The 137375-nt window shown below is 42.2% G+C and overlaps 4 long non-coding RNA genes across 6 annotated transcripts; 1 reads left to right on the top strand and 3 right to left on the bottom strand.

The window, feature by feature from the left end:
- Positions 1-26040: 26040 nt before the first annotated feature.
- LOC144284515 (uncharacterized) lies at positions 26041-37040 on the bottom strand. Its single transcript, XR_013352944.1, has 3 exons — positions 36922-37040; positions 36789-36828; positions 26041-26147 (listed from the first exon to the last, which is right to left on the bottom strand). It is a non-coding gene; the product is annotated as an uncharacterized LOC144284515 (long non-coding RNA).
- Positions 37041-39984: 2944 nt separating this feature from the next.
- LOC144284512 (uncharacterized) lies at positions 39985-85090 on the bottom strand. Of its 2 annotated transcripts, XR_013352940.1 has the most exons (7): positions 84763-85090; positions 83263-83435; positions 82515-82706; positions 54973-55067; positions 51039-51107; positions 41736-41805; positions 39985-40173 (listed from the first exon to the last, which is right to left on the bottom strand). It is a non-coding gene; the product is annotated as an uncharacterized LOC144284512 (long non-coding RNA). The 2 variants fall into 2 exon arrangements; XR_013352941.1 differs by lacking the exons at positions 82515-82706; positions 83263-83435; positions 84763-85090 and adding an exon at positions 64004-64071.
- Positions 85091-85180: 90 nt separating this feature from the next.
- LOC144284513 (uncharacterized) lies at positions 85181-125162 on the bottom strand. The gene is made up of 3 exons (XR_013352942.1): positions 124991-125162; positions 89005-89096; positions 85181-85697 (listed from the first exon to the last, which is right to left on the bottom strand). It is a non-coding gene; the product is annotated as an uncharacterized LOC144284513 (long non-coding RNA).
- Positions 120874-123924, top strand: LOC144284511 (uncharacterized). 2 transcript variants are annotated; one of them, XR_013352939.1, is made up of 3 exons: positions 120874-121022; positions 121606-121674; positions 122148-123924. It is a non-coding gene; the product is annotated as an uncharacterized LOC144284511 (long non-coding RNA). The 2 variants fall into 2 exon arrangements; XR_013352938.1 differs by having other exon boundaries at positions 122151-123923.
- Positions 125163-137375: the final 12213 nt, after the last annotated feature.

Below are 137375 nucleotides of genomic sequence, written 5' to 3'. Positions count from 1 at the left end.
TGTAATTACCTAAACTAGTAGGGTTTTTAAACTAGCAGATATCTGTTTAGTCTTGGAGGATGAGATATTGGCATTCTATGGCACACAGTGACAAAAGCAATTACTTAAGTTATTAATTGTGCTTACCTGAATGAAGTGCCTAGTAAGTCAAACTTTTTGAAAACTTTTACTTAAATTCAGTTTAGTTAACACATAGTGTATTATTAGCTTCAGGAGTAGAATTTAGTGGTTCATCAGTTGCATGTGACACCCCGTGCTCATTATATTAAAGTGCCCTCCTTAAAGTCCATCACCCAGTTACCCCATCCCTCCCCTCCCCTCCAGCAATCCTCAGTTTGTTTCCTATGATTAAGAGTCTCTTATGATTTGCCTCCCTCTCTGATCGTATCTTATTTTATTTTCCTTCCCTTCCGCTATGTTCATCTGTTTTGTTTCTTAATTTCCTTGTATGAATGAAATCATATGGTATTTGTTGTTCTCTGACTGATTTATTTTGCTTAGCATATCCTCTAGTTCCACCATGTCATTGCAAATGGCAAGATTTCACTCTTTTTGATGGCTGAGTAATATTCCATATACATATATATATATATATATATATATATGTATATATATATATACATGGATATGGATGTGTGTGTGTGTGTGTGTGTGTATCACATCTTCTTTATCCAATCATCTGCTGATGGGCATCTGAGCTCTTTCCATATGTTAGCTATTGTGGACTTTGCTCTGTAAACACTGGGGTGCAGGTGCCTCTTCAAATCACTATTTTTGTACCCTTTGAATAAATACCTAGTAGTGTATTGCTGTATCAAAGGGTAGTTCTATTTTTGACTTGTTGAGGAACCTCCATACTGCTTTCCAGAGTGGCTGCAACAGTTTACATTCTCACCAACAGTGTATGGGATTTCCCCCTTTTCTGCATCCTCATCAACATTTGTTATTTCTTGAGTTGTTAATTTTAGCCATTCTGACTGGTATGAGGTGATATCTCATCATGGTTTTCATTTGTATTTCCCTGATCCTGAGTGATGTTGAGCATTTTTTTCATGTGTCTGTTGACCATTTGTATGCCTTCTTTGGAGAAATGTCTGTTCATGTCCTCTGCCCATTTCTTGGCTGGATTATTTGTTTTTTGGGTGTTGAATTTGATAAGTTCTAAAAATTGCTGGAACTGATACTGAAACTCAGCAAAGTCACAGGATATAAAATCAATGCACAGAAGGCAGTTGCATTTTTATACACTAACAATGAAGCAACAGAAAGAGAAACCAAGAAATCGATCCTATTTACAATTGCACCAAAAACCATAAGATACCTAGCAATAAACCTCTACACATTCAATGCAAGCCCTATCATAACACCGCCAGCATTTTTCACAGAGCTTAAATAAACAATCCTAAAATTTTTATGTAACAAAAAAATACCTCAACCAGTCAAAGTAATATTGAAATAGAAATCCAGGGACACCTGGGTGGCTCAGTGCTTGAGCCTTTGGCTCAGGGCGTGATCCCAGAATGCTGGGATCAAGTCCTGCATCAGGCTCCCTGCATGGAGCCTGCCTCTCTCTCTATTCCATGAATAAATAAATAAAATCTTAAAAAAAGAAAAAGAGGGACACTTGGTGGCCCAGGAGATGAGCATCTGCCTTTGGCTCAGGTCATGATCCTGGGGTCCTGGGATTAAGTTCCACATCAGGCTCCCCTCAGGGAGCCTGCTTCTCCCTCTGTCTATGTTTCTGCCTCTCTCTCTCGGTATCTCTCATGAACAAATAAATAAAATCTTTTTTTAAAAAAGAAAGAAAGAAAAAGAAAAAGAGGGAACATTCCTCGACATCTTAAAAGCCATCTACGAAAAGCCCACAGCAAATATCATTCTCAATGGGGAAGCACTGGGAGCCTTTCCCCTAAGATCAGGAACAAGACAGGGATGTCCACTCTCACCACTGCTGTTCAACATAGTACTGGAAGTCCTAGCCTCAGCAATCAGACAACAAAAAGACATTAAAGGCATTCAAATTGGCAAAGAAGAAGTCAAACTCTCCCTCTTCGCCGATGACATGATACTCTACATAGAAAACCCAAAAGTCTCCACCCCAAGATTGCTAGAACTCATACAGCAATTCGGTAGCGTGGCAGGATACAAAATCAATGCCCAGAAGTCAGTGGCATTTCTATACACTAACAATGAGACTGAAGAAAGAGAAATTAAGGAGTCAATCCCATTTACAATTGCACCCAAAAGCATAAGATACCTAGGAATAAACCTCACCAAAGATGTAAAGGATCTATACCCTCAAAACTATAGAACACTTCTGAAAGAAATTGAGGAAGACACAAAGAGATGGAAAAATATTCCATGCTCATGGATTGGCAGAATTAATATTGTGAAAATGTCCATGTTACCCAGGGCAATATACACGTTTAATGCAATCCCTATCAAAATACCATGGACTTTCTTCAGAGAGTTAGAACAAATTGTTTTAAGATTTGTGTGGAATCAGAAAAGACCCCGAATAGCCAGGGGAATTTTAAAAAAGAAAACCATATCTGGGGGCATCACAATGCCAGATTTCAGGTTGTACTACAAAGCTGTGGTCATCAAGACAGTGTGGTACTGGCACAAAAACAGACACATAGATCAGTGGAACAGAATAGAGAATCCAGAAGTGGACCCTGAACTTTATGGGCAACTAATATTCGATAAAGGAGGAAAGACTATCCATTGGAAGAAAGACAGTCTCTTCAATAAATGGTGCTGGGAAAATTGGACATCCACATGCAGAAGAATGAAACTAGACCACTCTCTTTCACCATACACAAAGATAAACTCAAAATGGATGAAAGATCTAAATGTGAGACAAGATTCCATCAAAATCCTAGAGAAGAACACAGGCAACACCCTTTTTGAACTCGGCCATAGTAACTTCTTGCAAGATACATCCACGAAGGCAAAAGAAACAAAAGCAAAAATGAACTATTGGGACTTCATCAAGGTAAGAAGCTTTTGCACAGCAAAGGATACAGTCAACAAAACTCAAAGACAACCTACAGAATGGGAGAAGATATTTGCAAATGACATATCAGATAAAGGGCTAGTTTCCAAGATCTATAAAGAACTTATTAAACTCAACACCAAAGAAACAAACAATCCAATCATGAAATGGGCAAAAGACATGAACAGAAATATCACAGAGGAAGACATAGACATGGCCAACATGCACATGAGAAAATGCTCTACATCACTTGCCATCAGGGAAATACAAATCAAAACCACAATGAGATACCACCTCACACCAGTGAGAATGGGGAAAATTAACAAGGCAGGAAACAACAAATGTTGGAGAGGATGCGGAGAAAAGGGAACCCTCTTACACTGTTGGTGGGAATGTGAACTGGTGCAGCCACTCTGGAAAACTGTGTGGAGGTTCCTCAAACAGTTAAAAATATACCTGCCCTACGACCCAGCAATTGCACTGTTGGGGATTTACCCCAAAGATACAAATGCAATGAAACGCCGGGACACCTGCACCCCGATGTTTATAGCAGCCATGGCCACGATAGCCAAACTGTGGAAGGAGCCTCGGTGTCCAACGAAAGATGAATGGATAAAGAAGATGTGGTTTATGTATACAATGGAATATTACTCAGCTATTAGAAATGACAAATACCCACCATTTGCTTCAACGTGGATGGAACTGGAGGGTATTATGCTGAGTGAAGTAAGTCAGTCGGAGAAGGACAAACATTATATGTTCTCATTCATTTGGGGAATATAAATAATAGTGAAAGGGAAAATAAGGGAAGGGAGAAGGAATGTGTGGGAAATATCAGAAAGGGAGACAGAACGTAAAGACTGCTAACTCTGGGAAACGAACTAGGGGTGGTAGAAGGGGAGGAGGGCGGGGGGTGGGAGTGAATGGGTGACGGGCACTGGGTGTTATTCTGTATGTTAGTAAATTGAACACCAATAAAAAAAAATAAAATAAAATAAAATAAAATAAAAAAAAAAAAAAAAAGAAAAAGAAATCCAAACCTGAAGACATCACAATTCTGGATTTCACGCAGCATTACAAAACTGTAATCATCAAGGCAGTGTGGTACTGGCACAAAAATGACACATAGGTCAGTGGAACAGAACAGAGAACCCAGAAATAGACCCTCAACACTCTGGTCAACTAATCTTCGACAAAACAGGAAAGACTATCCAATGAAAAAAAGACAGTCTCTTCAACGAGTGGTGTTGGGAAAATTAGACAGTCACATGCAGAAGAATGAAACTGGACCAATTTCTTACATCATACACAAAAACAGACTTAAAATGGATGAAAGACATAAATGTGAGACAAGAATCCACCAAAATCCTAGAGGAGAACACAGGCAGCAACCTCTTTGACCTCGGCCACAGCAACTTCTTGCTAAACATGTCTCCAAAAGCAAGGGAAACAAAAGCAAAAATGAACTTTTGGGACTTCCTCAGGATAAAAAGCTTTTGCACTGCAAAGGAAAGAGACAACACTAAAAGGCAGCCTACAGTATAGAAGATATTTGCAAATATCTTATCAGATAAAGGGCTAGTATCCAAAATCTGTGAAGTCAAAACTTCAAAGGACTACGGAGTAGCTCCTATAGACCATGATGAATAGTATGGGAAATACAGGGACTGAATAGAGAAGGAAGGAAAGGATGGAGATAGGGAGGAAGAGAGGAAGAGAGGGAGGCCAGGGAGGGAGGGAAGGAGAGAGGGAGGAAGGAAGGAAGGAATGAAGAAAATGATACAATTAGAATTTTAAATTCTCAGTTCAAGGCATAGTCAAACACCTATAGCTTCTATCCCCTAAATGTATATCATGTCTTCTGGCATCAGCTAAAATCAGCACACATTCTGATTTCAGAGATGCTAGACACTCCTTGGGTTAAATTCCAGTATTGACACATCTCTTATGTGAAAAACTTGGAAAGAGTAGAACACTGAGAAATTGAACGAAGATATTTGACAGGATTTGATGAGTTGATTTTCCCTAAATTCCAAGAGTTGATGAGCCCTGTTACCAGTAAAAGCAGTGATTTCTCCCTGTCTGATGAGGTTTATCATGCCTTGTTCAAATCTCCTAGCACAACATCACCTATAGAAGTTACCTGAAAAATAGGTGACAATATTGCTTATTCCCAATTCCTATCATACATATGTTTCAGTTGATTGAAATATAGACTTAGTGTAGGCTATGTGAAATAATGTTGACATACTAGAAATTCCTGGATATGATAAAGAGGAAAGAGATAAAATTATGGTAATGAATTTATTGTAGGAAATGTGATGGTTAATTTTGTCTTCCAATTTAACTAGGCCATGGGATGCTCAGATTAAACATTATTTCTTGATGTGTCTGTAAGGGTGTTTTCAGATGAGATTATTGTTTGAATCAGTGGACTCAGTAAAGTAGGTCACCCTTTTCAATGTGGGTTGGCATCTTTCAACCCATTGAGGGCCTGAATTGAACAAAAAGCAGAGAAAGGAAGGACTTGTTCTTTTCTGCCTGCCTGCCTGAGCTGGGAACAACACCAGTTCCATTGGTTCTCAGGGCTTTGAACTCAGCCTGGAATTATACTACCATGTTTCCTGGGTTTCTAGCTTTCAAGCAGCAGGTTGTGGGACCATTCAGCCTCCAGGAGCCAATTGCTTATAATAAAACTTCACATATATGGAACAAGTCTTGGCAAAATCAGAATGGTTTGACCCAAAATATTCTTGGCAGTGGATAACTGGTCATATGGTCTCTAGAACCAAAATGAATAGCCTACATTCCAAGTCCTCCCTGCAGAAGGCATATAGAGGCCAGACTGGTGGCCTCATCTAATTCCAGAGGTAATTATTTCATAGAGGTCTATTCATAAAGAGAAAACTCTGTACTATTGAGAAAGGCCCTCTCAATTTTGGAACATTTATGTCTTTTAAGTAACCTGTCTGATCTTCTTCAAAGGAACCTGCCACCACTTACTACAATGAGATGTCCAAAAGAATAGGAAACAATCAGACCTTTCAGAGATAATTGGACACTGGCTCTGAGCTCATTTTTATAATCAAAGAATATCCTAAGATCTACCAGAGCTTATGTAGGCTTGATAATAAATTTGGGCTCCAGTCTATCTTATAATGGGTCCAGTTCACCCTACGGTTATTTCCCCCAGAATAAGCATATAGTTGGAATAGGTACACTCAGCAACTAGCAAAACACCCACATTGGTTCCTTGGTCTACAGTATAAGGACTAGACTATAGGAAGCATCTAAAAGGAGGCCCAAAGAGCCCCATCTCCCTACCACAAATGGTAAACCAGAACCAATACCATATCTCTGGGGAGCCATTAGTGCCACTATGAAAAACTTGAAAGATTGAGGGATGATGATTCTTAGCATCCCCATTTCACTCCCTGGTTTGGTTTGTGCAAAAGGCAGATGGGTCTTGAAGAAGGACAGTAAATTATCATAAAATGAACCACAAAATTAATCTGCTGCTCCAGATGTGGTCTCTTTGCTAGAGCAAATCAACACATACTCAAACACCTGGTACACAGCATTGATCTAGAAAGTCTATTTCCTAAAGCATGAAGTTAAAAATCACTATAAGTGGTTAACTTTCACTTTTTGGTCAGGAGAATAATTTCACTATCTTGCTCAACTATCCACACTTTTGCCATCATTTTGTTCACAGAGATTTCGATTATCTCACCATTGCATAGAACATCATGCTGGTCTACTTTATTGATGTCATCATATGGATAGAACTTAGTAAACCAGAAACACAGTTACCTTAAATGCCTTGGTAAGATGAAGTTGTGACAATGGATGGGCAATAAACTCTAAGACGATTTCAGTTCAGTGAACTTTCTGGAAGTCCAGTGTCTACACTGGATATCCTCAAAAGTAAAAGACAGAGTTCCCTACTTTACTTCCCCCACAACTACAAAAAAGAATGAGTACTTGATTGAGCCTTTTGAAATCAACACATGGCACATTGGGTATGTTGCTCTGAGTCATTTACTGAGGATGGAACTTTTTCCTGGAGTACAGAACAAGAGAAAGTCTCTAGCTGGTCCAGATTATAGTACAGCAGCTTTGGCACTGAGTCCTTTTAACTCCAAAATTTCAATGATACTTGTAGTTCCCTATGGCAACTTGGAATTTTGTGAGTAATGTTATTTTGTGAAAAGCTCTACAGTGTTTTTTAAGCAGAAATGATGTTAATATCTCTTTGGGAGTTAAAGATATTTCATTATCATGATAGCATTACAGTCCACTTCATATCAGTAGGTTCCTTTTGTAAACTTGATCATAATATAACATTGTTTAATAGTTTTAAATTATTTCTGACCCATCCATGATAAATCTTAATGATACAGAGGTGTATTCAGTCTAGTTCAATTCCCAGAAATCTTTAGTAGAAAAGATGGCTTATTTGATAGCATGAAGACATACAAAACTAAGTGACACAAAAGTACATTTTTAAAAAGTGATGCATGAGCTATCAAAAAATGCATTGAAAGTGCTTTTCTTTCACTTAAACAATATTACCTAATTGTCAATCTATGATCCCAGAGTTTTTTCTCTCACACACTGGGGAATTTGGTAATACAGAGAGCCCAAAGGAAAGCCAAAAAATCTTTTTGAGTTGGCCTTCTAAGAAAAAGACAATGAGAAGAAATATATTGAGAAATGTAACACCCACAGCCTGCCTGCAGTCATTCTCTGCCGCAGGTAAATATAAAATGACTTGTCCTGAAACTAAGGCTTAGTAACCATAGCAAGATTTTTTTCTGTATTTCTGAACACTGGTTATTCCTAAATTCATTCCTTCCAGCTCCCTAATTCATATACAACTCAAATTCAAGTTTCAAATACAAGCTGACATCTGTAAATACAATCTGTTTTTCTTTCTTTTGGGAAGAGGGGTAGGGGTAGTAGGAGAAGAAGAGAGAGAATGTTAAGTAGGCTCCATGCCTAGTGCAGAGCCTGACTTGGGCTCAATCCCACATCCCTGAGATCATGACCTGCGCAGAAATCAAGAGTCGGACGCTTAACCAATTGAGCCACTCTGGCGCCCTACAATCTGTTTTATTAAAACAATCAGAAGAGAGAATTTTCCACAGTCTTAAGAAGATATGATTTCCATAATAATCACAACAAATTATAAGAATGGAAGAAAAAATTATTTTACTACTAGTAGTGTCTTCAATGAGATTTCTCTGCTTCTCCAAATGCGTAATGACTACGCAGCAACTGAGTGGAAACACCAATGAGGAGTGCAAGAGCTCGTTGGCTGGACCTGATGAACTACTGGTAATGGGTAGAGTCTTGAATTAAGCAATAATAGGTCCATACAGCTCTTACAACTGAAAAACTGAGATCTCATTATAACCATTACTTTGCCTATAATGACCTTATTTCAGGGTTTAAAACCACATTATCGAAGGAAGGAAAAGAGAAACATCTTGTTTAACTACTGAGTGAGATTCATGTAAATACCAGGATTGTTCCCCTTTTTAAAGGCTATACTTTATCTCAGTGATGGTATCATATCAAAAACATGGCTGGGCTGCCCTTTCTGGCTAGGTGACCTTGGCAGATACTTGATGTTCCTAATCCCCAGTTTTCATCTGAAATCCAGCCATAAAAATAGTATTAATTCACAAGGCTATTTTGCAAATTAAAAGTATGTACTCTTTCCTACTTGTTACAACATTTAGATTTAGAGAGCCTCATCTGGCAACTCTCAACCGGTCTTATATTCAGGAAACAACATTCAAGGGATAAATGTAGGATGGGGAAAAATACAAGATTTTTTTCGGGTTTGTCAGTATGTTTCCCCATTCCAGGAGTATTTCTGGCAATATTGCAAAGCTCATAATTTGCCCTTTGTAGTTTGGCCTCTACTTCCTTTGTCATTTCAACTTCAGTGAAACATCTATATGATGACCGAGAACAGTGGAGGACACGGAGCCCTGAACTTGTCAGCCAAGAAACCTGGATTTGAGTCCTTGCTCTGCCACAGTCTTGAGCTGAGGCCTTAGACAAATCTCAACTTTAACCACTAATATGTAAGCCATGCTGACTCCTTGGTAATCATTTTCTCTGCTCTTGGCAAAGCCACACAGGAGTTTATAAGCACTTGGTAGGCTGCAGGTAATTCTAGAACTCTGGATAAAGGTGTTCCTCAGCCTCACTTTTCTTGCAAACCACTTCTATCATCTTCACCTACCAGCTATGCTCAGTGCCAATCTGGATGGCTTTGCATCTTGATTTTCCTGTATTTGTCATTTTCCAGGATTTTTTTTTAACATGATAGTCTGACACTAGACTTCTTACCAAGCTTCTAACACCGTATTTCATGATAAGAAAACAAAAATATAATAACAACAAATACTTATGGAGTCCTTACAATGTGCTAGGCATTGTGTAAAATGCTTTACAAACCACTCATTTCATTCCCATTAAACCTCGATGAGGAAGGCATGTTTATTATCCCCATTACAAGGATCCCTGGGTGGCGCAGCGGTTTGGCGCCTGCCTTTGGCCCAGGGCGCGATCCTGGAGACCCAGGATCGAATCCCACATCGGGCTCCCGGTGCATGGAGCCTGCTTCTCCCTCTACCTATGTCTCTGCCTCTCTCTCTCTCTCTCTCTCTCTCTGTGACTATCATAAATAAATAAAAGTTAAAAAAAAAAAAAAGAAAATATTTATCCCCATTACATAGATGAAGAAACTAAGGCTTAGTGAGAAAAGGTAAATTTATGTCTGAGAAAATAATTCCAGTTAGCAACAGCAAAGCCAGTACTTCTGTTTGACTTTTATGGTCTGCTTGTTTGAATCAGGATCCAAATGAGACTCACTCTTTCCAATCGGCTGATATGTCACTTGGCTCTTCAGTCTCTTTTAATTTATAAATGTCCCTTCTTTCTCTTTTCTTTTTCTTGTAATTTATTTGGTAAGATCATTTGTCTTATACGATTTCCAATAATCTGGATTCCACTGATTACAGCTCCCCAGTGTTGTTGAACATGCTCTTTTGTTCTCTGAGTTTCTTATGCAGCTGGGTAGACCTCAAGGACAGGTCAGATTTAGATCTGACTTCCTTAGCAAGACGACTTCATATGCAGCAGTGTGCTCTTCCATTAGGAGGTATATAGTCCCTGGTTCTTTCTCATTTTATGATTTTTTAATTCTAAGTTTATAATTTAACAGCCACTCATGTTCAATGCCTAGATCCAGTAGTTCATCACGTGTTGCCAAATGGTGATATTCTAATTGCATCATTCCTTCTTCATTTATTAGCAAGAATGTTCCTATAAAGATTAATTCCCTATATCAACTATTCAATTATCCAATTATAGAGTTCATGGGAATGGCAGCTTTGATTCTCTCCCTTTATATAACAGCTTCCTAAATAATAAGTGGATTCAGAAGTCTCTTTCCATGATGGACAGTTACATTTCTTTTCTCAGCGTCATTATAAATTCATTGTAAACCCATGGGTTTAATTAAATATACCTTTAATTTCATGGTAGTTATCCTTACTGATGTTCATTTATTCCATATTTGGTCAAACATAAGTTGTTTCCTGAAACTTCTCAACAAAACCCCACGGGGTTTTAATAGTTGGCTTGCACAAACAAGTCTTTCCAAGTTAATTTTGTGTATTTCCTTCCCCGGACATCTTTCCAAAGTTCTCTGGCTCCTTCTGATAGGAAATGGTATTCCTTGACTTCAGTCTGCACATTGCTACCATATTGATCATTTCTTTTAGACTTTTTCCATGGAAAGAATCAAGGAAAAAGTTCTAGGACAAAATACATCATGAGTTTATACTCATTTCTGTTTTTTTTCTTTTTTTCTTTTTTAGTTTATACTCATTTCAATACCACTTCAAATTCTGACCTCAGATTTTTTACCTAATAACTTCAAATTGACATCTGTATTTCCTCTCTCCAACGTGAAGAATTACAATTCTCAATGACACCCAAAATGATAGTATACACATAATCAATCTTACTTACTTGACAATATACACAAAAGTAACACAAGTGTAAAGAGTAACCAAAATTGTTACTGATAATATAAGAACTATGATAAATTTAAGTTTGGGGTTTTTTGGGGGTTTTGATTTTTTTTAGTTTTTGGGATTGCTGGAGTGTATGCCACTAGAAATGTAGTCAGATCACTATGTCTTTAACTCCCTTGGAAGAACTAGAATTTTAACTCAGGCAGTGTGACTCAAAAGTTGCCTCCTAACCACTTGCCCCCAGTCTGTAACCCGTTGCTCAGGACTTGCAATGCCCCGTCCATTTGGGACAGGTGATCAGAACTCTTAGGCATGACAACCTCTGAACAGCCTCCCACTTCTCATGTTATGCAACATGAATACCACAAGCACAGCTCCCATAAAATGCATGAATGGCAGATCTATGTTGTGATTACTTTACTTACTTAAATCCATAGTGCACCAAAGATTTTTAGAACTGATGAAATTTCGCCTATTTCCCTAAGAAACATATTGATCTATGCAAAACTATCAAGCTTCTAAAAATCCATTGAGAGTTCTCCCAACAAAGAATGAACCCCAATCTCCCTCTCCTCCTCCTCAGGACAGAGCAACTTCTAAGAGAACTTGGTGATAGTTCCAAGGACCCACCACCTTCCCTACCATCTCTTTATTTCTATTACTAAAATAAAATAATATGATGTGTTTGAATTTATTAGGTAGTGTCCTTCTGTTTGGAACCAGTTTACGATCCACCAGAATTGGATTAAGAGATCCTGTCCTGTTCCTCCACATTTTCACAAATGTTTGGTAGAGAACTTTTTTTTTTTTTTTTTTGGTAGAGAACTTTTATCAACTTTTGCCAATCTGGTAAATATGAAATGAAGTCTCATTGTGATTTCAATTTGCATTTCACTGAATACTAATGAAGTCGAGCATCTTTTCATATGTTTATAGGTTATAGGTTCCCTCTTCTCTGAAATTTATATTCATAACTTTTGCCCATTTCAAAATTTAATTCTTTTCCTTTTGCTTAATGATTCATGGGAGGTCTTTATATGTTCAGGATACTAAATCTTTGTTGGTTACACTTGTTGCAAATATCTCTTCTCAGTTTATGGTTTGTCCCTTTAGGGTGTCTTTGGATAAACCAAGTTCTTATTTTTAATGAATTGAATTTATCAACCTTTTCTTTTATGTTTGTGCTTTTTTCATTAATCTTATAAAAGGAGTCATTCATAGCCAAAGCTGGTAAAGATATTCTCTTACATTTTCTTCTCAAATGTTTATTGTTTTGACTTTCTTAACTTTCATATTCATCTTTAATTCAATAGGCATATGTTATTGCGTATGATTTGAAGCAAAGATCCAATTTTATTTTTGTCCATATGGATAATGGTTTGCTAGATAGTTCATTTTTCTTCCTGGTAGCCCTCAATGCAGCTTGTGTTATATATCAAGTTCCCATATAATCATGGGTCTATTTCTGGCCTAACTATCCTTCTTCCATGGGTCTACTTGTCAATCTCTGCCCCAGTGCTACACTGTTTTAATTGCTCCAGCTTAGCAATAAATTTTCATATCTGTTAGGGAAAGGTTCCCATCCCTCACACATATACCTTTTTCTACTTTTTCAGGATTTTCTTGGCTATTTTTGACTTTCTGCTACTCCATATGAATTTGAGAATCATACTTCCAAGCTTCATGGAAATACTTAGATTTCTATTGAAATTTACTGAATCTGGGGCAGCCTGGGTGGCTCAGCAGTTTGGCACTGCTTTCAGTCCAGGGTGTGATCCTGGAGGCCCAGGATCGAGTCCCACATCAGGCTTCCTGCATGGAGCCTGCTTCTCTCTCTCTCTCTCTCTCTCTGTGTGTATGTGTGTCCTCATGAGTAAATAAATAAAATCTAAAAAAATAATAATAATAAAAATAAAATAAAAATCTTTAAAAAAAAGAAATTTACTGAATCTATGTCAATTTAGTTCAATCTGAGAATCAAATTTAATTCAAGCTGGAAATAATTGGCATCTTTAGGATATTAAATCTTACGTTATATACAATTTAGAAAACACTAAACAATACCATGTATACTATCTATCCATAGATATGTACTACTTAAAAGTATAAAGAAAAAACTGAAAGCATAAAGAATAGTCAGGGATGATTCATTCAACAGTCAGTGGTCCCCTATGATGGGGAAGGAGGAATATGGGGTGTGTTCAAAGGGAAAGCACAAAGAGATCTCTAAGGTAGTAGTTTATTCCTTAACCTAAATGGTGGATATATGGACATTTTTCTCTAGTATCATTCTTTAAACTAGACATACACATTTATAGATCTTTTGTATACATACCATGTTTCACAAGACAAAATTTAAGGCCTGCAATAAAGGACATATTTGCCGAGTCAATTGATTTAGGATGAAAGTGTTAAAATTTTGATTTTTTTCTTCACATTACTTAAATCTTCAGGGAATTAATTGTTAGTACAACATTTTCTGGAAGAGCTATGTGCCTCTATGTGCCATGGGGAAAAGTCTTTCTTTGTTAAAAATAAAAACAATTTTTGATGTTCACATTCAACCACCAGCATTTTAGAGTATGCTATCTCTTTATGAGTTTCAGTGATTCTTGTTCTACATACAATCTAATATAATGCAAATTGACTTGTGTATACATTCATTCATGAATTTATTTCTAAAATATATGCATGATTCATTGTGCTAGTGGGCTGTAAAATATATGAAGATAAATCTGAATATTCCTGAGTACAAAAGAATATATGAAGTAACATGAAATAAGTGCCCAAGTAACTATCGTGGTTGGTTGAAGAATTAAAAGTAATAATAATAATAATACAAAATTGCAAAGAAGTTCAAAGGAGGGTGAGTTGACATCAGATTGAAGGAGACAGGGTTGAGGGATAATCACAAATCATTACTTTTTGTTTTAAAAACATGTAAAAAAATGTGTTTATATTTCAGCCCTTTTACTCATATTTCAAGTTTCTGCCTAGTTAAAAGAAGCTAACAGCTGGATTCATGATCACTGGGCCATTCTCTTCTGGCTCCAAATTGTGTTGGTTTGGGGTTTTCAAACTAGAAAGAATTTCATCTCCATTCCAACCCTACCATGACAGAGAACTACGCAGCCTTAGGCATTGCAAATACAGCACATTTTGATAGGGCAAAGAGACTGATTTCTTGCAAAGGTTTTACCTGCCCAAAAGCCTGTAGCCAACCCTGCATAATTTATATGCACCTCTGAGAACAAGCCTGCAAAGAAGCCAGTGCTAATTGACTGAATTGACCATGTCAGCTGGCTTCATAGAAACCTGCTCACACATCCAATAAATTCACTGAGGGCGATAAATTAAAAAACTGATTATCTGATATTGTGTTGCCTATTCCCTGCTGTCCACTGCCTCTCCAATCCCTTCCCCTCGATTCTAAATGGTTGTTGGACTAAATTTTTCTGTTTTCAATTCATTTCACTGGTTCTCTGTTTCTATAACCTGTTAATATCCTGTAGTCAGCGGAAGGTGTGTTCGGTTGCCAAAAGAGCTTTAAATATTCCTGAAATATGGACATGAAGACAGAAACAGCATGCGTGTTCTACAGAGGGGCCTACAAAGCTAATGGCATTTTTCCCACTTCATATCCCAGCATCCAAGTGTTCCATGGGACACACTCAGCAATCATTGACATTTCCAAAATGGCAACTCTAGTGATATGAAGAGTCCCTCTCTTGTGAAGGTGCTGGTGATTTTTAAGCCTGGGCACAGATTCTTGGCCCAGTAGAGCTACATTCACCCTTATTGATGCAAGAGTTTATAATAATTAGGTTCAGGACCAGTAGCAACTGCTGCCATGAGAAACTTGTCTTCCAAATGTGTACACAAGGAGAGTCCAATTGCTCACTGAAAGGATTAGATCCATGCACTACTCTGAATCATGGGCACTGTTTCAACCTTCCCCAAATCATGTGAATCTGTAATAAGGAAAGGTCTGAAACATTGGCAGAGTAGGTATGAGTTGGGAAAGCAGAACAGATGAAAGTTTACACTGCCTATTTGAAACAGTTCTTTCTTTAGGTTGTTTACAAGTTCACAATTGGTGAGATCACATCACCCCACTGCACACTAGGTACAGCTTTAAGAAATTATTTCCCCGGGGATTTTAATAGAGACTATAGAGGACACACATGGAGCCAAGGCTCTACAATGCTCTTATGATGGTTAATTCCATGTGTGAACTTGATTGGGCCATGGAATGCCCAGATAGTGATTAAAGAGTATTCCGAATGTGTCTGTGAGAGTGTTTCTGAATGAGATTAACATTTGAATTGGTAGACTGAGTAAAGCAGATTACCCTTCCTAAAGTGGATGAGCCATAATGGGAAAGGCCTGAAACAGAACAAAATGGCAAAGGAAGAGAAAATATTCTCTTTGTCTGGCTGTCTTCAAGCTAGGACAATGGTCTTCTCTTGGCTTTGGTCTTGGACTCAGAATGGAACTTCCACTTCGGCTCTCCTGATTCTCAGGTCCTTGGACTTGGATACAACTACTCCATCAGCTCTCCTGGGTCTCCAACTTGCCCCTATAGATCTTGGGACTTCTCAGTCTACATAATTCCATGCGCTAACTCCTCATAATGAAACACTCTCCATCCTTCTATTGATTCTGTTTCTCTTGAGAGCCCAGACTCACACAGCCTATTTCATACAATATCTGAATGAGGACTCCATTTTTGATAGTGTAGGCTTTCACATGTTTGTTCAGCAACTAGAGATCATAACCACTACACTCTAAAAAGCTCTTTATTTTTTTTAAATAAATAGTATTTTTGTCTTTGAAAACTGTTACTGAATAACATATATGTCACTCAAGTGCAAAGGACCTAAAATAGCCTCATTTAACTGCCCCGCCTCACAGCATCATTGACACAAACAAAATATGTAACTCTCAAACCTATTAAACCAAATCCCTCAAGTGTTTGTTTCATTCTTTTTATTTTTCATTTTAATCTTCCCGTTTAATGTGCACAAGTCTTGACCTAGTCTGGTCTGACCCACTTCTACAAATCATTAAGCAATTGAGATTCACAGTCACCAAGAAACAGGGGCTAAGCCTTATCACTGAGCTTTCCAGAAAGGACAGTTTGAACAGTGATAGATCAACACCTTCATGGACAAGAGTATTATGAAACTAAAAAAGGGAGAATTTTAAAATCTATACAGGGGATTCTTGTTTAAATCAAAGTTGATTTGATAGAATATAGCTTTTAAATATATAAAATAGTATTGCTAATCTTTCCTTTTCTCCTGAAATGAAGATATAATAGGTGGAAATAAAATACTCGTGTGTGAATTTCAAATGTTTGGCCATAGAAACCTTCTAGAAATAAAATATTTCTAAACTGACCTACTTGATGAAGTGGGTAAGCTTTGTTCTCCAAGTAGTTGCCTTGCCCTTCTTGCCACAAATACATCCCAATGCATTCCTACCTTACCTGCAGCAGGGTCGGGGTTGGGGGGGGGGGGGGCAGTATCTTTATTTGTTAAACTCAAATGTCATCTCTGGTATATATGACTGAAAGCACAAGTAACAAAGAAAAATATAGATAGATTAGACTTCACCAACGTTAAAAACTCTTGTGCTATGAATGATGAAAAATCAAACTTCACAATGGGAGAAAATATTTGCAGATGTCTTATAGAAGGGATTTGAATCCTACGTATATAAAGCACTCTTAAAACTCAATAATAGAAAGATAAATAACCCAGTTTTAAAAGGGACAAAGAATCTAACTAGACGTATCTCAAAAGAAGATGAACACATAGCAAATAAGCACAGGAAAAGATGCTCAACATCATTAGCCATTAGAGAAATGTAAATCAAAACTACATTGAAATATTACCTCCTCCCTCCCCCATAATGATTGATAACAAAAAAAGACAGACAATAACAAGCAGTAGTAAGGATATGCAGAAATTAGAACTCTCATACACTGCTAGTAAGAACATATATGGTGCAACCACAGCTTGGCGCTTCCCCAATCTAGTAAGCAGAGAGTCACCATACAACCCAGCAATCCCACTTCTAGTTATGTACTCTACATAAATGAAAAGATGTGCCCACATAAAAACCAGCACACACCTGTTCATAGCAGCATTATTCATAATAGCCAAAAAGTGGAAACAACCCAAATGCCCATCAACTGATGAATGGATAAATAAAATGTGGTCTATCGGACAATGGAATATTATTTGGCAATGAAAAGAATGAGGTACTGACACATGCTACAACATGAATACACCTTGAAGACATTATGCTAAGTGAAAGAAGGCAATCACAAAAGATAGTGTATTATAGGATTCCATATATACGTATTAACCAGAAGGCAAATTTAGAGACAGAAAGTAGATTAGCAGTGGCCAGGGACTGTGGAGTGCTAATGAACATGGGGTTTCTTTTTTGAAGAGATGGAAATATGCCAAAATTGATATGGTGATGGTTGCCCAACTCCGTGAATATATTAAAAACCATTGAATTTTACACTTCAATTAGGTAAATTGTATGGTGTGTGAATTACACCTTCATAAGCTGTTGTTGTTGTTGTTGTTGTTGTTATTGTTGTTGTTGTTTCTAAGTCATCTCAAGATCAAATACTCTATTACTCTGTGGGTACTCATCAGAATTGTGAGTTGGGGAAACACTGCAGGAGAGTTCAGAGGGTTTAAATCAGCATTTGTGGAAGTTTGGAGGAGGACATGTGTGAAGTCTCCCGATATTTCTAACCTAACCTTTCTTCCTTACCATTCACTCAGAGAAGTTTAGAATCACTTACACAAAAACAGGTATGGGAAGAGCTGCCCAGAAATACCTGGAAGTCCTTTAATTTAAGACACAGTCAGAGGTAGGAGACCTCTGTACTGTGTGGCTGTGATTCTCAGAGTACCTCATGATTTTGACAGATGTTTTCTCTCAACAGGATGCTTCCCCCCATCACCCATCCAGTCTGACATGCTACTGTTGATACTCTCTCAAACCAGGAATGTTCACTAAGTCTCAGAAAATATTATAAGAATACAGTTTCCATTGATTTACTACTCCCAATTCTCACCCAAAAGTCAGGATCAAAATGTGTCCCCATTACTTGAAGCCACCCTAAGTAGCAAGGTGAGTATTTAAGTTAAGTTAACCCCAAGGACTTTCAAATGTCAATGCGCTTGCTCAGAGAGTCAAAATCCTGAGATGTTTTGCCACTGCCCCCATAGATTCGATTTAATTTTCAATAGGCATTGCCCCACCTCTCTTGTACCTTACAAGGACTCCTACTGAGAGAATAAATTGAATTATCATTTTCATTTAGTATATTGAACACTTACACAAAGTGAATGAAATCATTGCAAGACTAGGTTTTTCTTTTTTTTTTTTTTTATTTATGTACTTGAAAGAGAGTGAGAAGTGGGGAGCAGAGAAAGGGGAAAGCAGACTCCCCACTGAGCAAAGAGCCCGACATGGGACTCAATTCCAGGACCCCGAGATCATGACCTGAGCCAAAGGCAGACACCTTAAGCAACCGAGCCACCCAGGCACCCCGAGATTAGGTCCTTTTCTAAATGTTTAAATGGGGAGAAAGGATTTAATGTTCCTGTCCGGGTAGCAACATTTGATTTTACTGAAATTCATGAAATATTTTTGTAGTTCTTTATCTGCTGAAATATTCACAGATAAGCTAGATGATAGATATACAAGAGGCCTTCCTCTCCACAGCCCTCTCCCCAAATCTGGGTCATGGTTGAAGGAAACCATCCCAGGAAGACTTTGCCATCTGAAGTGTGGGCATACCTGCCACCCTGAGAACAGGAGGAAGGCACAGTGACTTTGGCAGAAACAGACCTTAGATAAAGGCAGCATTCAGGCACTTGATGGGGCAAGCAAAGAAAACCGAGCACTGCGTGTCTTGCTGATGAATCCTGGCAAAGCAGAGCAGTCGCTGGCAACAACAGGCTCAAATGAGAGTTAATAAAACACAGAATATACATTGCCCATTTACATTTATTGCACATTAAACTTCCTCACATACAAAAGATAATGACAGATGCAAAACAAGTGCTGAATAGTGCAGGTCTGTCGGTGAGGAACGGGCAAGGCGCCAGCTCCCCAGATTAAACCTAAGAGGCAACTTTGCACCGGGTCCTGGGACTGGGGAGGGTGTGAATCCAGGGCCTCTGGGCTGTGCTGAAATGGACATTTCCCTGAACCAGGAAGTTCAGGTCCCTTACTGGGACCAGTCTCTGGCTGCAGCTGTGAGTGGGGCAGCCCCCAGAATGTCGTGCACCTCACTTAGCTCTCAGATAGGCTCCAGATGGTCCGCATGGTGTGATTTGGCATTTTTGTGGCACATCTTCTGCAAAATTTTCAATCTAGACCAGGTTGCCTATTGGATGCAAAGTTCCCTGAACCCCAGAAAGAGCAGTAGCAGAGCTGGTACCTAGGGCAGGGGCAGGGGACAGTCTACCCGCGGGGGTGGATGCTGTGAGGCAGCCCAGTGCACTCCACAGAGAGCCCGCCTGAAGAGGTCTCTCACGTGGGTCCCTTGTGACCCCTCTTACTTCCCCACCTGGTGCTGCTGGTGGACTGAGTGACCTCTGGAGGTTCGGGAGTCCTTTCTCAGGCCCACTTCCTCAAGCTCTCTCACCAGCTTCCCAACGCCTCCCATCCTGATGCAACATTCCACACGGGCTTGCGATGTTGGGCTAGTGGGACGAGCGGAGGCTACTGAGTCACTCGGGGGGCTTCCCCTTTATCTGCAACTTTAACTCCCCGTGATGCGACACCATCCGAGGTGCGCAGGCTCTGAAGCAGCTGCCACAGTCACGCTGGGGCCAGGACGGGGGGGGGGGGGGGGGGGGGGGGGGGGGGTTGACAGGAAACAGCAGCTCTGCAGGTACCCACACGGGGGGCCCTGATAACTCAATCCTGCTCATCAGAACCAGGGGTGCCCCCTTTCCTACCCAGCTGCCACCTCCCCTGGGCAGCGCCTGCCGGAGTCACGTTGCCATCCCCGACACTTCTAGAAGCTTGCAAGCTTCTGCACAGCTGGGAGCAGAGCCGCAGCCTCCTCAGCTGCTGCGGAGGAGAACAAAAGCTTCCAGGGGCTGGGAGATAATGAGCTCCCCGTCGCTCCCACCCGGGTCCGCACCAGCCACGCCCCACCCCCGCGACAAGTGCAAAATCGCCCAGAAGCTTCTCCTCGCCTCCCCGGCATGCATGCATTTATTTATTTATTTATTTATTTATTTATTTATTTATTTCCTCAGGGGGGTTGATGGCGTTGCTTCCCATGCTCTTCAGAAGCTGAGATGCTTTGGCAGCCAAGAAGGCAAGGGTCTGTCTTAATTGTGCCCTCCCGGCGGGAGCCCAGGAGCCGGGCAGAGAACGGCTCGCCTGTTTGCGGCCGGGCTGTTGTGGTGGCAGAGATAAACGGCCCAGCAGCGCGGAGCTGAAAGGAAATAGAGAAGAGGGGATGGGAGTAGTTTAATTACTTTGAATGGCTTTTTGTGTTCTGTGTGATTGCTTCCTATGATACAGTAGTTTCTCATTCTCCATGCAAGCTCTGTGTTTCTATTCATAAGAATAAGATTGAAGCAGGAAATTGGCTTTCAAGAGGAGGAGAGAGAGGGAGAGAGAGAGAGAGAGAGAGAGAGCTGAGAGGTGGGCTGTTTCCATCAGAGGAAAGCCAGGGTGGTGAGTTCCCACAGAGGCTCAACTCCACCAGGAGCTGGTCAGCTCCCAAACACCTGCGGTGGCTTCCTTGCCCTCGCTTGCCCTGCCCTGGGGCGCAGCTGACCTGGGCCCATGGAGAGTTACCCACTGGGGCAAAGATGGGGTGTCCCAGAGCTCAGGATGGGTCAGAGCAGGGTTGAGGAAGGGCCCGAGCAAAGTCAGCATCGTTCTAGGGCTGCAAGGCCAAGGCCATCCATGCCTCCTTCCTATCGAAAAAATAGAGTGTGTGCATGTGCGTGTGTGTACATGTATATACATGTGTGCATGTGCGTGTGCCTCTCCAATTCCTTTCAAGTTATCTACCATAGGAGAGATTTTAGGCTCTGGGCTGGAACCAGGGACGACGCTGCTTCTTCCCTCCATTGTACCTATCCTTGCACAATTTTCATTTGCATAAACTGAGAGCTTGTGGTTCATAATAATAACAAGCCACCTTTCTTTTTTTTTTTTTAAGATTTTATTCACTCATTCATGAGAGACACAGAGAGGCAGAGACATAGGCAAAGAGAGAAGCAGGCTCCCCATGGGGAGCCCAACACGAGACTCGATCCCAGGACCCCGGGGTCACACCCTGAGCTGAAGGCAGATGCTCAACCACTGAGCCACCCATGTGCCCCAACAAGCCACCTTTCTATATGACATAACTCTAGGATCAAAAAAGATACCCCCAGGCCATTAGTCACTAAGAGTTAAGTCTTATTCTACACAATCAATATGACTCTTAATCAAATTCACCTGTTTTTTTCCTGTGTAAATTATGTTGCCTTGTAAGACAAAAATAACTTGAATACATCCAAGGAGTTTGCTATTAAAGGAAGTCCGGTGATAAATCCTTTTGTAATACAAATAATATGTGCCGTAAATTCTAGCTTTATGTATTGGATTTTCTTAAATTACAGTAAATCTGTACCGGGGACATTTGAGTTAAGGACTGAGATTTACAAGCCCATCCAGGAAATTGAGTGTCCATTGTGTGCAGAGCATTCTTCAACAAGAGCGTGAAGTTCGGAAAGCAGGAATTAATGGCATCTCTACTCCTCTACTCCTAAGTTTACGATCATAAGAGAGGTAGAACCATCAGGTGCTTGGAACCTTTGCCCAAGCGGGCGGGCTGAACAGCTGCACGAGGCTGGCCCTGCAGACACACTTACCATCTTCAAAGTCCTATACAGATGATAACATCCACCATTGTTATTACAAGATTCTCATAAATGTAGAGATAAGAAGTTTGGGTAATAAATTCTTTGAGGCTCAAATGCTTCCCATAGAAAGAGCAGATACCAAGCCCTGAAATACTATGTAACGCACCCTGAATGCAAAAGGAGTCGACGTTTGCTTCACACTCAGAATCCCAAACAGCCTAGGCAAATGAGAAGAACATCAAAAGCCAGCAACAACCGGTGGGGAATTAGAGTTCACCCGGGGAGACTTGTCTGGGACGATGTGACACAGAATCACTGCTCACTGGTTCGAGTAGCAAGGTGTCCAAGAAGAGTGTGGCAGGAAGCAAAACAGGAGAAGCAGGGGGAACAGGTTACAAAACTATCAAACCAAACCAAATGAGGAAGAAGTGAACCAGAAACCGGGGGAGGAGAGATGTTATACAGAATGAACAACAGGCAGCAATGTGGTTCAGGGAAGAGCTGCCTTCTGCGGTGCTCTCCTCCTCGCTGTTCTCTACACACTCCTCCACCCACTCCTCCCTCCACCTGCTGTGCTCATGCTAATCCCGGCAGAAGTTCTACGTCCAGTCACCTTGACGGTCATTTTCCTCCCGTGCTCTCCTCTGAGAGGAAAGGACTAAAGAGGGAGATTAAAATTACAGAGTCGTAGCCTCTGGGCAAAAAGTGGATTCAGACTCCTATATGGACAGGACGCCCGGGTGGTTCAGCAGTTGAGCATCTGCCTTTGGGTCAGGTCGTAATCCCAGGGTCCTGGGATCGAGTGCCACATCTGACTCTCTGCAGGGAGCCTGCTTCTCCCTCTGCCTGTGTCTCTGCCTCTCTTTCTCTGTGTCTCTCATGAATACATACAAAAAAATCTTTTTAAAAAAATAAATAAAGGCACACAAGAGATAAGAATTTGTTTAAAAAAAAAAAAAAAAAACAGAATTCTATGTGGAAGACCAGCCGCAGCCCAGATCAACACCTGAAAGCAATAGATAGTAGAAAAGACCTCTCTGCCCAGAGTCATCTTCCCCGTAGTCGTGATTTCCACAGGTACACAATATTCACTTTTCCTATAACTGTCATAAGAGGAAGAGAGAGGAGAAAAACACAAATATGGGGTCCTGGGTATCTCAGCTGGAAATCGAATTTCCGATTAGAGTGCTACCTTCAGGGTCCCATGGCCACAGTATGCTTCCAGAACAGGAAGTCTTGATGCAGGAGCCACGTAACAAGTTGATGGGACGGAGGGAAGGAGCAAGCAGCAGAAAGGGGTTACAAAAGTACAGTCCATCAAGGTCACACTGGTGTATCCGGTGACCCGAGGCAAGATGGGGAGCAGCACCACGCCCCTGGGTGTTTGGGGAGCACAGCCAGGAACACCTTCACCAGAATGGGAGCCAGAATGGAGAATGGAAAAGTGCTGAAGACTGGACTCTTGATATTTTTTGACCATGAACTTTTGACCACATGTAGAAAATAACAACAACAACAAAAACAAGAGTTGTCAATTTGCCCTTCGGCATTTGGAAAAAATGCTGGTCTGAGTCCAGTTCTAATCCAGACCTGTTATGCACGGTTAAATGATCTTCGCCTGGGGAGCCTGGGGTGGCTCAGTCGGTTAAGCGTTTGCCTTCAGCTCAGGTCATGATCCCCAGGTCCTGGGATCTGGGATCAAGCCTCACATCAGGCTCCCTACTCAGCAGGGAGCCTGCTTCTCCCTCTCCCCACTGTTCCTGTTCTCTCTTTCTATCTCTCTCAAATAAATAAATAAATAAATAATCTTTTTTTAAAAAATGTTAAACAGTCTTCACTCTTATTATCTAAACTAATGGATTTTGTCAGGCATCTCTGTTACAGCTGTATGACTTATAAAGATTATATTTACCTTTTCTCCTTTTAAGAACCTAATGAGACCAAATTGGCTGCCTGTAATCCAAGTTTCTCTTTAATAATGTGATCTGACTTCTTTAAACCAGACTTTCTTCAGCCTATGGTAAGGGTGGCTTCTGACACTCTCTGATTCCATAATTGCTTTTGCCCTTTACTATATGTTGTTCTAGACTCGTTTAGTCTGGTCTAGGTGAAGGAAACAGACCTGCAGAGCAAAGGCTTGAATAAATAAATAAACAAGTAACCAGAATATTGCTCTCCTAGTGGGATAGCTTGAAGAGAAGGTTTCACAAACCACCTGGAGGTCCAAGGTCTTGGGATATCAGCCACCTGGAAATGTAAAGACTAAAGAGGAAACATTGTCTCAAGCTATAAAATCTTCCATGGTACAAGTCAGGTGAAAACAGATTTATTTGCAAATCTCAAAATACTAGTATGAGGGGACACCCTTTGAAGCTCTACAGGGGAAGTTGTTCTCCCAAACGGTAATAAACTTACCAAATGCATTATGCAGGCAGGTGGTACAGGAAGAAGATAAATGTATAAACTGCTTCCCACATGGTTTGGGAAGGTCTTATGAATGGCCAAGTCATTACAGAGGACTGAAAATATGGAAGGTTGACATCTGGGAAAACAGTAAAGCTGTCCCGCATCCCTAAGGTCCTTCTGAGTCCTATTAGAAAAAAATGAGTTCAATGTTCTACTTCTGAAAGGGCAGAAAATGTTTGTTGTGGCAAAATGGGAGGAACATCCTAACAAGGAAGGGATTCGCTCTAGATTAAGGGCAACCAAACAGGGTATAGACTCACAAGACGGCACTGACGTGAGGCCCTCGGGCCAGCAATGTCATCATGTGTTTCTATGTCTTTGGGGGAGACAATTGACAGGTACCAAATTCTAACTGGGTAATATCAATCCAGGTTGTATTTTGTGCTGGCTCCAAAAGGAAAATAACAATGTGAGTCCAAAGTATTTACTTCAGCTCTTGAAATGAACGAACTCATACTTTTTCTTCACAAATGGGGGGGTGGCAGTGGTGTCACCTAATCTCTGGTGCCACAGCGGTCCCCACTCAGCACACTCATGCATACAGAGCCCTTGAGCCCAACCCTACACTGTTGGAAAACTAAGCAAAGAACTCAGCCCTCATTTGCTGAGACGTGTGTCTCAACCCAGCTCGCTGTACGAGCTGCTGTTCTTAGGCTGAAAACATGTTAATGGGTGCTCTGCCTAGGTAAGGATTTTCGAAATGGGCTCTGAGTGCATTTACTTTTCTCCTTGCATTTGTAATCAGCCTGTCATTTCATTATCTGCATTCTGTGTTGGCTGTTTGGGATCATTAGGCAAAACCTAGCTATTGCTGCATATTACTCAGTACGTTTGCTCTAATAAGCTTTCGTAAATAAAACCCGAAGAGATGAAAAAGGCCAGTGTCTGATTACATGCAACCAATTTGGTCTCATTAGGTTCTTATAAGGAGAAAAAGTAAATATAATCTTTATAAATCATACAGCTATAACAGAGATGCCTGGCAAAATTCATTAGTTAAGATAATAAGAGTGAAGACCATTTAAATGTGTGTAACAGTTTGGTTTATGAAGCTGTTAAGTACTATTTCATCCATTATAAACTTTTACAAAACTCAAAGACATAATCAGGCAGAGGAAATCATATATTCTTACATGATTCCCTAAGGTTTGAGCTTAATAAATTGCTATTAAAACAATGATAAAAACTAATGCTTGTCTTGAATCTTTCAATTCAAAGACCCCCAAGTCTCTCTCATGCAACATTAATCTATTTTCCCTAGATGTTCAATGCCTGGACAAAGTTTGTTCAACCTATTTTACAGAGGGTACCATTAAGGCACAAACAGATCAAATGATAAACGAAAAAACAACTCCCAAACAAAACTGAAAGTGAACAGAGAAAAGGCTCTAAGGTTATTGCTTCTCAAGTCAAGGTAAAGTCAGAACTGTCATTTTAAAACAAACAAAGAGGAGGGCTGCTTTTATTAGTTTGCCCCTAAGCATAGCACTTTGATTTGATTCTGGGGTAGCAAGTAAGGCAAATGTTGATCAGTTAGACTTGAATATTATTGCTTCCCAATGGAGGAATTTGTTCAGGAAAATAATAAAGAAAACCATACCTAGTGACGGAAGACCTTGGAGTTAAACAACCATCCTAAATTTGTGACCTTGAGCAAAATCACAGAATGAACCCAGCATCATCTTCGGTGAATTAAGAAAAACAATGCTGTGAGGAGGAAATGAGATTATCAGCACCAAGGGAAAAAAAGTCCCTACAAACTTTTTCATGCTTACCCACAAGGTACCTATTTTCCCCTGCGTCTCCTCCTCTTGTTCATTACATGCTATGATGTTTTAAGAATTAGATCTTATCTCCAGAAACTATTATTATTATTTTATAAATACCCTTAATACTGCCCTCCAGTCTTTGCCTATTGAATCAGTAGGATGCCCTGTTTCCTCAGCTGGGGAAACTGAGGCAATCCTAATGTGTGAGCTCTTCTTCCTTCCACCTGAACCTCACCACCTCTAACTAGATGTCAGAATGTAATTCTCACACTTGGCCCAAGCCCATCAGTCCAGGAGGAAACAGGTTTTCTAGACTGCCAGAAAGAAAGGAATGGGAGAAGCAGCAACTGGCTTCCCTCCCATCCTTTTTGCATTTCAGCCAGTTTGCCATCCTCCCGGTCCCACCACTGCCAAGCTGCTCCTTTCAGCCCCGGCTCCACTCCTAACCAGTGCCTCCCTAGAGGCCAAGGAGCCACTGGGCCCTGGCACAGTGTAAACGTCATGGAAGGGAAGACTGGGAGGACTGGAGCAGGGGTGGCAAAGTAGGGAAAGGCAGGTCCTCTCCCGGGCAGCTAAGCTCTCCAATGATCTCTGAGCTTGCTATGTCCCTACATAGCAAAGCAAATAAGGGAAACACTGATTTTAAATAAATCATTTGAGAATAAATAACATACGGTGTCCTTGGGCAGGACGGAGGAGGTGTGCCTACGTAGAGCAGGTTGTGATGTTAGGAGGTGTGGGGGCAGGCAGGGGGGAGTTGGATTTTTTTTTCTTTTCTTTTCTTCTTTCTCCTCCATCTTAAATAGCAGGGATGCAGCTAACCAAAGTGCAGCATCTGCTACAATAGATACCACAGTGCCACCTAGGGACCAAGAAGCAATTGTCCTCCCAGCCCACGAGAGGCCAGGACAGAAAAACATCATCCCCGGGGCCCCAGCAGGGCCTAAAGGAAGCTTCCACATCACAGCAGGACCGGGCTTGATGGCTGCTTCACCCACAACCCGCAGCAAGACTTGGAGTAACTGCTTGCAAAGCCAAGGCTACAAGGACTGTCTTTGCCGACGTCGGGCAGCCCACGGCAGCTCCTCTTGAGTGTAGTTCCAAAACATAAAAGCAGAAAGGACCTTCTGGATTATAGCCGTGGAGCCTCCCCCTCCCCCCCCCAACCAAAATGCAAATTTCCTTGAGTTTTTCCTTCCTGTGTCCTATTCTTTGCATGTTAAGATAATTCATGCAAATTTTATGCATTTCGCTCAGAGGCATCTAATTAGACAGATTAGCTCGTCGACTCAGTAACCTTCTATTTTATTCTTCTGAAAAGAAGGTTATGTCAGTTAGGAACCTCTCACTCTTAATAGGCATCAGGCACAGAGTGTGTCTGTGTATGAGCAAGAGCTCACAGGGTCTTGTGGGTTTGGAGAACGTAAACACCCGCATTTTGTGTGTATGTGACCGTGTGTTTGCATCTGGGGGCTTGGAATGGCTTCGTGTCCCAAGTCCAACATTGGTACATGGGCACCGGTGCAATCAAAGTGCACCCCTCCCCGAGAAAAAGGGAAATGAAAAGTTAGCTCGCAGAGGTCCAAGAAGTCTGAACATCTGACTGGCATAACAGCTGAACAAAAGAAATGAAAGAGGAAGAAAAAAAACATATATAAGTTTCCTCCTTTGTTCAGAAAATGGATTTCAATTCTTGTTGGCATACTGCCAGTCTACATTCCCGAAGAAAAGAAAACTCACTTATCAGGGCAAGATAAACCGGAGACGCTAACAAGCTCTCAAATTGACAAAAGCATTGTGGGTTGCCATGGAAAGAGATCTTTTAAACTGTGAGGGTCATTATCCCCTGCCTCTAAAAATCTACCAGGTGTACCAGCCGAGGATCTAATTAGATGAACCAGATTCCTCACAGCAGCATCTGGGACGCCTTCCTGACACTCTTCCTGCTGTGAAACGTCCCCCGATTCCCAAGAGCCATCCAGATGTGTGTTTAAGTCAACCGCTGTATAAAGCTCCCTGAAACAGACACCAGCTCGCCCAGCACGCAGCTGTCAGTGAAGCTTCTGGGTCGAAGGGGACGACTCAAATACCTGCCTGTGCCATCTGATTGGGCCCAGTTAGTGGGGACAATGGCAAGCCCAAGGACTCTGCTTGCCTGTCTGCAAAGAGAAGCCATGATTCAATCCTAGCCAGCTGTTGCCTGGAGGAGAGGCAGGCACACTCTTGCTAGGTTGTTTTCAAGAAAAGCCTGCAATCTCAACATGTTTGTGAAATCTCCCCATTTTTAAATATTGGCGGCAGCTCAAAAAGAAATTTAAAACCTGTGCTAAGCCAAAGACCTGATTTGACCCAGAGAAGAACAGTGCAACCCCTGCCTTGGGTCATTCACAGCCCTTAAAATTCTGTGTTCAGACCACACCCAACTATTAATGCCTCCACTGTATAGTTAGGGCAAAAACTTCCACTCCTCTGAGTCTTTGTTTATCCTGTTTTCATTTGTCTGAGTTGGTCTTTTCCTCCAATGTCTGCTTGTCAAAATCTGGTATCAGGGGCCAACTCAAATGTCAATTCGTTTGTGAAGTCTGCCAGCATCACTGCAGTCAAAATTAATCATTACAATAACACTTGGTTTTTATCTCTGTTCTTGCACTTAGCGGAATCTGCCTCCCAGGAGGAGTCAGTGGTGTTGGTATGAGTCCCAGTTGTGGGTCCTTGAAACCTAGTAATGTAGCCAATACACATGCTCTCTCTGCCCGGCGCCCAGCACAGAGCCAGGGTTGACAGTTGCTCTGAATCTACATTGAATAAGTTACAAAGTGGGAAGCAATGCACGAGCTTCGTGGGCTTTTAAAATACGCCGGCACTAACCTGAATCCCAGCCTTGCATTGAACATGTCAGGTGATCAGATGACAATGACCAGGTACTTCTGAAATTGAGTCTACACGATGATGATTAAAACAACAGCTATTTGAACAAGATGTGTCTCTCTGCCAGACTCCAGGAATACGTTATTACTATCAGGCTATATTTTGACTTCCTACAGGGCAGGGTTCTTTCTTTTTTCCATGTTTTCATTCTATGTACCTACCACACTCTCTGGCACAGAGAAGGGATTCAATAAAGCACTGTGGAGTTTAATCATCATCAAAACAAGTCTATAACGAGCACCTACCTTGTGCAAAGAATAGCATGTTTTGTGGGGTGATGTGGTAAAAATGCCCTGGGGTAACTACAGTCTGGTTGGAAAGCAAAACAAATTTAAGTGAAAAAAAAAATTAGTTGCCCCATCAATACACGGTAAATGCTGAAAAGTGTTTTTTGAGCTCCAGCTCTGTGGCATGTCTCCTGCTAAGTGCTAGACCTCCAAAGAGAAGAAGAAGCAGCACTCATCCTCATGGAGATCAGGGATCATATGGGGGACTTTGAAATGGGAAAAACACTGTGGGCTCAGTAGTCCAAAAAAGTGCCACTCGAAATCCGAGGAAGCAGGAACCTTAAGAAGTTCTAGACGGAAAATGATCCTATTGTTTTAACACTAGGATGTTAATGGGGGAAGGTGTTGAATAAATTGAAATGTTACTAAAGGAAAATCTTCTAAAACAATTCTATTCCTAGATCCCAGTGGGCTTTCTGGAATCTAGGTATGTAAAATTCCCTAGCTGTCAACCTTGGGATCACACTCAGTTAAGAACTACATTGAAAGGGGCACCTGGGTGATCAGTCGGCTAAGCGTTTGCCTTCGGCTCAGGTCATGATCCCAGGGACCTGGGATGGAGCCCCGTGTAGGGCTCCCAGCTCAATGGGGAGCCTGTTTCTCCCTCTCTCTCTGCCTGCCACTCTGCATATTTGCTCTCTCTCTCTCTCCTTCTCTGTCAAATAAACAAATAAAAAAAGGAAGCGGGGAGGGGGGGACTACATTGAAGCTCCAAGGAAGTAATGGGTCATGAGCACTGAGGGTCAGGAGAACTCTGCCCTGTGCCACGGTATCCCAGACTCTGACTGCTTCTGGGAACATCTGTGCTGTTGGGAAGAGATAGTGAGACAAACTCTCTGTTCTACCCCAGTGTCATCCCATTCCTCCTTTTCCTATCCCCAAAACACTACTCCTTATATGTTTTTTTCATTTGTTTTTATTAAAGTTTGATTTGCCAACATATAGTATAACACCCAGTGCTCATCCCATCAAGTATCCCCCTCAGTGCCCATCAACCAGTTGCCCCATCTCCCTACCCACCTCCCCTTCCACAACTCTTTGTTCATTTCCCAGAGTGAGGAGTCTCTCATGGTTTGTCTCCCTCTCTAATTTTTCCCACTCAGTTGCCCTCCTTCCCTTATAATCCTTTTCATTATTTTTTATATTCCCCGTATGAGTGAAGCCATATGATTATTGTCCTTCTCTGATCGACTTACGTCACTCAGCATAATACCCTCCAGTTCCATCCACATCGAAGCAAATGGTGGGTATTTGTCATTTCTAATGGCTGAGGAATATTCCATTGTATACATAGACCACAGCTTCTTTATCCATTCATCTTTCAACGAACACCGAGGCTCCTTCCACAGTTTGGCTATTGCAGACATTGCTGCTATATACATTGGGGTGCAGGTGTCCTGCCGTTTCACTGCATCTGTATCTTTGGGGTAAATCCCCAGCAGTGTAATTGCTGGGTCATGGGGCAGTTCTATTTTTAACTCTTTGAGGAACTTCCGCACTTTCCAGAGTGGCTGTACTGATTCACATTCCCACCAGCAGTTTAAGAGGGTTGCCCCTTCTCCACATCCTCTCCAACATTTGTTGTTTCCCATCTTGTTAATTTTCCCCATTCTCACTGGTGTGAGGTGGTATCTCATTGCGGTTTTAATGTGTATTTCCCTGATGGCAAGTGATGCGGAGCATTTCCTCATGTGCTTGTTGGCCATGTCTATGTCTTCTTTGGTGAAATTTCTGTTCATGTCTTTTGCCCATTTCGTGATTGGATTGTTTCTTGGGTGTTGAGTTTAATAGGTTCTTTATAGATCTTGGATACTAGCCCTTTATCTGATAGGTCATTTGCAAATATCTTCTCCCATTCTGTAGGTTGTCTTTTAGTTTTGTTGACTGTTTCTTTTGCTGTGCAGAAGCTTTTTATCCTGATGAAGTCTCAATAGTTCATTTTTGCTTTTGTTTCCCTTGCCTTCATAGATGTATCTTGCAAGAAGTTGCTGTGGCCAAGTTCAAAAAGGGTGTTGCCTGTGTTCTCCTCTAGGATTTTGATGGATTCTTGTCTCACATTTAGATCTTTCATCCATTTTGAGTTTATCTTTGTGTCTGGTGTAAAAGAATGGTCTAGTATCATTCTTCTGCATGTGGCTGTCCAATTTTCCATTAACTCTATGGTCAACTAATATTCGACAAAGCAGGAAAGACTATCCACTGGAAAAAGGACAGTCTCTCCCTATGTTTTAGTCTGTGTGAGCTTCTACCACAAAAACACCATCAACTGGGTGGTTTATAAACAACAGAAATTTATTTCTCACAGTCTGAAGTCTGAAGAGCTCAAGATCAAGACACGTGCAGATTGCAGGTCTGGGGAGGGCAGCCTTTTGCACTGACAACCATCACTGGGCAAAAAAGACAAGCTAGCTCTCTGGGGCCTCTTCTTATAAGGGCATGAATCCCAGTCATAAGGGGTCTGCCCTGGTGACCTAACACCTCCCACAGGCCCCACTTCCTATGCCATCACCTTGGGGGTTGCAATTCCAACCTGTGAAAGTGAGAGGGACACAAGCATTCAGACCTCAACAGGTAGAAACTCCCAACTCTCTCTTGGATCACCTCCATCTATGCACATACTTTACAATCCACGTGTACAGCTTCCCCATTGTGAGTAGCGAGACGATCACAACCATGACCATAGTTCACCTCTTCTTTTGGCCACCTTGAATCTGGTCAGCTGGTCTGAGAGAGCAGTGACAAAAAGAGAAAGAACACTGGTCTCAGGGTAAGCTTTGTCTTCCAAATGGGGAAAATAATATCATGAACTCTAGCTGTGACCCACGTAGCCCACCACGTAGAACAACCCAGCCACGATACATGAGAGCGTACTTATAACTGCCCTGTAAAATGGAGAAAACCTAGGGAAGGAATAAGAAAGAAAGGAGGGGGGAGGGAGGAGATGATTATGGCAAGTGAAAGTTAAAATGGGGAGTTACTGAGAGAATCTGAGGTGGATCTGGAGCTTAAGATCAAGAATTGCTGGAGATAAACATAGAAGAACGGGGAAAAGAAAAAAATAGAGTCAAATGTCTGCTTTGCGAGCTCATGCTCTGCCAATAGTTTATCCTTCAAAAAGTAAGAGGCAGAAGGAGATCAGAAGACAGGAGAAAAATAATCAACAGGAAAGTGGAGGTGTCAACCTGAACAGATTTCAAACGGAGACAAAGAATTTATATGATTAGCTACAATTACACGGAGATATATAAACATCTTGGGCCAAATGGTACCGAGCAGCACTCTAGCACTTCACGGTGCCTTATGTATAGCTTAGTCTTTTGATACTTATTTTGCACTCTGCCAGCAAAATTTTTGTCATATCTGATGTGTTTTGCCAAGTCTTTTACTTGGGATGCTTCCTGATTTAAATATTTTTAGCTGCAGTGGTCTTTTAATCACGAGGGTATTGTTTCAAAAGCAATTATTTTATGTGCATCTAAAAGCAAAACTGAAGCCCGATCCAAATTCATCTGAGATCATCCGATAACTGAGGAGCACTGAAGGAGAGGGCAAAGACTGCCCTTGACCATTCTGTGAAAGGATCTCGGATTTCTCTTGTAAAATACGGTTAGTGGGGTGACCTTTGCCGATGTCTCCCGATGCTGTTGATTGGGAAGGGCAAATTGCAACTTCATCTGTGTTCATCAGAAAATGAGGTCCCTTCGCTCCTCCCACCCCCAACTCGAGCCTCTTTGCAATCAGCCAGCCTTCTGAGTGGCCTACAATTTGGATAAGAGGAGCGTAAATGGGTGACTTACTCGAAAGAAACGTAATGTCTTGCCGTGTAATTGCTTTTCTAAGGAAGGAAGCAGTGCCGCCCAGGTTTGGGGTTTAAGGCTTGGAACGAAGCACCTGGAAGGAAAAAGAACTAAATCGACCAGGCTGACCTAGTTGTGAGCCAATCCCCTGGGTGGGAGTCTTCCTCCAGAGCCCACTCTGCAGGGCTAGGAACAAGTGCATCTGTTCCCCAAGGTGGCTGCTGACGGTTTTCCTGCACCACTCAGCCTCACACTTCTTTGCCACACAAAAATTATGGAAAAGACAGAGTTGAGTGCTTTATGGCCGAGCAGGTGCATGTACAACTGTCAGGGAATAGAGAAACACCCCTTCAAGCCTTGCCTACAGAGACATCTTGATTTCTCAGGTCCAACATGTTGGCATTGGGTTGCTTCTTTCAGAAAGTGCTTTGTTCCTTGTATATTTAAGTCAATCCAAGAAAAACATGGTTCAGAGAGGAAATGTGTAGGACAGCCAACGAGATCACTTCTACAGCAAATGAATCATGGGCCCGAAGAACAATGAGAAGTCTCTTTTCCAATTATCCGTCGGCGTGTGTTCATCCCAAGCCATTACCCCATGTGTCTGTCAGAGGGACTCTCTGCATCAGCCGTAACGAGGCGCGTTAAGTTTCCGTCCCCGCGGAGCGGTCTGCGCCCTGGCTGGGTGACAGGTCCAAGACCCAGGCGGGGGCTGCTGCAGACCCAGCGCTTTCCGAATCCGTAGCCAACCCGGCTGCAGTTAGTAGAGCGGCTCCAAAACCCCAGGCAAGAAGGAGAGAGCGGGAGTCAACCCAGAAAGGTCCATCTGGGAAAGGCCCTGCTGCGAGGTGCCTCCTGTGGGGATGGGAGAGAAGCTCCTGACCCCGCAGCGGGGCCTCCAGAAAGCCCCGGAACACCGGCCACCGCAGAAAGGGGGTGAGGAGGGGAAGCCCGGATCCCACCCAGCACTTCCCCGCCTGCACCCGTTCTCCCTCCGCCTGACACTACGTCGGACCCAGGGCTGGTTTGCTCCCTCGTGATGTCACGGCCCTGCTCCCAGCCCCGCCTGGCTCCCACTGCCTCGGGAAGCCAATCTAAATCCCCACCCGGAGTTCTTAAGAACTGGCAAGCCCGGGCACCGCCAGGCCCTTCTGTGCTTTCCCCTCTGGGCCGGAGAGCTTCCGCGGCCCCCCCGGATCCCCAGGGGCTTTCTCCACCAGCTCTCCTCTGGGGCAGGACCTGCAGGAGCCCCACCAGCCCCCAGGGCCCCAAGGGTGGAGACCAGGGTTGGGCTTGGTCAATGGGGGGGGGGTGGCAGGCAGGTGGCCCAAGCGGTGAAGGCGGTCACAGAGCCGGCTCCCGCCTGGGGAGTCCTTGAGGCCAGCTGTGCCCCCCACCCGACGGGCACTGCTCCCCGGGAGGCGGCTTCCTCCAGGCTGAGCTTGCTGGTCCTGCTGGGCGTCCTCTCCCCTCAATCCCGGAGGTCTGAGGATGATGATGTCCCTTTCTCTCCCCGTAACCACCACGGCTCAGGGGTACTGCGCTATTACTCGTAAATAAATCCTCCTCCTCTTATTTAGACTACTCCATCCATTTCCCACTGAAACTCTCGTTCCCTCTTTCTACCTCCTCCTTACGGATGAGAAATTGTGAAAGCTAAAAGTAGTAGGACCAGGATTTGAGCCCAAGTAGTCGAGCTCCAGAAACTTCTCTCGTGGGATCCCTGGGTGGCGCAGCGGTTTGGCGCCTGCCTTTGGCCCAGGGCAGATCCTGGAGACCCGGGATCGAGTCCCACGTCGGGCTCCTGGTGCATGGAGCCTGCTTCTCCCTCTGCCTGTGTCTCTGCCTCTCTGTGTGTGTGTGTGTGACTATCATAAATAAATAAAAAAAATTAAAAAAAAAAAAAAAGAAAGGCAAAGAGGCATTTAAAAAAAAAAAAAAACTTCTATCGTAGCCCGAGAGCAATATGCACCGCCTCACTAACACGGGGCTAGTGTTGCACTGTCGCTTCCCTGCTCAAATCAAAATCCCCTGATCCCAGCAGGTAGCAGCCAAGCCACCCCTTGTTCATGATACATCCCTATCCCTCCATCAGAAGCTCAATCTCCAGTAAGCAGAGTGGCCCTGCCATCGCCTTGTACACACACCACATATTGCAAAAACCAATATTCTATCAGGATTCGTGGGCATATTCTTGTTTCCCTGAGGAATGGAAAACTTCCAGAGAGAAATTGTCGTTCCATGTAATCTCTGTTGTCCTTAGCCCACCCACAGTGAATACAGTGGCCTCATCACTCAGCTGAATGAATGAATGGGAAGGAATTTCTATGGCTGTTTATATTGTCTGTCAAGATGAATAATTGCCCCTGTAATTTATGAATTCTTATTAAATTTAAAACTTAAAAAAAAATTGAACAGTGGAAGCGAAAGGTGGCAAACTCTAAATAAGTAACAGTTATCTAGAAGCAATTCTAGCATTTCCTTTCCCAGCAAACCTTGCTTAAGAGTCCTATAAAAGAATCATCATATACTAACTGCTGCTGAAGAGCCGTTATAGCCTGGTGGCTTACAAAGAAAATCCTGCAGCTCTACTGTCGGGATTCACATCCAGGTTCTGCTTGCTTGATAGCTGTAAATCTTAGAAAACAGCCATTTCATCTCTCTGCAGCTCAGTTTTCTCATCTACAAGATGGGGATAATGGTACTGACCCACTTCATGCTGTGAGGATTCAATGAATTAATACACATAAGCACCTAGCTCGGGACCCGGATGCACTGTGTGCAGCATGCGACCGTTACTATTGCTGAATATGCAACAGTTACTGGTTAGCCTGTCCTGCCAGCGCTCTTCCCAGGACTTCCTAACACCTGGAAGTTTCCAGGGAAGGCAAGATAATACTCTCTATCGCTTATTTACAACAATTCTACCGCAAGGAGTTAATAAGCTCCACAGATTTCATCTCATTCTGGAGACTAATGTGCTGATGAAGTATTTTCATGTATAGTTGGAAGAAGGAATAGGGACGCTATTTTTAGGATATTATACTATTTTACAATAGTAAAATGAGCCATCAAAGGCACAGGGGAGACTAATTAACTTATAAATGAGTCTTTACTTGGCACCTACAATGTACCCAGCTGTGTAGTCAAAGAGATGGAGGAGGCAAATAAACTGTACAGCACCTGTGTAAGGTGACCCAGTTGGTCACCTTAGTGCAATGTAGAGCCCAAGAGTCGTGACCAGTTTGCTGCCACGCTGTAGAGCGCTCAAAGGGCCAGGAGCAGCTCTGATTTTTGAGAACTAGCTATTAGTCTCTCGAGATAGAGAGTGGGTTTCCATCAAAAACACACACGCACACAAACAAACCTATGACAACACTGGGGACACTGCAAATTCATCTAATAATCCATCTGACCGTCATTCACTCTTCTGATACCTGCCTGCCGCCAGCCAGTCCCCCTTCCCCATGTGCCGCAACGGCCGCGGAATGGGAAGAATAGGGTGACAGGAGAGCACAGAGGAAGCCTTCCTTCCTTGATAGGCCTCATTCTCCTTTATAATCTTACCTTTGTATTGCCTTTATTAAGCATGGCATGCACAGAGGGCCTAAAAAAGGAGCACGAAAGAAACAATTTGAGTGTGGGTTTTGCAGCAGCTCTCCCTCCCCTGAGAACTGAGCTTACACACATAGTTTATTACCTTCTCGTGCTCCTGAACACTGCTTAAAGCCATATAATATCTTTCGGTGGGTAAATGAGTAGCAGCTCTCTCTCATCTGTCAATCAAGTCCATTTCCCCCTTGAATAAGAGAAGTTAACATCTTACCCCTCTGACACTTGAGGGAAGTGAGCTTCATCTTGCTCTCTGCCAGGAATTTTATGGCAGGAGGAGAGAGGAGAGGTGTGTCCTGGCAGTCCAGGGGTGCCTTGGCTGTGCAGGCCACTGGGACGGGGAAGGGTCTCTACACGCTCCCGTGGCAGCACTAGCTAGACTTCAGCTGCTCAAGAGAAAAATCACAGCAACTCTAGTATTTCCTCGGGAGCCACAGCTTGGCCATATTGGTCTGATTAAGACAGAATCCAGATGGCAATGGGTTAGAGAGCGAGATGTGAATAAAGGAGTGAAGGAAATAGATTTAAAAAAAAAATCTATCTCCTTTTCTGGGAAAAGCCACCCCCCTCCCCTTGCTGATGAAATGTTAGGTCATGTTTAATTCAATTCATGTCAAGAATGATTTACTAAGCCACTACTATGTATAAAATATTGGACTAGATTCTTGGGAGGACAGATACAATGGCAAACAAATGTGCTAACCATCTCTCCATGCTGAATTTGGGCCTCACCTCCTCCAGGGCTTGCTCAGACCTCACCTTCTCAGTGAGGGCCACACCAACCACTTTTTTTAACACAACTGCCCTATCCCCACCCCCTAGCCTTCCTGATGCTTCTTATCTCTACTTTAGCTTTTTTTCCCCATAACACATATCTCCTTTTGACAAACCTTCTTATTTACTTACTTTGTTATGTTTATTACTTATTTTCAGTTTCCAAACACACAATCCACCCCTAGGACAGGAATCTTTGTGGGATTTATTTCCTGATGCACTTTAAGTGCCTACAACAGTGCCTGACCCACAGTAAACGTTCAATAAATAATTGTTGAATGAGAAAGAATTGTTTCTCCCAGAGCCCAGATACATTCTTAACTACTTCCTGAGGAAGCTTCCTGGATTTGTTGAGAACCTATAACAAAAATGGTCATTTCCCCCAGTGAGTGCTCCCGGGAGTGAAAGCAGTAGAAAGGTTTTGGTGAGTGAGTGGAGGCATTCTTGTAGCTCACTCATCTCATTGTGCAGCTGACTTTCCAGGAATCAATCAATATATCCCATGTTTTCCTTCCCAGGTCACCCCTCAATCACTATACAGCTGGATTATCCATCAGCTGGGTTCCGATGTTCCTTCTGAGACCAATGCACTACCTTTCCTTTTTGTATGTAAGTATACTGGCAGTACGATACAGAGGATTTATTCCACTGCATGCCAACAAGCATGAATTTCAAAGATATGTAATAGCCTTCAACATATTAGACAGTTTAGCTATTATTAGACTCCTGCAGTCTGGCTCCATATGATGCCATAAATATCCACCACTCCCCCGGGCCCACCAGCCAGGTTCTAAACAAAAGACAGCTCCCATCCCCACCCAAATACACTCATTGACTAGGGCAGACACCAAATTGCTCCTAACCAACACCACTCACACAGGCAAGTCTCTGAACTGGCACATCCCAGCCTCATGACAAGTTCTAGAACACCCATCCAGAAACTGTGGCAAGCAGCCAGATATTTATGCTTTATGATAAATAACCTGAAGTTTCCATATATAAAAAGGTTCACTCACAGTCACAAAACTGGCTCATGACAGTGAAAAGAAATAATGTTTCCTACATTGCTGGATTTCACAAGTGACCCCAACAACTCGGTGCTACCACAGGCTTTGATTTTTCAATCTTTCTTCTTCTACTGGTGCCCTACCTTTCATTTATGAGGGGATTAGTCCTGGGATGAGTAACGCCAGGAAAAATAGTGTCCCACCTGGCTGATGCTCCTATTTCCTTCTATAACTCCTCAAAGATTAGAGCTCTAACATCTTTATCTCTACCTTTCTAGAAGAAAATTTATGTAATTATGAAATTCTCTTGCCACTATGATCTGCCTTGCTTAGGTCCTAAAGCCATAGAGATGCACCTGCTTTGCAACATGCCTCTCTGTTTCTAAAGAGAAAGGATACCAGGAGAGGTAAAAAGCACTAATTCTCTGCACTGAAGAAGCATCATTCAAGGCCAGGTATATTGGCTGCATGGCCCTACAGTGAAAATACCTTTTAGGCTAGACCGGGTGATTGTAATTATGAAACCTTACACTAGCAGATGCTAAAATCAACGAAGTCCTTTTCTCTCATTATTTAACTCTGCTCACATATATATCAGAAGCTAGCTTGTGCCATGAAACAAACCACTCCAAACTTGGTGGCCATTTAGGTCATGCAATTTGGACTGGTTCTTCTAGGCAGCTCCTCTGGTGCTCGTGTGTCTGAAGTCAGGGACTCAGCTTCTAAGTGTGAGGCTCACTGGGGCTCTGGGGCCACAGGACCACGTGCCTCTTATTATGCTTCAGACCAGTCAAGTCTTGCTCACATGACGGTTTAGGGTCTCAAGAGCAGCAGGGTTTCATTGTGCAAACATTTTTCAAATCTGTGAGTGTTTCATGTTTGTTGGTGTCCACTGACCAAAGCAAGTCACAAGTTTGGTTCAAGAGTTATGACTCACTTTTTAAAAGCAGCTACAAAGTCACACTACAAGAGCATGAGTACAGAGAGCGAAAGAAATTGTGGCCATTTTTTGCAATACTCCATCAAGATATGTGTGGAAGGATTGAACGATATGTAAGTTCTGATAGAGGAAGAAGACTGGGAACTCAGCAATCACTAAATTACCTAGTCACACCTGCTCTCCTCATATGACTTTTGGCTTAGGGCACCTTATACACTCATTCATTCAGCAAGTACTGATTGAGCACCTCCTGTGTGCCAGCCTCTATTCTAGACACTTGTGATAGAAACACACAATGTCCCTGCTCGTATTAAGCTTAGAAACTAGGAGGGTACATTCAGACAATAAGTAAACAAACATAACAGATATGACTGTAAGTGCTATAAAAAACTAATAATAGTTAAAGGTGAGAGTAGTAACAGGAATGCGATGTTATTTTATTTAGGGTAATCATGGATGACCTCTCTGATGTTGTCTTGAAGGAATCCTTGAAGAAGGGGGGGGGGGGCAGTTGATATGGATGGCTGGAAAGGAGCATTCCAGGCAGAGGAAGGAGTAAATGCGTAGCTGAAGTAGGATCATCTCTGCTTCTTGAGTAACAGCAAAGAGGCTGATGTGGCTGGTGGAGGGTGGGTGAGGGGAGAGAGAGGATAAGAGAGAAGTGTCAGTGAGCCAAAAAGGTATTGTGAAGGATAAGCCATGATAAGAAGCTTGGATTTTATTCTGAGTGAGAAGGGAATCCTTGGCTGGTTTAGAACACAGATGTGCAATGATGTGATCCAAAATACACCCTGGGGAGTCAAGGGTAGAAGCAGGAAGCCAGCTGTGAGGTTGGTGCTCTGTCACACTGGGTTCCCAGGCTATACGGATCAGAGCTAATAAATATATTACTCGGTTCTGTTTATGCTCTCCTATGTTGGATTATGGCTGAATTTGGCAAGATGGCCAGGGGAGAGAAATTCTGCAAGGTTTTGCTCACAAAGGAAGATATGAGCTTCTCTACACCCACCTGTTGGTGGTTGAGGAATAGAAGGGGGAGGAAGAACATGTCGGTCTGGACTCTAGCTATCCGGCCACTTAAGAATCTATCTCTGTCTCCTTCCTCCATTGAGTGGACCATGAGAAGCATGGTGGCTGATGAGCAGAAAAAGAAGGATTGGAAAGGAGTCACCACCATGTGAGGAAGGCCAAAGCAAGACAGATGGCTCAAGGTTATTGGTATTTATCATAAGGCAAAGCCAGTTCTGGCCTTTCAAGGCACAGGGAGCTCTGAGGAGTAAAAAGTCAGTGGGACTGACCCACAAGGAGACTGGCCCACTGGACCAGAGGAAGGAGTCGGTATCTATGGCCTGCTGCCTGTTTGGAAGCTGGATTTCACCAAGAGACATGACTAAAGACAAAAACATGTCTCATTTTTCCAAAGCTCACATCTTCCATCCTTCCGCTTCCATCTCTCCCCACATCCCAGTGCTCTCTGAGCCCCTTCACCTCAGGGTTAAAGTCAAGAAAAACTCATTGGGAACTCAATGGGACTTTCCATTCTCTTGTCAACTGGGTCCAACCAAATGGCATTCTCTCTACTTTCCCAGATCCCTCACCCTTTGCTTTTTCCTCTCCTCTATTGTCTCCATTTCTAACTTCAGGAAGGTCCTAAAGTGGGTTGCAGTTTCCAAATATGGGAGAAATGTCACTAACAGGAGGAACTGTGATGGACCCCAAGCACCAAACCCATCATTCCATCCCCACCCCATGTGAGGCATGCCTATCCCAGGCAGGAGTGGGAAGGCATGGAGTTTTTGCGAATTGCAGTAGAACACACTGATCAAGAATATGGGCCTAACAGGGGTGCCTGGGAGGCTCAGTGGGTTAAGCATCTGCCTTTGGCTCAGGTCATCAACTCAGGGTCCTGAGATCGAGCCCCACATTGGGATTCCTGCTCAGCAGGGGGTCTGCTTCTCCTTCTCCCTCTGCCACTCCCCACCACTCATTCTCTCTCTCTCAAATAAATAAAATCTTAAAAAAAAAAAACAATGAATGTGGCCTAGCAGTTAGCGGGGTGGGAGGGTTTTACCTTACTTGGGCCCTTCCTGAACCACTTACTTATAGTATAACCTTGGACAAATGACTTAACCTTACCAAGCCTCAGTGTTACATTCATAAAATGGTAATAACACTACTTACCCCACAGGGTTTTGGTGTAGATTAAATGAGAAATTACATATAGCATGCCTTTGGCATAGTATCTGACACACTGTAAAAAATGAGATATATTATTGTCATTAACATTATTTTATTAAGAAAGGAGGCTGGTATCCAGCTGCCTCTGCACAGAATGCCAATAAATGAGTGGTTGCGTGACCAAGAAATATGAATTGGCAGGTGCACACAATGTTCAGAGTGAGTTTGCTGGCAGTGAGTTAGGAAGTGAAGTTTATCTTCTCACTATTAAGTTCATTTAAAAATGAACCAGGGGCACCTGGGTAGCTCAGTTGGTTAAGTGTCCATCTCTTGATTTCAGCTCAGGTCATGATCTCGAGGTCGTAAGATGGAACCCCACATCCAGTGCAGACGCTGGGCGTGGAGCCTACCTAAGATTCTCTCTCCTTCTCCTCCCTCTTCCTTTATCCCTCCCCAACCCCTGCAAGTGTTGTCTCTCTCTCTCTCTCTCTTTCAAAAAAGAAATATATATGTATACTTATGCACATTTTTTGGTGACATGGTGGCAAGTGGGATCCCAATAACCAAAACCTTTCTCTGGTGGCCCTACCTATGATGGGTGGGGGTGGCAGGTGGCAGAGGGATGGGCTCCACAAGCAACCGCAGCAGCACTGTGCAGTAACCACAGCCTCTCATTCCCTGACCTTCCATCCTTCTTTGATTCTCTTCAGGTGGGCCAAATGCCACTACTCATTACAGTAAATGTCTCAAGATCCTTTTAAGAAATGCTCACAAAATGATCCTCCAGGATTTACTTCTGATGGCCAAATTAGGGGGTTGGAAGCTTGAATGAAGAAACTAAAAGGCCCCGAGGCCAGAGAACTAGAGAATCAGAGAAGTCACAATGCCGAGTTGTGGGACAGTTGCCTGCCTGCGCCTCCTCTACATGGTCTGGGCCGTTGGAGAGAAGCCTGCAGGAAGCTACCAGGCTGCCTAGCTCCCAGGCCCCACACTGCCACCAAGATGCTGGTTGGCTGAGGGCATCATGTCCTCTCATCTTTAAAAATAAAAACATTTTTGGGGTCACTGTTTTTCAAATGAGACACCTACTTCAGAATCACCTGGAGAGTTTGTTTGAAAATGCAAAATATGGGGCTCACTTGAAACCACTGGAGTTCAAGAAGCTGGATTGCAGGAATCTGTATTTGTCATTTTCCCTTCACAGTCAAGTTTGAGACTCGCTAGCCTGTGAGGGAGCTCTGAGACACACCACCGCTGGTTGTAACACCTCTACCCACTTGGAGGCAGACTCTAACAAGCTTTGTTTCTCTTCTCGGCCATGTGCAATCTAGGAGAGGCAGATATAATGGTGAGCCTAGCAGCAAACATAGGTAACGCCCAATCTTTTCTCCATGTTCTTCTCTCCCAGCCAGGACTTCCGTGTGGGTCACAAAAGCTGGCTGGCTCTGGCAGCCACTGTTCCTACGTAACTCAAGTCCAGCTCCTACTGAACATGGACCACATGCGCATGCTCACACACATGCACAAAGCAAAGGTTTATGGAGTGCTCATCTCGTGGCAGTCTCTCACAGGTATTCCTTAACTAACCATCACCACAACCCTGTGAGGCACATACTACCTTGTCTCCATTTTAATCATGACAACACTGCAGCACGAGGTTCAGTAATGCCCTCATGATCACCCAGCTGCAAAGGGGAGAAGCCAGGATTCCAACGCAGACAATAAGATGTCAGAGTGAGTGCTTTTATGCTCCCATCCATAACTTAATCTCCGCTGGTGGGATTTTAGGCATCCATTTTATGAGAGAGTCTTAAAGGATCACAAATCCCTACACTTCATCTGTGAAATAAGAATTGGATGCACAGATTTTAGCTGTTCTTTTCAACCTTAAAAGTCAATTAAACTGAACAAAGTTTGGTGACCCCCATTACCCAGGCCAATGGATCTCCATGTGGAGTAAGCAATCTGGAAATGTACAGGATTATTTTAGGTTGTCACAATGACTGGGGGCCAGCAGCATGAATGGTCTGCAGCTGCTAAATGGTCTGCAGCTCTCAAGCCAGGTTTGCCTGAAGAATCACCCTCCTGGGGCACCTGAGTGGCTCAGACCATTTAAGCGTCAAGCATCTGCCTTCAAGCTCAGGTCCTGATCTCAGGGTCATGGGATCATGGGATGGAGCCCACCTGGGGCTCCCTGCTCCGTGGGAAGTCTGCTTCTCCCTCTCCTCCTGCTCTCGCCCTCCCTACTTCCCCCCACTGCTCATGCTCTCTCTCTCTCTCTCTGTCTCTAATAAATAATCTTTTTTAAAAATTTCAAAAAAAAGGACTCGCCCTCATGCAGTGACAGCATCCACAGAGGAACTCCCACAGGCAATGGAGGTATGGTGTCCGGTTAAGGAGTTCTTTTTTTTTTTTTTTAAGATTTTATTTATTTATTCATGAGAGACACACAGAGAGAGAGAGAGAGAAAGGCAGAGACACAAGCAAAGGGAGAAGCAGGCTCCATGCAGGGAACCTGATGTGGGACTCGATCCCGGGTCTCCAGGCAGGACCACACCCGGGGCTGAAGGCCACACTAAACCATTGAGCCACCTGGACTGCCCAGTTATAGAGTTCTAATCGTGCTCCCCCAAGACAGGGAGGATACTGAACAATCAGAGTCTCCTCCAGCCCTCTCTTACAGAGGAGTTTCAGCAAGTCAGACCATTCTTGTTACAAGATTCTATTTTTTGAGAACTTTGGCGATTTCAGACAAGGTTATCTCTATCAGGAAAAAAAAATCATACTGGCATTTGGGTGTCATCCCATCATCTACCTGAATTATACTGAATGTCTTTTTGTCAATGATGTACGTGGATAACTGGAGCATGAAAGATTGCACCAGCATAAACAAAGGCAGGATAAAAAATATGCTCCTTCTTTGAGCCTGCACCCAGTAATGGTTATATTAATCACCATTATCATTATAGCTACCCTCCCCGGTATCATCAGAATCAATTCAGCAACTGTTTCTCATGGTGACGTCTCCTTATTACAACACGGTATTAATTGTATCTGAGTTGATTTTCTGCTCCTACTGCTGAACAGCTGTGTGGGAGTAAATATCCTTCAGTGAAACACCAGCTCAGGCTGCCAGGACTCAGGAAATTGATCCAGATGTGAGCAGGATGGGGGGGGGGCAGCTGTGGAATAGAATACCCAGTGTCTGTGCTAAATTTAGTAATCAGTGCAGCCAATAAAGAGTTAACAGCTTGAGTTTTGCTTTTTATTCGTTTAATCTAGGTCAGAAACATTCATCCTGAGGAACCTTGTCTAGTGCCTTCTTTATAAAAAAGGAGAAAGTACAACCATCAAGAGAATAACCACATGGATTCCCTAACCATCTGATTAAAACTATAACTATCCCAAATTTCTATTGTGGTTATTGGGAAACAAAGCCATCTCAGCACTTTGATTTTTTTTTTAAGTACATTTCCACACACTTTAGTTTGTGACTTCTGCAAATTAGAGCTCTCACACTTTTTTCCCTAGACAGACTGAGCCAATTACACACCAGAGCAACAGTAATTTTGTTGCCTCCCCTTGGAGTCTCTAACTGGCCAGCAAAAGCACCAGAAGACCTGTTGATTTGTATCTCTCTTGTTGCTTCTTATCAGCTCCATTGCCTCTGGACATCACAAACTGTGTTTATTTTACTTTATTTTGTTTTAAGGATCTGGCAATGAGCTAAGACTCAGATTACTTAGCTGCCCCCCTCTTAACTGCTTATTTCTCCATGTGAGGTTGCCTGGACCACCATTTCTTCATCTTTTAAAAATGGCAGCAATACAGGGAGCCCAGGTGGTTCAGTCTATCAAGCGCCTGACTCTTGCTTTAGGCTCAGGTCATGATCTCAGGGTCCTGGGATAGAGCCCCCCTCCTTGCTCAGCAGCGAGTCTGCTTAAAGATTCTCTCCCTCTGCACCTCCCCCAACTTGTGATCTTTCCCTCTCTCTCTAAAATAAATAAGTCTTTTAAAAATTAAAAAAAAAAATTAATGGCAGCAATTCCACTTCTAGAATATCTATCTGAAGAAAATGAAAACACTAATCCAGAAAGAGATATGCACCCTTATGTTCATTGTAGCATCATTTACAATAGCCAAGGTATAGAAACAAATGTCCATTGATAGGATAAAGATACGCTGTGTGTTTTTGCATTCCATATATATATATATATGGACTACTCAGCAATAAAAAAAAAAAAGAAAATCTTGCCATTTAGAACCTGGATGGATCTTGAGTGTATGATGCTAAGTGAATAAGTCAGACAGAGAAAGACAAATACCCCATGATTTCACTTCTAAGTGAAATCTAAAACACAAAACAAAACAAAACAAAACCCAGATTCATAGATACAGGAAAGAGTGGTGGTTGCCTGAGGAAAGGGGTACTGGGGGGAGGGGGTCAAGAGGGTGTAGGCATAATGGGTGAAGGTGCTCTAAAGGTATAAACATCCAGCTACAAAATAAGTCATGGGGATGTAATGTACAGCACGGGGAATATAATCAATAATATTGTATTAACTTTGAATGAGAACAAATGGTAACCAGACTTGTAGTAATCAATTTACAATGTATACAAATGTCAAATCACTAGGCTATATACATAAAATTAATTTAATATCATATGTCAATTGTTTTTATTCAATAAAAAAATTGTTAATTCTAATTTTAAAAAAGAAGAAGAATAGCTGGTCTTTGCTCACTAGATGAGCAGCAATAAGGCAGGCAGGAAATACCATAGGGCTAAGCTCAGTGTGATAAGCCCACTGGAGTCTTCTGAGAAGGTGTGGAAAAGCTTCTGGAGGTCATCTGCAGTGCATGGCAGGAGCCTTACCATGTTTCTTTCAACCCTACTATCCTCCTTCTAAGAAAATGTCCTAGGAAAGGCTGTAATGATGGGCTCACAAGTCTTTACATACAAATGCAGTTTGTTTCAATATTTACAATGAAAATTTGCAACAAATTTAAATATCAGCAATATAAGATTAGTTAAGAAAATTATAAAATATTATATAGCCATTAAATTATGGTTTTCAAAAATTTGGTAATGCCTTTGGAAAAACTCAAACAACTAGGTTTAAAACAAAAGTTTAGAAATCATTCTTTTTTCCAAAATTTGGCACAGCCACACATATAGATAATCATAGTGATGTGTGTGCATGTGTATGTATAACATGTATATTGGTATAAAAGGAGGGAAGGAGAGGAGGAAATTGAGAGAGAAATACACCAAAAATATTAAAATTGATTATCACTTGATGGGCTCTTCTGTGATTTATGTTCTTTATGTTTTCAATTTTCCTAATTTTCTAAAATTACTTTTATAATCAAGAAAAACAAATACTTTAAAGCTAAGTTTGTGTGAAACTATTTTTTCTTAAGATTTTATTTATTTATTTGAGAGAGGAATAGTGCACACATGATCCAGGGGAGGGGCAGAGGGACAAGTAGACTCCCCACTGAGCATGGAGCCTGACACAGGGCTCAATCCTAGGACCCTGAGATCATGATCTGAGCTGAAGTCAGACGCTTAACCAGCTGAATCACCCAGGCCCTCCTGTGTGAAGCTATTAAAATTATATTTTAAAATAGTTTCAAGATGTGGGAAAATGTCTATACAAAAACTCAAGGTCAATTCTTGTTTCATTGAGTGATGTACATTTAAGTCTCCTCTATGCCTTTTCATGGAGGATAAATTCTTATGGTTGCAACTCTATCGAAAGTCATGAATGAAAAAAGTAAATACCTCAAAATATTAACATTGGTTATTTCTGAATGACAGGATTGGGGTGATCTTAACTTCTTAATTTTTTTTTTATTTTTTTTAAATTTATTTATTCATGATAGTCACACGGAGAGAGAGAGAGAGGCAGAGACACAGGCAGAGGGAGAAGCAGGCTCCAAGCACCGGGAGCCCGATGTGGGATTCGATCCCGGGTCTCCAGGATCGCGCCCTGGGCCAAAGGCAGGCGCCAAACCGCCGCGCCACCCAGGGATCCCAATTTTTTTAAATTAAAACACACAAACAAAAATATGTTTTCAAGAGTTAAAAAATCGGAAGCCCTATTATTGGCAAAAATGTGCATTTTTAAAATTTGATATTTTAGATATTAAAAATATTTTTAAAGACTTTTGTGTACCCAGTTATACAAATTCCCTTTTCATAGATTATATATATACATATATATGTGTATATGTATTCTAATATATGGAATGAAGGGACTTTCTGAACCAAGTACCATGTGCCAAACAAAATATCTCAGAACCCCAGAGAATAACCAGCACAACCATTGCCCCAAATACCCACCTTGCAATCCAGCCTGGACGTGAAGCCACCACGCCCATCAATGCCAGTGAAGCTGTGAGCTGCTGCTCCTTACTACATCAATACCTAGAGAGACTGGTTGAAGCTGACAAGTAAGAAGTGGAGTATTCAAAGGTTTCCTCTCAAGATCCGGCATCAACTATTCCCAAGCCTGTTTCTAGTAGCCTCTTAACATTGCCTCATGTCAATGGTGTGGAAAATCAAGCTGTTATTAATTAAACATATAATTCCAAATGAGACAAACATTACTTCTGGGCCTTGAGAAATGTTACAGAATAGAACAATCATTTTAAGAAACATATTTTTTAAAAACAACTGAATCCTGGGGACATATGAGTCATTGCCCACACTCTGTAGAATGTACCTGTCCTTGCAATCTATAATCCAAGACTGCACATGCATACATTTGTACCTAAATTGTAAGTTTTAGACAAATGGGTATAAATTATTCATATTTGTCCAATATGTATTTTTGGAAGGAGAAGGAAATGACAAATTCTATTAAAATTGAAGTTGAATTTTAACTGTAATAAACATTTTTGAGATTTTTTTTTAACCTGTACAATGATATAGGGAGTTTTTTTTTTTTTTTTTAGTCTTTGGGTTTGTGCCTCTGTCTTGCCTGTAACAAAGGACTTGGACCCTCTCAATCCCTAGCTCCTCACCCCAGTTCAGGCTTCGCCTGGCTCCTGTGGTCTTGGGTCTCGCTCTTTCTGAGCACAAAGACAACTGATCACTCCATATGTGACTGGAGGAGCTGTCTACCCAAAGCATATGTATTTAATCAACTTTAATACCCCTGCAGTCCGGAGGAAATGAAATGCCTGGGACTGGGAATAATTATCATTTCCATTACATTAGCAAGGTTTGCTGGAGTGCCAGAGGGGCAGGCCCCTCTCCATCACTCTGCTAACACTGCCTGGCAGCTTAGGGGAGGGCAGGCGTGGACTGCCCAGTCAGTAACTGAAACACATGCGCCCCAAACCTCTTCCCTTTCCTGCTCTCAGTTGTCCTCCTTCAGTTTTCTCTTCTACCTTGAGGTCACAGAACCTACTATGATTAATGAAGAACGTGGCTGATCTTTCATATTTTCTTCAATGTGTCCTTAATATTACTCTTCATTAAAAGAGGGAAATCAAATCTGTGGCCTTTACAGTGAAATATTAGTAGGCATATAGGCAGCCCAAATAAGAAAATTCCAGAGAGCATCTAGAATCTCACGAGATGGGCAGCAGCAGCTGAGCCAGGCTGGGGTCCCCAACTCCACAGCACCTCTCAGATGGGGAATCCTGGGTACCCTGGCTCCCACACTGTTCTCTCCAAGGGAAATATCTGGAGGGGTACCTGAAAGCAGCAGAGAAGACACAGAGGACCTATCTTTTCCGAGCTCTCTTGCAAACCATGCAAACTGCCTGAGTTATTTGACTTCTCTGAGTTTGATCTTCTCTTCTGTAAAGTGAGAAGAAAATATCTACCCTTCCTACTCTTGGCATTGCCACGAGGATCAAAGATGATAAAAATTATTTGTGAATAATAATGATGATATTTGTGAATGGTCTTTGTACAGCATAAAAAGTACAGGATAATAACTAAGAGATGGCTTAAAGGAGTATTGAACTTGCCTCCCTCCAAATTTATATATGAATTTATATATGAATATAATTGGATATCCAATTATATTCATACATATATATGTATATATGTATATACATATATGTACATGTATATGTATATACATACATATATATCCATTGTGGCAGGGTGGGGGAAAATACATCCTCTCTTACACTGCAGAAATAAGGATAAACAAGTATAAATTTTTCAAATGCCTGATGTATATCAAAAAGCATTTAAAGTGTGCGTACCCTTTGGCCCAAAAATATCCAATACATTGCTTTTATTTATTTTTCAGTCATAGCATGTTAGATTGACAATGTAAATTGGTAGCACATAAAAGGATTACTGTGGTTGAAGTCTTTTTTGTCCTTCAACCTTAATAACATGACCCAACTCAATACTCTTTTTTTAAAGATTTTATTTATTTATTCATGAGAGAGAGAGGCAGAGACATAGGCAGAGAGAGAAGCAAGTTCCCTGAGGAGAGCCTGATGCAGAACTCGATCCTGGAACCCTGGGATCATGACCTAAGCCAAAGGCAGACACTTAACCATTGAGCCACGCAGGTGCCCCTCAACTCAATACCTGTTAGAGTAATTCTAGTATTGAGAATGTTGTCAGTGACATCTGCGTTCCAGTAATTTCACATAAAAACAAAATATATTACATAACTTAAAAATTATTTATGGCTTTTCATTCTTAAAAATGATAACACATCAACATATGCCTATTGTGTGTATATATGTATATAAAAAGCTCAGAAAATGTAGTCGCAGGAAGTAAAAGAGGTTGGACGTAGGAGACAAAGGGAGAGCTTTCTTTTCATCTGAAAAGCTGTAGCTTTGAACTTGCTTTACAATGTATATATTTGCTTTTGTAAATAAGAAGCCACTTTTTAGACTATAACATAAATCAGTATACAATTGATTATCCACATAGCACTAATCATAACTGCTGCAAGAACACAGAAGGGAAAGCCAACAAGAGTATGAGCTAGAAGAGTGGGTATGACTTACTAGTGACAGAGGAAGTCCAAAGGAACAGTAGGAGAGAGAGAGAGAGAGAGATGATAGATAAGAACCGATATTGCTGAAGAAAAATTTCTGTCAGGGAAGTCATGGACAACGACATTTGATAAGACAGAGGCAGAAGGAAAAAACTTAAATTTAACCCTATCAGCAAAAAATGGCCCATTGGCCATTGTTGAGTTTGTATGTTCAATTTTCAAATATGGGTAATTAAGATGTAGTCATATCTATTCGGATATTAAAGTAAGATTGCAGGTCTGTAGAGACTTATGAGTAATGAACAGAAAGGACTACCTGAGCCATTTGAGCTGCTCTCAGAATCCTCTGACATTGGTTTCTTCCTTGATCGAGACTTTGCTCCATCTATAGAAAGTATGTTTTGTTTACATCTCAAGTTTCCACTTTGGTGGTTTCTAGTACTTGCGTGAAAACCTAGAGCACCCCTCATAGTGTTTCCTAGCTCGGGCTCCACACCCCAACTGGTTGCCTCGGGAATTCTAAAAGTCTTCCTGATCCTAGAACTAAGACACTAAAACCAGTGTTGGCTAGTGGTTCCCAAACCTGGCTGAACATCCGAAGCATCTGGGTAGATTTTTTAAGTGCACATCCCCATATGGATCCAGACTCACTAATCAGAGTGTAAGGATGAGGCCCAGAAATCCCTAATCTCCCAGATGATTGCCATGTAGCCAGTCTGGCTTATCCTGAGCGTCCAAACCCAGGGACCTGTAAGTTAGCTGATTTCTGCCCAACCATTCTGTCACTGTCCCACGGGCCCTCCTCTCTTTCCCAGGGACACCATCCCAGCTGCGGTGTCGTCCCCATCAGCTCTAAGGCCCCCTCGGTGCGGTGGCACCTCAGACAGGACTGTATCACTTTAGGTATCAGTAAAAAGAGGGAAAATGAGGCACCACAGAGTGTCAGTTATTCAACAAACAGAACAACTGCCATGATCCTTGGCACTCTGTCGGTGAAGAAGGAACAGCAACACAAGGTTTCAGGAAGCTTCAAGCAAACCACGAGTTAAAATTTGAAAATGTGTAGCCCATCCCTGAGGCACTTTGCAATTTCTGCTCAGTGCCCCTCAGGAATTCGAGAGTTGCCCAGCAGCAGGTCTGTTGTCAAGCGCAATCATTACACGGGTCAAAAGGTAAATGAAGGCTCACTGCTTGTCCTAGACCAGCGCCTTACTGTCACCTTTCCAACAAATATTGTTACTTGTCATTCTTTGAACAAATACATTTTAACAAATGTATTTCTAAACGAAGCAAGAAAGCCTTCTCAAAATATTTATATTTCACTTTTCTGTGATGCTATGAAGAAATGACAGTCTCAGATGAAGTTCATGACTGATCTCCTGAAGGCTGGCTCTCCTTCGTCATGCTCTGCTTGGTCATCATGGGCGTTTTAAATTTTTTTTAATATTTTATTTATTTATTTGACAGAGAGAGGGTACACGCATAAAAGGGGAAGGGCAGGTGCAGAGGGAGAAGCAGACTCCTCGCTGAGCAGGGAGCCCGATGTGGGGCTCAGTCCCAGGACCCTGAGATCATAACCTGAGCTAAACTGAACTGAGTCACCCAGGCACTCCCAGGTTTTTTAAAAATTGTGCTAGTATCTTGAAATTCCACATAAAAATTTAGATTTCTGGCATTTTCCTGAGAAGTCAGGAGACTGAAGTCCCTGGGCTCACACTTGAAGGCCACAGTCATCTAAGATGAAGATGATTTTCTCTGGCAGATGTGACCTGAGCTCCCCAATCTGCCACATTTCCTGTATAGCCTGGGACAAGGCCTGTCAGCTTCCCGGTCCCCAGGGCATCTGAGTCTGCCTCCTGTGCTCAGCAATGGGACCTCTGTAGAAATCAATACACAAGATGATCCGGAACATATTCTGAGAGAAACAAATATAACAGTATCATGACCTAGGAAAGATTTAGAGCAAAGAAGAAACCAAAGTCAGCAAAATTATAGCAGGGACCAAATGTCATGAGACCAGTAGTCTCAAGTTCTACGCCCTTATCTCCACTCTGCTGCCCAGCCAAGAGAGACTCCAGCCGCATCACTGAATGTCTCTGAGTCCTCACTTGTGACTACCTTCCCAAAGGAAGGAAGCAAACTGACATCCTAGCATCTCGTGGCTCTAAGACTATGGTCAGCAAACTGCGACCCACAGGTCAGATCTAACCAGCTGCCTGTCTCTGCATGGCCCACTTGGCTAAGAATGTTTTTTGCAGGTTTCCTTGGTTGGGGGGGAAAGAAAACATCAAAAGAAAAATAATGTTTCATGGTACAGGAAAAGTAGATGAAATCCTAATTTCAGCAGCCATAAATGAAGTTGTATTGAAACACTGCCACATTCGTTCATTTACATACTGTCTAAGGCTGCTTTCAGGGTACAACCAGCAGACATGCAGAGTTGGAACAGAGCCTGTGACCCACCTAGCCTAAAATATTTACTTTGTGGCTCTTTACAGGAGAAGTTTGCTGGCCCTGGTCTAAGGCATCAATCTAAGCTGTTCCACTAATATATAAAACTCCCCCAGAGAGTCCCTCACTTGTATTTATATAAAGCTTTCTTTCTAAAAGAATGTGAATTTTCTGGGTGATTATTTCAATAGCAGGGTGTTTTAAATATGACCAAAGTATTTGCATAGGCCTTTTTTCCATGGGAATATCAATAATAGCAGCTATTGCCTATTGAATACACACTAAGTTCCAGGCATTTCACAGGTGTTACCTCATGAATGTCCTCTGCAAACCCTTGAGGTAGCTTTCATCATCCCCTTCCCTTTTTAAGCTAAATAAACGAGGGGGGCCTGGATAAGCTCAATTGGTGAAGTGTCTGCCTTCACCTCAGGTCATGATCTCAGGATCCTGGGATTGAGGCCATGTTGGGCTCCCTGCTCAGCAGGGAGTCTGCTTCTCTCTCTTTCTCCCTCTACTACTCCCCCTGCTTGCCAACCCTCTCTCTTTCTCTCTCTCAAATAAATAAAATCTTTATAATATATATATGGTAAGTAAACCAAAGCTTAAGAAATTTAAATAATATTCCCAAGGTCAAACAGTTAACAAATGGCCAAGTTCATTATAAGTCCACAGCCGAGTTCATTACAAATGCCACTGCTCACACAGCAAATGCCCATCCCCAAGGACATGAGGCCCAAAGAAAAATTGGGAAGAACTCTGATGCAACCTATTCTTTTTTCATAATCTCATCCCACCCCTCATTCCAAAAACCCTACCTATATAGTACATTGCCTTGACTGACTTTCCCCTTAAATCTCATCTTTTTCATCAAAAAGCATTGCCATAAAAGCTGAGGATATTCAATGTCCTTCGATATGACGATAGGATGCTTGGTCCTCATGAAACCAAAACCCCATCCACTACTGATATGTTCAGCCAGTGGAGGTTCACCATTCCACACTGACATGGCTTTGAAATCATCTTCTTTACTGCATTCTCAGTGGCCGTTCACTTTCATCCTGGCAATATTTTTTTTAACTTTTTTTAATTGAAGCACATGTTCAGAATAGAGGGACACTCATCAAGCTTACACCCTGAAGCAAAAATAAACCACAAGTAAAAAAAAGGGTGAAGTAACAAGAGAGTAGAGACCTGGCAGTGGCGAAGATGGGCTGACAGGAGTAAAAAGACATGAGAACAGGCATCCCGTGGACTAGGAAAGCAGAGAGATGGATGGTTGGATGGATGGATGGATGGATGGATGGATGGATGGATGGATGGATGGATGATGGAAGAAGGAAAAGAAGAAGGATGGCCAGTGGAAGAGACATGAAGAAGAAAGAGTATGAGAAGTATGAGAAAACACAAGGAGAAGAAGTCAGAGTCTGTCATTTTTCCCAAAGGAGAAAGAAAACATCCAACCACCCTATTTCCCTAATCCTTTTCCCACCTGGATCCATCTGCAACAGTTTCAATTTGAATCCAAATAATGTCTGAGATTTGGGATTCACTAGTAAACTAGCTCTGATTCCCTAATCCCAACACCGGATGTTTAGGGGTGTTGGGATTTAGAGTTAATTAATTCAGCCACCTGTAACACTCGTTCAGATGTTGCTACCTTTTCATCTTCGTGCAAACTTATTTGCAGATGCTGAGCAAATACTTTCCCCACCCCTTCCTTCCACAGCCCTGAAGAGCTCCCTCTCAGCCTTCCTAGGCAGACTCTTGAGCTCCATGCTCCTTTATTTCCAAGTGCAGACCTTGAACTTCATGTAGAGAGAATTTATAGTTGTCTATATTCTTTAGGCTTGTTTACGTGTGACCTCTTTATTATGCTGGCTGCTTGTCCATCTTGCTATGGAAAAAGGAGAGAAAAACCTATAGTAAGTAAAGGATGCAATTGAAGTCTCTCAAGCAGAAGTGCTCATTCCTTTGTGAGATAAAGCAGATTTTCGCAAAGGGAATTGGGGGCCAGCCTGATGACACTCCCTCAGCTTGCCTTCACACGGATGTAGAAGCCTGTTAGTCAACAAAGTGACCCCACTGGGTATCTCCTCAGATTTTTGCTGTCATATCCAAGTAGAGTATTTATAGATATTCACCCTGCAAACAGTGATCATAGCCATCAGAAAGTTTAAAACTACTAAATTTCTTACACAGAGTATTAACTGAAAGCTTTAAGAGACACAATGTATAGAGGAGCCTGAGTGGCTCAGTTGGTTAAGCACCCAACTCTTGATTTCAGCTCAGGTATGATCTCAGGGCTGTAAAGTCAAGCCCCATGTCTGGCTCTGCACTGACCAAGGAGTCTGCTTAAGATTCTCTCTTCCTCTCCCTCTCCCCCTCCCTCACTTCTTTCCCCTTTTCTGGAAAAAAAAAAAGAGGCACAATATAGAGAGAGGTTTGTCTGAAGGACATCAATTAAGATCATTCCCCCAATATTTGCTGAGCACATGCTAGGACCTGCTCTGCCCAAGCTAACACATGGGGGTCTTTGTGAGCCAGGCAAGACATCAATCAAGTCTCTACTGTTTTGATCCCATTTAGTAGTTCCCTTCCCCCACCCCAGAACCCTTCTGGTACATGTTCCCTACCTAGTTCATAGAGAATTGAGAATAAAGAAACCTGTGGAAGAATTAGAATTAAAACTTTCATCCCTGACTCCAAGCCCATTGTTCTTGCACTATATCACATTCCTCCCACCTTTAGAAAGAAAATAATTTCTTCCAAGGACACAGATTCCCTCTACTTTGTAAGGTAGATGTTAGTCTGACCAACAAGCAGTTTAAGAATGTCAAGAAATCTCCTTCCATCTTTGAAAAACAAGGCTGTAAGGTAAACAATCTAATCAAACATAGAATTTGTAATATCCGTTGGAAGTTGAAGGACATTAAAATTGGTGGCTTCTAATAAGCAAGCCGGACTGTTATCTGCATGGCAAAGGATCTCTTGGGAGAAGGGAAAAGCTTGGTCAAGCACAATTATCTTGTATAACAGTGAAAAAATTTTAACTGCTCCAATATGTTGATGGTGAGATTTAATCTTAGTGTAAAGATACCTTTATCAACCGTTGGGATTCATCATGCACACAAAGCAATTTAGACATGCATGGTTCTTGCCTTTAAGGATCTTTCTAAAATGGAATTCCTCTCCATGGATACTCATTTGTATTGGTGGAATTTCTTGCTAAGAAAACAAAATGTCTTTCAAAATCCCAGGTTGTTACCAACTTGTCATATTGAAAAGATAATACAATTTCAGCTGAATATTCCCACTCCAGTCAAAAGTTAATGAGATAATGAGCTCAGTTTAATTTCCTGGTAAGGACACCCTTTTCACATCACGAAGTCCCCAGACGATTCTGGATTTCTCACTGCCTTCATTCCTGGTGCCCTTCCTTTACAAAGAAACAATAATAGATGCAAGTTCCGATTTTTAGCACACCCTGCCCCAATCTTAATTTCATCTTAGTCTATATTTTATCCACCTATCTGGTCCCACTGTCCATCCCCTTCATTAAAGAGAGAGAGCAAGCGCACAGATGCACAAGAGTGAGCCTGCAATGGAGAAGACATTGCACTAGGGAGGAAGAACACATACCTGGTAAGAGCCTGTTCTTAGAGCATGCAACCTAGTGCAATAACTGACTGATCCACCCTAAGTATTTTGTGCTGAGAGAAGAGGTGTGACCTTGTGGGACCAACATGGAGGAGCATTTAATCCAGCTTGGAGGAATCAGAAAAGTCTTCCTAGAGGATATATTTTGAACTGAACCTTCAAGGATAAATAAGAATACCCAAGGTGAAGAAAAGAAGATACAAGTGCTCCCAAAATTCTCTTAAAAAATTTTATTTTTAAGTAACCTCCACACCCACATAGGGCTGGAACTCACAACCCCAAGATCAAAAGCCACTGCTCTTCCAGCTGAGCCAGCCAGGCGCCCCTCTCCCTAAATTCTTGACATGTACCAGAGACTTAGGATGTATGACAGAAAAGTAAAAGAGGATGAGTATATTGTGACCTGATGAGGGACTTAAATCTTATGTGAAGACGTTGTGCTTTATCCTGTGGGCTAAAGACAAGGTTATCGTGGATTTTTCAGCGAGGGAACGACAGCTTCAAATTTGTATTTGAGAAAGAAAACCAGCAGTCATGGTTAAAGTAGAAGTCAGCGAAACTTGTCAAGGGAAATTTCAAAGACAGACTAGGAGGGGAAGCAGGACATTGGGAGCGGGCAGGGGAGAGCAGGGTGTGGTGACATTCTCCTCCTTCCTAGTATCACCAGCAGATCTCCAGCCAGCACCCTTTAAACCCTGAACTGTTTCTCATCCCTCATGCACACTTTAGCTGAGCTAAAAACAAGGATCCCTGCATTTGTTTGAATCTCTTTTTTTTATGTTTTGAAAATGAAGATGGGCAGATAATAATATCTCATCAGCTCAATTCCCAAAACACCAGCTGCTGGCCTCTTTCTAAGTGATCTGGAACCAACCACAGAGAGCGTGGTTGACTGTGTTTGCTGCTGATTAAGGCTAAGTCCAGGTTCCATGGGCTGCCAGAGCCAGCTGGGATGCTCTTTACCTTCCAGCAGCTACTCCACTCTATCTTCATTTGCACTGAGGGTAGAGACTCACACCTTTCATCAGAATAATGAGCAAAGACATTCACAATAAGGAAATTGGATTCTTTTGTGTGATGGCGTCTCTTCCTAATCCCTCCATCCCTACCAGTTCTTCATTCTGGCTCTCTATCACGTCAGACGGGGCTCAGTGACATGAATACCTTCACACCCCCCCCCCCAATATCTCCCAATTCAGATTTGGAATTAATTTTCTGAACTTGGTACTGCAGTCTTTGGGATATTTTAGGGCAGGGGCCTCCAAGCAATATAATAGAATTTATTGACAGAGCTCAGTGTTTCCAAGTTGACTCTCTGCCCTATGGTTCTTGAGGGATTTCTCTGGAGATGTAAGCATGGCTCGATAAAAATGACTCTTGCTCTGTGCTCTTATCTTACACCCCAGGATCTTAACTAATTTTTTTTGTCATGGCTTTCTTGAGCTATGACTTGCATTCCATAAAATTCATTTTTTAAAAGTATACAATTCAGTAGTCACTGTATTCACAGGGCCATGCAACCATCATCACCACTTAATTTTAGAACATTTCACCACCCCACCAAGAAAGCCCATCTCCTAAGTTATTCTCCATCATTCCCTTCTTCCAGTCCCTGGCAACCACTAACCTACTCCCTGTCTCTTTGTACTTACCTAGTCTGAACATTCCACATAAATGGCAATTATATATGGCCATAAATTGTCAAAGTCCATCCATGTTTTAGCATATATTGGCATTCCATTCCCTTTTATCAATAAACAATATTCCATTTTATGAATATGTCAAACATATTCGCTTGACAGACATTTGGATTGTTTCCATTTTTTGGCTATTATGTATAATGTGCTATGAACAGCTGTGTAAAAATTTGTGTGGACGTATATTTTCATTTGCCTTTGATATATACCTACAAGTAGAATTGCTGGTTCCTATGGTAACTCTGTGTTTAACATTTTGAGGAACTGACAAATCTTAAAGTGGCTGCACCATTGTACATCCTCACTAGCAGTAAATGAGGGTTCCAATTTTCTGCACTCCTTCATCAACACTTGTTATTATCTGTCATCTTTATTCTAGCCATGTCACTGGGTGTGAAGTCATATCTCATTGTAGGTTTGATTCATGTTTCTCTAATGACTAATGATGTTGAGCATCTTTTTAAATGCTTATTGGCCATTTGTATATCTTTTCTGGAGAAATGTCTATTCAAATCCTTTGCCCACTTTTTTTCATTGAAGCATAGTTGACGCACAATGTTACATTTGTTTCAGGTGTGCAATACAGCAATTGGACAACTCTATACCTTAAGCTGTGCTCACCACAAGTGTAATTACCATCTGTCACCATACAATGCTATTACAATACCATTGACTGTGTTCCTTATGCTGTGCCTTTTACTCCCATGACCTATTCACTCTATAACTGGAGGCCTGTATCTCCCACTCCCCTTCACCCATTATGCCTATCCCCACCTCTTCCCTATGGCAACTATCAGACTATTCTCTGTATTTATGGGTCTGTTTCTGCTTTTTTTTTTAAAGTTTGATTTTTTGTTTATTTGTTTTGTTTTTTAGATTTCACATGTGAGTGAAATCATATGGTATTTGTCTTTCTCTGTCTGACTTATTTCACTTAGTGTTATACCCTCCAGGTCCAATCATGTTGTCACAAATGGCAAGGTCTCATTCTTTTTTATGGCTGAGAAATATTGTCTCACAATATTGTCTTTATCCATTCATCTATTGATAGACGATTAGATTGTTTCCGTATCTTGGCTATTGTAAATAGTGCTGCAATAAACAGGGGCACATGTATCTTTTCAGATTAGTATTCTCATTTTCTTTGGATAAATACCCAGTAGTGGAATTACTAGATCACACAGTATTTCTATTTTTAATTTTTATTGTTGTTTAGAGAGCATGAAAGTGGGAGGGTGGGGCCAGAGGGAGAGTGAGAGAGATTATCTTAAGCAGGCTCCACACTTAGCACAGAGCCAAGTCACAGGGCTCAATCTCAAGAACCTGAGATCATAACCTGAGCTGAAACCAAGAGTCAGACTACTAACTGAGCCACCCAGGTGCCCCTCTTTTTTTTTAATTTTTTGATGAATATCCATACTGTTTTCCTCCTTTGCCCATTCTTTAACTGGGTTATTTGGGTTTTATTGTTGGGTAGTAAGAACTCTTTAAATGTTCTAGATACAAAGTCCTTATCAGCTATATGATTTGCAAATATTTCTTCCAATTCCATGAACTGATTTTTAATTTTTTTTATTTTTATGTTTTTTACAATTTCTTGATTTCATTTGCAGCACAGAAGTTTTTAATTCTATGACGATCAGTTTATCTATTTTCATTGTTGTTGCTTGTGCTTTCGGTACTGTATCTGAGAAACCATTACCTAAGCCAAGGTTACAAAGATTTCCTATTATATTTTCTTCTAAGAGTTTTATAGTTTTAGATTCCTTTGGAGTTACTTTTTGTATATGGTGTGAGATGGGGGCCAGGATCTTAAAATTAATATATAAATTATTTTCCTTTCTCCCTTCCCTGTGACCCCAATACACAAATACACTTCCACACATGTATTCTCTCTCTCTCTCTCTTCAAACCTTGCCTAAAAGCAACATCCCTCCACTGAAATGCAAGCTCCAATTCTGCAAAACTAGAGCATTCTGGACCTGTTTTCTCAGCTATAATATAAGAATAAACATAGTGTAGGATTGCCAGAAGATAAAATACAAAGGCCTTTTCTCTCATCTTCATCAAAAACTTCACCGTAGGGATCGCTGGGTGGCTCAGTGGTTTGGCGCCTGCCCTCCACCCAGGGCGTGATCCTGGAGTTCCAGGATCGAGTCCTGGTCAGGCTTCCCGCATAAAGCCTGCTTTTCCTCTATCTGTGTCTCTGCCTCTGTGTGTGTGTGTGTGTGTGTGTGTCTCATGAATAAATAAGTAAAATCTTTAAAAAAAAAAAAAAAGACCTTTAAAAACTTCACTGTAGTTCCTCCTAAGAGAAACTTTGAGAGACTATAGTCCTAAGCTAGCAGTTGTCAAACTTGGCTGCACATCACACTCAGCTGGCAAGCTTGTTAATATACAGATTGCTGATCTCTACCTATTAGTTTCTTAGTCAGTAGATTTGGGGTGGGGCTTGAGAATCAGCATTCTTCTATTGATGTCCCAGGTGATGCTGATGCTATGGGTCCAGGGACCACAGCGACTTTTGGAAATCATTAGGAATATTAAATGAATGGTAGAGAAGAGATCACTCCAGAACAGGAGAAGAGCAAACTCCCAGGACTAGAAGGACTTTCCTATAGTGAACTGTAAGGGCCAGTAGAAAGAATACTAAAAATCATCATGTGAATTCAAAACATATGTTTTATGTCTTTTCTGATGAAGGGCACCAGGAGATCAACTAGGAAAATCATATTTCACATATCCCCAGAAAATATATAAATCATAATGAATCTTTATTTTGTCTTTGAAAGTAGCAGTATAGTTCTGATAAAATTATTCTCTAAATATTTAAGGCAAAATTGGAAAACTTGACCTAAACCAATTTCATCCTTGCCTCCTCCCTTTGGATACCCTGGCCCAGGTGAGAGTCTGCACATCATTGAGCCCAATGCTGATTAACCCGCACCTTACAGTAATTATCCAATATAGGGTCTCCCTTTTTCCTTACTTGATCTAACCTGTACTTGCCCAAATCTCCTTTTTTTTTTTTTTTTTTTTTTTTATTTATTTATGATAGTCACAGAGAGAGAAAGAGAGAGAGAGAGGCAGAGACACAGGCAGAAGGAGAAGCAGGCTCCATGCACCGGGAGCCCGACGTGGGATTCGACCCCGGGTCTGCGGGGATCGCACCCTGGGCCAAAGGCAGGCGCCAAACCGCTGCGCCACCCAGGGATCCCCCAAATCTCCTCTTTGAAATCTTATCTCACCTCCAAGACCCTGTCATTACTCCTACTTCTGACTTTCCAGCATTCGTTCTTAATCTCCTTGTTGTCTAAAACATTTCCACTTCTTGTGGATCTCGACTTGCCTCATCCCTCCAGCTCCAAGGATCCCATGTCTCCTCAGTGTAGAATGCATTCAATTGTAATAGTAAGATGTTCACAACATGTTTTAAAAAAACTGCCTAATCATATGTGTGACATGATGCTGTAATATAAAATAAGTATATATAATGATGCCTGGGTGGTTAAGCATCCAACTCTTGATTTTGCTTCAAGTCATGATTTCAGCGTGGTGAGATCAAGCCTCACATGAGGCCCCATGCTGGACATGGCCTCTACTTAAGATTCTCTATCTCCCCCTCCCTCTGTCTCCTTCTCTCTCTCTCCCTCTCTCTCTCAAATAAATAAATAAATAAATAAATAAATAAATAAATAAATAAATAAATAAATCTATCTAAAAATTGCATGTCAAAAATTTGGGGTATTGTCACTTAGGATGATTTTATATATGGGAGTGTTTTTGTACTTCCTTTTTTTTAGTTGTATAATTAAGATAATTAAATACCTTAATGAGTACCTAAATATCAAAGCAACTGACAATCCAGATGAAAATGCTAAAGGACTTTAATAATTCTCTGAAAACACAAGTGGCCCTTAAACATATGGAAATAAGCTCACTTCATTTATCCTAAGAAAGCTGAAAAAAAAATCCAAAAATTTGACAACATATCCTAATAGCAAAAGTTTTAGAGAAACATACATTTTAATACCATGCTAGAGGGAATATAAATTTGTTCAACCACTGTGGAGGGCAACTGGCAAGAACCATCAAAATAACAAATGCATTTATCCTTTGACTCAGCAACCTCATTTCTGGAAATTGCTCTTGGATACATTTGCATATGTACTGAATGCTTTGTGTACAATTTTTTTCCAGAATTGTCTATAATAACAGCAAGTTGGAATGACCTGGGGTCCTTCAATGGGAGGGGCTGTTTAAGTAATTTGTGGCACATTTGTATAATAGAATATTATGCAGTGTAATGTAGAATGAAGAAGCTCTCTGTACACTATTATGGAAAGAACTCCAAAATACATTGTTGTGTGGCAAAAATAAGGTCCAGAAGACTATATACTTGTATAAAATGTCAAATGCTGGGTGAATAAAAAGAGATGTTAACATTTGCAGAGGATGGGAACTAAGTAACAGGGGCATTAATAGAGTACAGGTTGTTCAACATGCACTTTTTACGTTGCTTTGATTTATGCTCCATCTGCATGTGCTACTCAATCACGTATATACATGTATATGTGTGTGTGTGTGTGTGCGTGTGTGTGTATATATATATATATATATATATATATATATATAGAGAGAGAGAGAGAGAGAGAGAGAGAGAGGAATTGGCTTACTTGATTATGGAGGCTAAGACCCACGATCTACCATCCCCAAGCTGGAGACCCAGGAAAGCCAGTGGTATAAATTCCAGCCTGAATCCAAAGACCCAAGAACCAGGAGAACAGATAGTGTAAATCTCAGGCCAAGGGATCAGAAACATGATGTCTCAGATCATTCAGTCAAGCAGAGTGAATGCTCCCTTCCTCCTTTTTTGTTCTATTCAGGCCTTCAATGGATTGAACACCTACTCACACTGGGGAGAGCAATCGACTTAACTGATTCAAAGGCTAATCTCATCCAAAAATAACCCTCGCATATACACCCAGAAATGATGGTTCATCTGGGCTCCCCATGTCCCGGTCTAGTTGGCATATAAAATTAACGATCACAAGTACTGACTTGTACACATCATTATCTGTCTCAATTCTTGTGTTCTGTAAAGCAAAAGAAAACTCCATGTATTTTAATGTGTGAGGGGTGGTGTATGAGAACGTATGATTAATAAAGTTAATGGTATAGGTAAAATTCTTGAACTTATTTAAAATAAAAATATTATATTACATGATGGTGAATATTAAAAAATATTATTTGTATATAATTTAGAAAATATAGACAAACAAAAAGGAAACAGTAAGTCTCTCCCACAATCTATAGTAATTTGGTTATTTTATATTCTTATAATCTCTCTAAAATACCTATTTATCTTTAAAAGTAGAAATATGATTATACTATAATATTGTTTGTAACCTGATTTTTTTGTCGAATGATATTTTTAATTTAAATTCAATTTGCCAACATATAGTATAATACTCACTGCTCATCTCATCACATGCCCTTCTTAATGCCTGTCACCTAGTTACCCCCTTCCTCCACCCTCCTCCCGTTCTGCAACCCTTTGTTTGTTCCAGAATGTAGATGTTTATAAACATTGACATAGTAAAAATAGAAGTCAGGAGTGGGGAGGGGAGGGGAGGGGAAGGGGAGGGCTGTTCAAGGTGCTAATTCCTCCATTTTTATAGCAAGGCATCCCTCAATATTGTCAAAACCAGAAGCATAGAGCTATAAAACACACACAAGGATTTCCATTTCTTAATTTTTTTCCATAGTCTTTTCTCATAACCTTAAAAAGATCTTTTAAAAACTAGAAACTCTGGAGGTAGAGAAACATTTATGTGAGTTCAGCACTTCCTATAAATCTACTTGTTTCTTTTTTTCTGTTGGCTTGATATAAAACTGAAGTTAATATATTGTGCCAAAAGCAACTTATTGATTTGATTCTACTTGATGATCTTATTCCTTTCTATCTACGTGTACAGTGCATATGAACAGAAAGATGAATTCAATGCTACTATTAAAAACGTCTAGGTAGTGGAATTGTGGTGCAAGAACTTTTATTTGCTTCTATGCCTCTATAATTTGGCAGAAAATCTTCATCAAAAGTACAGCGTGTAGATATACTCAAACAATTTGATTCTTTCATCATGGGTCAACTTAACTTAGAGCATTTGCTAGTGTTTACCTAGGAAGAAGGGAAGTCTTGAGTTATGCCATTTCCTCATTGAAGAATCTTCTTTTTATTGCAGTGAATTTGAGATAGTCAGCCTTCTTCCTGGCACGCTGCCTATTAACTGATAGGTACAGAGTAACTAGTCTCTCAAAAGATAGAGAGGACACCAGGAGAGGTGCCTTATTCCATATGGTTTCAAGATTTAAAACAGTCTCTCGATGAGCACTGAGTGTTATATTGTATGTTGGCAAATTTAATATAATTTTTTAAAATCATAACTAATAAAATAAAATACCTCTTGGTATGGACGACCTCATGGAATTTGATGGCTGATTATATTATGAATTGGAAATCAGCTTAAAAGATCAGGAATAAGAAAAAATAAGCACTGGAACCTAGTTGTGTTACTGGACCTGGTATGACAATTATTCTTTTATTTTTCTACTTATAAGAATTCCAGTTCTTAAGCTAACAACAAAGATGGCTGCCTTCTTTTTAAAATCTCCAAAAGAGAGAAAACTTTCCATCAGTTTCTTGACAAACCATGGCCAAATTTCTAAATTCTGAAAATCAGGAATTCTGATGAGATGAGCATTTTCTCCTCTTCATTAGCAATTTCCTTAACCATTTTTGTAAAAGCTTTCTCTTCTATATATCCAAACACCCAGCACAGTAAGTAGCATCCACCAGTGAATGAATATTTAGCAAGCTCACTTATTAACTTATCAATCTGTAGGAGCCTGAAAGAGCAAATATGGTGTGTGCCTATTCTTTCCAAATTTACTTAATACTTATCAGGTGTTGGAATTCCAAAATAGGAGCCAAAACAGAGCCAATTGAATTTAACAATTGGCTCAAACACCTCAAAGTGTTTGTTTGTAAACCACTCATTCAAGTCACTGACTTAATTGACTTAAGCATTGCTACTTACATTTCTTAACCATTCAATACTCCCATGTGAAATCAAGACTCTCTGTCCCTAATCTCCTAGGAGAGCACATGGAAAAATATTGAGTATGGATTGAAAAATTTTGTAAATGGCTTATGTGTTTGATAAATACAGGGTCTGAATAATTAATCATTAAATACCACAGAATCATCACAATAGAAATAACCCTAGGTTCTAATTTCCCCACTACCCATAATTCTTCTGTTAGCCAAATGGCTTCGTTTTTCTGACTCTGCATTTTCACATTTCATATTTCACACAAATAAGCCCTTTATGTGCTTTCTAACTCTAAATTATAAATTCTGATCCAACTAAACCAGGCAAGTAAAGCGTATTTCTGGTGGGGAGGCAGCCTGTCCTAGTGACATCACTGTGACAGTAGGCCCAGGGAGACACCAGTCAATGCCACCATTGCTTAGTGGACTTGTCAAGGAGGAACAGCAGGACACTGAGCACTTTCAACAGTTACAAATGTCACAGCAGGAAACCACATAGAATGTGAAGCATGTCAATGAAATGAAGAGCCCAGATTAATACTTGTGGTTCACATTAGCACTCAAAACAAATACTTTCCTGTAAAACAGTCACCTCAGAGCTGGAAGGCTGCTCTCTATTTATTCATCTGAAAAGGACTCTGTCCTCTTCAGAATAGGTAATAGAATCCTTTTTGCCACCATAGCCCTGCCCCCAGTGCTCCCTGATAAAGGTGATGTCAACAGAAGCATGGGCTGAATCCAAGTTTCAGTGAAATCTAGAACAGAAGCAATGTTTTAAATTGTCCTTGTTTAGTTGAAAAGAATGGAATAATTCAAAGTAGGCATTTTACCACCTATATCCACCACACTCATATGTTGCTCACCTCTTCCCACAAACCCACACATACAGCTGCAGGTATACATACACTCTGACATGCACATTGTGAAACTGAATAAAGGAAACCTTATTTTAAGTGAAGTCAGGAAGCCAGAAAGGGGAGCTCTCGCACACTACCACTCTGTCAAATGTAGACCCAATGGGCAGATTCTTACCTTGCCTCCTTGTCCAGCAACAAGCTCTGCCAATACAAAAATACCACTGCTCAACTATTGAGAAACCATCATCACCCAGAGCTCTTGCTTTGCTCCCGTGAACTTCTTCTCAAAGCAGCCCCTCCTAACTTCCTATCTTTTCCTGTAAGGTAACATTCCTCTCCTTTGGTCTCCAGACTAACTATGGTTTGTCATAGCTTGCATGTCCCTAATTCCAATTCCTCTGCTATTCCCCAATAAACCTATCTTGCTGGCAAAATAACCGGCTGTTATACTCTTAAAGTGGACAACACACACAACCACTTCTCTTTTGAATCTCTTGAAGATGCATATTTACCTTCTCAAAAAAAAAATTATGCATCAGATTCCATTGAATACCCATAGAAAAACCCATTGGACTTTCAGATGACCAATGCTATTGTCATCAGGCCAACAGAAGAATAGAGAGTGGACATGGAAATATTAGAATAAAATGATGCAGACTGGCCAGTTAACCATGGTTTCTCTGCTCACCAGAATCTCCAACAGAGAAGCACATGTAGGAATTTGTTAGCCAATGACAAAGAGCATGCACCCATGCACCAATAGAGTATAATCAACAGAATTCTGGCACTGGACTGCCGAATGGAGATCTGGAATAGGTCATGAATGAGATACACTAGTTGAAAATTTTCAGAAAGAAAATTGCATTTCTATTCCTATCTTAAAACTTATGACTTACAGAGTTCAAAGTATCTGTAGTCTATATTAGATTTATTTTCAAAACTCCAAAGATAATAGCTCAGAGTCAAAGAAGTGAGAGTGATTATATGAAACTTCACATTAGCCTGAAGCACTCTTCCTTTCCTCGTTTGTTTATTATTTATTTATACCTGGCCTCATTCTGAAAAAGAATTCAATACTGAATGGGAAAAATTATACAGAACAGCCAACCTTGTATCACATGATACTATCTCCCCGACTCTGGTTCTTTAGGTTGACCCTAATAAGCATGGCAGGCACCCTCGGTAGACAGTAAACCACACAGATCTAGGGGTCTCCTCATGTTCGCTTCAACATTTTTTTCAATTTTCTGGATCTATAAGATCCAAGGGACTCCCTCTGGTCCTAGTATTTGGTGTTTGTCCCTGATCTTCACAGCATTCAGAACCTGGCTTCTTCCAGTTCTCAGCATTTCATGATTCCTCAGCTAAAATGTTCATTCTAACTCCAACTCCACAGGAGCCAACATCTAACAGAGTCTTTTGGCCTCTGCCCCTTTTGAGTCAACTCTACTCATCCAGAGAAGAGGATATTGAAGACCAAACTGGATGTGTTGGACTCATCTTTGAAATTCAGCCTCCTCTCTCTCTCTCTCTCTCTCTCTCTCTCTCTCTCTCTCAACTTTGTTCCAGACCCAGGCTTCAGCTTCCTTATTTGCAAAATGAAGATTATAGTATCTACTCTGCCTATACCCAAGTTTTTTAAATTGATCAAATCTACTGAAATACTGACAGGAATTTGCTTTAAAACATTAAAAGCTTTAACAAGTGTAAATGAATAAAATACTCCCAAAGCTTCAACTTTATTTTAGTTAATTTTACATTTGAAATACTGCACTACAGAAAAAATTTCTGCTGGAAAAAAAAAAAGAAAGAAAGAAAGTAACCTGCGTTTCGATCCTTGTTCTGTTACTGATTTGCAGTGTAATTTTGGATAAGTTCCTCGAACTCTCTGAACCTCAAGGTTATCATCTGTACTCTTACTCAACACTCTTTTCCTTGTAAGTAACAGAAGCCATCTTTGATTTGAGGAAAGGGAAGGTGCAAAAGAAGAGAACACCAGGCTATTTTACAGAACCAAGGATGGGAAGAGCAATCAGCCTCACAAGCAAAGAGGACTAAGAAACATTAAATCCTCAGGAATCCAGGAGTTTTGTCACTTCACCTCCTTTTGACCTCACGTGTTATAGGAGTTATCATGTCTGTCTCTTTATAGACTGGTTTTGTTTTTTTTGTTTGTTTGTTTTTTTAATGAGATTTCTAGAAGTCAAAGTTCTTACCTCAGACTTTAGTGACATGGTATAAAACTGCTCTCCAGAATTCTATCATCATTTTTTACTCAATTTTGTAATCTAACTGTGCACTATTTCTCAATACCATTACCAATCCCAAATACCGTTATTCTTTTATTTTTTTTTATTTTTATTTTTTATGATAGTCACAGAGAGAGAGAGAGAGAGAGAGGCAGAGACACAGACAGAGGGAGAAGCAGGCTCCATGCACCGGGAGCCTGATGTGGGATTCGACCCCGGGTCTCCAGGATTGCTCCCTGGGCCAAAGGCAGGCGCCAAACCGCTGCGCCACCCAGGGATCCCACCGTTATTCTTTTAAATAGTGGTCATTCTCACCAGTGAAAATTGGTATTTCAATCTAATTTCCATTCCTCTTTTTTTTTTATTCCTCTTATTACTGATAAGATTGAGAAGCATTATGTTTGTCTCACTGTCTCTTTTTTTAATTTTTAATTTTTGAGATATAATTGCCATATAACATTATCTTAGTTTCAGGTGTACAACATAATGGTTTGTTATTTGTATATATTGCAAAATGATTGCCACAACGAAGCTAATTAACATCCATCACCACACATAGTTTCAAATATATTTTCTCTTGTACTGAGAACTTTTAAGAACTACTCTCTTAGCAACATTCAAGTATATAACTAATATTATTAGCTATAGCTAACATGCTGTCCAGACTGACTTTCTCAACATTCCATGCATACAACATAAAATGACTGCCACCACTCGGACTAACTGGTACCCCGTGTGTCGGTCCCAGGAAAGAACAGTTGATGGGGCCAACTTTGGTCCAGGACCTGTTCCTGGCAGATCAAAGGTCATCAAAGATCAAGATAAAGGTGTCAGAGGAAAACCCAGCACTGGGGCCTGCACTATGAGAAGTGATTTTCAGAGATGAGGCCATGGATTCAAGGAAGACAAGAAATGTGTTTGGAATGACCAAAGCCTTTGTTGTGACTATATAGTGGCCCAACCTCTTCCTCTACCCAACGCCTGCTTCCTTTCTTTCCCCATTAAACCCAGGAACTCTCCCCAATATATTCCTCATACGCCAGTCTCCAGCTCAGAGCCTGCTTCCTGGAGAATCCCCCTGTACAATCTGTGCACGATGTCTGCAACAGAGAGATGTGATTTGTAGGGTGGTAATGGCTGTCATAGGATGCATGTATAAGGCACTCAGTGCATGTTAGTTGCTTTTCCTTCTTCCGCTTTTCCTTCTTCCGCTTTTCCAGAGCAAATCTTGCTACCAAACTCTCCAGGATCAGGGCCCTAGTTTGCGTGACTCAGATTTGAGGTCAGAAATTAAAACCAAGCCCAGGATCAGCTTCTCTCCACCAGACAGCAAAATGTAAGCAGAGCATCAGCAGTTGAGCCAAAAATAGGAGTCAGGAGATGTTGCCTCTCAAAACCCTGGGCCCTGTTTTTCCTACTCCTCCAGGACCACGCATGCTATCCCACCAGGCTTCAGGAGCACACACATGGTTTTCAGGAGGTTAATCAGAAACAGTACATCCAGTGCCCACCCTGTACCAGACTCACATCTTAGGCAGATGATGACATTTGCATTTATAAAAGTATCATCAGCAACACAAGACACAGTTATGATGGGTAAGTGTCCAAGCCTGGAACAGACCATAAATAAAGGCACAAGAAAAGGACAATATCATGTCCTGCTAAGAGAATAAAGGAGTTTCATGGGAAGATACCTCCTGGGCCTTGAAGAATAAAATAGATTAATGAATTTAGAGCTTTTGATAGGCAGAGATGATGGAGAGCATCCCTGAAGCAGCATCGGGGCAGCCTGATTGTCAACCCCACGTGTCTTGAAACTCGTGAAGCCCAATATAGAATTGAGGCCCCTGAGGTAGGTCAGGCTGTAGCCCAGGATGGAGCATATTTGAGGAAAAGTGAACGGTGTGTGGTGCTGATGATTTAAGTGATTGAATGGCCCTGGACTGAGAGGGAGGGAGGTGAGAGGGAGAGATGCACTAGGTCTAGAGAGACTGCACTCAGCTCCTCTTTATGGAGCCCAGTGTGGCCGGCCACCAGAATTTGAGTTCTGTAATCTAGAACCATATTAGGCCACATCATTTTCTTCAACCATCTTAGGAAGCAGAGAGGACTTAGTTGTCCCTGAGACCCTTGAGAGCTCAAAGATCAAAACAGAAGGAGACTTGCTCCGAAGACTGGATGAATGTTCTGAGCAATATGGAGTGGGCTGGGCCCTGAGCCAAGGGCTGTAGAGACAACACAGAACTGGATTCGTATTCACAACTGCCTGATGAAGAAGGTGCACATTATTCCCATTTGCAGGTGGGGAAATCAAGGCACAGGAATGTTATGTGACTTTCCCGTGATCCAAAGGCTCAAAGCTGCCCAGTCCACTGCCAAGGCCCATGCTTACACTTCTTCATGTTACAGCAAACTAACTTCCCACTTCGAGGAGACAGCAGTACAGCCTAAGGCCTAGAATAAGGCCTAATATTATGTGCTGGCTCAACACCTGGTGACATTCTTGAATGACTCATCAGCAAGTCCCACTCTCCACTGTGTTCCCGTGGATAAAACTTAGCTACAAGACTCTCCTTGTGGTGGGCATCACGTTATTTTCTATGTATCCCAGAGAAGCAAGTGTCAGATACCTGTCAGCCCACACTATTATTGAAATAAGCCAATTGCTTCCTTTTAGGGTAACTCTGACCTCTAGACAACACAAAGTCTGCCTCCCACAGCCCCTGGATATTCACTGGGTTCCCAAGCCCAGCTGCCATCTGGCCCTGCAAGGCCCAGTGTTCACCTCCTCAGGGCAGGGAGTGTCTGTGACTCATAAAGTACCATTGAGCTCATCTGGCCTATGTCCCATTTCATGTACTTGGCCATAACCCCTCCCTCACCAACGGGGTCAATAGGAGACAATTAAAAACATGCCAAGCCAAAAGTGAGGGGCAAATGGCAGTGGCCAGTGAAATAGCACAGTGAAACAGAGCATGAACAAAGGTAAGAACAAAGAGAGAAGACCAGATAATGGTCATGCATCATTCAGAAGAGTGTGTGTGTGTGTGTGTGTGTGTGTGTGTGTGTGTGTCTATATTTGTGAGTGGGGGCAGGAAGGAGGGTAGAAGCAGGCACATTCACTCCATCAGCTTGGTGAAGCTGAGATAAAGAAAAACATTCAAGTGAGGCAGGAATGAGTAATTGACGAGCATAACTGTGATTATAAGGCATAATTACAATTAGCTGCACAAGAGTGTTAATCATGAAAATAATTACATGTCAGCTTTGCTCCCAAAGAAGAGAGAATGTAATTAAGTGGCCCAAAGGGGGCGAAGAAAACACGCCTCCGGGTGCTAGAGGTATAGGGTGAAGAGCTGATGTTTTAAAGGGTAAAGTTTTCTCGGTGTTTCAAAAGAGTCAACTCATTTCTCCCATCAAAAGACAGGGAAATAGGTAAGAACAAAGCGTGGCTTGAGATTTTTGCTTCCAAACAAAGCAATCCTAAACTTAAGGTATAAAGCCAAACAACACAGAGATTGAAAGCCAGGCAGGGGCAGCCCAGGTGGCTCAGCGGTTTGGCGCTGCCTTCACCCCAGGGCATGATCCTGGAGACCTGGGATCGAGTCCCACGTTGGGCTCCCTGCATGGAGCCTGCTTCTCCCTCTGCCTGTGTCTGTGTCTCTGCCTCTCTCTCTCTCTCTCTCTCTCAATGTCTCTCGAATAAATAAAAAAGAAAGAAAGAAAGCCAGGCAGTCTTGAAGTCAAATTTTTTTAATTTTTTTTTTTTTACTATTATTTTGCTAGTTACCAGCTCCACGATATTAAACAGACTATTTTCTCTTTCTCCAGGTGTTAGTTTCCTCAATAGCAAAACAGTCATTGTACATGCTTCTCTGACTTGTGGGGAAGTAAAGAACGCAAACCTCTCCCGTTGGTGCCTTACATGCAATAAGGTCTCAGTAAATGTCTGCTGTTGTTGGATAACAGAGCAAGAAAAACAGGCAAGAAAGAGAGGAGTGTCTGTCCTAGAGAGATGCTAGCTGAAGGTAGTGCCAAATTCCCACGGGCTGTGAGGGGAGTAAGGGACCAGCCACAGTACAAGTATCTCTGCTGCAAGAAGGGAATAGCTGGTAAGAGCCCAGTAGGAACTGGGAGATGAGCCTCCAGAGGACCAACCAGAGTAACGTAAGGGAGGAAGATTCTATTTTAAATATCTGCCAAGCTTAGAGAGCTTGAAGCCAGCTTCCAACAGCGCCCATTAAATAATATTCTGTTCCCCTGGTCCTTCCACCTGCCTTCTTGTCTCTAACCTAGAGGGGTCAGAAATAACAGGTAAAAAATAAATTTTTTTTTATTTTAAAAAAATAAAAAAGAAAAAAAAAGAAATAACAGGTAGTCAGACAAGGCAGGAAACAGAGGAAAAGTGGACCACACACCTCTCTCCCCACTGGAAACTGGCTGGAGCTGGAGGCGGTGGGAGAAGTCTTAATGGGGAGACAGAATGGACTTACTAGTTATACTGAAGCGGTCCACATTCTACTTTCTGAAACTAGGCTGTTTGTTATTTCAAGTATTGGTTGGATTTTATACTACCAAAGAGTTAACCAGAAAAGTCAGAGTTGTTATCTGGTGGCAGGACAACCAGCTCTTGTGAATAGGTTTAAAGGGATGGGGGGAGGAGTGCTGCTTTATGGTTAATTCCCATGAATCTCCATCATGCAAAGGACCAGATACACATGCCACCCTGTAGAATCCTCTGGCCACTAAAAATCATGTTCTAGACTCCATTTCTGGCAGACTGCATGCATCATTTCTAGCTTATATTTAGCATTCTCTTCTCCCTTCAAAAATAACCTACACAACAGAACCACCAACAATAACAAAAGCCAAGCACAACAAAGCTAAACTCAGGCCACTTGGGGTATTTGCTTAAGTCACATCAGTTTCCTTAGAATGCCCAACATTGATGCTGGGATTTAACTTGACAGTGGTCCTTAAGAGTGTACCTCTTCAGGAGCACACTCCCAGCCTGTCCTGTCATTTAAATTCACATCACCCCCACCCCCACCCCTGCTCCTTGAGCAGCATCCTTGCGGCGAGGTCAGCAGGCCACAAGTCATCAGTCAGTAAGGCAGGCCCTCTCCCCACTTCAGCCTCCCCAGGGGCAAGTGCCATGAATCACAGAAATGTCATCCCGGGGGAGCCAGGGTGGCAAGGTCCTGTAATTTATCTCACATGAAATGAGCTGGATTATTTGAATAGGCTGGAAGAAAGCAGTCCATTAATTCTCAGAGATAACTCTTGGCTCTAGAGGGTTTTATTCTGTGCCCATACGACTGACACCCCATCTCCTTTACTGTCTCCTTTACTGTACCTTCAAGGCATGCCCATGTGCACTCTCCCCTACCCCCATCCATGGCCTGACATTAAAACAAAGCATAAGGCCACATTTCATGCAGGGAGAATGAAAGGGATGCTTAGTCTTTTAGTGTTTTGTGGTTAACCTCCATGTCCCTTCCATACCATTACTCCAGCCAACTCCTACCCTCCTGTAGAGATTTCATCTGATACCTAAAGCATAGTCCATCAAAAGAAAAATTGACAAATTGAACCTTAATAAAATCAAAAACTTTTACTCAGGGTGGGGAAAGAAAGCCTATAAGGAGGATGACAAGATAAACTATAGAGTAGGAAAAAATGTTTGCAAACTACATATCCAATAAAGGCTTTATATCTAAAATATATAAAGAACTCTCAAAACTCAACAGCAAGTAATCCAATTAGAAAATGGGCATAGTACATAGAGACTAAGAAGGATATTCAGTTGCAAATAAGCACATGAAAATATGTTCAATATCATTAGCCATTTGGGAAATATAAGTTAAAACCACAATAATAAGTCACTACAAAGCTATCAGAACTGTTAAAATGATAATTCCCAATGCTAGTGAAGATGCAGAAAAATGGGACCACTCATACATTGCTCGTGGGACTGTAAAACAGCTCAATCACTCTGGAAAATAGTTTGGCAATTTCTTATATACTAAGCATTACTTACTCTAGGACGCAATATTGTAGTCTTAAGCATTTATCCCAGAGAAATGAAAACTTATATATTAAAATAAAACTACTCACAAATGTTCACAGAAATAGTCAAAACTGGAAACAACCAAAATGTTCTTAAACAGGTAGTCAAACAGTGGTATATCTACATCATGGGAATACTACAGAGCAATAAAAAGGAATGAACTTTCATATGTGTAACAACTTTAATGGATCTCGAGGACATTATGATGAGTGAAAAAGAAATCAATCTCAAAAGGCTAAATACCCTATGATCGAATCTACATAACTATCTTAAAATGACAATATTATAGAGAACAGAGGAGTGGTTGCCAGGGGCTTGGGATGATACTTGAGAGGGGCATGGGGGTGGCTATAAGGGTAACACCAGGGGTCCTGGTGGTGATGGCACAATATCATATCTTGATTACAGTGGTGCTTAAACAAATGTGCACGTGATAAAATTGCATAGAATTATACATGTATACATATCCACAAATAAGCATATGTAAAACTAGTGAAATTTGCATGAGCTTTTTGGACTGCACCGATGTCAATATCCTGGTTTTGATATTATACTATTAGCTATGTAAGATGCTACCCCCACTGAGCAGGCAGTCTGACATGAGGCTCGATCTCAGGACCCTGAGATCATGACCTGAGCTGAAGTCAGACACTTAACTGACTGAGCCACCTGGGTGTCCCAAGATTATTTCACTTGTAATCATATTAAAGACAGTTTCAAAGATAATTCCATTTGGACTTGTTTATTATTTTCAAGTTATAGTTTGCATCCAGTTACAGAACTTCCTTCACTAAAAACTAATCTTCTTATTCTTTCCCTGTCTTTGAGCATCCTGGTCTCTTGGGGTAAATTATATAGAGCAGGGCCTTGTAAACCAGGAGGTAAGTATTATTAATATTATTAGTTGCTTCTTCCTGGTAGGGTGTTTGAAGGATGAGCAGCCTCATCCTGTAAGAAGACACAGAAAGGTTTTCTGTGCTGAGTCACAGAGAATGAAATTATAGTTAATATAAATGTAAATTTTGCTTTCTTTCGGAAAGAAGAAAAAAAAAAAAAAAAGAGCACCTCTCCCTACCATCGCAGGCCCAGTCAGAGAAGCAACAAGAATATATAAAAAGGGCCATTCTGATGACACCAGTTCTAGAGTTTCCCTTAATACATTCAAACCCCCATTATACCACATTCCAGCTCTGTGACAGTGGGCATGTTACTTAACATCTCTGTGCCTTAGTCTCATCATCTTTAAAATAGGGACGCGTAGGTGACTCAGTGGGTTGAGCATCTGCCTTTGGCTCAGGTCACGATCCCAGAATCCTAGGATTGAGCCCCACATTGGTGTCCCTGCTCAGCAGGGAGTCTGCTTCTCCCTCTGCCTTCCCAACCTCATCCCCCCACTTATGCTCTCTCTCTCTAGTTCTGCTCTCTTGTCTCAAATATTTTTTTTAAAATAAGAATAAGAATAGTCCCTTGCTCTATATGTTTGTCATAGGGATTGATGACATCTGCTTATAAAGCCATGACCAGGGCCTGATGCATAGTATGTGTCCTATAAATGCTGATTCAATAACAGGTAATTAAGTCTCTAGCAGAAAGAAAAAAAAAATTAAGACATCAGGTGGAAAAAGGTGGCTACACCTAATGATAAATTCGGTCTTACCATGGACCCAGCCCTAATTCCCCCATCGTGACCTCCCTGATACCAAGAGTCACCCATGCTCCAGACTTTTGCCTCCTTTCCCCTTTTCAAAATCTTCCTCTGCATAGGATCCCATCACCTCTTAATATAAATGGGCAGTAATTGGAGCAGCAGATCCTGAGCAGGTTTGTGCAGGACCAAGCGGGGTAGGGTAACCAAAGAGGGAAACTAAAAACATGGTTTCGGGCCTGACTCTTCTAGGTATGGCCAAATGGCCAGGGACAGGTCACTCTCCCTCCCAGGTTCACTCCTTCATAGGACAATATAATGAGCGTGTCTGAGTTCTAACAAATTTTTATTTACAAAGACTAGTTTGGCCTGCCTGCTATTGGTTGTTGATTCCTGGTCTAGATCAGTGGTTCCAAATGATTTCTCCACTAGAAATTCCTTTTTTATTAGGCATCCCCTTATGGATGCCATACTTAGAAAAAAAATGTGGATAGAATTGGGCCTCCAGCTTTATTATAAATATATCATATATATCACATATTTATGCAATAATAAGCTCTGATTTTCTATATAATACATATGAAATGTCCATCAGAGCTTTCCAGTTACATGCAATAGCCAGTATTAACACACCAGGTTAATATATTTCTAACAAAAATGATAAAACCCGACATTTTAGTTAACCTACTTGACCTTAACGTGGGTAAATACAGGTAGCAGAAAACCACTCACAAATCTAATAAAACCTTCAAGGCACCCTAGAGGTCTGGAGATCCCACTGACCCAGACCTTTTATCTTACCTCCTTTAATGTCAGAACATCGATTTGTGATTGACGGCATGGCTGTGAATAGGTCTCATCTAATTTCTGGCCCTCGTTTTCTGCCTTACAGAGAGGAGCTGGTCAGTGATCTCTACGACCTTACTGGCCTTGTCATTTAATGATTATAAGACTCTAACCTTTCAAATATGTTTGCTGGTTTAGGAGACAGCTCCCCCAGATAACAGGGTATTATAAATACCATCAAAATACGGGTCTCCTTCCTAAGGACCCTTCAGATCTATCCTGAAACGTGTGACTGTCAACTGTCAGACTTCAGCCCCTGGCAGGGAATAGGATATGTGGGGTAAAGTTGGTTTATATGAATTCTTCCAATTATACCAAAAAGACCTGTCCAGTCCCCTGAGGCTTTAAATTCAAAGCATTTTTCTGAGCATTTCCCTGAGTGAGCCCACATCTGTGATCGGCAGAAACTACACTGATTTTTATGAGGCTGCAGATTCCTTTCTGCCTGAGGGGTGTTCGCAGAAACATGCTAACTCAAACACAATAAACAAAATCCCTTCCCATCAAATAAAATTGCAATTCCACCTCTTGTGCTCTGGCATCTCGCTCCCTGCCATCCTGCTTGGGAAGACCCCAACACACAACTGTATTCCACAATCAGGGAAAGACAGGTAGGAAGCCCGAGGACAACAAGGAAGGCCTCAAGCAATCCACACACTTGCCCAGCAAGGAAAGCCTGGTGCTCTGACAGAGAGGCAGTGCAACGCTATGCACCAGTTATATGCTGCAGTGGAAAAAACACAACAGGGCTGTGTTCTTCATATAACTGATGTGTGAATTTAGGGAAAATTAGAGCTGTGAGTCACACTCCACCACCCCACTTATGTTCCCCAGTCTTCTTATCTGCCAACTATAAGAGATCTTGCAAATTCCCTTTCTCATGTGTTTAGTGGTCTTGTCCCTCCTGATTGGCATGCTTGCCTTTGGAAGCCCCTAACAGAGGTCAGAACAACTTTTTTGTCAAGAGCCAGAGAATAAATACTTTAGGCTTTGTGGGATATATGGTGTCGGTCACAATTCCTCGGCTCTGCCATTGTGGCATGAAAGCAGCCACAGACAATGTGAAATGAATGGGTATGGCTGAGTCCCAATAAGACTTTATTTACAAAAACAGGTGGCAGGCTGGATTTGGCCCATAAGCTCTAGTTCGTGGGTAACTGCTCTATTATAATACTTAATGTTATTATTTATCCCCCACAGAAAAAGCCCATGCAGGAGGTACCCTTATCATCCTCACTTGACAGGTAGGGAATCCAAGGCACAAAAACATGAATTACGTGCCCAGGTCACACAGCTAGTGAGTGCTGGTGCTGGGCTCATGCTGAGGCCATCCACCCCCTTAATCATTTACCACAATCTTACAACCATCTCCCTGGGCAATTCTCATGGCTGCCTGGTTGTCCATCCCAGGGGGTCTCTAACCTATACCAGGGAGCTATAGCCATAGAGTGGTTGGGCCATTCTGCTGCCTCTGTGCAGAGCCGTCTCTAACCTCTCCCAGCCTCTAGGGAAAACTACATTGCCAAGAAGAATGAATTGATGGTTTCACCTCTGTAACTAGAGCTTTATGGTCAGTGCCCTCACCTTCGGTGACTCAGGTTAGCAAACAATCTAGAAACCAAGAAATCACAACCTTGCATGTCTTGTGGATGTTGGCTTGTTCAACCCAGACTGGAATAATCTCTCATCCATCTCCAGGATTGATTTAACTCATTTGACAACAATCGTTTTCTCTATCATTGATACAACCACTTATTTAAGAATCTTTTATATTAATTTATCTTGAGAGAATAAGAAACTTCTTCCTTCTTAACGGTACCATTCTGTATAATACTCCACTCTGTGCTCAGTTGTATCTAGTGCCATGGCTTTCTCTGGATATCAATAACTATCAGTCACCTGATGGCCTGCTGTTGGAAAAGTCTCCCTCCTAAGCTATCATTTGAAGATCTCTGGCTTGAAGCTGGCTCACAGGGGTTTCTTTTAACTGCTGGCACCACCTCTGTGAAACTTTTAAGTGCACCGTCTGTCTCCTGGTATCACTCTGATGCATTTCCCTGAGGCTCCAGCTTTCTCTTCCCCCAGCACCAACCACACATCAACACTATGATTTTTTAATTAGCTCTGTGAAACATAAAATCAAATCCCAAAGAGAAACCAGGACTCATGGAAGAAAGGAACTGGGATGTTTTTCTGGAAGTATGGACTGAATCTTGAGTTCCCGCATGATGACAAACAGGCAACCAAGACAACCTTTTGCCACCAGCATCTGCCTCCATTTCCACAGGTCTTTCTAAGCTACCCTTTGGAAGGTGGTCTTTCCATTCCCTGTTTGCTACTTTCCTCCCAAGTTTAACCCAAGACCACAGACAGCCTCTGCCACTACTTACTCTTTAAGGAAGAATCACTTTAAAGTCTGATTCTACCCTATACTCCACACATAGTCCCCTCTTATGAAAACTCCATGGAAGTCTTCATTGACAGTGAGTCAGGAAACATCCTTTAGGTTGCAAAGTAATGCAAAAAATCAGAAGATGCCAATGGAGGTCTTATTCCAAGGATACTGCCAAGTTTCTAAAAAGCAGTCCATTGCAGGAGAGACAGCTGTATTTTTAGACTAGATAGATAGATAGATAGATAGATAGATAGATAGATAGATAGATAGATAATCTTTATGAATCACCTGAAGGCAATGTACAAATATTTTTAGCTCAAAAGGAAAGATGGAAAAATATGGCATTAACTCTTAGTTCCCGAGGAAACAGAAAACAACAGTGCCTTCTCTGTGTCTTAAGGCACAATTACAACAAATGCAATACAGCCTGCATCAATTAAGCTTCTTCCATGTACCTGGCACCATGCTAAGAGATGAATGAGCATGTGCCTGCCTGACAGAGTTCCCAATCTAGCAAAGAAGAAAAAAAAAAAAAAGAAAACACCAACAAATAACTATAATATAAGGCAGACTAGAGTAAGTGCTATAATAAAGACACAAAAGTGCAGAAAAATAATAGGGTTGTTTGCTGTGTTTTTTCAAGGACCACGAATTTTAAAAATGTACCGAGGCATCCAGTGAGGGCAAGGGCTAATTGGCAATCTTCAGAGCTTAGCAACAACAAATGAAATGAAAACAGGATTTCTCATTCCCCAAAATAAAACATACTGAATTATGACCATAGATATCTTCTCAGTACTCCGGGAAATGATCTAAATGCCTCTTCTTCATTTATGACCTGAAAAAATGCTGTAATAATAGGTCAAAGCCTAGAGAAGAAACCAGAATAAAATCTCACCATCGTCTCATCATCATCCCTTTGTCTCTACCTCAGCATCCCCAGGTCATTAAAGGCTTCATTTCTAGGTTTCCACAGGAGAAAGGATTTTTGCCTACGGGCCAACCTGAAATGACTCAGGATAATACCTTCTGAAAACACAGTAAAAGTGTTTACTTCTTACATTTATTCAGTCTGCAAATGCACATGAAGTGCTTGCTCCATGCCTTATACTGTACCAGACTCTGAGATCAAGGGAAAAACAAGACTTGGGCCCTCAGCTTCCATGAGGTCACAGGGTAGCAACACTGAGAAGAGAGGAGGGAACAAAGGGCAAAAGTGATGAATGCTCTAATGGTTTTATGTCTAAAGTATTATAATTATGTGAGCATCCAAATACTATTTCTTATGCACAGGCTAAAGAAAGAAGCCAGAAGATCATCAGATATTTTCAGATATTTTAGAAAAAATCAAGTAGTCTAGTATTTGAGGTTTGGCTTCCTAACTGACGTCTTATCTCAAAGCTCCTTTCAAAATCATCTTTCATCCCACCATTAGTTCACACTCTCAAAGCTTCATTCTCATTGTGTTAGCCCTGGGCTCACAGACTTGTAATGCCACTCCTCTGGATTATCGAGTAAAGTCTAGACTCTGTAGTGTGACACCCAAGTACACCAAAACCTAGCCTCAACCCGCTACTCCAGCCTTGGTTTTGTGGTCAACAAATAGCTTTTAAGTGTCACGTACTGCTCTGGGCATGGGAGATACTAGGAAAATAAGACAGTCCAGATTCCTAATTTTATAGACTAGGAGGAGGGAAACAACTCAAACAGGCAAACCAAAGTTCCAAATGGTGATAAGTGCTTTGAAGGAAAAGGAAACTGAGTCACAGAGAATGGCAGGGAGATGCCATAGGATGGTTGGTTAGGAAGGGGATCTAAACAAGTGACACTGAAGCTGAGACCTGAAATAACAAGCAGCAAAGCCACGTGACCCTCTAGGGGATAAGGATGTCAAATAAAGGAACTAGCCAAGACAAAGTCCTGGTGGAACCAGAAGGAAGACCAGAAAGGGTAGAGCTCCAAGTACATGGGAGAGAGAATGGTAGGAGGGGAGAGTGGAGACAGGGCAGTTCCTGGACCACATAGGCTTTGTCAGCAAACTGGGAAATTTGGATTTCTATTCCATCTCTGAGGAGAAGCCATTCGTAGATTTTAAGCCAAGAAGCAAACTAACATGATATTCAGCCTAAATGGGTCAGTTTGGCTACTCTGAGGATGGGCAAAAGATGAAGCAGAGAGAGCCCATTTGGAAGCTCTTGTGGAGTCAAAGTGAGAGATGATGGTGGCTTGGAACCAAGAGGGAGCAAAAGAGACAGAGAGAGGTAAATCGAGTCATTGGGGACATACACTGGATCACATGAGGGAAGCAGAGGAAAAAGAAGGAAAGACATCAGAGCTGACTCCAGAGTGCTGGGCTTGAGCAAGTGGGCAGGAAGTGGTGCCATCTGAGTCGTCCCCAGGTCTGCTTCTTTGCCCCTGAAGGTCCCAAACACCCTGGAGTCAAACTGGATAGTACGTCACCTCTTAAGCACAATCTACTGTTTGCTAACATGTTCCATTGGCCACTTCCTTCATTTCTACATTTTTGAAATCATAATTCAAGACTCAAAGCCACTAGTATGCTGAAATTGTCTCTTCTTCTATTCACCATGCTTTTTCTACCTCAGTTACCACATCTATCCCATTCCACCTTATAGTAGTATTATTAATATTAATAGCATTGTGTTAATTGTATTATTATTCATGCGTAACTGTGTATTATATGTATATATGTATAATATAATTATATTAATTATGTTAGTATTATTGTGACCATGGATGCCACCTCCACCCACAAACCATAAACTGCCTCTGTGCCCAGCTTTTCTTCACCTTTGTATCCTCCATGAATCTTTGCATCCACAAACATCTGTTGAAGAAGGTAGAGATGCTGTCAATAATGTTGATGTCTGTTCTTCATTTGGTTCCTCGGTCCTAAACTGCCTTTTGATAATTCTCAAGGAGATGGGGTGGGGGGCTTCATTCCAGTTTTCCAGATGAGAGAGTCCAGTTTGAAGAACTTGTCTAAGTGACACAGGGTACTGAAATTAGAACTGATGTCCGTGGAGTCTAAGAATATTGCAGAGGGCCAGGTGAATTACAAAGCTCTCCTCTTTAGATCCCTACAACAAGCCTGTATCCTTTCCCATCAAACCTAAAATGCCCATTCTAAGACTCAATATTATTTTATGGAACACTAAAAAAGAAAAAGTGAAGTCAATTAAACTGTGACACATGTTCAAACACCATCCGTTAAAAGGGCATCCCGATTTCAGAGATGTGAGAAAATGCGAGGAAAAAAAATGTATCTTAAAACTCTCCATTTCATAAGTGAAAGAACTAAAGCTGAGAGAGAGTGGGCACTCTGGCCCAACACTCAGACACCAGACCTACGAGGCAAACTCTCAGCTCCAAGAACTGTCATCTTGCCATGTTAGCCGTGAGTCCCCACCTGAGCATCTCGGATTTTTCAAAAGAGGCATGATCACAACGGGTGAACATAAAGAAATAAAGATCTAATGTGGAGGCCAGGCTAAATCTGTGTCTACACTAATGTACTCACCACAAGTCCACAACTTACTGGCCTTTATTGAAATTAGGAGGGGGAAATCTGGCTGAGCGCCTTCTCTGTGGGTGGCACTGTCCAGGATTGTCAGGGATAATGGCAATTTATGTTTTCGTCCACACCTGCTCTCTTCCCTGCTTTAGTCAACTGCTAACACAGCTTCTCTCCAGGGGAAGATGAGGGAGGGGCTGAAACGAGGGAAAGGAAACAGCTCTTGTTCACCACAGCTCAGCTAAATTGCATTTGCCCTCTTTTGCATAGAGCTATAAAGTGTTATAGAAAATGCAGCATGGATTTTTAATTTTCTCCTTGTCACTGGGTGCTGTAATCACATAATTAACCAAGTGGTAGAGATAGTCATTTTTAGCAAATGGGCAAAACAATCTCAGAGGTTAGCCACCCAGGGACCAAGAAGGTTACGCCTGCCTCTCAAAAAGGCATGTGTGGACAGACAGCCTCCCCATCCCTTGGCTGTTGGAGAAGCGACATCTAGAAAACACTGCATCAGAGTAAAGGAAGGGCATTGAGTTTGTCCTTCAAGACAAGTGAATTGCTCTTGGCTCCGTGGTTTGGAAGGTTTGAAATGTATGGGGTAGGGATGGGAACCCAGGGCCCCAGGCTCAGCAGCTCCATACATGTCCCCTACACTGCCCTCCATCACACAAGGCACCTGCTATCCTGATAAGTGTCATTCAGGCACCACCCTCTGTCCTCAATGCCCTTCCTGCCTGCTTCCTTCAGGCACAGCCCAAACATTCTCTTTTGGGAGCCTCTCCTCCCTTCCACTGCCAACCACCACCGCCCCCCGCAAACAGTGGCCCTCATTTCTTCATTTCTACCACTGGTGGGGCGCTTCTCATAACAGCAACAAATATTAAACATATGTACACAAATATAAATAATATGTATAATGATCCAAACACACTCCCTCCACCACCACCACCACCACCAGATTATGGGCAGAAGCGAATAGAACCCTGTTGAGGTCCAGAAAGGGTTCTGCTGACCTGCCTTCTCTGGTAGAGAAGCCCCTCCGTCACGGAGCAGGGCAACTGCAAAGATGGTACAAGTACCCACTTTCCAGGATCCAGGGATGAGAACCAGAGAAGTGATTTTGAGGGAAGGTTTGACCAACACCGGAAAGCTCTCCCACATCCTACCACCTCTAACTACTTGGGCCACGGCAGCCTGAACGTCCATCACAGGTATCAAGCTTCCTCGTCTCCACAGAATGTTCCCTCTTCAAATGCAACACCCAGGGGCGCCTGGGGGGCTCAGCTGGTTAAACATCCGACTCCTGGTTTCAGCTCAGGCCATGATCTCAGGGTCTCAGAGTCATGGGATTGAGCCCCCTCAGGCTCCACACTCAGCAGGGAGTCTGCTTCTCACTCTCCCTCCCTCTGCCCCTCCCCCTGCTCACACTTTCTCTAAAATAAATAAATAAATCTTTAAAGATTAATTACTTAATATGCAACACCCACAGCATAGGTAGCATTTGGACTTATGCTAATTTACCTTGAGGTTTGGGGCACAATATCTTACATCTTTCTTCCCTAAAACATGAAGTGCAGACAGCAGAAGACACTTCTCAGCTGAGAAGGCAGGTCAAGGGCCAAGTAACTGGTAAGGAGGTTCTAAATGACATGCTAGGTAGTAAGTACTTATGGCGTAGATCTTTCCGACCAGGGATGATCCATCCTCCTAGATGGCTAGAGCCATGGAAACAGGGATTTATTATTACTATTATTATTATTATTATTATTATTATTATTATTAATGTTCATTTCTCAGATGACAAAGAAAGGTTAAGCAATTTGCCCAAAGTGGAGTTGCTCGAATTCAATCGTGGGCCCATCCGAAGCCGAATCCACACCCTTGCCCGACACCAAGGATGCACAGTGCGGGTCTGCTCTCCCCTCCCCTACCCCACCCATCCTGCTAACAGGGCCTCAACTGGCCCTTAGGCTTTTGCCTCTCTCTCCATCAGAATTTGCTCAAAGGAAAGCATCTAATTACGAGTCATTTCTACCTTAGAAATGAGATGAGATGCAGATGGCCCCAGGAGTAAAGACAAACCCATTAACTGAAGATCATATGAAATATGGTAAGATACTCTTAAGTCTCTTCCAAAAGAGTGCCAGACCCTGGGAAGGGAGGAGAGGGCTAAGGTCCTATGTGAGCCTACAGCACACAAGGAAGGGGTGGGGAGGGGTGGGGACCCAGGGCAGAGAGGGCTACCAGGATACCGGGAACTATCCTGCCTCAGTGGCCAAGCTGAGAACACCTCAGTGGCAGAGTATTTTTGAATCTTCAGAAGCAGCTTCTCAGAGGCATCTGGTAATCTTTCTCAATCTTCTTAACTTCTTCTTAACCTCTACTTAACTTCTTACTTCATGTAAGAGAGGAAAATGTCTTATTCCCCTACTCTTCTAAGTTCTGGGCTGGGGCCCCTAGAACAAAAAACAGATTACCAAGAGAAAAGCACAGCCATGTATTTAATAGATGCTTTATGTAACAAGGAAGACTTCCTAAGGAAACAAAGACCCAAAGAAGTGGTTAAACCTGAGCATTTTTTCACTAGGTTTGATGAAGAGTAGAGAGTCGTGGGGAAAATGTGATAGGATGTGATGAGCTGAGAGTAGTAAACTGGGAGAAACTCAGCAAGAGCTGTCCCTTCGGCATCCCTCCATCTCCAGAGAGAAGGATGTTCCTTTCTTTCCTCCTGGTACAGGGAGGGCACCCCTTACATGAGGGTCTCGTGAACTGCTTCAGCAGCAGGTCAGGAAATCCTTCCAGCTCCCACCATTTCTAACATTTTCTCACCTTGAAGCATTCAGTATGCCAAGGTCCCACATTTGGGGGTAGTGTGTCCTGAACCCTTTCCCCTGCAACTCTTTCTGAAAGACACACACTCCCACAGCCTTTAAAGGAGGAAACGCAGGACCTCTCTGTTGAGTATTCCCACCAGCCAAGAAGTTTTAGTGGAGTCCCAAAGGATAGGTATAGTTTTGTCTTCCCATCAGAAACTATAGGGATGCCTGGGTGGCTCAGAGGTTGAGCATCCGCCTTCAGCTTAAGGCGTGATTCTGGGGTCTTGGGATTGAGTCCCACATTAGGCTCCCCGCAGGGAGCCTGCTTCTCCCTCTGTCTAGGTCTCTGCCTCTCTCTGTGTCTCTCATGAATAAATAAATAAAATCTTTAAAAAGAGAAATTATAATTTGATATTAAACATGCTTCTTTACCCCTTCCAAATCTGATTTGCTCTATTTGTTCTAAGATAGTTTTCCCTCCCATTGGCATCTTCCAACAGTTCCACCCTCTGAGGAAGACAGAGTATAGGGCTCCAAGCACTCCATCTCGGTTCTATTTGGGGTGAAGGAAGTGGCCCTGATAGAACAAGAAGTAGGGGAGAAGTCCCCAAATTCATGTGTACTTTTGGTGCATGGAGCTCTTGCTCCCTAGGTGAGCATTAAGCTAAGCACAGAGATCTTGTGCCCTTCCCCTAATGTGGAAGCTTCTGCCACATGGAGGAGCCTGGCCCACAAGTCTGACAGATACCACGAAGCCCTCACCTCAGCACCAACCCTACCCGGCCAGCAGCCAGCGTCTGCACCAGTTCTTCAGAAGCCATTATAAAGCCATTAATATTGACGACACTCCATCTGCATGCCAGGCCTTTCCATCAATTATCTTATTTCAACCACAAAGCAATTCACTCAAAAAGCTATGTTTCCCCATTTTATTTTATTGTTCCTATCACTAACTGAAGTTATAATGCCTGTTTACTGGTTTACTTGTTTACAGTCTGCCCTCCGCCCAACTGGAATATAAATTCCATGAGACACAGGTGGTGGTGTCCTCGCCCTCACCATATTCCCAGAAGCTAGAAAGACAGTCTGGGCTTAATGAGTATTTGTTGAATAAGTAAAATTTACAGGTAGGCAATTGAAATTCAAATAAGTTCAATAACATGGTCAATGTCAATCAAGTACAAGAGAAGAGCTAAGAATTGAATAGACCCAAGCTTGGTAAACTCTAAAGCCATGCATGCTCTTTCCATGATACCATGTAGCCTTCCTAAAAAGACAAGAAGTTCAACCCTCACCTCCTTCTTGCCTTACTTTGTTTGAAAGGAGCTTAACCCCTTCTGCCAGGGCCTTATGGATAGAAGTATCACTTCCCATTGGCGGTGGGATCGTTTTAGCTCAGAATGCCCTGAGCGGGAAACGTCACCTCTCATACTGGTAACGCTTCAGTTCCATAGATTGTGGGATAACACAAATCAGAAAGATACAAAAATCATGACTGTGAAGGTCTGCACATGAGAAAGTTTGGGAACAGCTGGTTGAGAGCAGTGATTCTCTCTTTTTTTTTTTTTTTTTTCATTTTTTTAAAAGGTTTTATTTATTTGAGAGAGAGAGAACATGTGTACAAGCAGGGGAGAGGGAGAAGCGGGCTGCCCATCAAGCAGGGAGCCTGATATGGGGCTCCATCCCAGGACCCGGAATCATGACCTGAGCTGAAGGCAGCCACTCAACCAACTGAGCCACCCAGGCACCCTGAGAGCAGTGATTTTCAAAGTGTGGTCTCCGGACCAGCAACATCAGCATCACTGGGGAACTTGTTAGGAATGCATAATCTTGGGCCCCACCCTGGTTCTACTGAATCAGAAACTCTAGAATGGGGCCCAGCCATCTGTGTTTTAATAAGCTCTTTAGGCTATTCTGATATTCTCCAAAAATTTGAGAATCACCTGCGTAAGGAAAGGAGGAAAATGCAAATGTTATCAATATATATATTTTTTGAGAGAGAGCGTGAGCACAAGCATGGGTGGGGGACAAGCAAAGGATGATAATCTTTTTTTTTTTTTTTTAAAGGGTGATAATCTTAAGCAGATTCCATGCTGAGCACAGAACCTGACATGGGGCTCAATCCCGTGATCCTCCTTTTTTTTTAAAGGTTAGGATTTTTTTTTATATTTTATTTATTTATTCATAAGAGACACAGAAAGAGAGGCAGAGACACAGGCAGAGGGAGAAGCAGGCTCCATGCAGGGAGCCTGACACAGGACTCGATCCCAGGACTCCAGGATCATGCCCTGGGCCAAAGGCAGGTGCTAAACCGCCGGGCCACCCATGCTGCCCTCAATCCCACGATCCTGAGATCATGACCTGAGCTGAAATCAAGAGTCAGATGCTTAACTGCCTGAACACCTAGATGCCCCCAGATGCCATCAATTTTTTAACAGTTGTACCCCCAAGTGAGACTCCAGTAATAATTAAGGCAAGGAGAGATCCGTGCAAATAGAGAACGTGAGCCTGACAGAGGCTAACTTTCCCTTCATTAGGCTCCCTTTCTTAGAACACACTGAGCCATAGGCCAGAGACCTCAGTGCAATGGAATGCAGTAAATTCAAACGATGCCTTTGAGTACCCTGGATTTTAATTTTCCAGGCATGTCCTTCAGGCCAGCTTCACCTAGAACAAGCTCAAGCTCAGAGTCTCCCTAAAAAGAGAAAAGAAAGCTATTACTTGGCTCCCTACCCCCACCCCTTTGCCTTGAAATTGTCTTCTTCCATCCTAGCCCGCTGGCTTTAATTAGGAGGAGTAAAGCAGCATGCAGACTGGAGACAGCAGGCGGTCTTAGCACAAAAATGTGTTCAATAAACAGCTTTGGATAATCAGAGGTCACCATGTCTCTGTGTCTGCATTCTCCTCCTTCTTGCTGGCTTCTCCTTCCCCATCTTGTTTGTCTTACCATTTACACCTCATTAGTCACAAGGAAGCCACCAGCTCCGAGTTCTGTGCTATGAGCTTCGGAGGGGGTCCATCTTCACAAGAGGTGGAGGGCTGGGAGGAGGGAAGTCAGAATAAATGAAATCATATTGCATGTGCACAATCAGCTATAATTAGGCATCTTATAAATACCTATTACACAAATACATTACAGTGACAAAATTAGGCATGTTTAAATGCCTTTATACTCTGGGCGACAGAGGGCAATTTTTTGGACCCAAGAGGAATCTGCTATATTAAAAAGAGCATTAAATGCATATTACTAAGCGAAAGAAGCCAATCTAAAAAAGGCTCTATGATTCCAGCTCCATGACTCTCTTTTCTCAAAAAGGCAAAACAATGGAGGCAATAAAAAGATCAGTGGCTTTCAGTGGAGAGCGGGAGGGAGCACAGAATAGAAGAGCTCAGAGGATGCTTAGGGCAGTGAAACGGCTCTCTGTGATCCTGCAGTGGTGGGGATATGCCATTAATACACTTGTCCAGACCCATGAGATGTACAACCCTAAGAGTGAACTCTAAACTATGGCCTTTGGGTGATAACAATCTGTCAATGCAGGTTTGTCAACTGTAACAAATATGCCACAATGGGTGGAGGTGGTTGTGCTTATGTGGGGTCAGGGAACCCTGTATTTTCTGCTCAGTTCTGCTATAAAACTTCTCCAAAAAATAATAATAATAATGTCTTATTTAAAAAAATAAATAAATAAATAAAAAGCTCCAAACTTGGTCTCAAAAGATATGGACTTTAACCCCCTCTTGGTCTCTGTCACGTACTGACTAGGCAATCTTTGGCAAATTACTTGGCTTCTCCGGACCTCAGTGACACCACCAGGAAGACAGTGGACTAGCAGCTCCAAGAGTGTCTCCAGGGGCACCTGGGTGGCTCAGCGGTTGAGCATCTGCCTTTGGCTCGGTCGTGACCCTGGGGTCCTGGGATGGAGTCCCAAATCAGGCTGCTGGCGGGGAGCCTGCTTCTCCCTCTGCCTAGGTCTCTGCCTCTCGGTATCTCTCATGAATAAATAAATAAAATCTTTTTTTAAAAAATGAGAATGATAATATTTTATCTTCCAGCTAGAAATGTTCCAGCAAAGGTTAAAATGAAGTTCTGTGTATAAACACAGCCAGTTTTTGTGTAGTCAACAATAATAGGAAAATAATATGTAGAATTTGGGGCACAGAGTAGGGCTAGGCTTCTAGACCACTGCTCTGAAGCAGACAGGGCTAGCTACCCTTGTCGGCACTACCTGTATGGTAACCTGACTGAGGATACAAATGTCTTCCTCTACCACTGAAAAATGTCTGCCCCACTGGCCTGCTAGAAACCTAAATGGTGACTCCTGGGAGCAGCACATTTGGTTTTTAGGACCAAGCTATACTGCATTGTAAACACCTCCAAGGGGGAAAAAATGAATAACATCTTAGCATTGATTAATGAGTTACATTATCTACTTAAAAGCAACGTCCTAAGAGAACAGAACACAGAATATGTAAGTTTTGATAAAGGTGGTTGACAGAAAATCTGAAAATCACCAGAAGCTCGAGGCACTACCTGGGAAGGTAGATTTAGTTTAGAAGGTCAGAACGAGCAGTCTGAGGAGAGTTTTTAAGGCAAGCCACCAAACTAAGAGAAGAAATCAATCACAAAACAAGCCACAAAGATACTGAGCCCCTGTGATGCTCTTCCCACCATTGTTTTAGGTATTTGGAATACATCACTGACCGAAACAGGAATTCACGAATTTATTTTATTTATTTATTTTTTTTTTTAAAGAGAGAGAGAGAAAAGACAAGCAGGGGGAGTGGCAGGCAGAGGGAGAGGGAGAAGTGGACTCCCTGCCGAGCAAGGAGCCAGACTGGGGCTCAATCCCAGGACCCTGGGATCATGACCTCAGCCCAAGGCAGCCCCTTAACTGACTGAGCCACCCCAGAGCCCAGGAACACACAAATTTATATTCTGATGAAAGGGACAGACAAAAAAACAAGTCAATAAATAAGCATAATAGCTAACCTTCCATAGTATATTAAAAGGTAATATATTCTAGAAAGAAGAAAAGATAAAGCATGGCAGCAGGAATAAAGATTGGGAGATCCCATTTTATTTATTTATTTTTTAAAGATTTTATTTATTCATTCATGAGAGACACAGAGGGAGAGGCAGAGACATATGCAGAAGGAGAAGCAGGCTCCCCTCAAGGAGCCTGATGTGGGACTCGATCCCAGGACCCAGGATCACGACCTGAGCCAAAGGCAGACACTCAACCACTGAGCCACCCAGGAGCTCCAGGAGGTCCCATTTTAAATAGGATAGCCAGGAAATCACTCATTGAGAAGATGACAATTGAGTGAAGAGTTGAGAGCCAAGCAAGTCTCAACAGGGAAGAGTTTTCCAGGCAAAGGGCGCACATCTTCAGCAAAGGCCCAGGGTGGCAGTGTTCCAGGCTCTCCCAAGAATAATAAAACCAGGATGGCTGGAGCTGAGTAAGCAATGAGAAGAACAGAGGAAAGGAGGTGAGAGATTTTTAAGGAGTCCAGTGATGCAGGGCCTTGATGCTACCTACCATAACGATGTTGGTTTCTCTCTTGAAATAGGAAATTATTGCCAGGTTATGAGCCAAAGGAGTGGCCTGATCTGGATTATGTTGTACATGGATCACCCTGGCTGTTGTGCTAAAAACAGACTCAAGTCTATGGGGACGAAGATAGAAGCAAGCGAGCTTCCAGAAGGCCCTTGCAGTTGAACTTGCCAGGTAAGCACTGACAGTGGTTGAACCGGGGTGAGAGCAGTGGAGGCATGAAGAGCCTCAGATCTGGGCCGCACGCTGAGGGCAGACCATCAGGATCACCTGAAGGACTGGCTGGGCAAGGCTGGGCCCTGAGCTACTGGAATGACGGAGCTGCTATCATTTTTTTTTAAGATTTTATTTATTTATTCATGAGAGATACACACAGGCAGAGGGAGAAGCAGGCTCCAGGCAGGGACCCCAACGTGGGACTCGATCCTGGGTCTCCAGGATAACACCCCGGGCTGCAGGCGGCGCCAAACCGCTGTGCCACCAGGGCTGCCCGGAGCTGCTATCAACTGAGGTAGGGAAGGCCGCCCTGGAGTAGGTTTGAGGGGAGATAGGAGTTGTGAAGAAAATGGCAAAAGGAGGAGGAGATGTAGCCCACATTTCACTATACCTTAGCCTGGGTATGAGAGGGATCACACCATCGTGTGACATGTTCAGTAGGAATCATTCAGAAGCATTTCCTAAGCCCTCAGTTTCCCCCAATGCAATAGAACAAACAATTCTAAAGAAACAGATTGAAGGAGACATTAGTGTATTTAGTAACCCTCTAGATGAGCATTCTCCCGTCCCATGCCCACCCACCTCTGCCCCCACTGCCTCCCCACCAAGAGGACAGCCAAGTCCCCAGGAGTCACATTCAACGAGAATTGTGAAATATTTCATCAATTCCCCCCTAGAGAATAATGCTAGTTATATCTCCTAAAGAGTCTTGTGCCCACCACCCCCAATTGCCTGCTCCCTCAAAACATGATCACAGAGAAGATCTATCTAATAAACCAATTTGCAGTCAGACACAAATGATTTTTTTTAAAAGCTGAAAATAGGGATCCCTGGGTGGCGCAGCGGTTTGGCGCCTGCCTTCGGCCCAGGGCGCAATCCTGGAGACCCGGGATCGAATCCCACGTCGGGCTCCCGGTGCATGGAGCCTGCTTCTCTCTCTGCCTGTGTCTCTGCCTCTCTCTATGTCTATCATAAGTAAATAAATCTTTAAAAAAAAATAAAATAAAATAAAGCTGAAAATACTGGGGATAGTTTAAAGCAGACAACACCCTAAAGCAAGGGACCAGGTTGTGAAATATCAGCCATCCCATTGAGTGAACTTAAGGGTCAGTGGCCTTGGACCCACATCACCCTGAAGCCACATCCCAAGATGATAGTAGGGCCACAGCCACAACACTCACCCCAAAAGGAGGAAGTAAGTTCATCTGGGGGTAAACACACACACACACACACACACACACACACACACACATTCTTCCCTCTGTTCTGTGACTCTGATCAAAGAAACAGAGCAAAGACTCACTCTCCCTGCCCTTCACCGTGAGACCCCAATAGACACGATGTGGGCATGTGTGCATGTGGGTGGTGCTTGCACACTGACTTCCAGAGATCTTAAACTATCTGGCCAACGAGGGGGTCTGCTAGGCAACCGCAGTACGGGTGAGGCAGGCCGGAGCCTCTCGCTCTGAGCCAGCAGGAGCCCCTCCAGGGGTCTCTCAGGTACCAGTCACTCACTCAGCGTGAAGCTGACAGCCACCTCCAGCAACAATTACAGCTGCTCCACATTTTTCGGAGGCTGTAACATTAAATCAATCAATCAGCTCGGACTGCATCACTTAAGAGATGGAGGGAAGCAATCACCACATAAGCTCCTTCTTGCAAGCTCCTTCTTGCAGTTTTATTCGAGTCCAGCCCACTTGGCAAAGCCATTCCGTAGCAGCCCTCCGAGGCGCTTCTCCCTCCCGCTGGGGCTTGATGCCGCACTTGGCAAATCAGTTACTCCCGGACAGGCCACAAATATTTGGGAATGCATCCACACAGAAATACACCCCCCGGAGAGGAAGCGTCCTCCAGCAGATACACGGAAAGACGGGTACACCCGGGTACTGGACCCCTGCCACCCACGCCACCTTTTGGACCAGGTCACAGGACTCAGCCCCCAAAGGAAACCTGAGAAGAGACCATGTCAGAAGGGAAAAAAACATGGATCACCAATGCTCTCTCAAATAAAACAATGGTTTTATTTGTTTTTATTTTGTTTTTGATTTTTAAAAAACCAGCAAACCACAATAGTCCAATGTCTCACTGTTTTCAGGCTGCACTTTTAACTACTAGGTGACTGTCATCTTAGCCCACTTTTTAGGAGATAACAAATCTCTGTTTTCGAGATAATTAATCTTCACTCTCATGTTTTCTCCTCCAAGCCCATCTTCGTTTTCTATTCTCACTCACCTGATGTCCATCCCACCCACCCAAGACACAAATACTTAGAACAAGTCCAACATCCTTCTGGAAGAGACCAGACGTTGTAATATCCTCTTGATTCATTCCACTGAAGCACTGGGGATTCATAGTAAAAATTAATGATTAAGAAAAAGAAGGAAATTTAGACTTCTAGTAACTGATTTAAAAAAACAGCCAGACGGAAAGGAGACAAAAAGACACAGATCTATGGAAACTCCACACAAATAGGCTATGTACACACATTTATGCTTCAAAACAAAAAACACACTCCAGGCAGTGAGCTCCACCCCGCGCCCAAAAACAGGCAAATGGCACGTTCCGGATTCCAGCTTCCGTATTTAATTTGTTAACACGCGAGACATCAGAGGCATCACTTTGAACTGCAGACATCAATATGATTTAAACGGCTGCCACTTAATGTGGTGAGGAGGAATCAATTGTGCCCTGAAAACAGAAGACAGGGAGGAGCGTCATCCTGTCGGTTTCCCGGGAAATAATGAGCTCTATTAATAGGTGTTAACATGAATCAACGAATCACTCCTTTGTCAGCGGCTGCGGCTGGGCCCCAGAGTCCATCAGTGAAGAGGAAGAAAACTGACGACTCAGGAAAAGTCTCAGCAAGGGCAGGCGGCAGGGCACTGGCCCCTCTGCCACAGGGAAGGAGAGGAGGACTTGGCCCAGCAACCAGACTCCAGAGGGGGATGCACACCAGTTAGAGACCAAACATCAACCAGAGAGCCAGTGTAAGGCCTCATAGAAGAGGAAGACTGCGACCTGGAGGGCAGGGATCCTCCCCTAAAACCAGGAATGTAAAGCTGCTACTATCATGCTAATGAAAGGGTCCCTGAGGCCCTGGTTGAGCAAGACCAGCAGGTTGTTTGGAGAAAGGCTGAGTGATGCTGGTGTGTCCTTCCCCATCCCCATCCCCCCCCCCCACACCCTGCCAGGCATGTGACTGTACAGGTGCCTTTTCTTCTCCATTTCCCTCCATTTAAAATAGACCCACACAAACCATTTTGCAACATATACATCAAAGGACAAATAGCCTTGGGCAGCCCTGGTGGCTCAGCGGTTTAGCGCCACCTTCAGCACAGGGCCTGATCCTGGAGTCCCAGAATGGAGTCCCACGTCGGGCTCCCTGCATGGAGCCTGCTTCTCCCTCTGCCTGTGTCTCTGCCTCTCTCTCTCTCTGTCTCTAATAAATATATTTTTATAAAAAAAAAAAAGGATAAATAGCCTTAATAACTAAAAAGCTTGTAAGTTCTTGCAAACCAAAAATAAGCAAGAGATCTCATCAATAATAACTGATAGTTAGGAGACACTTTACTACATGCCAGGCAAAAAAAGCTTTATCTAAATTATCTCCTTTAACACTCTCAGAAACTCAGAGATAGAGATTATACCCATTTGACAGGTGGAAAAAACCGAGGCTCAGAGTATTTAACTAACTTGCTTGAGATTGTACTATTAGCAGATGACCAAAGACTGATTCAGAACCAGGTTTGCTGTTGAAAGTCTACACTTTTACACAACGCCATATTAATTTCTCACAGGCAGCCCCCAAAGGGAGAAATACCAGTGACCACTAAACATTAAAATATATATATTTAATTGTGAGAGTAACCAAAAGGTCAAAACCAAAAAATTCATTTACTTTTTGCTTCCCAGGTAGACGAAGATTAACAAAACCTAGTGTTAATGAGCTAAAGAAACAGTGACTTGCTTCTGCAGTGTTGTTGAAAATTCAAGTTGTAAAACTATCCGGGAGGATAGTTTTTCCAAAACACATAAAAATGTAATATATATATACTCTTTGAAAATCTCTACTCCCAGGAATTACCTTTATGGGATATTTAAATGAGTAAGATAAGATCAAGAGGCATTAATCACAGTATTGTTTTGAAGAGCTAAGATATTGTAAACAACGTAAGTGTCCATTTATAAGAATTGCTTAAGTAAATTATGAAACATCCATACAATAGAATATTACTCAGTCACCTAAAATGATAGTGTTGATCTATATTTACTGACAAAAAGATGTCTATGAAAAATTGTCCAGTCAAAAAAGCAATTACAGAAACATATAAAAAGATATAAATATTTATCATATGTACATGCAAAGCAAATTTTCTGGAAGGGTGTTTGTAGAAATGATAGAAAGGATGTTAGTGCTGATTTCTAGGTTATAGAATTTATGGGAGCTTTTACTTTCTTCTGTGTATTTGTATGTATTATTTGACGCTCTTTGAGTAAGATCCACTGCTTTTACAACAATAAGGTTATCTCCAAAAGAAAAAAAAAATCCGCATCTTCTATTTTCTAATTTAACTTTGTGTAAGATAGCACTGGACCGGGGAACATTTTAAGGTGATGAAACATAATGGAGAGAACGTGGGCTTTCAAATATGACCTCAGGTGCGATCTTGGCTTTTCCCAGCTTTGTGACTATATTAGCTTTCTATTGCCGTCGTAACAAATTATCACAAACTTAGCAGTGTCAACAACACAAATGTGTTACCTTACAGTTCTGTAGGTCATACCTACAGACTCACTGGGTTAAAAGGAAGGTGTTGGCAAGGCTGTGTTCCTTTCTGGAAGTTGGAGAGGAGGAGGATCCATTTCCTTGCTCATTCTTGTTGCTGGTGGATTTCAGTTCCTTGCAGCTATAGGACATAGATCCGTGTTTTCTTAATTCCTGGTTCCCTTTCCCCATCTTCAAAGCCAGCACTATGGAGTCAAGTCCTCACTCATAAGTACTTGACCCACCTTCTGCTTCCCCTCTTCCACTTTAAGGACGCATGTGATGAGACTGGGTCCACTCAAATAATCCAGAATCATCCTCCCTTTCAACACATCTACAAATTCCCTTGTGTCTTGTAAAGTAACCTGTTCACAACATCTAAGGATTAGGGCTTGGACATCTTTAGAGAATCATTATTTTGCCTAGCACGGTGACTTTGGCAAATTACCAAAGGAACACATTTTCAACTCTAAAGGAGGTGTAGCAGGATACCTTATTGAGTTACTGCTATTTTGTTTTCTTTGGTTATTGTTGCATTTTTACCTTCCCCTTCTAAGAAGGTATCAGGCCCTCCTCATCTCAGGGGGAATGTACGGTGGCTGAAGACAGCTTTACTCCTTGGTTTCCATTTTCCAAAACCTAACCCGGCAGGGTCCCTAAGAGAATGTAGAACAGATGAAAGTGGTGGCAGGATGATCTGGCATAAAGGACCCTATGCACCTCTGAACCCACTGTTGACAAAGATGCCTTTAAAAATCCCATGCGGCCCTGAAAGCTGAGCAAATAAGCTGTGATCCGCATGAACAGGAAACCATAGAGCTTTCTCCAAAGCTTCCAGCTGAGGTAAGACCCTTCAGATCTTTGCACTGGCCCAAAAGAGGGGCTGGTAAAACAATCCAAAAAATGACTGAATTTCCTGCCATTCCAATGGGATAGGGGTACATGAAATCAAATTGATTTGATTTAGAGAAAATAATATGACATCTTTGACACCCTGTCTGTGACATAACAAGCATGTCTACCCACTACATGGAAATAATAATAACTACCATGTGGGAATTTGAGCAAGACAAATATGTGTAAGGCACCTGGCACATAAAAACTGTTATTGATAGAGGGTGTTATGACATTGAAGATGAGTCAAAACATACAAACAATATCCTCCAAAGAACTAAAAATAAATAAATAAGTGATATGGGTACTTTTGGGATTTTGAGCCATACCCCAAAGTCTAGTGAAAGACTCATCTCACATTATTCAATTTAAAATACTCTTTGGCTTCCAGTCTTGCCCCATCTTTCCTTCCTCCAAAATGCTCACCTCCAAAATTCTCACCTCCCTCCCTGCCTTTGCACAGGCTGGCACTTCTTTCTGGGATCACCACCCCCCCTTTTCTTCTCTCTCTACTCAAGCTTAAGAGACATATCAAATATCACGTCCTTTGTTGGACCACCCCAGCTCTCCCACACCATCATCTCCAGCTTCTTCAGTCCTGTCAGAGTACAGAATACAATGCCATTCCCACACTGTCTTATCTCTCTGCTTATTCCCTCCAGTAAGCCAGGAACTTCATGAGTGCACAGCACAGTGTCTTGGTCAATTTTGAATCCTTAGTGCCAACCCACTGTCTATCTTACAAGAGGTACTCTCAAGCATTTCACTAGATAAAAGTCAGAGCAGGTGCTATTAAGCTGTGAGGTTCCTGGTAGCGGTGATGAAATGGAAAGGCCAAATTATGCCTAGCATGGTTCATTATTCCATACAGACTCCTGAGGGGACAAATGCTCTTTTTATCTTCATCTTTCCCTCATATGCCAAACCAACAAAAGGGCACATGTGAAGAAGAGATGGCAGTCGGTGAGTAAATCAAAATAAGGAAATAATGAACTGGCAGCATTTAACTCAGCAAGCATTCCCTGAGGATCCGCCCTGCCAGGTGTACTAGGGCCCGGGGTTATATGGTCCCTATCTTCAAACACCTCACGATCCATCGCAAGACTCAGGCAAATAAGCCACATGAGATGGTATAGGGGTGGAGTGGGCAATAGAGACATGTGTACAGATGTTTAAAGGCAGTGAAGGGGCACCTGGGTGGCTCAGTTGGTTGAGCAACTGACTCTTGATTTCAGCTCAGGTCATGATCTCGGGGTCGTGGAATCGAGCCCCGAGTCAGACTCTGCACTCAGTGGGGAGTCTGCTGGAGATTCACTCTCACCCTCTGCCTCTGCCCCTCCTCTCTCAAATAAATAAAGAAATCTTTTTTTCTAAAAAGGCGATGAAGGTACCACTCCACACCAATTAAGATGGCTCTTAAAAAAAAACAACTGTGGGTGACAAATTAGAACTCTTGTGCATTGCCAGCGGGAATGTGAATGGTGTAGCCACTATGGAAAGCAGTTTGATGACCCCTCAAAAAGCTCAATAATGGGGGACTGGGGTGGCTCATTTGGTTAAGCCTCCAATTCTTTTTTTTTTTTTTAATTTTTATTTATTTATGATAGTCACACAGAGAGAGAGAGAGAGGCAGAGACATAGGCAGAGGGAGAAGCAGGCTCCATGCACCGGGAGCCCGACGTGGGATTCGATCCCGGGTCTCCAAGATCGCGCCCTGGGCCAAAGGCAGGCGCCAAACCGCTGCGCCACCCAGGGATCCCTAAGCCTCCAATTCTTGATTTTTGACTCAAGTCATGATCTCAGAGTCATGAGATCAAACCCTGTGTAATGGCTTTGCTCAGTGTCGATTCTGCTGGAGATTCTCTCTCTCCCTCTCCCTCTGCCCCTCCCCACCCCTGCTCACACTTTCTAAAATAAATAAATAAATAAATAAGTTCAACATAGATTTATCACATTGAAAGTAAGGGCTCAAAAAAATACTGTATACTAATGCTCATAGCAGCATTATTGATAACAGTTAAGAGATAGGAAACAAGTCTCCGTCAAAAAAATGAATGGATAAACACATGCACAATCTCGCACACTGGAATATTATTCAGCCTTAAAAAGGAAGGAAATTCTGATACATGCTACAACATAACTGAACTATGACGTAATGCTAAGCAAAACAAGCCAGACACAAAAGGACAAATACTATATGAATCTACTTATATGATGTACCCAGGATAGATAAATTCATAAAGACAGAAAGAATAATGGGGACAACCGGGGACTAAAGGCAGCAGGTGGGGAGTGGAGGAGAGGCGTTTAGTATTTACTAGATGCAGAGGCACTGTATGAGATGATGAAAAAGTTCTAAAGAGAGATGGTAGTGATAGTTGCACAACGTTGTGAATGAATGTACCTAATGCTGCTGAACTTACTTAAAAATGGTTAAGATGGTCAAGTTTATATCATATACATTTTACCACAATAAAAAAAAAAAAAAGCAATGAAGGAAAATGTTCATTCTGTATAAGAATGGGATTTAGGGGGCAGCCCAGGTGGTTCAGTGGTTTAGCGCCACCTTTGGCCCAGGGCATGATCCTGGAGACTGGGGATCGAGTCCCATGTTGGGCTCCCTGTATGGATGCTGCTTCTCCCTCTGCCTGTGTCTCTGCCTCTCTCTGTGTGTTTGTCTCATGAATAAATAAATAAAATCTTTTTTAAAAAATGGGATTTAGGAAGGCCCTGATAACAACAGTTATTGAGAAGTCACGATGTGTGAACCAGGCTCTGAAGGGTGAATAGGAGTTCATTGACCAGGAGTCAGAAGTCTGATTTTAAGGGCTAGAGCTATCACTTACTTTATGTGGTTTCCTTTCATCGTCTGTAAAGGTGAGAAAAGACCTACTGTATGCCTGTGGTGAGGATCTCATGAGAGAACATGTGTGAAACAGTCTACGCAAGGATTCTCTGCTATAAAGCCACTGATCGCAAAGGACAGGAAGTATAATCGTGGCAGGCAGGACCTTGACGTGTACATGATATCAGGATCGGCCCGCTGAGGCTGATTCCTAAAGTCTAAACGCCATAAGCACTCCCTGTCCATGCAGGATGAAGTTCAGAATGATATAAAGACAGAGAAGAACCAAAGGTTAAAGAGCAAGGCTTTGAAAGTATGTTATTTTAATGCATGAATGTTACCCAGCCATTAAAATTGAGAAACAAGAAGAGAGAAAGAAGAAATGTGAGAAAACATTTAGAATTCTGCTCCTTCACCTAATGTATGATAAACGGCATACATCTGATTTATAACAGGATAAATAGATCCCAGAACAAGAGCTGGAAGTCAATATGCAAACGTGAAAATGGTACTCGGTAGAGATCGGGGGCTATGGGTCACATATGCCTGGTCTTTTAATTTTGTTTTATTGTTTGGGGAGGGAGACCAATAAGAATAAGAGAAAAATTATCATACTCCCTTTTTAAATGTTTATCACCTGGTTTCTTTGCAGGCTACGCGCCACCAGTCCTTGTCCCCACCAACTTTCAAGAGGCTCGGTGGCAAGGGAGGCGGGTGGCTGTGCCTTTAAGCCCTGGGGGCCTAGAGGGTAGCATTTGCTTCCAGCAATGACAGAAGCTTGCAGAGAACAACTGGAAGATGCTCCAAGGCCCCTTCAGGGTAAAGAGCGGCCTCCTTCTATAGATTTGTGACTCCAGGGCTCCAGAGGACACTGAGGGCACAGCAAGAGCCATCAAATGGTGTTTGGCCTTGGGCTCTGATTCAAAGGCCACGGCTTCCCAGGCTCTCACACTTCCCATTCTGAAAGAAAAGGCACCGACTCCAGATGCTTGCGGCCCTGCTTTGCACTTGCTCAGATGAGGCTGAATCAGCGCAAGGGCATCATTTCTCCGAGCAGGGTTGCCTGGCGGCCTCTCCCGTCAGAAACGGCCCATAAACTACTTCGGCGGCTCAGCTCATAACTAGATCAAGCAGAGAAAGTAGGAATGGCAGGTTGATTTGATGCCCTTGCACTATCTCTCCAGTCTATCAACCTGCAGAACCAACAAGTATTAGCACCCCTGACATACATCAGAAGCCGTAGCCTATAAACAGGAGAAAGGGACTCCCAGAGACATCTCAATTTCGCTCTGCAGGTAGAAGGCCACTCTCAGAGAGAGAGGAAAATTGACCCTGTAGCTCCATGGACTGCTGCTCCCTTTAGCTGAAGTGTAAGATTCTTCCAGAATCCTGGCCTCAGCTCCCAAGGTCCTACATACAGGTTGCTGATGCACACGGGTGCCTGGCTAAGCAGGAGAGGGGACCTGACCTCCAGCACATGGCCCACTCACCCAGTCACGTCCCTAGCACGGGGACAGCTGGCTCGAAGAAGCACGCCTTCTCTCCCAGAACAAGGCACACCTTCTCTCAGAGCAGTTTGTCAGGTGGGTTCTGTTTGGTTTTGCTTTTTTTTTTTCCAATTCACAGAAAGCAGCGAATGTGCTAGCAGCGGTCCTACCTGACCAAAAAAGGGAAAACCATCCTGCATGAGGTCTATGTGTCCTGTCTCTGAAAAGCACAGAAATCTGCCTAAAAACTATACATCAACTGTCCAGTTAGAAAAGTCTAGCATTTCCTTTTATTCTCTTATGAAATTTCTTTAGATGCCAACAAACTACCCCAGGCTTCACCTAGCCAGATTTTCCTTTTCCATCCGACAGTCGATAATGCTTCTATTTGCAAGACATTCAGGAGTTTGTCACAGTTTCCACTGCATTTGACTCCTGACAAATGCCAGCCCCTACTTCCTTCTCTCTGACCCTCTGACTCCGATCCTTCTTCATTGGCCACCCTCTCTCAAAGCTTCATCCCTGCCCTGCCTAGCACCTTCCTCCATCCCTAGTGATCCTTTGAGAATAATGTCATGGATTTTAAGCAGGCTCTCTGTCTGAATTCAAAATTTTAGGACCATGTTATAGAGCCCTGCAACTATATGGTAATTCAGGAATGCACCTAACACGATTAGTTACATAGAAATAAAAATCCAGTTTCTGGAAGAAGCCGTAGCCTTCATTGATGCAGTTTTTTAAGAGAGAAAATGAAGGAACCAGGACTAGAAATGTTAAGTGACTTACTCAAAATCACACACGTGCTTGTGACAAAAATAGGAAGAGAGTAGAGCCCATGCAATCTGCCCCTCCTCAAGACTTGCATTTATTCATCTACCGAAGAGCAACCAAGCTTGTGTAGAGAGAAAGTGTCTCTGATATTCTCAAGAGAGGCAATACCCAACAGATGGTGATAATGAAGGTGTTGTGCTTTCATGCATGGCTGGTAGCATAGGGCCCTCAGGGGGCCTCTGCTGGGAAACACAGCAAGGTAGGAGGCATTGAAGGTGGATATAAGAGTTCACTGGCTAGGTTCAAATGCCTCCTCGGCCATTCTCCAGCTTTGTGACATGGAGTACGCACTTCAGTTTCCTGATCTGTAAAATGGGAACCAAGATTAAATGAGACAACCTATGGAAGAAATGTTTAACATGGAACCGGCATATAATTAGAAGAGGTCCTTCTGCCTTCAATGAATAACCTCCCAAGACCTATCTACTTTATAAACATGCCATGCCCAGGTGGGTCATGCTAATGTGAGAGTCTAGGATTCCGTCTGATTTTCATGACCCCTGGTGTCACGTAGCACATTCACAATCCTCCTAGAGGAAAACATGCACCCAGCACAGTCAGTAAATACAAAAACTGCTTAGTCAAGTTCATTTTAAAACCACATGGTAATTCCCTAGTAATTCTGGGTTAATTGCATATTAATTACCATCTTGTTATAGCATCAATGAGCCATACATTTGATGTGGAAACCTGCAGCAGACATCAAAGGCTAAAATGGACTTTCTCTGCGGCAGGAAATGATCCCTGATCACTCCGTATCACCAAGGCTTTTCAGAAAAACTTTCTAGGTTCCTGCTTCTTTAAAAAGCTCAGTAATAATCCAAAGTACCCTCCAAACTTAAGTTTCCTCGAGCATGGGTATGTAAAGAGCTCCCAGTAACATCTGCCACCGGTGACTGACTTCTCCCCCTAGATCCACTGGATCAAAGTCTTCTGAGAGGGCAAGCCCCAACCTACTGACCTCTTCTGGGGTGATGGTTTAATTGGCTACAAGTGTCTTAGGATGTTCGTAAGGTCCTTGCCTCCACCTCCTTGCTGGGCCTTTAGAAGCTGACTTCACCACGTTTCCTGCATTGAAATATGATCCCCCAAATAAGTCACATGAGCCCAGCTGAATTTCTTGGTAGAGGAATTATGTATAACAAGACGGTTGGCAAGGTTATATCACTCCATGAAAGCTGTAATTTCCCTGCAATTGATTTCCTAAAGATAACTCACTGTTTGCGTGCAGTGAAAGCTAATTTAACAAGAAAGATGAGTCTCTTCAGAACACCTTGATTGGCAATTGTGATAAATTCCTATAATTACTATTGACTCGGAGGCGGATTCTCATTTGTTAAGATGTTGCTGTAACGACAGGCCGGTGATGGTTTTAGAGGAAATTGGGACACCACACACTGCTCCCATCTTCCCAAAAGAAACTTGAGGGATCAACATAGTTGCAGATGTTTCAGAAAGCCCATGAAGACCCTACTGACTCTCAGAGAGACCTCTACATCCTCCTTGGTGTGTCCATGTGGACTAAATATTCCCAGAGTAACCATCACTCAGAGATCCAGGGAGTCAGGCTCATCCTCCTAGCAAAAAAACAAAGTTGGGTCTGGATCAATAGTTGCAGAGTAGAAGCAACAAAATCTCAGTATTCATGTTAAAAATTGAATAACACTAGGAAATTGGTTAAATCAATTAGTATAAATCCAAATGATAAAATATTATACAGCCATTAATATGACTTTATGGAGAGTCAAAGACACAGGGAAATGACTGCAGGATGTTTTTTAGTATAAGAGGTAGGAAGCAAAATTCTATGTACAGTTGGGGTTCAGGTGTGTAAGCAATACACACTAAAAAAATAAGAAGGAATGTGTCCTAGAATGTTGACAGTGACAGGTACTAGATCTCTAGGTAGTGGGATAAACAAACCAATAATGAAAGAATAAAAAGAAAGAAATTCTAATTTTTTTTTTCTGAAATTCTACTTTTCAAAAAGTCCACACCTGGGGCACCTGGGTAGCTCAGTTAGTTAAATGACTGACTCTTAATTTCGGCTCAGGTCGTGATCTCAGGGTTGTGAGATCAAGCCGTGCATCAGGCTCTGCACTCAGGGAGGAGTCCGCTTGAGATCCTCTCTTCTCCTCCCTCTGCCCCACCTCACATGCTCTCTTTCTCTCCCCGTCTCTCTCTCTCTCTCTCTCTCTCTCTCATAAAGAAATAAATCTTTAAAAAATCAAATTAAAAAATTAAAACACTATACCTATGATAAAGGGTTATCCGTGATACTGATTTGGGTTGGCTTACTTACAGGAGTCAAATTATAGGTATATCTAGTTCCCAAGTAAAAAACAGTTCTTTACTATTTGGGAATATTGTCCAGGGCCGTCTCAACTATCACCAATCAGTCCATCAGCACCATAAATTTGTTCTTTGTGTTTCTACATGACACATACAAAAACTAAACAAGAACTACTTGCCTTCTAGGATTTTACAAGCTAGGATAGTCTATTCTGACATAAAGCATAGATCTTCTATATAATTTGCCATGTAAATATAAGGCACTACCAGTATTGATCATCATTTTATATTAATCATCAATATTCCTGAGTTCTCTCTTGTCATTAACTCATTCAATCCATTTAATTATTCCAGGAGACACAAAGGATTATTATCCTCACAAAGGTAATGAAATGATGGCTCAAAGATATGGAGTAATTTGCATGAGGTCACAAAGCAAAATAATCATTTAAATCCAAGTCTTCTGTCTCAAACGCTAAGACTCTTCCTACCATACCACATTTATGGTAAAATTTTACAAATGAGGAATATTTAATAAATTAGAAACTGTTTACTAAATATCCATACTACTCAAAGCAATCTATAGATTCAATACAATCCCTATCAAAATCCCAATAGGGCACTTTTTTTCAGAACTAGAACCATTCTAAAATTCATAAGAAATCTCAAGGGACTCTGAATAGTCAAAATAATCTTCAAAAAGAAGAACTAAATTGCAGGCCTCACACTTCCTGATTTCAAAACATATTGTAAGGCTACAATCATTAAAATGAAATGGTACGGGGATGCCTGGGTAGCTCAGTCGATTGAGCGTCTGACTCTTGATTTCAGCTCAGGTTGTGATCTCAAGGATCCTGGGATCAAGCCCCACATCAGGCTCCCCACTCAGCAGGAATCCTGCTTGTCTGTCTCTCCTTCTGCCTCTCCCTATGTTCTCTCTCTCTCTCTCTTAAATAAATATATAAATCTTTTAAAAAGAGAGAGAGAGATGAAATGGTACAGGCATAAAGACAGACATATATACCAGTGGAATAGAACAAAGAGCCCAGAAACACATCTTTGCATATATGGCAAAATGATTTTCAACAAGGATGCCAAAACTACACAATGGGGAAAGGACAGTCTCTTCAATAAATAGGGCTCAGAAGACTGGACATACCATGCAAATGAATGAAGTTGGACTCTTCACTTACGCTATACACAAAAAATTAATTCAAAAAAGACTGAAGATATAAACATAAGACCTAAAATTATAAAACAAAAAGAAAACATTGGGGGGAAGCTTCTAGACACTTGGACATGACACCAAAAGCACAGGCCACAAAAACTAAAAGAGACAAATGGGACCACATCAAACCTAAAAACTTCTGCACACCAAAGGAAACAATCGACAGAGTAAAAAGGCAACTTATAAAATAAAAAAAATATATATTTGCAAATCACATATCTAATGGGATTAGTATCTAGACTATCTAAGGAACTTTCACAACTCAACTACAAAAAACCAACTAACCCAATTTAAAACTGAACAGAGGGCTTACATAGACAGTTCTCCAGAGAAGATCTAAGAATGGTCAACACACATATGAAAAGATGTTTAACATCACTAATCATAAGAGAAATACAAACCAAAACCATAATGAGAGGGGCACCTGGGGGGCTCAGTCGGTTAAGGGTCCGACTCGATTTTGGCACCTCAGAGTCATGAGATTGAGCTCGACATCAACCCAGCATGTGTGAGCCTGCTTAAGATTCTCTCTGTCCCTTTCCCAATCTCTCTACCATCCCACTCTCTCTTAAAAATATATATATTTTTTAAAACAATGAGATATCACTTTACACCCATTAGGATGATTACTATCAAAAGAACACAAAATAACAAGTGTTGACAAGGATGCAGAAAAATTGGAAAACTATATTTTTGGTAGGAATGTAAAATGGCACAGTCATTCTGGGAAATAACATGGAAGCTCCTCAAAAAATTAAAATTAGGGATCCCTGGGTGGCGCAGCGGTTTAGCACCGGCCTTTGGCCCGGGGCGCAATCCTGGAGACCCGGGATCGAATCCCACATCGGGTTCCCGGTGCATGGAGCCTGCTTCTCCCTCTGCCTATGTCTCTGCCTCTCTCTCTCTCTGTGTGTGTGTGACTATCATAAGTAAATAAAAATTTTAAAAAAATTAAAATTAAATTAGCATATGATCCAGCAATCCCACTCCTGGGTATATATCCAAACAAATTCAAAGTAGGATTTCAAAGGGATATCTACACACCCATGTTCATCTCAGCATTATTCACAATGAGGAAGAGGTAGAAGCAACCCAAATTAACAGATGAATAAAGAAAACATAGTATATACACATGATAGAATATTACATAGCCTTTAAAAAGAAAGGAGTCCTGTTGCATGCTACAATATGAATGAACTTCCAGGACATAGTGCTAAGCAAAATAAGCCAGCAGCAGTAGTACAAATACTGTATGATTGCATTCACACGAAGAATCTAAAGTAGTCAGAATCATAGAAAGTAGAAAAATGGTTGCCTAAGCCTGACGCAGAGCAAAGGAGTAGAATTACTGTGTAATGAGTAAAGAGTTTCAGTGTCCCAGGGTGAAAGAGTTATAGAGATTTGTTGCACCATGATGAGTACATTTAACTCTACTGGATGTACACTTAAAAATGGTTACAATGGGTAAATTTTATGTGGTTTCTGCCACAGTAAAAAAATGTTTGCATATCATTAACTCTCTTAATCAAGAGCTTTTGGCATTTCAAATGGATTTTTTTTTAATTCATTGTTAGAAACATTAAAAAATACAAGCAAATGCTACTTTGTTTCCTGGTCCAACAAATATGATTTCAATTTGTTAAGAGCCTCAAATAAAATTTTAATTAACTACAAACTGGATTCACTGCATAATGACAAAATATGATTTTTTTGTTGTTGCTCTTGGACAAGTTTCTTTCTTAATTTTTAACCGTGGTACAAAGAGTGACACAAAATTGACCATCTTTTCCATTTTGGGTGTACAGTTTTTTTTATTTTTATTTGTTTTATTTTTTTTTAAGATTTTATTTATTCATGAGAAACACAGAGAGGAGAGAGGCAGGCAGAGACACAGGCAGAGGGAGAAGCAGGCTCCATGCAGGGAGCCCAATGTGGGACTCGATCCCGGGTCTCCAGGATCAGGCCCTGGGCTGAAGGCGGCGCTAAACCGCTGAGCCACCTGGGCTGCCCTTGAGTGTAGAGTTTAATGGTGGTAATACAGTCACATTGGTGAACCACAAATCTCCAGAAATTTTTCATCTTATAAAACTAAAAAAAAAAAAAAAAAAAAAAAAAAAAAAAAAAAAATTCTGTATCCACTAAACAACTCCCCATTTCTTCCCTTCCTTAGCCCCTGGCAACCACCATTCTACCTTCCACTTCTATGAAGGGAAGTGGCTTCCCACTTGATGGCTCTAGACACCTCCTGGAAGTGGCATCAGACAACATTTGTATAAATGACACAGTACATTTTTTTTAATATGTGAAAGCCTGCCTTGCATCAACTTTTGAGGACCTCACACAGTCAGCATTCTGAGGAATACCAAACCAAAACCCCATTCAGAAACCAAAAAATAACCAAGATTATCATTTCCTGAAAACTTTCCAGAGGTTAATCTCTCTGCCTCAGTTTCCTCATCTATACAATAGAGATAATAATAGCATCTTCCCCAGAGCATCCTGTTAAGAATGAGATGTATTAATAAACAGGAGGAATTTGGAGCAGTGGCTGGCATAGAGTAAGCCCTCAATGAATATTAAATATCACTATGTTCATCTATCCTGTCAGTATTGGGGAATACACCATAATTAAGATGCAAAGGCTACTCTCAAGGAGCTCACAGTCTAAGAATTTATATGTTTTGCAGAAACTCAGAGCATGGTAGAAATTTTGTCAATTATGATCATTTAATAAGGCATTATTCACTAGAGAGACTCAGGAAAATAACATAGACGCAAGAATAACTTCTCTAGCTGCAAACCAAGAGCACAGGACCTCAGCCAACACAATGAATATTTCCAGACCATAATCTCGCCAAGATGTAGCCACTAATATTATTTTGTAAATACAATTAAAAGCAGTAGATCTATTTTCACTGCGGGCAAGAATTAAATTCTTACCTCTGGCTTTGAATTAACCATGCAGTAACTTACAACACTGCTCTCTTCTTTGTCTGCTCTAGAGACATGTGGAAAATGGAAAATGATTGTAATAGCAATAAGAGTAGTCTTTCTCTTCTTAATGAAATTCTAAAGAGCTACAGTCTCCTGTAATGCAAACAAGCGTTTCTGCCTTGGCAGATTCATCACCCAGACTCGGCCAAGCGTGGCCGGGAGGGGAGCGTGGCCCGCAATGATGCCACCTGCTGGCTACGCGGGAAATTGCTTCCCTCCCAGAGAACGAATGTGAAAATGCACCTGGTGACACAGGTGAGCTGCTGGGTTTGGGTCAACAGCTCTTACTCCGGGAGCCCGGCACATGACCGAAATAGGTTGCTCCTCTGCCCATCTAACTCACCTGGCTCTTTTGCTAACCGACCCCTCGCTTAAGTTATTTAGCTTACTGACCCCAGGAGGTTGAGCACCTCAGCCCAGGGCGTGATCCTGGAGTCCCAAGATCGAGTCCTGCTTCAGGCTCCATGCACGAGGCCTGCTTCTCCCTCTGCTTGTGTCTCTGCCTGTCTCTGGCAGAGACAAAGAACAAAATCATTTATTTATTCATGAGAGGCGCTCAACCGCTGAGCCACCTAGGCATCCCTAAATAAATAAAATCTTAAAAAATAAATAAATAACTTGCCCCATTATACAGCAATTTGGCTTTCTGGTTTCTTGCTTTCACTCAAAATGGATTACTTAACATGGAAACACTGTAGCATCAGAATTTTTAATGATGAGCCCCGAGTCTCAGGACAGCCTGTGTGCGAGAGAGCTCGTGGTAACAAGTCTATGGCAGATCTCTGTTTCTTCTGGGAACATAAATAAGTACCTATCACATAGGTCTTCTCAAGTTCTGTATATGTACGTACCTAGCCATATTGACTAGGAGACTTTTTTTTTTACGAATTTATTTGAAAGAGAGGGAGTGGGGGTAAGGGCCGAGGGCGCCAGAAGGAGAGAACCTCAAGCACACTCCATCCTGAGTACAGTACCCCACAGGGGGCGGGATATCACAACCTGAGCCAAAATCAAGAATCAGACACTTAATGGACTGAGCCACCCAGGTGCCCCTAGGAGAGTTTTTTTAAAAAAATATGTAGACATAAAAAATATTCAGCTGAATGTAGACCTGTCCAGATTCTCTATTGTACCTGAAATGTACACGCACGGACCTGAGTACAATTAAGGGAAAGAAAGGTGGAGCAGATTTCAGAAAATTTATGACATAACCAAAGTTGATCTTCAGCACTCTGTTTCTCTTTTGGAGATGTATTTTCCCTTTTCTCCTGCTTTCCATACCCACAAACTTTTGATGAGCATTAGTTGTCCAAATCATCCTTTGAGATCCTCAGTGAAGCTCATTAGGAAAAACCTGGACCTCTCAGGCTCAGGACCTTTCCTGATTCCTCCTCCACCATCACCCCATCAAAACATTCTATTCATTTCTATTCCTGAACGATCTGCTGATTTCTGCCAAATCACCAAAACCAAGAGTCGAGTTATTGTGGGTAATTATTTAATATATGAACTACCCTCCAATGTTTGCTCACTTAATTAAAGCCATGAATAACTGGCAGGACAGAGCCAGTAGGGGAGGGTAGGTAGATGGATCAGACAAGTGAAACTTTCAATGACAAGGCTTTAAGTCATAGAATATAGATAGCAGCCAGCTGCTCTAACTACGTCTAGGAAATCCCAAACACACATAGATACACACATCTCTTTATGCCATATATGCATACACACCCCCACCTCCACACCTGCGAAAACTCCGAGGAGAGAAAGTGCCATCTACCTGTAAACACAAGCATCTTAAGTGTCTCTAGACACCATTCGCACGAGAGAAGAGAAGCAATACCTGCCCCAGAGTTCACACGTTCTTTCCATGACACCATAGCCACCTTACACCCACACAGTGACTCAGGTAGCAGAATGGGAAGACTTTAGGGAAAACATGAATCATCCGTGGCATGCAACATCAGGTGACTGCCTTCATTATCTTGGGTTAATGTTCCATAGCTTTTTCGCTGAAGTTCTACACTGAAAGCAGGAGGTTGTCCCTAGATCTCAACATGCCCCTTTTAAAAGACTTATCCCACCTGGTGGAAGCATGGAAGCAACCCCTATAAGAAAAGAAATCCAAACTGTAATGGAAAACTGTGTGGCAAGACCCTGTGCCAGGTGATTTTTCTTACACTTCTGGCAGAAGTCGATTACAAGGTATCTCTTATGAAAATTATATTATAGCATATAATTCTGGAATTTGCTTTCCTAAACTCAGAGACTGATATTACTGGCATATCAGTGTTCGATATTTTCCCCTCGTAAGTAACCATTCACTCACCAACTTGGAATAGGTAAGAATAGGATTCCTATAAGGTTGGTTATACAGTTAAAATAAAATCCTGTGCTCTGAGCTTTAACCAGGGAGTCTCCCAGAAGTAAGGATCACTCTGCATACAGAAGTACCTCTGACAACAACAGCATGAACAAGGAAAATGGAAAATCCAAGGTGCGGATCTAGGCAATAATCTGTAACATTATTTACTCGCTATTCACATTCTCTGGTTTTGCTGCTGAGTTCAATGGGAGCAGGAGAATCAATTTCAATATGTATATTGCATTTATTATAATCTGCATTTCATGTGGGGAAGCAGAGAGAAGAGAACGAGATTCTTAACTTCAAAACACTTAGGCTTGGTATGGTAATTCATTTCCCCAGTTCCCACCAGGCTAAAATGTACAATTCCAGATTCATACTTCCAGTCATGGTAAAGGCTGACTCATAGCACCCACCAGAGAAATCACAGCCCTCTGATAACATTTCTCCTTCAGGGGTGCCCTATATTTTTAAATTCAGTCTTGACTAGAAATGTCATTGAAGCCAAAGGCTACAAAACCTAATTAACAGCATAATGAGAGCCCTTGAAGAGAATTGGAAGATTGAATAGGAGCTTTGGGAAGACAAAGTATCCAACCAGATATTCCATCTTGTTGGATTTGAGGAAAAGCAGAGCAAACATTCACATACAACATAGAAAACGTAAGTCATCTGTAGATTTCATCTGTATCTTGTAGGCATAACATTGAGTTCCGTCTAAGGACATCTACTAAGAATGGCAAAGAACTTCCACGTAACACTGAAAACTTTAACAGTCCCAAGGATCCTTGACTCATACTTCTGATCCTATAAATATTTGTTACAGGAAACTACATTTGTTAAAATGTTTGCTCTAGTAAACTGTTGGATCACTAAGGTTGTGAACTGGTTTTGTCACGGAGGGCTTAGTTTTTAACCACCTACCTTAGGACACTGCACTCATTTCTATGACTTCACTGTCTTATTACTTCATTTGCAAATAAGCGAATCAGCATGCCTTGTTCCTCAAACAGCACTGCCTTCTTTATTTTTTTAGACGTTTTCCCTTGTAGCCCTTCTTGAGCAAATCTATGTATTCTAAAAGTTTCACCTCTCAAATGGAATTTAAATTATTTCTATTTTTTCATTTTTTATACTTATTATTGTTTTCATCATGGCCTATATTACTGCCTTGGTATATTTTCCTCTAGTCATTAAACTAATGAAAAGATATCACTCATCCAAAAAGACTGAGTAAATCAAAAAGTACTTGTTGAGCACTGAGAATACCCTGTCTGAACCTTTGTAATGATAAAAATAAATATGTTTAATTTTTGACTTCTGTGCCAAGAGTTAATCTAATCATACCCTTCAACTCCTGGCACACTATCATAATTATCTACATAAGGATCCCCTTTTTAGTTTATATTTACTTTTATTACATCCCCCACATAGCAAACATTCTAAAGTATCTATCTGAATGAAATCTAGCAAAAAATAGATTGTTGTTCTATGTACGTGTATTTACAAAGATGGTGGGATCCCTGGGTGGCGCAGCGGTTCGGCGCCTGCCTTTGGCCCAGGGCGCGATCCTGGAGATTCCGGATCGAATCCCACGTCGGGCTCCCGGTGCATGGAGCCTGCTTCTCCCTCTGCCTATGTCTCTGCCTCTCTCTCTCTCTGTGTGTGACTATCATAAATAAATAAAAATTAAAAAAAAAATTTAACAAAGATGGTATGTGTTCTAAGTCTTACTGCATCTGTTCCTTTCTTCACTCAGCACCTGGTTTTAAATTCTATCGGTGTTGGGGATGCCTGGGTGGCTCAGTGATTGAGCATCTGCCTTTGGCTGAGGTCGTGATCCTAGGGTTCTGGGATCGAGTCTCACATCAGGTTCCCCTCAGAGAGCCTGCTTCTCCCTCTGCCTGTGTTTCTGCCTCTCTATCTGTGTCCCTTATGAATAAATTTTTAAAAATCTTTAAAAATTAATTAAGTTCTATCCATGTTGATTTACATATATCAACACTGTATAATACTTGGTTTCAACACTATATAATACTTGGTTTAAAGACCAAGAAAAACTTTAAAGTGAGGGGTTAGGACTTGTCCATAGTGATGTGTTTAGACTCCCCCCAAATCTGAGTCTGGGAAAACACTGCCCCAGACTGGTGCATGGGGAGGTGAAGGGGCGGGCATAGTTATGTGGTGGGTTAGAATTCACCCTTTCTCTGCTGAACCGCTTCTAGATGGGTGTGTCTCATCTGGGAAGATTGGTAAGTTAGGCCTCTAACTGATTTCAAAGTGGTGAGTAAGGCTGTAGATGACAACGAAGCCATAAAACTGGCCTAAGCAGAAGGGGCATTTGATTGCTCATCTTGCTGGAAACTGCCAGGGTGAAGATGGCTGGAGGTCGTGTCCTCAGGAGTAAGCTTCTCTCCATCTCTCAGCTTCCTTGGCAGGTTTCATGTGGTAATTTCTGGCAACTGCAAGGTAAGATCTATTCAAATTGAAGTTCAGCAGGAAGGGAAAAAAGCTCTTTTTTACAGTTCCTGCATAAAGCCTAGGACTATGATTGGTTCAGAGTGAGATTACCAAATCACAGTGGCACAGAAATGAAGTCTGCCAGTTGGCCAAATGTTGGTCATATGTACTTATTGACTAGCCACTAGACTAGGGAATTGGTGGGGATCATCTAGCTTTGGCTACATAATTCACTCCTGATCTAGGAGGGGATCCCACCCAAACCATGTGTCCTCAGAATAGAAGAGGGTTGTATTCCCAAGAATAAAGGGGGAAATGTGGGATAATACTGCATTTTAAAAAAAAAAAGAAAGAGGAATGTATTCAAGGCCACCAAACCAATTACTTCACAAAAACTGAATAGTGGGTAGAGGATGAAATTTCTCCTAAGTAGAATAATGTCATTCAAAGCCACAGTTAGACAATCACCATGAGGTCTCTGGGCTTAATGCTTTATTCTAACACTCCAATAATTATCATAATGATAATCAGCATTTTAGTAATTACCATAATGATATGGAATAGATTATTTTGTGATACATTTTCTCATTTTATGTATATTAGTCTTGACAACTCATTTTTACTTTAAACTTTTTCATAACTACTTTTTGGTCCCTCACAAAGGCTGACAGTCATATTCCTCTTTTCCTTAACATATTAATTTTTTGGCTCAATAATTAGAAAGAAAATACATGAATCACTTCTAACACTATAAACAACAGTATATTTTGGGTCTTAAAAGCCTAACTATGAAAGTAAGACTATATGTCTGAGGAGGATACATAACAATGTTTTGGGATGAGAAGAACATTTAAACAAAACCTTTTCATTACATCAAAAAGAGGATTTATTTTCAATAAAACATACCACAGGCAAAGTTTACAGACAGAGGAAGGATTGAGAGAAGATATTTGCAATGTCAAAAACTGACAAGGGAATATTTTCCAGAATATACAAAGAACTTCTGCGATTCAACAAGAAAATACCATAAACACTGATGAAAGAGATAGGCAAAGCACACGGAAGGGGTGTTCACAGTTCACAGGAGAAGGCAAATAAGAGATGTTAACAGAGACATGCAATTTAGAAAAGTAATGTACCCCTCCATCATTGCTGAACAAGTGAAAACTTGAAAGCAGTTTTCAAACCTTGGTGGTCAGGTGGGATATGAGTACAAGCACATCCTGCCAGTGAAGGTACAGACGAACATCACTACTCAAAAGAGCAACCAGGAAGTACCTAATAAGTCACACATTTACCCTGTGATCTAGCAAGTCTGTTTGGGGGTATGTATACCCAAATAAAATTTCAAGTCCATCAGGGGATATGGGTGAGGATGTTTGTGCACTGTTGTTTGGGGAGGTGGTATACCTCTTCCCAGTCTCCTCTCCCTTTTTGAAAATGGTGAAAAAGCCATTGCCAAAAAGAACATTAAATAAAAAGGAATCAGAAAAGGGCAAAGAAAGGGAAGTCAAAGGGAGAAATTTAGCTCTACTAGCAAAGGCTTCATTAGGCTCTCAACAAAAAGCAGCTCAATTTCTTTCTTATTGACATTAATGAGTTTGATGTGAGTCCAACATAAAAGCCAGGCAAATCTGCTTGCTCTTACTGGGGTCCTAGTATCTCTGCAGCTGCTTGCAAATTGCTTAATTCCACAAAAGGTCATCTTTCTTGATTGGTTTTCATTCCTTTCTATGTCCAACCAATCAAGCGCAGGCCAAGCAGATGGCTCTGTGCCGGTCTTGATGGGCCAGGTCAGCAGCTGCAGCCTCACCCCAGAATTTGCCCACCCTCCCCATCATGGACATCCTTCTTCTAGCAACAGCTCCTTAACTAGCAACCACAGGGGCCCAATGGATATTTCCTGAATGGAAAAAGGTTGCTGAATAAACTCTGTGCATAACCCAGTGGTAGAGGCTGGGAATGAAACAAAGAAATGTGACTCAAAGAATAAAATGAAAACAGCTTACACAATTTTACAAAACAACAAACAAGGTCAGTAGCAGGGCTGGGGTTCAAACTCCCATTTTTATATCCAGAGTCCTTTATGCCAGGAACATGATGTCTGTCAGGGATGGAAAGAGGACAAGAAAAGAGGAATCTAGTGAAGAAAGACAGCCTGGGGAGGCACAATTAAACATAGGATGACCTGTTGGTTTTCTTCCATGTGGCAAGCATCACACCACAACGACCATGTTATATTTGAGCTTACTCAATCCTTACAATCAGAAAGGCAGCCATTACTAACTCTGCATTCATTGGTAAGATTGCAAACTTCAAAGAAGCAAACAGTTGTCTGAAGGTTGTCTGAGCTAGAATTAAAACATAGTCCCATCCAATTTCAAAACCCAAATGCCTTGGGGCACCTGGGTGGCTCAGTTGATTAAACATCTGCCTTCAGCTCAGATCATGATCTTGGGGTCCCAGGATCAAGCCCCAAGTCAGGCTCCTTGCTCAGTGGGGAGTCTGCTTCTCTCTCCCTCTGCCCCTCTCCCCTGCTTGTGCTCACTCTCTCTCTCTCTCTTCCCTTTCTCAAATAAATAGATAAAATCTTTAAAACAACAAAAAATCCATATGCCTTCAATGCCAAGCTAGACCATCCCTTCCCACTCAAGTACACCTATGTGTTATATACGTTGCGTGATAAAGGCCTGACATTGTGCCCATTCGCTACTACATTTTTTAAATTTTAGACATGTTGCTGTCAATATGACTTAATCATGGAGAAACAGAGATTTATTTAGCATCTACTTTATTCTGAACATGCATTCAGTAATTCAACAAACATTTATTAAGAACCAGGCAGTCTGTGATGTCTTAGAGAAGCTAAGACAAGTAAGACCTGGTCCATTCCCTCAGGAGCTTGGAGATCACTGGGGAAAAACAGATAGAAAAATCAGTAATTACAAAAATCATGTGCTTACTACCCTTCGGTTTTCTTAACCTCTTAAGCCTCTGCTTTATATCCTAGCATATTGATAGAATAATAGTGTCCACCAAATCAAGTTGTTGTGAGGATACAATGAGAAATCTGCATTCAGTACTTTACGAAGTGATATATGGTAGGGAGACCAGTAAACGTTACGGTTAATATCAACAGCACCTTAAAAGGTGGAAATTATGAACTAAAGGAAGTAAGAATGAGGAAAGATGAATCTACTGAAGCTGAAGACAGATGGTATGTGAAGAATAAGAAAGAGGAATTAAAGATGATTCCAGATCTCTGGGTTTGGCAGTCAGGGCTGGGGAAGAATGGTGACTGTAGAGGTCGCTAATAGGCTGCATATTATCTGTTCTCCCCATCTTGTGTGGTAAGAGAACTTCAGCTTTATTCAGGGTGACAACAAATACCATTAACATTCATGGATCCCAGTCTCCCATACAGCCTTAGCTGACCTTCCTTATTTCTTCCTGCTGCCTAGACTCCCACACAATGGCAGGACTTGCTGCTGGCAGCTGACTTGGACCATGAGGTGACCCTGAAGACAGAGAACATGTTGTTCTGCAATATTGGGGTAGAAAGATAGAAGTCGCCCAGATGGGTGGTAGTTAAGAAGCTATCGAACCACCCTTGATTGGCCTAGCTGTGCATTTTTTTCTCATGAGATCCCAATGTCTATTTTAATGCACTGTTATTTGGGGTTTTTTATTTTTTGATCCTAATCTAATACAGGGTGGACGCTAATATAGGGGGAATAGTGATGTTGTTCCCCAAGAGACACTGTAAGAGGAGACACTTTGGTCTGGTAAAGGTGAAAGATGACTTCAGTTTAAGACAAGGCCTTTTTAAAGTGTCTATGGCAGCAAATGGAAGCCAAATGTTCATTGAGCACTCATAGCCAAAGAGCTCTAGATAAAGACTTTGAATGGGAGTGAGGATATGCCACCCTAAAATATGCCACTTAGGCATCAGATGTATTTTGAGCTGAAGGCAGCTGAAAATCTACAGACACAGGGAGAGTTCTCTGGCCTCTCTTATCTGTCTGAAGGCAGGGCATACATTTCCCTTGTGAAGTGTCCCTCTCTCCCATACCACGATAAAGGAGAACTACTCATCACTGGAGATGGAGAGAACTTTGTACAAATGAACCTTCCTACAATTATCCTTATCTTCCAATAGCTACTCGCACCCCCACCTCAGCCTTTGCATCTCCTAGCCAATTCCCCTTGATTTATCATCCCCAGAAGCCTAAACCCCCTCTCCTTTGTTAAAAATGGTACATAAGCCCCCAAGTCTAACTAACTGTGTTTGAGTTTCATTTTCCATGAACCCCCATGCAAAAAAAAATCAATTTTTTACATGTGGCATTTCTATATCTAATAATAGTACATTGAAATATAGAACACCATTGCTAACATAAATGAGTTAAGCCTTAGCAGCTCCAGTTGGTAATACGTTCTAAGGTTAATTAATGAATATACATTTAGTTTGCCACAAGACATGAGACAATCAGCCTTTTTCTGACAAATTCTAACTACATCAAGTTAATTAAACTTATAATTAGCTGGAATTCAGCTTTAAGTCCAGGGCATCACACATTTGCCACCTCCAAGAAAATGATATTTTCACTGCGATTGGTTTCAAGATTTCGTTTTTTTAATAAAGAAAAAAATCAGCTGAAGATTTTTAAATTTCTAATTCCTGTTTTAATTTCGAATTCTGGCCACTTGAAGACTGTAGATACACAGTCTAGTCAAATAATATTAATGGCATCATACAAATATTTGGTTAAATTTGGAAGAGCAAATTTATTATACATGAGCATCTACTCCCGTCCATGGCAGATATGACTAACTGATCTTGGCTCTATTTCTCACTTATCCAGGACACAGTATATCAACTAATTTGCTCCAAATGGTTACTCTCAATAAAATAGAGCTCATTTAGGAAAGGAAGCTTACTGATTATTGAGGCCCTAGAAGAACCACAAGAAGGATGAAAAGGAAAATACTTGTAAAAGAACTGGGAGAAAAAGAACAGTGAGAATAATAGCAATTTTAAAGGAAAAATGGAAAGAGAATCACCTCATTAACATAATTTAAGTTGGCCAATAGGGCTGATAGTCTCGTATCTTCAAGTAAATCCTATCATTAGATTAGATACTCATTCTTTTCAAAGCAATTCCTCTTACTCAACAGGGAAGGACATAAAAATATCAAAAACACAACATCAGGGGATCCCTGGGTGGCTCAGCGGTTTAGCACCTGCCTTTGGCCCAGGGCGCGATCCTGGAGTCCTGGGATCGAGTCCCACATCAGGCTCCTGGCATGGAGCCTGCTTCTCCCTCTGCCTGTGTCTCTGCCTCTCTATGTCTATATAAATAAATAAAATATTAAAAAAAAACATATCATACCAGTCATTAACAATTTTATCATTTATTTTTTTATTTTATTGAGGTATAAATGACATACATTATATTCAGTGCAACAGAATTCAATATTTGTCTATATTCACAGAGGCTAATGGTGTCTCAACAAAGAGAACAGAACAGACTCTGACCTCTCAGTTACCCACTGGCAGCCCAAAGCCTGGCATCTTGTACCATAAACACACCGTCAAGATAATGTTTGATCCCCTCAGCTGATCCCCTGCTGAGCCTGTCACAATAAACTGGGGAATCTGGGCCTCAGCTGAACCAGGGGACAAAAAGCCGAAGCATTTAAACAATGCGATGCCAATTTTCCTTTCCTGTACATTTGTTTATTTAAAAAATAGTGTAGGAAATGAATAAAATGGTACCTAAAAAGTAAATTTAAAAAAAAAGTGTATATTGTAAAGTGACACCTACATAAGTCTAATTAACATCTGTCACCATACATATAGAATTTCTTCTCTTGTGATAAGAACTTTAAAAGTCCACAGTCTTAGTGACTTTCAAATATGCAATATAGGATTATTACAGTCATTGTGCTATATATTAAATCCTAGTTATATAAAATTATGATTTATTTTGTAACAGGAAGTTTGCACCTCAGGACTCCCTTCACCCATTTTGCTCACCCCCCATCCCTGCCTCTGGCAACCACTAATCTGTTCTTTTTATCTATGAGCTCGGGATTTTGTTTTGTTTTAGATTCCATATACAGGTGAGAGAATACTACTTTTGTCTTGGTCTGTCTGGCTTCACTTAGCATCATATCAGGGTCCATCCATGTTGTCACAACTAGCAAGATTGCATTCTTTTCTATGGCTGAATACTATTCCATTGTGTGGTGTGGGTGGGTGGGTGCGTGTGCATGTGTGTGTGCATGAGTTCTTGCCACATTCTCTTTATTGATCCACTGATGGACCCTTAGGCCGTTTCCATATCCATATCTTGACTATTATAAATAATGCTATAATGAACATGATGGTGCAAAGATCTTTTGAAGTTAGTGTTTTCATTTTCTTCAGATAAATACCCAGAAGTGGAATTGCTGGATCGTAAGGTAGTTCTATTTTTAATTTTTTGAGGCACCTTCACAGTTTTCCACAGTGACTGTACCAGTTTACATTCCCACCAACAGTGCAGGATTCCCTTTCCTCCACAATTTTCTTCTCTAACACTTGTTAATTGTCTTTTTTTATAGCAGCTATTCTAGTAGGTGTGAGGTGATATCTCATTATGGTGAAGTGATAATTTCAATATTTTTCTTTCTTGTATGTCATCCCTTAATATTTCCCTATCAATGGCCCAGGCCCCCCCATTAATAAAAATAATGTGCCTTTTCTCCTGTTTATCTGTCTTTTGTTAGTTAAATCCGCAGACTCCTTGACCCTAAACCCAGGAGTGCAAGGAAACTCATTTCCTCCCTAACTTCTTTCATCATAATGCAGAAGTCATGAAAAAACAATGAGGAATCAGGGAAAGGTCATAAAGTAAGAAAAAAATAGAACTCTGGAGAATTCAGTATTTCCATGACAGCAAAGGAAGAGAAGCCACTAAAGTGATATGAGGAATGACAGAGAAAGGACAAGAAAATGTGGAGAGTGGGCTCATGGAATTCAGGGGAGGTAAGGGTTACGGTGAGCGGCATCGGACACTACAGAGGTCTCCAGTTAGATGCAACTGAAAAGCATCCCTAGGATTTAACAAAATACAACTGGAAACATCATCCTAATTGTTTCGACAGCGATGGGAAAGCTGAAAACAATCTGCAGGCAGACGAATGAAGGGAAGATGAGGAAGGGGTATATTGCTCCCTACTGCCATTGTAACAAATTACCACGAATTTACTGACTTGAACCAACATAAGCTTATCCTCCCATAGCTTGTACGTCAAAAGCCAAGAAGGCAGCTGCAGGTCTCAGGAGACTAAATCAAAGTGTGGGCTGGCTGGGCTCTTATCTGGAGGCTCCAGGGGGGAAAGTTACTCTTTCAGGTTGTTGGCAGAATTTGGTTCATGTGGTTGTTGCACTGAGTTTCCCACTTCCTTGGGGGCTGCCAGCCAGGGACTGGCCCCAGCTTCTAGGGGCTGCCTACATTCCGTGGCTCCATCTTTAAAGCCAAGAATAGCTGGTTAAATCTTGGTCACACTTTGAATCTCCCTGACCTCTCCTCCTGGTTCATCCCTCCTATCTTTTCTGCTCATAACAGCTCCAGTGATCACAGCTGGTCCACTGAGATAATCGAGGTTAATCCCTCTACGTTAAATTCAGCTGATTGGTAAGCTAATTCTATCTGCAAAGCCCCTTCACAGAAGTATCTAGACTGGTGTCTGATTAAGAAGCCAAGGGATAGGAATCTTGGGGTAAATATCGTGAGAATGTTGGCTACCACAAGTGTTAACAATGAGTATATCCACTCTTTCCAGAATTGGCCTACATATATTCAGGAGGCAGACTGGTGTCAAGGAGAAGTTTTTTGGGCTTGGTATAAAATAAGACTAGCACATGCATATCCAGAAGATAAAGAAAATAAGAACATTTTGAAAATAAAGGAGAAAAAAGTGAAAAATTGAACCACCTCTGAGGAGGTAGACAGATTTGGGACCCAAGTCACAGGTGGAAGCAATGAGGCTTCTGTTGAATGTTACAGGTGGAAAGAAGGGAAGGGTAGGAAATATGTAAGTGTCAAGAAGTGGCTGTAGTAGCAAGTCATTAAGGTAGTTCTGTTAACCCTTATTATCTACTCTAAAGCAGCTCTCAAAGTACTGTACCTGGACCAACAGCATCAACATCACCAGAGAACTTATGAGAAAAATAAATCCTAAGATCCTACCCCACACCTACTTAATCAAAAACTCATGGAGTGGGAACCAGAAATCTGTGTTTCACAAGCCCTCCAGGTGATCAAGATACAGCTCCAGTTTGAGAACCACTCTAACAGTCAAAGACCAGATCTTGCCTGAGACTGAGGAGGAAGGGGCACCGTAGAACTTGTAAAGAGAATGTAAAGGTTGGAAAGAGCTGTGGCAAGAAAAAGAGAGAAGACTGAGAACATATGGAGACCACTATCCTGCCAAACTCCTGGTACCAAATTCCAGTCCTGGGTGTAAAGACAGAGTGGGAGATCCAATAGGCTTTTGACCAAAAAAAAAAAAAAAAAAAAGAAAGGAAAGAAAAAGAAAAAGAAATAAAAATAAAATAGGGTAATATAACCACTTGCAATAGGAAATTACTGGCAATATATAGGAACAACGGAAGTAATTGATGAATAGAGAGGCATGCTGGCCAGAGGAAAGAGCACTGCTCTTAGAGTCAACATTATATGGATTTGTGCCCTAGCTCAGCCACAAAGAGCCTGGGGAATTGAAGAAATTGACTAATCTCCCTGAGCCTGTTTCCTCAGCATGGGGACAGAAATACAGCAGAGGTGTGGAAATCTCACCCGTGTTAAATATAGCACCCGGAAATTCTTAGCACAGAACCTGGCACGCAGATGAGAGTGGTTATTGTTCATTGGGGTATCTGTCAGATTCTGTCATATTAATAGATGAATGCCCTATCATGTTCTTCAATCCTATTACCTTGCTTGGTTTCCTCCAGCTGGGCTGGACTCCACATGCCTTCTCATTTCAAGACCTAAATCAATGGAGCAGCTCTGCAGATAGGCTAGATGCTCATGACAGAGAGCAGGGTGCAAAAATGTGATCACAGGAACAGCAGTGGCCTTGAAAGCTTCTGTCTGGCATGGTGTGTGTTAGAACCATCCACACTCCACTGGCCAACTCAGGTCAGAAGGCCAAGACCAAAGCCAGTCAAGTGGGCCTGTGAACTCTGCTCAGGGAAACATGGCAGGGGTGAGAAAGAATAAATAATTGGAACAAATATATTATCATAATGACTCTGAGTAATAGAAATTGGGTGAGGCTGGACTGTTGGGGATAAAGCTCTAAGGCAAAAGCCAAGGGGGTGCTCAGAAGGCAACCCAACTCTCACCATGATGGGAAAGGCTTTTTCACATTCTGAAAACTCAATGACTTTTGCAACATGCATGGTTGTCATCTCTGACCACACAGTCAGTGTAGGAGTTTGCTAGGGCTCCTGTAACACGGTGCCACAACTGGGTAGCTTAGACAGCAACATAGTCTCGACAAGCGTGGAGACTAGAAATCCTGTCAGCAGAGTTAGTTCCTTCTCAGGGCGGAGGGAAGGAGTTTTTCTAGATCTTGCTCCTTGGCTTGTAGACGGCCATCTTTTTTATTATTATTATTATTATTATTATTATTATTATTATTATTATTAAGGGACCACCCTTCTCCACAATGACTACTTCTTAACTAAAAACAACTGCAACAACCCCATTTCCAAAAAAAAGGTTATATCCTGAGCTTCTGGGGTTGGGCTTCAATAGAAGAATTTGGAGGAACATAATTCGACCTATAAGAGGTAACATTCAAACCTTTAAGAGACCTGCCTTTTTTCTAAGTGACAGCAAGAAACTGGATTGTGGCTCTCCTAGTCCATGGCTTTTTTTCTTTTTCTTTTTCTTTTTTTAGTCTCCGTGCCCAACATGGAACTCACAACCCTGAGATCAAGCCCTGAGCTGAGATCGATAGACACTCAACCGGCTGAGCCACCCAGGCACCTCCACCACCACCACCACCACCACCACCACCACCACCACCACCACCACCGCCCCCTGTCTTTCTTGCTGAGAGAGGAACACCAAGTAGTGAGTTTTAACCACTCACAACAGAGAGCCACGAACTGGCTCCCTTTAGCACGTTAAACTGGGTATGGACGTCCTCACCCACAGTCAGACCAGGGCACACCGCATGGGTGGAAGAGACAACTTGTGTAGAGACACACATATCCCTGGGGACTCTTGGCCGAGTCAAACTGCTTGCCTATGATGCATACTCCGTGTGCACCCAAGCTCCTTCACACTGGGACCAAACAGACTCGGTGCTGCCTGTTTGGGATGACCCAGCACCCGGCGGGCCAGCTGTCCTGCAGAGGCCGGTGGCACTCATGCGGGTTGCCGCCAGCAGGGAAGGCCCTTGCTTCCAGGCACCTCCCATGATCTCACCAGCACGGTGTCTCCCTCCAGCCTTTCTTCCTCTCACAGGAGCCACACTCTACCTGGCACTGCGAAGAGCAAGGCCTCTTCTTCCTCCTCCCCGCCTCTCTCATCCAGTCTCTCATCCCTAGAGAGCTTACTCCTTTCAATAGGCAGACGCTGCTAGGTGTCCTTTCCTAAATTAGCATTGTTCACTTAGGTAGGATTTACTGTCTCCCTACCTCTGTCTCTGTTTCTCTCCCACCCTTTTGATTCTTTTTTCTTTAATATTTTATTTATTTATTCATGAGAGACAGAGAGAGAGAGGCAGAGACAGGCAGAGGGAGAAGCAGGCCCCCCCACAGGGAGCCAGAGGGGGGGGGGGGACTCCATCCCTGAATTCCAGGATCACACCCTGAGGGGAAAGCAGAGCTTCAACCACTGAGCCATCTAGGCGTCCCCCACCCTTTTCTTTTTCGTTTTCTTTGAAAGCTCTTGCTCTGCTCCCATGCGCAGCCCCCACCGCCCTCCTCCTTACCCGCACCCCGGTTCACCCACCCCTTAACTGATAAAGGATGAGCTCGGCAGCTCCGAAAAGGAGGGGGCGGCTGCTGCCGCACCTGCTCCTCTGCTCGCATCCAAGGTCACCAGCTGGTAGCGATGGACACCCCGGTGACATTCCCAGCCCGGGCTCCAGGCCGAGCTGCAGTACACACACCTCCCCCAGTCCCTTTCTCTTTCCTCGCAAGGCCCCGGGCAGTCCCCGGGACGGACAAGGTCAGGCTGGGTCAGCGCAGAAGTGGTTAACTAGGGAATGACCACAGGCTTTGGGTGGGTTGTTTTTTTTTTTTAAGATTTTATTTATTTATTTATTCATGAGAGACTCAGAAAGAGAGGCAGACACAGGCAGAGGGAGAAGCGGGCTCCCTGTGGGGGAGCCCGATGTAGGACTCGATCCCAGGATCACAACCTGAGCCAAAGGCAGGTGCTCAACCACTGAGCCACCCAGGGGTCCCAACCACAGGTTCTATTCAAGTTCCGGACAGCAGAACTAAGCTCCCAGCCCAGTGATGTTCCTCAGGACCCACAGCCTAGTGCAATATTAAGATAGCACCTCTAACCAAACCTCAGAAAGTTCCTCCCACAGAGCCTGAAGAGCATATTAAAATTTAATAGGGGGCTGGGGGGAGGGTTGGGGAGGGGACGCTACGACGACAGGCCCACCTGCATTTCTAGCCCTCCTCTGAATCCTCCTCCAGGTGACCCTGAGTCAAGCCATCAAGGTTCCTCTGTCAGGGGTATCTATCCCCTGACATATCTGGAAGGTCAGTGTTGTCTTCAGTACTCCCCCCACACCTTCTCTGCTCAAAATCATCTTAGGAGCAGAGACAACACGCCTAAACTCCAGGCAGACGTGAACTGCCCCCTAGACCCATCTGTGTCGGAGTCCTGTGGAATCACAGCACCAGGTGTCCCAGACTAAACTGCCTCCGATCCCCCACAGCCATCACACCAGCTTCCACCTGCCCAGCTACAAGCTCCCGCTCCTGCTCCCCCACACCTCACACTCACACCCAGTGGACCCCCCTCATAAACGCTGTGTACTGGGTCCCTTCTCCACCCACCACCTTTACCAGGCTCTCCTCATTGCCCATTAAATAGGATCATGAGGCAGTGGACAGGACATTTGAACTAGGGAGACCTGTGCTCAGAGCTGAATCCTTCTGCTAATCTGCCCAGTGGATCAGAGCAAGGTAATGAACTTGTTAGCCTTAGTGTCCTCACATTTAAAATAGGATCTAATAATGCCTTTGCAAGAGGGTGGGAGGATGTAATGAGGCCATCTATGTAAAGAAATGTTTATCAATCTACTTGACTTCTGAATTCTGTTCCAGTGCCCTTGACATTATACTCTAAATGAATAGTATCCCTGGGGGGGTGGGGAATAGCCACTCTGTGGCCTTGCCCCTTAAACAATAAAATGGAATCTTAAACTTTATAAAGATTAAAATCATTTCACCATTTTACTTAATCTTCGATATTTAAGTGATTTTATGTACCAATAATATTATTTTAGCTCTGTATCTCTTGAAAGATTATATAACAAAGTTTATTTAAAAACAGTCATTGGGACGCCTGGGTGGCTCAGCAGTTTAGCACCTGCCTTCGGCTCAGGGTGTGATCCTGGAGTCCCGGCATCGAGTCCCACATCGGGCTCCCTGCATGGAGCCTGCTTCTCTCTCTGCCTGTGTTTCTGCCTCTCTCTGTGTGTGTCTCTCATGAATAAATAAGTAAAATCTTAAAAAATAAAATAAATTAAAAAAAAAAAACAGTCATTATAGGGGCACCTGGGTGGCTCAGTTGGTGAAGGATCTGCCATTGGCTCAGGTCATGATCTCAGGGTCCTGGGACTGAGCCTTGAATCAGGCTCCCTGCACAACAGAGAATCTGCTTCTCCCTTTCCCCCTGCTTATGCTCTATCAAATAAATAAATCTTTAATAAAAACAGTCTTAATAGTATATATTCATTTATTCAATAAATATGAATTGAGGTTGTAATGTGTGCCAAGTATTATTCTAATTCATAAGGGTGCATCTGAACTTATTTCACCAGTGATGTGTTTATTTTAAATTACACATAAAAAATATTTTTCTTGGGGTACCTGAGTGGTTCAGTGGTTAAGTAAGTGTCTGCCTTTGGCTCAGGTCATGATCCCAAGGTCCTGGGATCAACTCCCGCATCAGGCTCCCTGCAGGAAACCTGCTTCTCCCTCTGTTTATGTCTCTGCCTCTCTCGTGGTGTCTCTCATCAATAAATAAATAAAATCCTTAAAATATATTTTTTTCTTGACTAATTCCAAATTGATACCATATCACATGATTTGAAGACTGAATTTATATCAAAATTTGTATTCAAATCAACCTTATGTTAAGCCATCAAAATTAGGCAAAACTGCCTTCACCGCCTCTAAAATGCTGCATTTGTTTTGCATTAAAATATGAAGGGGTTTAATATTTGTACATTTTATTTCTAATTGACAAGATGTGAGAAGGTGTGATATTTGCAAGTACTTTGCAAATAACACATTTTGGGTATGGATAGCATTTACTCCCATTTAATGAAGAGGAAAACTAGGATATAAGCACCACTATATTTTCTCCTCCTAACCTATATTTTAGTCCAAAGACACTCAACATGTCACTAAAACATTTGATCAGCAAAAGATAACTCAAACTGATGACAAAGATCTACTTGAAGGAAAAAAAGACAAAAAGATCTACTTAAAGGGAATTGGCAGAAATGTTTTCAGTTCCCACTCCTAACTTGCTATATTTTAAAATCCAACTTCCTAACAGTTCCCTTCTCCAACCAATGCCATGCGATGGGAATAAATAATCACTGACAGAGTAAAAATCACAAGTACATAAAGCTCGCCAGAGTAGCTACTGCTATTCAGCTGAGGGTAACCCATCGGCCACGTGGGGGAATCACAAGGCATCTTTAAAACACATCTAGAAGATCTCATGCTGTTTCGTTTCTAAGATAGACATAAATACTATTGTGTGTACTTGTTCAGAGACCTTGGAGTCTACTACTGCTGTCTGTAGTGATGTGGCGACTCTGCAACACTTCTGCAAACCACATACCTGGGAGCATTTCACAGGTGGTAGCTCTCACTGTGGCCTAGGAAATCACCCTTTCCATCCATTCTAAAAATCTGTGATACTAATTCTCCTGCTTAAAACCTTTTATTAGCTCCCCAGAGGTTTGGGGATGAACTCCAAGTCCCTTTGCAGAAAACATAGGTCACCAGACACGACCAAGTGTCGCCTTTCCATCCATTCTTTTTGTAGACCCCATTCTATCCTGCACATCTCTACTTTTGGGGGTAGAGAGTCCCAGTCTCTGCTGGGAAGTGTTCCCTCTTAACGTTCGAAGTTCACTTTTACCAGGAACCTCCCTTGACCCCAATAGGCTGTCTTTCCTCCTCCATCCCTCTCCTCTGCCCCCATGAGCGCTTCCTGTTCCAAAATCATCCACAACACCACTAGAGGGAACCTGGGTGGCTCGGTCAGTGAAGCGTCTGCCTTTGGCTCAGGTCAAGATCCCAGGGTCCTGGGTGGACCTCTCCCTCCCCCTGCTCATTTTTTCTCTGTCTCTCTCAAATAAATAGTTTAAAAAAAAAAAAAAAAAAAAACTAGAATTCTTGCCTTAACATTTAAGGTAATGGAGAGCTCCTGAAAGATGCCTCTCTTCTCACCTGGATTATGGAACTAAGGCTGGAACAGCCAACACCAGAATCTCGAAGGCTAAGAATCACAGAGATTGTTCTTGCTACCTGCCAGCAGTGGGGGGGTCCAGCTGGGGTTCCACCCCTCATCTTCTGGGGTCTAAGTCAGAGGAACAGTCTCCATCTGGGTTGTACTTACCTCTTGGCAGAAGGAGAGGAGCCGGAGAGCTGGAGAAATATTCTGATGGTTGCTGAAGAGTCTAATGGGAATTGGCAGCCCTTTTCAATCATACTGGCCAAATCAAACCACATGGCTACGCCTCATACAGGCGAGGTGGGGAAGTACACTTCTCCCAAGGCAGGCACAGTAAATCTCACAATAGGTAGAGCTGTATACTCCTCTTACGGGGACAGAGAAAATAACCCAGAACAATAATGCGATCTGCTACAGGCCAATAGCTTTCCTCCTCCATCTCCACTAGTACAAATGAAATCCGTGTATGGTTGTGCTGTGCTGGGGAGGCAACATCTGAGTAAGCAGTAGCTCCAGATTTCCCATCTTCTTCTGCTGGGCCCCCAAGAACTTAGATCTTGTTTCTCCAGTCCCTCTCCAAAACTGGTTTTATTTTACAGGATCCTCTTCCCTACTTCTCCCAATGCTTAATGTGCAAAAGAATTCACTTTCCCTTCTTGCTCCTTCTTAACAGTTCATACCAAAATGACACACAAGCCCTTCTCCCATTCTTGTTAAGCATTCTTGAAAGCAAACAGAGCAGTGACAAATGACCAGCTGTGGGAAACCAGTGGGGTTCACTGTTTCCAGAGGTCCCCAGTCATAAACTGCTTTCTCAGAAGACAGGCAGAAGCATCAAATACTATCTGAAGATGGACTTCCCTACCCTCTTCAATCTCTCACTCTCCCTATCCCCAACCCAAAGGCCTAAAACAAAAAAAGCAGTTGGATTGGGTGAGAAGCCAATAAAATACAAGCAGCAGGTTTCCCTAAGCCACTGTAAAAAATTACCACAAATTTGGTAGCTTCAGAGCATAGTTAAATACCTATTCTTTCATGGTGTTAGAGGCCACAGCCTGAAATCATTAGTAGGAGGCCCAAATCAAAGCATCAGCAGGGCCACACTCCTTCTAGAAGCTCTAGGGGACATTCGTTGCTTGCCCCTCCCAGCTTCTAGAGACCCCTAGCATTCTTGGACTTGAGGCCACAGCACTCCAGTCTCTGCCTCCGTGGTCACGTTGCCTCATCTCCTTCTGCCCGGTTCAACTCTCCCTCTGGCTCCCTCTTAAGATGCATATAATGGCATGTTGGGCCCAGCCAGATAATCCAGGATAAATCTCCCCATGTTGAGATCCTTAACTTAATCACATCTGCAAAGATCCTTTTTCCATCTAAGGTAACGTTCACAGGTTCCAGAGATTAGATATGAAATCTTTGGGGGAGACCATCTTCCACCTACCACCAGGGCCCTCGGATATGTAGGTTCTTCCCCATACCTGGGAGAGTGGGTTGCCAGGGCTGGCTTGGCACCTGGTACTTGCTGGGCCAGAAGCTTGAAGGGAAACTGAGAAGGGTCACTGCTAATGAGGGTTCGTGAGCCAAAAGGAGATTTTCTGAACAATCAACCATCGAAAGAAGAACAAGATGGCCCATCTCCAGCATGTTCTTACATGGGGAAAACCTGAAATCATTAAATCTAAAACTTGTGTCTATCTATCTGTGCACAAAATAGAATTATGAAGAGAAAAAAAAAAAAAGATCAGCCATGAAGAACTCCCTGGGACCACCTATACTAGAGGAAACTCTGAATTCATTTTCCATCCATACTGTAGAAAATATGGCATCATTCTTGCCACATAAAGGGGTGATTCATGGAGCAAGAGCCAAAACCTGTGAAAACATTTCCAGTCTGTTGTTTAAATTCATAAACATATTATCTAGATTTTGGATCTGTGAGTCGTTTCAGTTACAACTTTGTGACAAGCTGGGCTTGGTCGGGATTCTTGTTCTCAGGATGGCCCATAACACATGGGCTCCCAGTTATCCCACCAAACCCTAGCTGAGAGGCAGCTGTGAAGGCATTCAGCTGCTGGAAACTTAAGTTTCTTTTTTTTTTTTTTTTTAAGATTGTATTTATTTACTCATGAGAGACACAGAGGGAGAGGCAGAGACACAGGCAGAGGAAGAAGTAGGTTCCCTTCAGGGAACCCAATGGGAGACTTAACCCCAGGACCCTGGGATCACAGCCTGAGCCAAAGGCAGACGCTCAATCACTAGCCACCCAGGCGTCCTGAAAGTTAAGTTTCAAATCCCTGAATTGATCAAGAGAGATCAGGTGCTGGTCGGGTGTGAGTTGATCAAGCTGAAGCCCTCTCTAAAGCCCATGGCCCTTCACAGGGGGTCAGAAAGTGTGGACAGCAGAGGGAAGAGGGCTCAGAAGGGGAGCTTCTATGAGCTCTCTGACACTGCTCAATGCAAGCAGCCTACCTGTGAAAAATGACAAATATCCAGAATATTTCCCTGAGGGCTGGAAGCTGGTTAGACCAACACTGGGTGCTTTGGATCAGAAAATGAAGGGAAGTTGAGAGAGAACCTTATGAAGGAAAGAGACAAGCAGAGTCTCTCCAGCTGCCTCCATCGTCAGGAATCCTGCTACATCTGCACGATGTTTCAAAAGCACAAAGCCATCAGCCAAGAGCTGTGTGAATACTGCCTGAAAGGAGCTACACAGATTCACGCCTGATTGCTAAGTGGAGAACATATGATCATGAGAACATGAGTTGCCTGCAGTGTATTCAGGGTCTGGGATGCCAACCCCAGAAGCAATTGCCCGTCCTGCGTTTGCCAAAGGGGGCAGGAGGCAGGCAGGATGGTGGGGCATGTGCTTTGTGGCTGGGAGGGCTGAGCTGTTCTCAATGTCCCTGTGGCTGGATTCCTGCTCTGCCCTGGATTGTGAGTTTGATCGTGGCCAGGGCCACGCAAAGGCTCCACCCTCCTGAAAGAGATCTGTGGTGAGGACACCAGATCTGTCATGGGTGCTCTGTGTCCTGAGCCCAATGTGATCCTCTCCCTCCCCTTTTCCTGGGTTTCTCCCAACACACACACCTGGCCCTTCCCAGCAGAAGCAGTGGGCCTCTGCTGCCTCTGAGCCAGATCTAGAATTTCAAAACATTTGGAACCTTGATCTCCATCCCACCTAAAAGACAAACGGACACTCTCTCCATATACTCGAGAGACTCCTTACTGTCCGCAAACCCAAAGTCCTAAACATAAAAAATGAAAAAATAAATGAATAAACAGTCACCAGAAAGCTAACACTGACTCCTCCCACCTTAGCATCCTGACTATGCATGAGGACTAATCATGGGACTTTGAGCAACTGTCAAGCAGCCTGTGCTTTCAGATTCTTTCCACTAGGTGGCATAAGCTGAGCCTTTGAAAAAAATAAAAATCAAAGATTTTGCATAAGTGACTATTTCCTTCCAAGTACAAATAGGAATTTTGCTTTCTAGGAATGGGAGGCTAAGCTCAGGAAAAAGAAAATTGAATTCAGGTCCAAGACTATGGAAGACTTTTTTTTTTCCCAGACTTCTGCCTTCTGCTTTCTCTCTGGAACTATCACTGATGAATGAGAACAGAGATTTCCCCCTGACCTTTCTGCTTAATAAGTGGTTAAGCTTTTCAGTGATGAGTCACCTGTGTTCCTCAAGTGTGGGTAGAGGGAACTACTGTCTTTTACCAATAAAGGTTACCTGCTTTTCATGAGCCCCAAATATTCATGCTTAAAAACAGTCTTGCCCAAAACCTTGACTTACACCTTATCATGTAAAAATAGCATAAAGATTGCCTTGTAGGGGTGGCTTGGTGGATCAGTAGGTTAAGTATCTGCCTCTGGCTCAGATCATGATCTCAGGGTCCTGGGTTGTAGCCCCACATCAGGCTCCCTGCTCAGCGGGGAGTCTGCTTCTCCCTCTCCCTCTCCCCTCCCCACCACTCATGCTTGCTTGCTGTCTCTCAAAAATAATATCTTTTTTTTTTAAGATTTTTATGTATTTATTCACGAGAGACAGAGAGAGGCAGATACACATGCAGAGGGAAAATCAGGCACCATGCAGGGGGCCCGATGTGGGACTCGATCCCAGGACTCCAGGATCTTGCCCTGGGCCGAAGGCAGGCGCTAAACTGCTGAGCCACCCAGGGATCCCCTAAAATCTTTAAAAAGAAAAAAATAATTGCTTCATAGTATAAGATGCTTAACAACCTACAAAGTAAGAAGGCACCCTGGAGTCAAAAGCCCTGAATTTCCTTGGTACACCTGGCTGGCTCAGTTGGTAGAGCATAGACTCTTGATCTCAGGGTCATGAGTTTGGGACCCACACTGGGTGCAGAGGCTACTCAAAAAAAGTAAATTAAAAAGTAAATAAAGGTAAAGCTTTAATCTATATATTTTTTAAAAGTCCTGAATTTCCATGCTGGCTCCAACTTTTTAAACTGTGAAACTGGTCAAGTCACAATGCTAAGATTCTCAGTTTCAATGTCCAGAAAATGGTGATAATTGTTTGAAAACTAAGTGATCAAATGTGTATGAAATCTTAAGGCCTGAAATGCCCAATATCACTAGTCATTAGGAAAATACAAATCAAAATCACAATAAGGTACTACTTGATAACCCACCAGGATAGCTATTATCAAAAAAATAATAAATGTTGATGAGGATATGGAGAAATTGGAACCTTTGTGCATGGCTGGTAGGAACCTAAAATCATGCAGCTGCTGTGTAAAACACTCTGGCAGTTCCTCAAAAGCTAAACATAGAATTCTCATGTGATCCAGTATTCCGCGCCTAGGTATGTACTCAAAGGCATTGAAAGCAGGAATTCAAACGGATGTTTGTACACTAATGTTCATAACAGCATTATTCACAATAGCCAAACAGCAGAAACAACCCTAGAGCCCACCAACAGATGAATGGATAAACAAAATGTGGTGCATCCACACAATGAAATAGTATTCAGCCATTAAGAGAAATGAAGTCCTGACACATTACACCATAAATGAACCTTGAAAACATTATGCTCCATAAAATAAACCAGACATAAAAGGACAAATACCATATTATTCCATTGCATGAGGTGCAGAGAATGGGCAAATTCATAGAGACAGAGTAGATTAGAAATTACCATGAGCTGGGAGATGGGGAGGTTGAAGGTCATTGCTTTAATGATTACAGAGTTTCTGTTTGGGGTAACAAACAAGATTTGGAAATAGATCCTGGTGGAGGTTGCACACCATGGTGAATATAATTAATACCACCGAGTTTTACACTTTAAAAAATTAGTTAAAATGGTGAATTTTTTAATGTATATTTTGCCAAAATAAGGAAACACAAAATAATAATAATAGGTGGATTTAGAGCAATTTAGTTATTCAAAATCAAGAAAGATTTGGGGATGGCATTTTTCTAAGTGACTATATTTGGTGATTAAATTTCCTCTTACACACACACACACACTCACATGCACACACATACACACACACAGTCCGAAGGCCTGGCACATAACTCATTCAAATCACATTTGTATTCAGCTTGTGTGTGTCGAGTTTGTTCTGGCCCGTTTCATCCTCCCGGCAATCCTGCGAGGCACCCAAGAACCACAGCCAAAAAACCTGCTGTCCCTACACAGTATTATTCCAGAACCCCTTCTAGGTATAGACTCTTTCTTAGTCTTAAGGCAGAGAGGACAAGAGCAGAACATGACACAGTGAAGGCAAAGACATAATATTCAGTGAGTGCTTTGTATACCAGGTGTTTTACATGGGTTCTTCATCTTGAAGCCCAGATTGTACCTCTGCATTTTCCCAGATCTCTCCTTCGGAATCACATTCTCTATATCTGACATTTTCAAGCCTTGCTAAGACATTTCCACAATCTGCTCTAATATAACAGTTATATCTGGGTGTGTCACATTTAGCATATCACGAAAGTTTGTATTGATTTGCCTGTTTTCTCCCCTAAGTTGAGAGGTCCATAAGAATAGGGACTGTTTGTATACTCAGAACCACACTCAGAACCTGGCACAGGACAATTGTTATATATGATAGGCACTCAGCAAACATCGGTTCAATGGCTATGATAGGTATTATTTCCCGATATTTTAGAGATGAGGAACCCAGGGCTAAGGAGGTTTGGAAATGCGTCCAGAGACATGGAGCCGGCAAGCAAAGCACCTAGACTTGAGCCCTGGTCCTTCCAGCCTGTACCAGAAGCAAATCCCTCCACCAAAGTACATGAGAATTTGAATTAATCAAGGACTATTCAGAATGCCCCACTGGAATCCTCAGTTCTTTTTTTATTTGACCATAATGGTCCATCAAAACTCCCCCTCTCTACCCTTCAAAAATTCTTACAACTCAGGGATCCCTGGGTGGCTCAGGGGTTTGACCTCTGCCTTTGGCCTGGGGCGTGATCCTGGAGTCACGGGATCGAGTCCCTCGTCAGGCTCCCTGCATGGAGCCTGCTTCTCCCTCTACCTGTGTCTCTGCCTCTCTCTCTCTCTCTCTCTCTCTGTGTGTGTGTGTGTGTGTGTGTGTCTCATGAATAAATAAATAAAATCTTTTTAAAAAATTCTTACAACTCATATTTACAAACATAAATCAAAGACAGGAGTTGCATTGATGAGGCAGAGAGGGCAAGGGGCAGGCAAGGGAAGTAGAAAAAAATAAGTGGCATCTCCTTTTCCTGTGGTTTTTTTTTTCCCCTCTTTCAATTGAATATGTTTTGAGGGCCCTGATGTCAAATAATAAGGCTGACAAATTTGCTGAAAACCTTCCCTTTTAGCTGATATAGAAGAGCCAATACAATGGACTGGTTGGGTTGCCCATCTACTTACTCTATGCCTGAAGCTCTTTAGGAGCTTTGGGGTCCCTGTAGAAGCCACAGTTCCATTTCAGGATAAGGGCATTTTCATAAGAACTGGATGACTTGTCATGAACTGGATGACAGTAGTGCCTGCCAGAAAGCAGCCTTGCTTCAGTGTAAGGAGTCCAAGGTAATCCCAGCTGTGCCCATTATGCTATCTATTGCTGTGTAACAACTACTCCTATAATGAAAGCTTAAAGGAGTGAACTTTTATTATCTCTGTGGGTCAGGAATTCAAGTGACTTAGCCGGATGGCTCTGGCACAGGGTATCTCAAGAGGTTGCAGTCAGGAAGTTGGCTGGCACCAGAGGATCCACTCCTCAGATGGCTCCCTCCCCTGAGCTCTTTGCTGTCCTTTGGCAGAGGCCTCAGATGCTTGTCATTTGAGTATCTCCATAGGGTTGCTGGAATAGCCTATGATTCTGACACCAATCCCAATATGTGGGTTCTTTCCCCATGCAAGCAATTCTCCAAGACCAGTTGAGTGTCCCACAATTCAGTTCAGTTTTGACACTACCTATATGCAGATTGTGTCCGATCTCACAGGTTAAGGACTCAGTCTCACTAGACTGTCCCACTTCAGACATAGTCAGAAGTGCAGGCAGTCACCTCTGTTTCTGACTGACCAGCTAGCTATAAATCAGAGGTTCCCAAAACCCCATCCTGAGGTTTCAATGAATTTGCTAGAACAGCTCGCAGATCTCAAGAAACTGTTCACTCTCTAGATTCCTGGTTATTTACAAAGGCTATTAAAGGATGCAAACCAACAGCCAGATGAAGAGATTCAAGACAAGGTATGTGGGAAGATATGCGTGATTTCTGAGCATGGCACTCTCTTTGCATCTCTGTGTGGTCAACAACCTGGAGGCTCTCCAATCCCCATACTTATGTATTTACATGTTTTTATGGAGAATTCATTACACAGGTATGATTGATTACATCATTGGCCATTGGTGACTGACCTCATCTCCAGCCCCTGCCTCCTCTCTAAAGGTCAAAGGGGGTGGGACTTAAACTTCCACCTCCCAATTACATGATTGGCTCCCCCCACAACTAATCCCCATCCTTAAGTGACCTAGAGGTTTTCCAAATGAGACCTCTTTCACATAACAAGACACCTTTTTATTACTCTCATCATGTGAGAAATCACAAAGGTTTTAGGCATTCTGCGCCTAAACATAAGAACAAAGACCAAATATGCATTTCTTATTATAAAGCACAATATCACCCTCACATGGCAGCTGGTTTCTCCAAAGCAAGTTATCCAAGAGAGCACAAGAAGGAAGCTGCAGTGCCTTTTATGACTAGTCTCCCAAGTCACATGCCATCACTTCCACAACATTCGATTCATTAAAAATCAGTAAGTACAATGCACACTCAAGGGGAGGAGAATTGGGCACCACTTTTTAAAAGAAGAAATATTGGGGCACCTGGCTGGCTCTGTCAGTGGAGCATGTGGCTCTTGATCTTGGGGTCATAAGTTCAAGTCCCATGTGGGGTGCAAAAATTAATTCAAAATTTTAAAAATATATTTAAGAATAAAAATAAATAAAAGGAGAAATACCAAAACAAGTAATGGATATATTTTATGACACCACCTCTGTCAACTTAAGAGAGCATTCATTTAAAAACACAAACCTCTGGGGTGCCTGGGTGGCTCAGTCAGTTAAGTGTCTGCCTTTGGCTCAGGTCATGGTCCCAGGGTCCTGGGATCAAGCCCCACATTGGGCTCCCTCCTCAGTGGGAAGTCTGTGTCTCC

This window comes from Canis aureus, chromosome 15 (genome assembly GCF_053574225.1).
Source record: "Canis aureus isolate CA01 chromosome 15, VMU_Caureus_v.1.0, whole genome shotgun sequence".
NCBI lineage: Eukaryota > Metazoa > Chordata > Mammalia > Carnivora > Canidae > Canis > Canis aureus.
This window is presented reverse-complemented; position numbering and strand designations above follow the sequence as displayed.